This window comes from Marmota flaviventris, chromosome 11 (genome assembly GCF_047511675.1).
Source record: "Marmota flaviventris isolate mMarFla1 chromosome 11, mMarFla1.hap1, whole genome shotgun sequence".
In the NCBI taxonomy this organism is placed as follows: Eukaryota; Metazoa; Chordata; class Mammalia; order Rodentia; family Sciuridae; genus Marmota; species Marmota flaviventris.
Genome location: NC_092508.1, coordinates 5003894 through 5145236, shown reverse-complemented (window position 1 = coordinate 5145236; position 141343 = coordinate 5003894). Strand labels below are relative to the sequence as shown.

The 141343-nt window shown below is 54.3% G+C and overlaps 1 protein-coding gene across 1 annotated transcript; it reads left to right on the top strand.

The window, feature by feature from the left end:
* Window positions 1–23293: 23293 nt before the first annotated feature.
* Window positions 23294–88957, top strand: Sh3bp4 (SH3 domain binding protein 4). Its single transcript, XM_027956203.3, has 5 exons — window positions 23294–23464; window positions 75077–75319; window positions 78921–81280; window positions 86558–86746; window positions 87067–88957. The coding sequence occupies exons 2-5, from the start codon at window positions 75202–75204 to the stop codon at window positions 87289–87291; spliced, it is 2892 nt and encodes a 963-aa protein (XP_027812004.2). The 5' UTR covers window positions 23294–23464; window positions 75077–75201; the 3' UTR covers window positions 87292–88957.
* Window positions 88958–141343: the final 52386 nt, after the last annotated feature.

Sequence of the window (141343 nt, the reverse complement as noted above, 5' to 3'; positions counted from 1 at the left end):
ACATGAATGGACAAAAAGTTTATGAAAAGTTGCTCATTATCTTTATTCACCAGGAAAATGTGAATTAAAGGCATCATGAAAACCATTCCATACCCACTGAAATGTCTAAAATTAAAATGACTGACAGTGCCCATCTTGGGAAGGAGGTGGGGCAACCGTGGAACATAGAATGACTCCACCTGGTTGGTGAACCGCTTAGCAGTTTCTGGTGGAGTCCAACAAGACCTCCCCTTGTGCCGAAGTTCTGCTCCTAGACATTTCTCTAAGCACCCATGGCTCGGGGGTCCTGGAATGTTCTCACTGCCCACCTGGGCAGGACAGTTGATTTCACAGTCATTTATTAAAACATGCATTCGTGTTCTGTGCTGTTTTCTGAATGTATGTTATCTTCCAACATTTAAAAATAGTTTTTGAAATATGACACAACATTCCAGTTCCTAGAAGCACGTCCTTTGTCTCTACACCACAGACTCACGTTGCTCCACACCCCGTGACCTCTCTTGCTCTCTCCTACTCTCCTGTACCTTTCTCTCTTTCTTTCTTTTTTTAATATATGACAGCGGAATGCATTACAATTCTTATGACACATATAGAGCACAGTTTTCATATCTCTGGTTGTATACAGTATATTCACACTGATTCATGTCTCCATACCTGTACTTTGGATAATAATGATCCTCACAGTCCACCATCATTGCTAACCCCCGCCCCCTCCCTCCCCTCCCACCCCTCTGCCCTATCTAGAGCCCATCTATCCCTCCCATGCTAAAACAGCAGATTAGCTCTCTTTTTGTCTTTTTATACTTCCCAGCCAATAGCCTTCAGGTTTTAAACATTTCATCAGCTTATTACAGTAGTGTTCTTAAATTTATAATTTCTTATTTATGTAGAGGATAGGTAAATTAGATAGATAGATAGATAATAGATACAGGTGTTCCTTAAGAACATTGAATTTTCAGGATTCTAGGAGAACAGGATCCGAATTCTTTTACTTTCCGGGAGTCTTCCATCTTCTGTGGTGACTTAAACGCCCCCAAGCCATCCTTAACTTGTTCTGAGATCTGTCCTAATTGGGCTGTGACATTTGATTTCAAATCCCCAATACCAGCCGAGTGAGTAGCCCATCATTTTGACAATGTAATTCACTGTGGAATGTGAAAGGCTGTGCATTCAGATTGCACATCAATCCCATGTGGGGGTTTTACGTGTTCAGAGAGTGGGAAGGCAGTGCTGGCACTCTGCAGAGCTCACCCAGAGCTGGCCACAGCAGAGTGGGGGCCGGGGTGGGCGGCGGCCACCCACAGCCCACTTGGAGGGAAGATTCCTGGGAGTGTCACAGGGCCCACCTTTAACATTTGCTTCCAAACATAATCTCGGATTCTAAGCCTGTAGCCAGAACAGCAAGACTGCAATATGCAGAGTTGTCTATTCAGCCTATTTTAAGAAATAGAGAATGAGAAATCATGAGCATTTTGTGATTGGCTCCTGATTCACCTTCCATTTTTCTAAAAAAAATGTGCTCATCTGCATGACTTTTGTCATTGGGGGATTAAAAAGAAGAAAGGGAACTGGCAAAGCCACACAGGTCTCAGGCTCAGCCCGCAACCTCCCAGTTCTCTGGCTAGTGGTCCAGGGTTGAGCTGGGCCCACTGGGAACGTGGTCGAGAGCCCCTGCCAGATTTGGGAGATCACTTTGGCACAGAAAACGGTCCAATGTTATCTGCTGTTCTCAGAACCCCAGAGGAAGCCTCATGGGGCCCAACTCAGGAGAAACCAGCTTCTCCAATGGCACGTGTGGTGGACAGCTGCCCCATGTGCCCGGCCTGTGCCTCTCAAGTCCTGGATACACAGCCCAGTGAACAGTGCCTCCTTCCAACACTGCGTTTGGCAGTGGAACGTTGTGGCTGCCCAAGTTCAGAGCCAACCCGACACAGAAGGGCTGTGCTGCTGCTCTCATCCTCAGGAGGACCGAGGAAGATCCACGCTCCAGGACCAAGGAAGGCGGCAGTGTGACAGTGTCCACCTCCCCATGTTGTGAGAGCTGCCCTCGCCTCCAGGCCCCTCGGCAATGCCCGCAGAGTGGGGGCAGGTAAGGACAATGACAGCCTAGCACATTCCCATCTGCAAGCACCGTCCTGCAGAGATTCTCCACCGTGAGAGGAAGTTTCCAAAACCCAGGCCCAGGGGCCCGTCTGTCTACACCAGGGGAAATGGTGGTATTAATGAGGATCAAATGTGCCCAACGGCTCAGATGCAGGGCATTCTCTGCACTTACAATGACATGTACCATGGGAAGAATTTTTGTCTCCTCAGACTTCCTGCCCCATCCCTGTCCCTCTGAAGAGCACTCTGTTTGGAGACAGCAATTTGGGGATCACTATGTTAAAATGAGGTCATTGCCACCTAGTGCCACCTATTGTCTCCATAACAAGAGGGAATTAAGAAAAAGATACTGGGAGAAGACTAGATGGAGACACCAGAACAAGAGGTCATCTGTGAGGCGAGGAGAGCGTCCTAGAGGAACAACCCTCCCCACCTTACCGCACACTCCCAGCCTCCAGGACTGTGACAAAACACACATCTGATATTTAATCCAACCTGTCTGTGGTCCTGTGTTATAGCAGTACAAACCAATGCAATATGTAAGTGTATAATGGATTTATTAATTATTTAGTGGCAAATTCTTGAAGCCAGCATTACTATCATTATTCCATTCTCCATAGGAAGTAGTTGATATCTGAGGTCACATAGGTGGGGCACCAGGTGACGGGGAACTAAAAACTCAGGCTTCACACCAGGACTCTTAGGCACTGCACTGTGCTGTGCACAATGGGTCAAGATCCTGGGATAGGAACTGACTGGCTGAGTTAGGCAGCAAAATCACTTACAGAATAATGGTGAGTGTCAAGCAGAGCGACTGGAGGAGCTGAGAAGCAGGGTGTTTACAGGGACTGGTGGCCCAAGAAGCACGGCTAGGACAGCCCTGCCACCACCATGGAGCCCAGGACCCCCTCACTGCCTGGGAAGAGCACCCTGCTGGCCCTTCTGTGGCTCTCAACTCAAAACCCAGGCTGGTCCATGTGGTGGGAGGAGCCTCCATCGCTGACCAGGCACCGGGAAAGCAGGGATGGCATTGGATGGCTGGGAGCCGCCCTGTTCTCCTGGGTCGAGCTGGGGCAGTGCGAGGTGGGTCCTCCCTCTCATGCTCAAAAGATGGGTATTTGTGAAATATTCAGAGGAGACCCCAGTGCAGGGCAACCACGAGGAAAACAGCCTTGGAGACAAAGAGGAAACTGAGATGGAGTGATTTCAAATAGGATGGAGGAAATCATGGTCTCTGGGCAGCCCAGGTCAGAGAGGACCTGGGGGAGGATCAGAGGCTCTCCTTGAACGCAATGCAGATGCCCGTGCAGCTGTAGTGCGGACACAGGCTGGTCTGGGAGGCAGGACAGGAGACTCAGCACTGGACGGCATTGGGCCTTGAGAGTTTCATGAACATGTGATCCTAAGAGCTATTCTGTGGTTCTTTCTGAGAGGAGAGCCGCAAATCGGACTCTACCCTGTGTTGACTCTGTTCTCGGCACACCAGAGAGTTCCAGTAGTAACAGGCGTGGTCCCTGTTTTAGTTTGGAGGTGTGGTGTTCCACAGAAGCTCCTGTGTGAGAGATGAAATGATGAGACTAGGAGAACTGTGACCGAACCGGTGGCTTGATCTACCTGAATGGACTAACTGGGTGGTGACTGTAGGCAGTCAGGGTGTGGCTGACGGAGGCAGGTCACTGGCTTGTGCCTCTGGGGCTCATATTCTGTGCCTGTGAGCAAGACTGTCTCTCTCCACTGCCTGGCTGCCATGCTCTGCGCTGCTCTCCTCCTCCTCTTCCACTGTGAAGCTCCCCCTCCCCTGGGGCCCAGAGCTGTGCAGCTGGCCAGCCGTGGAATGAATTTCTGAAACCATGAGTCAAATAAACTTTCCCTCCTCTATGTTCTTACCAGGTCTTTTGGTCAGCAGCAGCAACAACAACAACTGACTGAAAGAGGTAACTGAAAAGATTGAGAAAAAAATGAGCCAAACTTTGAACAATTAAATCTCTCAGTAAACAGTTAAGATAACAACTGGTGGGCACCATGGGACAAGTGAAGAGTGATTGCTGGGAATCTTAATGGTAAACATTGTTGCTCAAAGAATACTTGATCTTAGCAAACTCCCACAGACATCTTGAAACATTTTCCATCAGGACAAGGAATGGGCCAGTTCGTTAGGTGGTCTGTTTCACAAAATCTGTGACTTCTCTCTGTTAGTGCCTCCATAAACTCTTGGTGATACCCAAACAAAGGGAATATAGATTAGCCACTCTGTGAACTTTGACATGGAATACCAAGTTCCAGGTTTTCTCTTTAGGCATCTGGGAGGCAATTCCTGGGATGAACCAGCACTTGCTCAGCACAGATAGGCACGCATGCTCTGCGTAGCACTGCGCCAGGAAAATGGAGCTGGGCAGCCGAGGGGCTGGAGACACGGAGAGACTTGAAAGCTAAAAATAAAGACCATTAGGCTTTGTGTCCATTTTGCATTATCTTCTCATTACCTCGTCCATCAGCACAAATAATTTAGTTTTATAAAGTACACTGAATCCATTACCAAATATGATTCTTATAATCAACCAATCTGGTAGCTCTGCTCACAGGTCTCCAGGCCCAACCCAGATATCGAGCGCCTTTCCCAGAACTGCCTCCGTCACCTCACAGAGAAATGAGAGCTGGAAGCCTTTTTGGAAATGAAGTGACACAATGCAGCACTGACTCCCAGAGTCAGTTGCACGTGACCAGATAAAGTTCAAAGTGTGGCAGTCCTGGGAGTTTGCCTGGGCACAGGAGCAAGCCCCTGCCTGCTGGGTGTCCCTCCCATCTTCTCCCCACCCAGAAGAGCCAAACAAGGCAGGAGAGTAGGATGGAGGTACTGAAGAGGTGACACCTCTGATTTGATTCAAAGTAAATCATGCACCATGGTACTTTTCATATTGCCAATGACAAGTTTCCTGAGTAAAGCACCAGTCCTGTAGAAGCCACCGTCCATTACAACACCCAACTGAGAAGAGCTGACTAAAGTGTATCATAAAATAATCCACATCATTCCAAATAACACACTTATCCCCTCCAAAGAAAGGTGGCATTGATTATGTACACTAACTGCATACTCAAAACTCAAGTCTAGACTCTCCTGGGAGATGTGTGTGTCACCTCCCCTGAGCAAACCCATTCCCTCTCACAAGTGAAGTGCTGACACAGTTATGTTGGATCCCCAGCCAGACTCGTCCAAACCAGCCACATGCAGTCGGAAAGCTGCCTAAATATTTAAATCCAAGGTGACCGTCCTTATGCTCAGAGGCTGTGAACAAAATGGGGACCCAAGTGGACAACTAGAAATAGAAAAACAAAAATTCATTGGAAGGCAGCAAGGAACCCCAGGGCTGGCCTAACATGTGAGTGATGTATGCATGTGTGTGTGCTGACCCGTGCCCCAGAGCCCGTGAGGCTGGCATTGGGACAGCAGGAAGAGCCCTGATGCCTTCACCAAGTGTCCTGCCTAACGCAAGCTGCTTTCAAAAGTCTGAAATCAGTGACTGTGGTTCAGGAGCTGCAGACTCCTCCCCAAGCTTCCCTGCAACCTCAGCCTGTGCCATATACTGAACTTGACCCACACAAGACTTCCTGGGGAGACAGGAGTGAGCACCTCCAAGGCCTTCTGCGAGCAGACTAGATGGACCAGCCCATGTGTGCAGATCTACACACCAAGTGCAAACCCGGGGGGCCAAGAACAAAGATCCAGTGGTGCAGAAATCCTGAACTGTGTGCAGCCGCTGACCGTGCACCCGCAGGAGCCACCTCGTGACCTATGCCCTGTTGTCCTCGACCAACCATCCCCCAGCCGTCCAGGGGCCCCAGTCCATGCACTGCCTCTATTGTGCCCCAGCACGAGCCCCAGGAAACCCTCATTGGAAGGCTGCTGCTTTGCCTCTCCTCAATTTCTACCTTGGGTGAGCTGTTAACACAGGAGCTGGGACCCCTAACACCAGGAACTGGTAGCTCCAAAAAGGGCAATGACGTCGAGAGGTGCCTTTGCAGTCTTCCTACCCCTAACCGAGCAGAAGAACCCCATAGCGGCTGGTAGCGTGGGTTGTGTCCCTCAGCCTTCACTCGCTGAGAACCAAACTAGGGATCCCATTCTGCTTCTCTGGTTTCACTCGACGGTTACAGCAAGATCCCTTCTTGAAGATTATTCATATGCATCTATTATTCTTGGCTAAGCGTTGTAAACTTTAGAACCACACAGAACGTAACAGAACCAGATCCATCATCTTGCAACACAGCCAATAACCAAACAGCCTCTCGCTGCTGCTGTTAAAATCACTCCAGCGCTGAGTGATTCCAGTCAAAGTTGCTCACACTCTCTCCTAGCGGTTTCATAAACAGAACTTTGCAAGAGGACCCCTTTGGAGTAAATATTTAGAAGGCATGTTTGGCAATAAAAATATTTCATTAATAAATATTTAGGGAAGAGAAAGTGTTTCTATAAATGGTCCCATGAGCCGTGATGCCTGGATCAAGAGGGAAAACCAGGGCTGGAGTGTGGCTCGGTGGTAGGTCACTTGCCCGGCACACTCGAGGCCCTGGGCTCCATCCCAGTGCTCTGAGAAAGAAAGAAAAAAGAAAAAGAAAAGCAAGTTGGTTAGTAATAATGACGGATCTATTTTAATTTATTATTTAGGAATCCAAAGATATTCAACAAAGTTGAACAGAGGCTAGTATCCTAGGAAACGAAAATGTTCTGTAAGAGTTAAACCCTTGTGAGCAAAGTAAATGGGAGGCTTTGGCAGGGTTATTAGGAGCAGAGGGTTCAGAAGGATTTCTGTAGAGAACAGCCTAGTAGAAGGCTGCACACGGGCGTGCACGTGTGTGCACACACAAAAAATGGATTTGCATGTTGTTGTTTCATAATTTTTTAAAAAATACCTCAATGAGTAAGTTGTTTGGAAGTTGTCCTGCATGTTCTGAGGATGCTCCGGCAGCCAGGACGGGCCTTGACTCTCTTGCTGGTGCTCCATGTCCACTGAGCCGCAGACCCTGTGAGAGAGCAGACGGAGGAAAGCAGCCCCTGGCACAGCCTTCGCCCTCCTGGATTCCAGATAAAGGAGACAGGAGCGAGCCTCGGATTCCCGTCCGTGCTGGGTATCACGGAGCACAACCACAGGTGTCCCTGGACAGAGGGACTTGGAATGACCAACTGTCTTGGCTTTCCTAGGATTGTCACCGTCTGCGCTTCAAACCCCCATGACCCTGGAGAACCCTCGGTCCTGGGGGACCGTACAGAGCCCTTCTGGAACTTGCACCAGGGAGGAAAGTCCTGGCTTGGTAGAGGTGGTTAACAGACAACTGAAATTGGGGTGTGGAGGTGACAGACTGGATCAGCCTGAGATGTAAACTGGGGTTCATTAGCATAGAGATGATAATTGACCTGGAGTAAGATGAGATCCCCTGGAGAGAGCGTTGATTGCCTCTTATCAATCAGAGCAAGCCACCACCACCTTCCTTTCACTTTGAACTCTGAGTGATGCTAACACATCCTCCCTGGCCTCCTGGGTTCCCACTGCCTGATGTATGCCTGCCTTTAATGATCGCGTCTTTTCTCATCATGGTGTAGGTTGGACTTGGAAGCAGCTGATCCCTGCAATTTATTAGTCCAGTTTTCCCCTCTTTCTTAAGGAGAGCTAACCCATCACTGCACATCATCGCCATCTGTAGCTGGTCTTGCTCCGTCGTCTGCTTCCTGGCGCTCCCTTTCCATTCCATTTTATTGTACTTTGAGAGGGGTGCTCCGCCCCCGCCATTTTCTTTCCTTGAATGGACTTCAGTAGAGGTCTGTAAAGCAGACATTCTTTTAATTCTAATAATGGCTGCATGAAAGATTTAAAAAGACATCCTTAAAGTTAATGGAAACTAATCATCAAAGTCGATAAGAAAATGAGCTTTATTTTTCCTTCCATAAGGAAAACAGTGGATCTGTCAGGAGATTTCCTCCTCGGCCTCCCCCTGCCACACAAACCTAGGATGCATTAATCTGGACCCATGATCACCATCACTTTTGTCAGCCTGTGCATTAGCTGGTTTTCCATCAGGGTGACAAAATGCTACGCTGAACACTGAAGGGAGGGAAGCGTTCCGTCCCTGGCCGCTTGGCCTGTGGCTTTGGCCTGTGGCCGCGCAGAGCCTCATGGCAACAACGCACAGCAGCAGAGGAGGCCTGTTCACCTCACAGCCTCCCTCCTTCATCTCCCTGGGCTGACGTGGACTCCTTCTCTGTGTTCTGCAGATGACTTGGGGACAGATGGGAACCTGGGACGGCGGCCCCTGTGCACATTCCGCCATCTTTGGGGGAAGTTTACAAATGGAAGGAGATTGGACATCTCATCTTTGTCTCTCCAACTGATTCTCTAACTGGCTGACTGGGTTCTGTGGGGCAGGGAGAAGAAGGGACACCAGTGGTCTGCAGCTGTGACAGATGGCCAGACTCACAAGGGAGGAAAGGCGCAACTCAGTTAAGTGGCCAATGTGAGGACTCAGACCTGACAAGTCATGGTGGGAGGCTCCCCTCACGCCACCTCAAACCTGGTTAAACTTGCAAATGCAACTTAAAAATGCAGGGAAATGGACAGCTATGGAGGCCAGTCTTGTCAGGACACACTTAAGAGCAACCTGGAGCAGCAGAAGGGGAGGGGCAGGGGGAGAATCCAACCCAGATCCGACTTCAGACTGAGCAACGGCTGAATGTGAAGACGGGGAGACAGATCCTCCGTCCTACCTGCATGGCCACACCTCCGCTCTTGCCGCCCTCCCAGTGGGGTCCACCTTTGAAACGACAACAGCCATAATTCTGTTCGGTCCACCTCCTGTCATTCATTTGTCCGTTGCACCCGAAACCAATCAACAATTTGGAAAACAAAATCAAAAAGCTCGGTCACCCTCTAGCTACCATCCTGTCTTCATCCTCCTAGAGCCAGGCTCTTCTCCATCCACAAGACATCACCCCCGACTCCTTGCCCCGTCCACTGCCCCTCTGACATGGCCCTGCTAAGGTGACCCAGGGCCTTCCTGTTGCCTGTCCACTAGGTGCTACTCTGCTGCTATTCACTGCCTCCTGACGAGCCCACCCTTCTAGTCTCCTCGAAACCCTTCCTCCTCTGGAGCATTGTACTTGCAGGGAGTGCTGCGGGGCCTGTGGGTAGGACAGTACAGCAGTCTCCCCTCTTATGGAACTTACGTCCTGATGCAGGGGAGAGAGGACGAGGACCAAGCGGCAGACAAATTAGTGAGTGAGTGACGACATGAGGTCATGCAATGTTAACGGCAGCTTCGCTAAATGACCATGTCCACCTGTGTCCCCATGAATCCAAATCTATCACTTGAGCCCACGCCTCCCAGTTAAGACTCAGCGCTCTCCAGGCCAAGCGCTTCCACGTGGATGATCTGTAAGTACTTCAGACTCCATGTGCCCAGCCTGACGCCACCATTTCCCCAGGACTCCTCCTCCTGTGGGATCCTCCGTCCTGTGAGGACCAGGTGGGACCTGATGCATCATTGGGGGCCTCTCCTTGTCACCTGTTCCTCCACACAGCCCCTGCACTGGACAGCTCCCACCTCCGTGGTATCCAAAATCACCACCTCTGTCCTCTGCTCGACTCCCACGGTCACGGTGTAAACAGTTCCAGGTTCAGAGGCTCATCCCATGGAAAACCCAGCGTCAGAGAGATGGGTGTGGGGGAAGGAAAGACCGTCCTCGGTGCCAAAGAACGGAGAAGAGGGCGCTTGGCTCACAAAGCAGCTCCTCGGCTCTGGGGTTGAGGGTGAGACGGAGGGTTGGACTAAGGAGGAAGCTAACAGGCCACTAAGAAGAGGAGTACTGTTGTTTTTCCTGGGGACAGGCCGAGAGCTTCCTGGAGCTCAAGAGCCACCGCTTTTCATTCCTCTCATGGTCAGGTTTCTGGTCATGGTGGCCGGTAGATGTCTTTCACCTTGAAGGTGCAGAAGACAGAGTCTAGGCAAGTCCAGGTCAAGCTAACCCTATAGTATAGTTTTGATGAAACACTTCTCCGATGTCCCACAGATCTGATGCGGGGCTGAGTAGAATCTGACCCAAAGGTGAAGGCAGCCAAGGGGACAGACACAGCATGAGGACAGAGGCCCAGCCTTTCATCCAGGTCCAGTCCCCCATGAGGCATCCAGGGACCCAAGAGAAGGATCAGTGTTTTCAGCAAAAGCTGCCTCAGGTCCCTGAAGAGTGACCTGGGCAACGCTATCACAGAAGCCACGAGTCAGAGGTGCCATCTACAGCAGAGCTGGTGGGAGACCAGGTGTGCCCAGCTGCGTGACCTCCAAAACCAGAGGTTTTTAAGTCAACTGAGCAGGTGAAGCCAGAGGGTTATGTGGGTTTTTCCTCATCCCAACTCTCATCACTTCTTGCCCTGAAATCTGAAATAAGCATTTAACTGTCTCCCCGACCTGAGCCTTCTCCCCTTCTGTGCTATCCTGCATCCTGGACACTTCTGAAGGACAGACGTCACCATGTTCCTCCTCTACCTTATTTTGGTAAAAGCCCTTGGAAAAGCGATCAGTCTTTCATTTGACTCTGAGGTCAAGCACATTCTTCCCAATGCACACAGACACCCTCTATCCTGGTGAGCTGCCTGTGCTTAGCCTTGCAATGCCCTTGCTTTTCCACACCCCATGTCTTCCCACCTCTGCTGGCAGTGAACCTCCATCGGCGCACACCTGTCCGGCTTCAGAGCAACCAACCCTGCCGAGACTAGGTGAACCCACACCTCCCTGCGATGCAGACTGATTCTGTTTGAGAGAAGGAGGTTGCATTCTGTGAACCACTCTGAACCTTCTCCAGGATGTCTGCTTACTAGAAAAGCAAGGTGCAGAGCAGGGTGTATGGATGCCGTCACCAGGCACAGAAGCAGAATAATAGACATAAACTCACAGAAGCTTAAACATTCAGTGGAAGGTAAAATGGAAGCAATACCTCAAAGAGGCAGAACAGCCAGGCACAGTGGCCCATGCCTATAATCCCAGCTACTAGGGAGGCTGAGGCAGAAGGATCATAAGTTCAAAGCCAGCCTCAGCAATTTAGCAAGACCCTGTCTCAAAATAAAAAATGTTGGAGGTGTAGCTCAGTGGTAAAGCACTCTGGGTTTAGTTCCCAGTACCTCCCCTGCAGAGAGAGAGAGAGAGAATAAATGGGCAAAGCAATAGAAAATAACTAAGAAAAAAAAGTTAAGGAAAATAGAACCTTGGCCCAGGAGATTAAATATCTAAAAACCAGGAGGTCTAACAAGAGAAAATGAAAAAAATTGGAGGCATTCAATTTATTAAAGGAAGATGTACCATAATTTGAAGACATGTGTTTGGAGACTGAAGGACTGTTAAGCTGACCATCACAGATCATAATAGGTGGAAAACAGCACAAGGAAATTCCACCACCTTGGGAACAAAGATATCTAACAAATATCTAAGAACACTGAGAGAGAGACTGTATCTCCACAAGGTGGATTCTGCACAGTGGGTGTGACCAAAGTTGGTCTCTCGCTCTGGATAAGAAGAGTAAATAATGAAATTATTCAGAATTTACAGCATTGCCCCTTTTCTTGGGTTGCCTAGAAGCTTAGAGTTAAAATCCCTGTTTGATTGCCAGTGGTCTCAGCAGATTTCGCTGGGATGAAGATCTTAATTCATATTGCAGTCTCTTCAACATTTATTTTCCTTTCAGTGCTTGGTATTGTCTATCATACACTGTCAGACCCTCTTGGAGACACATGCCTGAGCATCAGCAGAAGGACGTCTCCCTCTACTCTGTCACTCCTTCCCTGACATGTCCAGTCGGTGCTGTGTGTGCCACCCAGGGAGCTGCAGGCCTTGGACGTACAGCTCCCTCCCAGGAGGCAGCAGAAGGTGCCTGAAGAACATCTGACGTTGGGGACATCTCTGAGATGCCACCTCCTAGCTGGGTGTCACCCCGAGAATGATTTCTGGAATGAAAACAACATGCGACACGGGCCACGTGCCAGGACCTGGCTGGAGAGCATGACGGGACTGAGTTCAGCCGACTCTCTGCTTTCCTGAGAAGGTGGGTGCTGGGAAGCACAGGTGAGTCTCAGGTGGTGCAGACAGTCTGTACCATGCCCAGGAAGCTACACCCAAAGCTTGGGGCCAGAGAGTCTCCACACTCAGGCTGGATGGTCCACCTGCAAGGCGCAGAACAGAATAAACCACGGGAAGAGCCTCCCATGAGAACAACTGGTAACAGCTCATAAACAGAGTGCCGATCACCAGGCCTGGGGAGTCCTCACTGGAGACATGGATCATGGGGTCCTTGTGCAGATGAAATAAATCAGGTGTATCAAGGACAGAGAAGACAGAAACCCGTTTCCCACAGCCTCCACCAGGAGGAACCGCAAATTGGAATCAGACACCTGGGGGCCATTGATACCAGAAACATTCACCTTTTAATATGCAATACATAATTTTACATTAATACGTTACAGTCCGGGTCTCTACTTTGAGAATGGGTCCTTTATGGCTGTCTTAAAAAAACTCACGTGTTACACTCCCCCTGCCTGTTAGAGTTTAGATGCTGATGTTCAGAAGGCAAACCCAGGAAGCGCCATCCCTCTCTTTCAAAGCCTGCCTGCTTACCACCCATGGTGCCCTCTCTGACATGCCCACTTACCTGCAGAGGGAGCAGGCTATCTCCTCAGGCCCACTGCCAGCTGCCCTCTGCTCTCCCAGGGCCTCCGGGGACAGTGGCTGGAGTCTCTGGAGCTGATACAGAAATTAATCAACTCATCAGGATCATGAAGAGATCACTCCAAAGCCAAGCCCCAGCAGGCCACCTCCTGGCCCTGCCTCCTCTGGTTCCAGCAGGCCCGAGGACAGGGGCTGCCTGACAGGACTGGGCTCTCTGCCTCCAGACCACAGGGAGGTCTCTTGCCAGCTAAGGGAGAATGAATGATGGATGAGGTCAAGCCCGAGACCATCTTGGAGTCCCAACAAGCATGTGTGGACTGGAGAGATGGGTTTCTGGGCAAAACAAGCAGCCACCCGAGTACCTGCTGTTTTTTCTTTTTATTTAATTCATTTGTTTGTTTGTTTCCTGGTGCCGAGGATTGAACCCAGGCGTCCAGCACGCCGAGCATGTGCCCTCCCTCTGAGCTGCACCCCAGCCCTTTCCATTACCAGCCACAACTTTCTTTGCAACCACACCTGATGCACAGGTGGGCATGGGTGAGTGAATTGTGCTCCTTCTCGGATGTGTGTACCCCTACCTTTTATAACCAGACCATAGGAAGGAAGCAGAGGTTGGGTTTTTTGTTTGTCTGTTTGTTTGTTTCAGATCCAGGACACAGCGTGGTAAATATTGTAAATAATGGTGTGCTATACATTTTGAAATCACTTAGAGTAGATTTCAAAGGTTCTCCCCACAAAAAAAAAGACAAGTATTTGAGGTGGAAACTTGTGTCTACACCCCACTGACACACCTCACTGACACACTCTCATGCCTGTGCTCTGCAGGCGGCCTCCGAGCCGCACAGGAGGCTGGGGGTGGGAGTGGGCGGCCCGGGGGGCACCTGTCTCAGCAGAGCTCTAGTCATGACTGCAGCCTAGTCGTGCAACCTCTAGGAGCCTCAGGTTCCTTATGTTCAAAGTGGGGGTGATGGGGCCATGACCACCAAAAGGCGATGAGACTCGTCTTCCTCCTAAGGTACCTGAGGCTAGGTCCCTGCCAGGGCCTAGCCATGGGACCCGCAGCCCCCCACGTTCAGAGCTCCACATGGGGCTTCCAGGACTCACCTCTTTCCTGCCCAGCCTCCTTCTGCCCTTCTGAGGGCTCAGGCGCTCCCACTCCCAACCCAAGCACCTCTCCCAGGACCCTTCAGAAACACACTCACACTCTGTCCACCTGTCCTGACTTGGGTCTCCTGGCTGTCCTGCAGGTCTGGAGGCTCTGGCTGGCTGGGCCTGCAGTTAGGTGCCCTCAGCCCTGTACAGTGTAATTCTCTAATGGAGCCGAGGGGAGCTGATGGGGGTGGGGCCATCCCAGAGCCAGGGATGCCAGGTGTCCTGCCTGGTTAGATTCTTTGCTGCTCAAAACCACATGCTGACCAGAGGGAGCTTCCCCAGGGAGAAGCAGGCTATTCAACACTGACCGAGGTCTGTCCTGTCTGACCCCAAATGGGTGATGAACACAGAAGCATGGAGAAGCAGGGTGAGAGGTGGAGCAAGCCTCTTATCACACAGGAGGAGAAGGGGAAGAAGGAGGGAGGAGAGAGAAACAAGACCCTCCTGACATCTCAGCAGAAGCAGCCACAAAGCACAAGAAAAACTTACAGATTTTCTAAGGAAACTGTGTCTACACCCCACTGACACACACCCCACTGACACACTTGAAACAAGAATCTATTTTTTTTTCCACCATATCTAATTATAATTTTATTATAAATTGAAAACTATAATTACATATACTTATGGGATACAAAGTGATTTATGAATATAACGTGGAATAATTGAATCAAGCTAATTAGCATGTCCACCTCCAATACTTGTCCTTTTTGTGGGGAGAACATTTGAAATCTACTCTGAGTGATTTCAAAATGTATAGCACACCATTGTTTACAATACTTGCCATGCTGTGCCCTGGATCTGAAACAAACAAATAAACAAACAAAAAAACCCAACCTCATGCCTCTTGTCCGAGGCTTTGGATTCTCTGCCCATCATCCCGCCGTCCCTCCACCCCAGCCTGTGTAGCTCCCCTCTCCTCTCTGTTCTGAGTTCCATTGTTTCATATTCCACGGATAAGTAGGAACATGTGCTATTTGTCTTTCTAAGCCCAGTTTACTTCACTTGGCACAACTGTCTCCAATTCCATGTTGTACAAAATGGCAGAATGTCCTTCTGACTAGCATCCCACTGTGGATTTGCCCCACATTTTCCTTACCTATCTCTGCTGGTGGACACTTTGATTGTGGGACTTAGCGGCTGTCCTTAGTGCTACAGCGAGTTCCAGAGTGCAGGCACCCCTGGACGTACTCATTTCAGATCTTTCAGGGAAATACCAGGGGTGGGATTGCTGAATCCAGTTTTCTGAGGAATCTCCATCTGTTTTCCCAATGGCTGCACATCGTTCCATTTCTACCAGCAGTGTACAAAAGTTCTATTTTCTCCTCATCCCTGAAAATTGTCATCATTTTTTTTTAGATAACAGTCATTATGATGGGCTTGAGTTAGTATCTCATTTGTGGTTTGCATTTCCCTAATGCCAAGTGACGTTGAGCATTTTTTCATACATCTGTTGATTGTATGTCCTACGTTAAGCTGTGTCTATTCAGGTCCCTGGCACATTCCTTAATTGGATCATTTGCTTTTCTCCTATAGAGTTGTTTGAGTTCCTTGTTTATTCTGGATATTAATCCCTGATCACCTGCATGGCCTACAGATATTCTCCCGATTCCTAGCTGGCTCCTTTGCTTTGCAGGAGCTTTTTAGTTTGACATGACCCCACTGCCTAGTTTTGATTTTATTATCTGTGCTTTTGAATCAAATCTTAAAAATGCTCACCCGGGAGTTTTCCTCAATCCCCTGTTTTCATCCACAAGCTTTATAGGGCTTATTTTTAAATTTTGAATCCATTTTGAGTTGATTCTTTATAAGGTGTGAGGTAAGGGTCCAATTTCATTCTTCTGCATGAGGACATCAGTTGTCCCAGAACTGTTTATTGAAGACACTGTCCTTTCCTCATTGTGTATTCTTGACACCACTGTCGGGAAACAATTGCCTGTAGATGCATGAGTTCATTTCTGGGCTCTCTGTTCTGTTCCATTGGTCACTGTGTGACTGTTACTAGGTGAGCACCATATTGTTCTATGCTTTGTAGCGTAGTTTCAACTCAGATAGTGGGATGCCTCTAGCTTTCCACTTTTGCTCATGATTGCCTTTTCTATTAGGGATTTTTTTTTTTTTGTAGTTTTATATAAATTTATAAGTACCGCGCGCTAACCGATTGCGCCACTGGAGCTCCAGTTTTATATGAATTTGAAGATTGTTCTTATCTATTTCTATTAAAATGACATTGGCATTTTGATAGAGATTGTGTAGAGTCTGTAGATGACTTTGGGTAGTTTGGACATTTTGACAATATTAATTCTTCCAATCCATGAATACAGGATGTCTTTTCATGCATTTGTGTTCTCCTCAACTTCTTTCAAACACTTTTAGTTTTCAGCATATAGGTCTTTTGCTTCCTTGGATAGATTTATTAAGTATTTAATGAAGCTATTATAAATCAGATTGTTATTTCGGCTTCGTTTTCAGAAAGTTTGTTATCAATGTGGGGAAACATTACTGATGTTTGTGTGTTGACTTTGAACCCTGAAATTTTATTATATTCTTTTATTCGTTCCATCAGTTTTTGGATAGAATTTTAGGGGTTTCTGTACATATACTGTGTTGTCAGCAAACAGTGACAATTTCACTTGGTTCTTTCCTATTTAGATGACTTTCATTTTTCTCTTGCTTAATTGCTCTGGCAAGAACTGCCAGTACTGCAGTAAGAATGGACATCATTTTCTGGTTCTCAATCTTAGGGTAATTTTTCACCATGGAATATTGTAGGCTTATCATATATTAGATATTCAGGTTGCAGTAAAAAGTTATACCTAGTTTTAATCAAATGTATGCCTTTTTATCAAACATGATGCTGACTTTTGTCAAATGCTTTTCTATATTTAATGAAATGATCATTCTGTTAATGTGATGCATCGTGTTAAATGAATCATGTAGATTGAACCATCCTTGCATTCTAGGAATAAATCCCACTTGATCATGTGAATGATCCTTTTAAATGAATTCAGTTTTCTAGTATTTTGTTGAGGATTTTTGCATCTGTTCATCAAGAATATTTGTCCATAGTTTTCTTTTCTTGGGACATCCATTTCTGGCTTTACTATATGGGTAAAGATATTCTCAAAAAACTGAGTTTGGAAGTATTCTATCATTTCAATTTTTTTTTTTGAAGAATTTGTGAATAATAGTACTAGCTCTTCTTTAAATATTTGATAGAATTCAACAGTGAAGTCCCTGTCACCTACCCAGTTACTTATTATTCTTTAAAATAATTATTGACTCCCACAGGTAGATACTCCTTAGAAAGATCAAGGACACATGCCTCTCCCTTTCCTCAGCGACTAATACACTGCCTGGTACACAATAAGCACTTCAGGTGCATTTGTTGAATGTGTAAGTGAATAAAAAAGCAGAGTAATGAATATTTATTTAGAGATTGTTATAGTTTGGATAAAGGTGCCCCCTCTAAAACTCCTGTGTCAATGCAGAAATGTTCAAAGGTGAAATGCAGGTAGGACGTGGCTGGAGGGGGTGGGTCAGTGGGAGCCTGACTGGAAAAGTTCATTTTCCCTGTACCGCCTTCCTCTTTCTCTCTCTCTCCTTCCTTCCTTCCTTCCTTCCTTCCTTCCTTCCTTCCTTCCTTCCTTCCTTCCTTCCTTCCTTCCTTTCCCCTTTTCTGCCATTAATGGAGCAGTTCTCCTCCACCACACCCTTCTGCCATGATGTTCTGCTCCCTTACCTTGGGCCCAGAACAATGAACTTGGCCAACCAGGGACTGAACTTCTGACACCATGAACCAAAAAAAAACTAAGTTATTTCTTGTCAGGTATTTTAGTCACAGCAATGTAAAAGGGACTAACACAAAGCTATTTCCAAAATTTCCTTAAAGTCAGCCATTTTGTCTCTGCACCCCTTCTGGATTCTGCATAGCCCTCTGGACTGTGCACAGAGAGCACAGTGCTGCTGTGATGCCTAGTTACACCTGTGAGTTCATGAAGGACAGCCAGCAGGATGCAGGGACATAGCAGAGAACAGAGGCTTCCTGTGTAGCAAACGGATCACTTAACATTTTCTGGCTAAAATGGAGATTCTCATACAGCTAAAATTCTGGCAAAGCAACACTCTAGCTGCTAGGGAAGTGACAGAGGATGTGACAGTGTATGGAAGCCTCGTGACTCTCAGTTGTCTACAGTCTTCAGGGTCTCTCCATCTTTAGCTCACCCTGCTCCCCGTCCTGCCCACCCCCTGGAGTCCCCCGTCTCCAGCTCACTTGCTCCCCATCTCGCCCTTTTCTCTGCAACATCACCGATATTACTTCAAGTCCCCAAGAGTGCAAAGCCCTTTTGAGCCTCAGGCTCTTCACACTTGGGTTCCCTCTGCCTGGCATAAGCCTCTCCACTGCTTTCCCTTCCCAGGGCTTCTCCAGCCCTCCTGCCTGGAGCAGGTCTCTCTTCCCTTCCCTGCTCCTGTGGTTTCTTTAATGTACCCACCACCATCTGCAGACTTTGTGGCTCCTGTCTGCCTCCCCACCAGAATCTCAGCAGCTCAACAGCAGGTCTACATGTGTCACCAGAGCTCACACCTGCAGGGCTGCCCAGGGGCTGGCAAGGGTTAGATGTTGTGTTCGTGCCCTTCTTTAGGCTTGTGAATTATGGAAGGACACCTTCTTCTTTGACTTAAAACCCATAGAGGGTATTTACCTAGGTTAAGTGGGTGTTTGGTTTTTTTTTGTTTTTTGAGGGGCGGGGCACATTTTCTTCATACCTCAATATGCAAAAATTATTTCTCCACATCTGGAATCCAAGGAAAAAGATGAGATATCATGATTCATTATTTAATAAGAAAGCAATGTGCAAATCCTGTGCACTGGTATTTCAATATTTAAGCTCAAAGATGCATTTAAAAAGAAAGATTTCTGGGCTGGCGTTGTAGCTCAGTGGTAAAGTACTTGCCTAGTACATGGAGGCCCTGAATTTGGTTCTCAGCACATGCACACAGAAATAGTTAAAAAGATGTTTACAGTTATAGTTGTTTAAAGATAAAAATTAGTCTTTACTGCAAACAACATGTGTTATGTCCTGTTACAATAAAATACATAAGATTTTAGATTGAATTTTGAATTAAATTCTTGCTTAAAATATTTATGGAATTGTTTTCCACATCAAGAAAGTAAAGTGCGTGGGGTGGTACGATCTCATTTCCCAGCTCCTGGAATTCAAATATTACTTGAATTTGACTTACATCATTAACTGAAACTGCTAGGATTTTGTGTGTGTGTTTTTTTTGTGTGTGTTTTTTTTTTTTAGAATCACAGTTAATTCTTCAATAGCAATTAACAAATGATAAGAGATGACTTCAAATAGGCTCTACAAATATAACTTTATATCCAAAACATTGTATGAATCATGTAAATATCTTTTCAGATTAAAACACAAACAAAATAGGTGGGTTTTCAGTCCATGCCCTCATGGGAAATCTCTCCACTGTGTGGCTTAGGCAGGAGCCCCTTGGCTGCAGGTAGAAAGCCTAAGATGTCTCTGGTTTCTCAACTCCCTCTCCACTCTCTCTTCCTTGTGCTGAGGAATAGACATGTTATATGTAGCACAGCGGCGAGTTTGGAGCAGGAAGACCAGGCTTCTGACCACAGGTGGTTGCTCCACACTCTGAGTGGGAAACAACAGATTTGAAATTTCAGTTACCCACGCATAGGATTCCATTTCTGTTACAGATTTCGTTAGAAGGAGATCAAACACTGTGTGCCTTAAGCTTTTCTTTGCCCATTAGCTGTGTTTTATATGCTTTTATCCTATTTCCCCCAACATGGGTATTTTTTGGTCATTGTTGATTTCTTTTCACCAAGGACATTATTCTTTTTATTTCGTGGCTGAGAAAGCTCGGTGTGATTTCTGAGCAGCTCTTTCCTGGTGGAAAATGTGTTTCATGGTGGTCAGCATGATACATTAGAGAACGTCTAAAGAGCCCAGGGTTGTGTGTGGCATGCCATCTGGGTGCTGTTCTCGTCTGATCTGCTGTTTCTGGCAGTGTTTTATCTATTTTGAGAAGCCCCTCAGATGACCCTCTGATGGCAGTAGTTGGAGCGAACAGAACCCTTGTTGGGCTTAAGAACAGATGTGCCATGTTGACAGTCCAAACCCAGCCCCTTCCTTCTCTCTCTCTTCTCCATGAGTCAGACTCTCCTAGACATGAGAGACTTCTGGAATGGTACCTTCACGGTACACTGAGCACACACCCACCTGGAGCTGGTGCCTGTGGAAAGATGCGCGGGGTAGGATCCTGTTCTGAAGTCTGAAATTCACCGTCTCGGACTGACTCTCCAATCCTTTTCCTGAAAGCAATATGGACACCCTGTTGACAAAGACATTTCTATTTGGAGTTCATTTAAAAGTTAGGCTCATTCATTTGGGTTTTATGTGAACAAAAGAAAAACCTGTCAATCTGTGTGTGTGTGTGTGTGTGTGTGTGTGTGTAATAATGATAACTACGTTTGTATTTGTAAGTGATATGCTGTGTGCCCAGCAGTAAACTGAGCAATCTCCATGTGTTACCTTGATAAATTCTTGCAAGCATTGCACATATTTTAAATAGAAACACCAGATACAGTGTAGCCTTGCCTTGTTACTGAGTCCTTAGGTGGTGGAGCTGCTGTTTCAACTCAGGCAGCCTGATTTTAGAACCCACTACACTCTGCTTTTCACCATATATATGAGTGTATATACACACACATGCACATCACATACATATATATTATGTATGCATGTACGTACTCATTAATGCATCTGCAAAACTTAGAGAAAACCTTCTGAAAAGATGTGTCATTCACCTTAGCCCGGGGATCTTGGAAGAGGATATGAAATTAGATGGATGCTTACATTCATTCCACACATTTCTCTAATCAGTTTAATCCCTGAAACAAACAAGCATTTTTTCTTGTACTTAGAAAAACAAGTTACTGATTTGGCTATTATGTTTTCCCACTGGAAATGCTTCCTGAATAACTGAATGTTATGGATGTTAGGAATAGTTCATATTTTTTTCCTCTTCTTTTGCCCTAGAGACTCTTAGAAGAACAAGTCACCAAAAACTGGTACAAAAAGACAGCATCCATTGAACAGGAAGCATGTCTAGAGACCTCCCTGCCTTCCAGAACCCTAGACAGAGCAATTTGCAGATGAGTCAACCTTAACATGACCTTCCATCCCAGTTCATCCAGAAGGGCGATTCCAGTTACTGTGGGGAAAGTGTAAGGCGATGTGTTGATGTTTCTGCATCTTTCTTTAAGGATTCTGACCTCTAAATTCCTCTCCTGGGAGATGACGTGGTGTGGCTATGCCTGTCTCTGCTGGTGCCAGAGCCATGAGCTTTGCTCCCCCAGATGCAAGGTGCAGATGCCTCCTTCGTTCTGTGCATCCTGCATTTCCTTGGTCCTTTGTTCTTTGTGATTTTTAGTGCATCTTTCTGCTTCACTGCTCAGTGGACGGAGCTTTGCCTGGGCTGGGCTCTGGCTTTCTTTGACTGCTTCTTTGTGTTTTGCCTGAGCTCCCTCATTAGCGTGTCTGAGGAGCTTTTCATGTGTTGGGCCATTTGTGGTCTTTCAGGGATTGTCTTTTTAAAGCTTTTGATCATTTTCTACCTACTTTTTTTTTTTTTCAATGCTTTAAGCTTTTTTTTAAAAAAACATAGTATAGCTATTGGTCATTTGAGGTAGCAGTAATGATGATAGTGAGTCCTACCATGTGCCAGGCATCTTCTGAGTACTTAACATACTGTTTAACTTTCATACTCATTTAGGAAACGGAGTCACAGAGAGGCAAAATAACTTGCCAGAGATTCAAGCATAACAGGTGAGTTTTTGACGCAGAGACTCACGCTATATGGACTCTTTCACCCTCCACAGGCTGGAATCTCTCCTCCACTGAGGAGGTTGGCCACTGTCTCCTTCTAAAAACTGCAGTATAGGGGCTGGGGATGTGGCTCAAGCGGTAGCCCGCTCGCCTGGCATGGCTTGCCTGGCATGGCTTGCCTGGCATGCGCGCGGCCCGGGTTCGATCCTCAGCACCACATACAAACAAAGATGTTGTGTCCGCCGAAAACTAAAAAATAAATATTAAAAAATTCTCTCTCTCGCTCTCTTAAAAATAAATAAATAAAAACTGCAGTATATATCTTATGAGAAATTGTACCCATTTTCAGAAATTCAGTCTACATGCAGAAGACACCAAGATCAGGACGGAACTCCATCCCTCTAAGCCCCAGATGTCTCTGTCTCTAACTCTGAAAATTCAACAAGGGCTTCACACCTAGGGTTTAGAAAATGGGGTTCCTTGGATAAAGAGAGGTCTCCAAGACAGAAGGTGGGGCAAGGGCTTGGGGGACGGAAAAAAATCCCAGGTTTGAATTCAGACTCGAAGACACCCCAATGTAATCATGTCGTAGACCTTCGTAGCGCTTGAGCGTCTAAAGTCACCTATAAAACGAGAAGAATCATATCTGCCGCCTGAGGGAATGTTGAGAACTGACTCAAAGTGCGTCTTTGAACCTGTAAAAATTTTAGTTTCTTTCTCCTCTAAAGAAAGGGGGCCCTGAATTGCAGAGGGGCTCCCCTCCTGCAGCGCGGCCCCTGGTAGTAAATGCACAGTTAAAGCCGAGGCTCCGGAGTTGGTTGGAATTCAGCTTCTATATCTTTACCTGTCGCAGACCAACCTTCCAAGCTTCCGAAATGAGAAATGAACCAAAGTGGGTAGCCAAGCGTGAGGATTTCGCCACACAGATAAGTGATGCGTTCTTTCACGGAACATTTACTGATCTACGTGCCGGGGGTCAGGTGGTCTGTGCACAGGTCAGAGCAAGTGTAAATAATTCGGACGAGACGTTTTCGGTTTGCATTCCTCTTAGCAGGAAGCTTTTCTCCCTCGATAACTGTCTATGCTGTGACTTTTTTTTTCTTGTTTCTACTTTTTAACTTCTGCATTTGTTCCCACAACCTGACATCCTACCTGGGGTCACCCTATGCTGGGGGCACAGGAGCTCGGCCAGGAGGCTGCGCTCGGAGCCGCATCCAGGGACCGAGACACAGGTCAGTCGCGACCCAGCTACTTCGGCGGGAGGTCGAACGCGGAGGCGGGAACCCAGTCGCCGGCTTAGGAGGTGCGGCCAGCCCTGGCAAGACCTCCAGGAAGGCTGCGGCCCCGCCCACTCCCGCACTCGCCCCGCCCCCGCCTCGGCCACACCCCGCGCTCTCCCCGCCCCCCGGGACCACCCCTCGCCCTCGTCCGCGCGCGGCTCCGCCCCTCCCGCAGCCCCGCCCCTCCAGGGCCACCCCTCCGCCCGCGGGGCGGGGGCCGAGCGCTCCGGGCACTCGCGGCGGTCCCGGCCCCTCTCCGCCTCGCCGCCGCCGCGGTGCTTCCCGGAGCCGCGCGCGCCCCCGGCCGGGCGAGCCGCTGGACGACCAGAGCGCCGCAGGAGCCCGCGGGGACGCCATGCGAGCCAGGTAGGCGCGCGGCGGCGGGGCGCCGGGGACTGGGGCCCTGGGGGCGGCGCGCCGGGTCGCCTCGGGCCTCGCTCCGCCGCGCTGGGCGTCTCGGCGAGATGGCACTGCCCTGCGGGCGCCGACCGCTCCCCGATGCCTGAGTTTGGGCTCCTGGGTGCCGGCGCGGGCTGTTTCGGGGCGGCCTCCCGCGTCCCCCTCTCCGGGGCAGGCGGGCGAGGCCCTGGACCCCAGGCGCGCTCGAGCCCCTAGTGCGGCGGCGACCCCCTCCCGGGCGCTGGCGTCTGCAAGACTCGTGGCCCTGGGGCGTCCCCGCGGCGACCGGACGCGTGCTCTGGGCGCGAGTCTGGGGCACGCGCGGCTCGCGGGGGCCGAGGGGCACCGGGAGGGCGCGGAAGGGTCTGGGCGACCCCTTGCGCGACTCCGAGGAGGAGGGAAGGGCGCGCGGTTCCGCTTAAACTTGGTGACGATGCACATTTCAACTTCTTCGGAGAGCCATGTCGAGGTTTCTGGCTTGGCGGGCGGTGACCCAGCAGCGGCGAGGTGACAGCGCTCGCAGCCGGCGGGCGGGACCGGCGTGGATAGAGGCGCGTTGTTCTCCAAGTGGTGTCTACCGCGAAGCCCGCTCGGCTGCCGCTGGTGTCTGTTAGGGTTTCAGCCTTAAGTGCCGGGCCTCCTGGCCCTGGGCAGGCCGTGCATCCCGGGGTGCTACCGTGCAGATCGGGGCACGAACCGTGCAGATCCGGGGCTGGTCGGCGTTGGCTCTTCTCGAGTGTGCTGCGCGCCCTGAGGTGCTGCCTGGGAGTAGTAGCGCTGGTTGGGGAGCCCCACTAATCATTGATATTTGAAAAGGAGTGTTGTGCCGGATTTTATTCGTGTTTATTCTTTCCAAGTGCAAGTACATTGTTTGGTATGTCAATCATAATAAAGTTCTGGTAACTTTTGTCCTGATAACAAAAGCAGTGTATTCCAGAGCAGAAAATATGGAATTAAACAGAACCATCCTGATCCAACAGCTCCTACCAGCCTTTAATATGTACATTCTTGGGGTCACAGCCTTGCAGATTTAATCAAATTATAACAGAGGCCTTTCTTGTCTAAAGAAATTTGTTAATGCAGCCCTCCCCTCCCTTCTAAATGTAATTGTCTCAGAGCTCCAAAGTTTGGGTTTTTGGCATTAGCACTCCACGCAAGTTGAGAGTCTCCTTCTAGTGGGCTGGGGTTCTGTGTGAAATCTTGAGCCCAGATGGAAAGAAGGGTAGACCTGGTGCCTCTCAGCCCGCCCTGTGGTTTTGGTTCCTTGTCTTGTAAAAAATGATGGTAATGATTCTCAATCTGCTTCTCAGGCCACCATAAAAATTAATGGGTGGTTTGCAGAGCGTTTTGACATACTTGGGTGGACAGCGGCTGTACTTCAAGGTGCTGGGGAGCATTTTGCTGTTGTACATTGTCATCCAATAAAACAGGCTGCCTCCCCCACCTGCATATTCTGCCCAGGAAACAGACCCCAGGCATGTCCGCTGGACCCTGGAGCACATTCCCGATTCCCTGTTCAGCACTGGCTAAATCTCTCAAAAGTGGGGAGTTTGGAGGGAGCTGGGGCTCTCAGACCCCCTCCCCCACCACAGCCTCTGCCCCTGGGTGGATTTCCTAAAGTCAGGGGACACTGATATTAAGAGGGCCACGCAGCACTTCCTGATGGGCTTTGGCCTGTGGAATGCCTGCGAGGCTGCCGGGGAGAGGGAATGGCCAGCCCTGGGAGGGTGCACCACCTGGCTTCCCAGGGGTTTGTCTTACTGCTCACTTGTTTACTGAATGAACAATGAGGAGCTCGGAGGCCAGCCGCGGGGAAGCCTGAGAGGCTTCTGTGAGCTTGCCTTTCCCCCTTGTAGTCCGAGGTTCAGGCACTACGCTTTTATGTCCTTAAAAACAGTCAGTGGCACCATGCTGTTTGTGAGTTCCAGGTGCCTGCAGCCGAGCTGGGGAGGAGGCTCGGAGCCTGCCTTTTGTCCTCTCCCTCTCCCCCCAGGAAGCAGCGGGAAGATCCTCCTCCTGGGTCCTCCTCGGATAGTTTCATTTTTCATTGTCTCTCAGCACTCCGATCTGGCCTGGGTGTAGTCCACGCTCACACTGGGATTTGGAAGGACCCAGAAGGTGGGCTGGGTGAGTTGCTTTTTAGGTGTCCTGGTAGGGCCCATTGTGTAAATTTTCTCATTGTGCTGCTAATTTTCTGCCGTGAGGGAGGAAGGGGGTGTCTTCCTGGAATTTCTCTTTGCTAAATCGGCAGCTTGGAATTGTTTCCCTCTGGGATGTTTGAATAGATTTACTTCTTACTCTAATGTTGGGCTCTAGTCTGATTATGAGATGGGCGGTGGGGAGTTGGGTTTACTTCCTTGGGTTCTGGGAGGTCCCTGGATTTGAATCCTCCAATCCCAGACGCGCAGTCTTCCTCCTGGGGCACAGGCCGTTCTTCCCTCAGCAAACCCTTGATTCAGACTAGGTTAGGAGCCACCGAGCTCTGCTTGCTGACCTCACCCTGGCTTCGCACCCTCCGTGGAGCCTTGTTTTGAGGCACCCAGTGGAAGTGTCTGTGCAGCTAGCTCTTTGGGTTTCCTGTCACAGTGATTTTCAAGTTCATCTGCCACCTGAGTTGGGCTGTGCTGTGATTTTTCTTCTGAGAATTACAGTCAGCCCCCCACCTCCCCGACATTTCCCAAGGCCCTGGAGACAGGCACCAGGACTTCTTTGTCCTGAGGTTGCAGCCTGAAACCAGGAATTGAGAAAAGGTCACCAAACAGATAGCCAGACTTGCAACCTCGGCTCCTCAGCTCCTGGCACAATGGGAGCCTCACATTTAGCCACTACCCTTTAGAGGGGTGACAAAAAATAATTTACCAAGCCCCAAGGCATCCGAGAACAATCCACTCCTGATTCAGTGTCCCGCAGGAAGCCACTACTCAGAGGCCTGAGGGCATCCGCCTGTTGTGTAACCCACACCCGAGGTAGAGGGACCAGCTCTGGGGAAAGGGTGTCTGTAGTTAGCCTTGGAGGTCGGGACTTTTCAGAAAGGAAGGGCTGAGGTCTCTTTGGGGCATTCCCGCCACCTCCTGTTCTGTCTGCCAGATGGGCGACACCTTCTTAAGCTGTCAGTAAGCAGATGGGCTTCCAGGAGTGAAGTGGTGCCGAGTTCATCTGACTCAAGATTGGGGTGTTTAAGGGTAGAGGTCAGTGTCACTCACTGGGGACTCCCCCTCCTCCAAGCCAGGTGTGCACTCTTTCTAGTTCTCACAGATACCGGAGGGTTTTATTTTTCAGGGAAGCTGTGAGTATTTGGGTGACCCTTCTAACTTGGCAGTTCAGAACCGGATCTGCCCAGGTCCCAGAGCTCTCAGCCACATCTCCTGGTGCTGAAATAAAGAAACAGATGTCCTCAGTTATACATTTGGGAGCATTAGGACAGGTGTGGAAATGGCAGAGTGGCTCTTCCTGTACACAGTTAGAGACAAGCTTCTGCTTGGAGGTGATGCAATCTGTGATGTCTGCAACTCCTCAGCCCTCAGAGGGCCGGGGCCTTCGCCCTGTCTGCAGCAGCAAGTGGGTCTACACAGAAGAGCCTGCTTTGAAGTTGGGGTAACTCAGATCTGGTATGCAGACCTCTTGTACCTTGAGGAAGTGACCTGGGCAGACCGGTCACTAGGAGGAGATTATAGGAAGATGTAAGATAAGGGTTCCACCTCCTCGCAATCAAATGAATGACATACTAATGAGATTATTCTTATCTGCTCAATAGAGGCTTATCTCGGGGGAGCCCTGCGGAGGCCTGTTAGCCAACTCTTCTGAACAGATTGAAAAGAATCCTTTCTTTAAAAGGGATTTATGATTCCAACTTCTTACTAAATCTTCCCCATCGCCCCATTCTTGGGAACGTGGGAGCCGACTGAAGCCCGCAGGCCTGAATCAAGCTTTTCTAGCTTCCCGTGAAGGGTCGGAGCCAGGTGTGTGCCAGGAACCTGCTCTGGAAGATGAGACCCAGAGCCCGGGTGGCGCACCTGCTGGTTTCTGTGGTGTAAACACTCCCGCCACAGCTGGTGGCAAGCCAGGTGTGGGCCGGTGGCATGTCTAAATAGTGAATGGCGGTGGGGACCAGCCCCCTCCTGTGGACATGGCATAATAACCGCCTTGTGCTGGGGCCATGTCTGCTGAGGAGCCGTGCTGACAGGGACATATGGGCGTCACTGAGAACCTCCCCTGGCAAGTCCCCCAGGCCATGCTCTGTGAATTCAGCGTGAGGACCACTGAGGATGGGGAGAAGTTGTGTTCAGGGCTGGCTTGGCCAGTGTTTGAGGCCTGCCTTGAGCAGAGGCTCCCTGTGGGGAGAGGCAGGCAGCCCTGCCCCGCAGCTGCCCACTGCCTGCCTCACTTCAGGGGCCTGGCGTTGCTTTGTTTGCTTTCGCTGGTGCAGAAGAGGAAGGGGTGGATGGAGCCCAGAAGACGCCCTTAGTCCTTGGGTGGGTGTGAGGAGCCGATCTCGGGAGAGGCTTCCTGGGGCCATCCAGCTGGAGAAAGGACCAACCTCACGCTTCGTGGGCCATAGCTGAGAACTTCATAAGTCCTTGAGCTTAGTTTCACACATAAGTGGATTACTTTTTTTCTCTGTCATAATTAGCAGCAAAATCATCTTAAAATGTGAGTGCTTTCTTGGGAGATGGTAAGCATGGCCAGGGAAGTGCCCTTTGACCTCAGGGCCAAGCTTCGTCTTCAGGTCTGGGCTGGGAAGGGGTAAGCAAGGGCTCTGGGTGCAGATTTTAGGCAGGCACCAGGTCTCAGGTTGTTGTGTTCAGGGCAGGGAAGGACCCTTGGAGAGAGGTCTGGAGCCTTGAGGGAGGAGGGGCTCCATGCGGGAGTCTTATCGGGAAAAGCAAGAGCCAGTGCCTTGCCATGAGGTGGGGCAGGAAGGCTTAGGGGGTGTCAGGGCAGAGGCAGCTGGGAGAACAAGTGCTGTGTCCCTGAAGCCCACTAGAACAGTGGGACCCCTGTGCGAACCGGACAGTTCTGGGTAATGGGGGACTGGAGGTTCCTAGGGTCCCTAGGTTTGGCTTGTGAGAACCGTGTGATTGTGGTAGTGGGGAAGCTTCTAGAAGAAAGAAGAGAGAGTGGAGATCAAGTGCCCAGCTGAGCCTCCCCAGGCAGGCAGAGCTCCCTGACTCCCTCGGGCAGAGCCGCCCTTCCTGGTGCCTTTTGGGTGAGGGCTGCTGTTCACTTCTGAGGTCCTCTGTGCACAGTAGGTCCTCAGAGGCAGTGCGCCCGGGTGGGCTGGAGGAACCGGCCGAGAGAGGGAGGCCTGCCAAGAGAAATCAGGGTGGTGACTTCATCAGACCATGGAGTGACAACTCCAATGTTCTCTTCATAGGCCTCTTGACATTTTAAAACTTACAGTATAGGACCAGAGTGATTTCTGGCGTTGCGATTTGGGCTTAGGAGTAGTAATCTGCTTACTTGTGAATGCTGCCAGGGGGCCATCGTCAGAGTTGCTTGCAGTCCAATTTTTAATTCAGGCAGGCTTATCCTGCCTTTGTTTACCCATTTTCCACTTAATGCCCTTTGTAAAAGGATTTGAATTTCTAATAGCTTTAGGATACAAAGAGGCAAATGGAGTAGTCTAAAAATGCGTGTGCATTAAGCACTTTAAAGTCACCTGAGAATCATAGCTTTGATAGGCAGTGGCTTTGAGCGTTTCTTTGTCCTGGGCATAAATGGAAACTCCACTTCTCCCTGAAGCTGAAGCCGCTGTAGTACACAGAAACAGTCTGTGTGCAGCGCTGGGTTCAGGGCCTGTGTCCCTGCGTGCGCGGTTTGCAGGTGGTGGCCCTGGTGAACATGCTCCCGGTTTTTGCCCACCACATCTGCTCTCCCCTCGCCCTTCCCAAAGCCGTGTTTTTCTTTTATTCTCTTACATTTTCAGAAGTCTGTGATCAAGGGGTTTATAAGAGGAACACTCTGTTCCTGTCAGGTGCTGGGCAGCTGCTGAGGGATGGCCTTCACCGTGTGGGGCGGAATTTCAACCTGGACCCCCTTGAGGCCCACAGTGGGGGTGTGGCTGCGGGTGGCCGGTTACCAGCCTTGGGGGTCTCTGCAGCTCTCCTAGGGCACACTTGCATTGTGTTCTACCAAGCCTCCTGATCTCAGAAGGGTTCCATCAGGGACTGAGGGTTTGGGGACATGAGGTTGCCCTTTATAGCACAAGAGTTTTTCTGTGATTTCAGATTCTCCCTGCATCTGTCAGGCTTTGACAGCCTCTGGAGGTGGCTCTTTGTGGTCCCTCAGAGATGAGGGGACAGTCCCCAGGGAAGCCTTCCTGAGAGTTAGGAGCCTGGCTGTCATCCTACTATCCCACCCCGTTGGACAGTGGCTGCATTGCCTGTCCCAGTGGCTAGACAAGCTCCTCTTCCACGTGGGACAGTGGCTGCATGGCCTGTCCCAATGGCTAGACAAGCTCCTCTTCCACGTGGGACAGTGGCTGCATTGCCTGTCCCAATGGCTAGACAAGCTCCTCTTCTGGGTGGTCTCTCCAGTGGCCCGTTTGGGGGTTCCGCTGTGACAGAAAAAGAGCCAGCTTTTCCACCCTGTGTGCATCTTTGGCCTCTGGTTTTGACCCAGGCTTGGCCTTGGCCTGCACAGTGGTGATCATGGTATTGACCTGCAGGTGGGAGATTTGGGTGGGATTACATAATATCCCCACATTGTCCCCCATGAATTTGGCTGTGTCCTTATGCCCCTTTGGGCCTCTGCTTATCGGCTGACAGCTCTTGGTGACCTGTGGAGTGAACCTTGTGTGTGCCCCCCCAGTTTATTCCTAATTGTCGAGTAAACAGGTTTTGTGGGCAGACAGGTGCCCTGGTCAGTGGGCAACCTGGCCAGGGAGGTCTCAGCATTAGACCTGAGCAGTGTTGGGTTTGATATTAGGTGTCCAGTCTGACCTTTAATGGTCACTTTGTTACTCGAGCTCCTGGGGGAGACCTGTGAGTGACAGAGCCGGCAGGTGGCTCTGCAGCCCCCAGGCCTGGGGTGAGTGTGCTCCAGAGGCAGTGTGGAAGGACCAGCAGGCTGCTGGGGGCTTCTGAGCCCCCCATGAAGAGTGCCCGCTTGCCTGAGCACCTGGGGTTCCCCCTTTTCGTGGGAAAGCACCTGTGTCTAGTGTGAGTACTTTACCGGTAAAAACAATTGGTTTGGGGAATAGTTTCTTTTAATTTATTTTTTCTCAAAAACCCTTTTAACTTTAGTGTTTTGTTTTTTTTTTTCCCCCTCAAATACTTACATGTTCATTTTGGAAACATTGGAGCTCTTTGGGAGAAGTTCACAGGGTGGGTCCTCTAGGTTTCTGCGGTTGGAAGTTTTCACATGTGAGCACAGGCCTTGCAGACCAGGTGGGCTGGTGCAAAAGGGGCCTCCATGTTCCTGGCACACGGTGATTTCAAGCAAGCATGGTCCGCGTGTTGAATGAGCGCTGAACTTTCATCTACAATGGTGACACTTTTGGAGGAACACACACAGATTTGCACCCACACTTCCAGTGTCAGAGTGTGTGGGTGTCCCTCTGTTGAGCAAGTCCTCGCAACAAAGGTGCCCAGGCCTTGTGAGTTCTGTGGCTGGGGTCCCCTGGAGTGTCCCTTTCCTTGTTCGGCCTGTGCAGAACTTCCCAGTGCGCAGTCCTGGGTGGGTGGTGGATGTGCCCTCGCTGAGCAGAGGAGCCCCAAGGGCAGGGGGCAGGGCGGGTTCCTGGTCGGATGTAAACCTGGGGGCTTCAGGACCATCTGGAGGGATTGTGTCTCTGGATCCCAAGGTGCGCAGGTCCTGTGGGCTCTGCAGGCCCACTCCCCTCAGCGCGGGGAGGGTGATGATTCCAGCGCGTTCATCTTGGACAGCCAGGGCCGGAGCTTCTCCAGGGTCTTGCTGGGTGTCAGGAGGGCCTCGCGGGTGGTGTGGCTTGAGCAGCTCTGACACGGTGGGCCGCAGTCCCCTTGGCACTGGGGGTGGCACTGGCTTGATTTTCGGACTTGGGGTTCGCTGAGAGGGGCAGGTTCTTACTACTTCCTACTGACGGCGGTCGTGATTCTGAATTCTGCCTGTGGTCTGGTGTCACAGGCCTCTTTCTGGCAAGGGAGGAAAACTAATTTATGGTTAGAATATTTTTTGGCCGGTCCATCTCCTGAGCGTGGTTTTGGCACCCACTGTGTCCGTGAGTCATGCACCTATTGGTAACATGAGGCAGTACTTTGAGGGCCTCATAAAACCCCAACAAGGGTGAGGGGCTGTCTGCATTTCCCACACCCTTGCAGCTCATTAGTGCTGTGGGCTGAGTGCAGCTGCTCCTCGGCAGGCTGGGCGCTGACCCCTTTTGTAAGAGCTGGGGTGCAGCGCTGGCTCCCCGCCCTTTGTTAGCTCATGTTTAACTCGAGCTCTTTCATAGCTTGGCTCTGGGCGGAGTGGGTGGGGGACCACCAGACAGCCTCTGCCTTCAGGGCATTGGCCACAGCTCAGGAGAGGGCATTTGGTACCCAAGGGGAGAAGGGCAGGGTTCCCGGGGTGGTCCCGGGGTCAGGGCCGGCTTCCCTGAAAACCCCCCTCAGTGAAGGGACGAGAGGCCAGGAGGTGGGTGGGTGTGCTGGGGAGTTTGGAGGGGTTTGGGGAGGGTGGCTTGGTGAGTTCAAGGAACCAAAACAAACAGTGGCAATGGCTTCCTGAGAGCCCTGGGAAGGGTGCCAGAGGCAGGTGGCCGGTCAGACGGGCCCTTCTGAGCTTTGATCAGCTTTGAACTTTCGTCTAAGGCCACTGGGAATACTTGATTAGATGTGTGAGCATGACCTGAGAGGCTGGGTGTGATCTTACCAGGGAGGTCACCTAGCCGGGGGTGTCCTGACCAGGGAGCTGCCCAGGGGGTGACCTGGCCAGGAGGCGACCCAGCAGAACACTGGTCACCCTGGGTCCCTTCCTCACAGCCTGGCTCCCCCTGCAGTGGAGTTGGCCCCTCCCAGGGCTCCTGTGGTAAGTGACCCACCCGTGGTACTTATCCCTCGGGGCCTGCCGTTGAGATCTCATCAGATCATCCCGATTCTATGTCCACTCTGCACAGTTCTTCAAAGTTACATTTGTCACCAAAAACGACACCTGGGAGACTAAGCTCACGTCGGAGGCCCACGGGAGCCACAGCGTTCTGTACCCCAGACAGAGGAAGGCTTTGATGAAGAGTGGAAGGCCCGCTGTCTAGCCGAAACCCGCCCGAGGGGTCCAGCAGGGCCGGCGTCAGCGTGCCTCTCCCCCCTCGGAGCCTGGCTGCCCCCATGGTGGCCCTTGTCAGATTCCCTGACTGCCACCTTCTCTGCCTGCGTGAAGTGCTGAGGAGCCGGGGCCCACTGGCCACCCAGGAGGTTTAGCCCACGTCCACCGGCTAATCCCGCCTCTTGTGGGGAACTTCACAGCCCCTGCCCCCCGGGGGAAAAGCAGCCGTCGGGAGCATGCCCAGAGCAGAGCCACCCATTGTCAGGGCTCAGAGGAGGTGACAAAAGCTGGAAAGTGATGTCATAAACACCAGTTGTTTTTTTTGTCATTTGTGAAATTTTCTAGAAATTGGCTGCTTGCTAAATGGGGAGTTTGGTTGTTACCCCGGGAAGAGGAGGGTTACTTTGCTGAGCGGGACAGTGGGGAGAGCAGCCGTGGCTCCCGGGTGAGCGCTCCACTGGGGGCTGAGTAGCAGGCCAGCGGCTCCCTGGGAACAAAGTGCCCACCCGCGTGCCAGCCCGCACAGGCTGGGAAGTCAGGCTTCCTGGGAACCTTGGGCCGCGTGACAGAGAATGAGGGGCTCATTCGCGGTACTCCTCTGCCTTCAGCTTGTGCTGCGGGAGCTGTGCACAGGCGCCTCCCGCAGCTCGAAGTCAGGGCGAGAGGGGACAGAACAGCGGTCGCTGTTGGCGCGTGAGCTTGGGCATGTAGAGGGCCCCCTTGGTCATCTGCACACTCCCACCCCCCCTTTGTCTTTCAGGAAACAGAGCGAACCAGACATTTAAGGTGTTCGGTGGGGGGCACAGTAGCTGGGAACGCCCCGCCGCCCGTCCCTGTGCCAAGGTCTCGTACATAGAGTCTCTAAAACGTGGTGGTGTTCACTTTTGCTGAAGGCAGGGATGGAGCTCAGAGGACAGCAGTGTGCCCGGGGCCCAGCAAGTGTCTGACAGTGGGGTTGCCGTGTGTGGCACCTAGGCCCAGATGGTGACCGAGGGGGCCAAGGACAGGAGGCGCTGGCGTCTCGTGTTCAGTTTCTTGTGACTCTTTGGCTCTGCGTCTGGGATGCCTGAGCCCTCGGTGCCGGTCTGCCCCCCTTAGCACTCTTGAATCACAGGAGTCCTCGTGTCCCTGGGGCCAGGCTGACGTGCCCGCAGCCTGCCAGGGAGAGGAGGTTGACGCTCTGCTCAGTTCAGCCCACACTGGACTTGTGGTAGATGGCTTCTGGGCCGTCCCTGGTTCCCGCGCAGCACACACCTCTTAGGCTCCTGGTGGTCAGAGCGGTGGGCCCTCAGTGGCCTTGTGAGGAGCCACCTGGCATCCTCAGCTTTTGGTCTAGAAGTGCCTGGCGTTTACAGCATATGGTGGGGGGGGGCTGCTGCCGTCTTGTTTAACAGATGGGCTGGGGCACAAAGCATGGAGGGGTGTCTGAGCTGGGAGGCGGAGGAGCCAGGTTCAGCCCCATGATGAATGAGAGGCCTTCCAAGGAACGTCATGGGGTGGATCAAAGCAGGGGACTGCCCACCCCGGTGCGTGTGATCCCGGGGTCAGAGGCATGCCTTGCCCAGCTGCTTCTGAGCAGGGTGAGATTCCTTGTGCACCTCAGTATCTGACGCACAGCCTGGCACTGGTCAGCATGATCCTGGCAGACCCTCCCCACCCTGCGTGGTGGGTGTTTCAGAGATCACTGCAGCCTAGGCACCTGCCTGGGACATCTCCTTGGTGCTCCTCGGAATAGCCGTGTCCAGAGCTTCCCATCCTGGGCCAGGGCACCGCTTCCCTTGCTCAGGTGAGGGTGGCCATCCTCTGGGCCACTTGGCCCCCATGGGTCCACAGCTGATGGAGCAAAGGGGTGAAACTGCCCAGGCTGTGATCCTACAGGCTGTCGAGTCAGCCCTGTGATTAACAGTGATGACTGATGGAATGTTCTAGGTGTTTCCTCTCTAGATCTTGGAGCTCTGCTCAGAGGGATAGTTGGTAGGTCTTTAGAACCAGGAGGTAGGGGGTCAGGGGTTGATAGAGCGCAGAGGTGTTCTGGAGGCACCTGCTCCCTGGGAGCTTCTGGTATTTGTTTCGGTGTCCTCCTCAACTGGACACTGTCCCTCCTTACCTGGTTGACCTCTAGGACCCTTGCACTGGGGCTGAGTGGGGTCCTGTCCTGCTTTGGGGGGGTCCTTTGGGATTTTGTTTGGACTCTGTGTCAGATTGTTCCTGTGTTCTCTGGGATGGGGAGAGGTACCATGGACGGGGTCAACTCCTTGATGAGGCTGTTTCATCTTGCCTGCCCTGCGTCCTGCCTGCCCTGCGTCCTGCCGGGCTGTCCAGCTTGGCTTCTGTGAGCAGGCACTATTTTCCTCATTTTGGGGTTCTTTCAGTGATGACGCATATTTTTGACGTCTCACAGTTTTGTTAGTGTGAAAGTTCTCCTGTGCACGTTCGATGTTTTCAGCCCTGAATTTGACTTTTTTCAGTGTTCCTTAATTTGTCCCCGTCCTGAATCATTTTGTTTAGTTTCATTTCATGTGGACAGGGTCCACCAAATATGTCCAGCCTGGAGAAGAGGCTCTGACCCTCCGTTGTTGGCTTTGTTTATGTTTGTTTATTTTATTTGTGATGCTGGGGATGAAACCCAGGGTGCTGTACCTCTGAGCCACACCCCTGCCCCTCAGCCCTTTTTTATTTTGTGACAGGGTCTTGCTGAATTGCTGAGACTGGACTCAAATTTGCAACCCTCCTGCCTCAGTCTCCTGAGTCTCTGGGAGCACAGGTGTGCATCATGGTGCCTGGCTAGTCATGGGCTTTAATTAGGAGGACATTCAGACATTCAGCCTCTCTCCCCATGACCTTGAGGGGAGCCTTCCTTGAAAAGTTTCCATCTTTATTGTTGGATATGCTGTCTTGAGGCTTTAGGATATCTGATTTGCAGGATTTCGTGGATGGTTTCAGTCTCCTGCAGTAAGCCCTGGTCTGTGGGTGGCCCTGGGGTGAGAACCCTGACGCCCAGAGCCCCGCTGAGAGCCCAGCTTCTCTAAGCTTGGAGTGTTGGTGTTACCACGGGTGCTGTGACCGTGTGTGCGGCAGTACCTGTGTCCTGCGGCTTTGAGGCCCCCTTTTCTTCACTCTTGGGTTCCTTGATTCACGTGGCTCCTGTGCAGAGTGCCTGAGTGTGCCCGCACAGCTGCCTTGGCCTTTGACCTTTGCCCACCACTCTAGCCTGCAGTCTTCCAGGGACTTTCTTGTGTCACAAGTTTGCCAGCCAGCCGCATGGCTTCTGGCCACCTGGCCTGCACACTCCCACAGCCTCGGGCCTGGTCTCCGGTGCCATCTGAGTCCCTTCTGCAAAGCTTGTGTGTGACCCTGGGCCTTCCTGCCCTCAGCTTTCTGCCTTACTGTCACTCACCTGGTCCCCATGGCAGCTCCCCCTTGTCTCCCAGGGGTCCTGCTTTAGGTCCCGCTGACAGGGTCAGGCCTGGAGGCACCTTTCCTTTGCCCTTGAGTTTAAGGAAGGCCTGGCCCATCTCTAAACCTTGGCTGAGCCCAGTGTGTGCCTCAGGATCACCCGGGAGGTTGAAAATGTCGCTCAGGTCCCTTCCTGGATTCGGTGGGGGTGGGGGACTGGGGCCTGCCTTTTGCATTTTGAGAGCATCTTTGGAGATGGCTTGGGCCTCCCCGTCCCCCTGCGTTATGTGTCTTGAGCCTGTCATTCCTGAGATGATGGTCTCTCAGAACTTGTGTGCACAGAAATTGTTTCAGCCAAGGAATAACCAATGCCTTCGGAAGGTTCCAGACACCGCAGGCGGGTAGACAGTGAGAAATGAGCCGCCTCCTCTCCCAGCTCGTGCCCCAGCCCGCACGGTCTGTGCTCAGGCTCCCTGCCTGTGGGTCCATTTCTGTTTTATTGACTCTGGGGACCCAGCTCACTTTTGCCCCCTGGAGTGACAGCTGCGGCCACTTTTGCAGGCTGCACAAGGCCTCCGGAGCCATGGGAGGAAACAAGATGGCTCCTCCCTGGCCCCTGCTTTATCATCAGCCTTTCATTCTGTTGCAGGCAAAAGACGGCGTGCTCCCCTCGTAGCCACCTTTAGTGTTCAGTGTGTTCACGGCTGTGCGGCCGTGACCCTAGAACCACGCGCCCAGCCCCCTTTCCAGCCCCCTTCTGCAGGGTCCACCTTGAGATGGATCATCTGGCTTCCTCCCTGAGCCTTCTGTCCTCCAGGGTCTCCTGTGTGGTGGCATCTGTGCCTTCTCTGACTGGCTGTGTGTGTGTTTACCCACCCATCCTGGGGACACTTGGTTCTGTCTTGGCTGAGTACTGCCCCTGTGAACTTGGGTGTGCCCAAATACCCAGGATGCCCTGCTCTCGATGCCCTGGGCATTTGCCCAGGGGCAGGATCGCGGATCACATGCCAAATCTGTTCCTAGTGTTTTTTTGTTTTTTTTTTAATAGGAGCTTCCAAACCATTTTCGCAACAGCCCATCACTTCACATCCCCTTGGTGCGCGGGGGCCTTTTCTCGCATCCTTGCCAGCATTTGTTATTTATTATGTTTTTATTTTTTATAGCAGCCTGCTAATGGGTGTGAGCCGTCCCATTGTGATCTCGAGTTCCTCAGAGATGACAAGGTTTAGCATGCTCTTTGGCCTTCTTTCAAACACATTTTCGGTGAAGGTTTTTGGGTAGTAGGTCTTTTTCTTTACAGGTACAGAAATACCTGGTGGAAAAAATTAAAACCCGGGTGCATTGTTTCAGACTTTTTCTCCCAGTGTGTGTTTTCTCCCAGCGCACATCTGTGTAGGGAGCGGATTTCTGTGTCAGCACATGGAGCGGGGGTCCTTCTGCAGGGGCCTCTTCCTGCACTGCTCCCAAAGCCCCCTGCACCCTTGCATAGCACTTGAAGGGTCGCCATGACGCATGGTGACGTGAAGAGCTCACGGAAAGCCTTCCTGTGCAGCCTGAACTCTGGGAACACAAGCCTTCTGGTGACACTGAAGGGTGTTCAGGAGGAACAGCAGGGAAAGGGATTGTAATTCCCTTACTGTGAGGTGAACCATGTAGACACTGTCCTTTAAACTGGAGTCCTCTGTGCTCAGTTCTGCAACCTGCTTTGGCCACTGACTGGACACAGGACAGCATTTGTAGGCAATGCTGAAGTCACCTGCAGGCCATCTGGCCGTGCTGCCATCCTGAGCAGCAGGTGGATGCCATTGGGGGAACTGTGTTCAGTGCCCCTTGGGGACCCTTCGGTGGCCTAGCGGGCGAGGCCTCCTGGGGTGTGCACCCTGCTGTAGCCTCGTTTCCTTTCCTGTCTTCTTCAGATTAGAGCCGGGGCCATCTCAGTGACTCCCGGCCTCCTTTGCAGAAATGGCTGCAGCGCTCTGCCTTGAAGTCAGGTGCAGACGAGGGATGGACCACCCTGCAGGGCGGCAGTGCCAGACCTGGAGACTCAGCTTCTGGAGAGATGGACAGGGCTCTCGCCCTCCTGGGCAGACAGGACTGGTCCTTGGCCCAGCTCAACCCCTGCTCTTCTCTGAAGCCTGGGTTGGGGCTGCGAGGCTGCACTGCCCACATCAAGTGTCAGCCCGTCTCCGTGCTCTTGCTGGTCAGCTGGGGTTTCAGAGCTCAGCAGCTCCTCCCTGGCCCTGGGATATGGCCATGTAGAGGTTCATCTTATTGCACCAGGCGTGGAGGGCATAGAGGGATGACCTGGAGTGCTGGGCCCATGTGGAAGCCCAGGAGGGCTGTGGAATGTTCTGCCTTCAGGCTCTGCCTTCAGGATGGGCTGGCTGGCGTGGCCCTTCTGGCTCTGTTTTCAGGGACAGCTCAGTACTGCCCCCGCCCAGGGCATTGACATGCTTTCGTAGCACAGAGAAAGCTGGGGCTGCCTTGCTGACCCAGCCCCTCCCTGCTGGCTGTTCCCTGGGGGGCTCTGGGAGGAGGGAAGGAATCTGAGCTGGTCCCAGTGTTTGGACTTTCACCACAGCCGGCCCTGTCCGTCGCTGACTCGTGGCGATTTGTAACGGGGATCATAATAAAACACCCCAATTAGAGGCCCTGTGAGTGCCCCTGGCACACGCCTCAGCCCTGGCTTTGGACCAGCCCAGCACGGCCCTGCAAGCAGCTGCCCTTCGTGGGGTTCCAGGGCCAGGAAGGGAGACTGTTGGAGTGAGACGGGGGTCTGTGCAGCCCTGTGTGTGGGAACCGAGCCTGCCCGGCGGAGCAGCTGGCTGGGAGCCCCTGGAAGCAGGTGTTTAGTTGCAGGTGACTTTCCTGTCTCTGAGACACAGTCGTGACCTCAGCAGCACGCGGGATCAGGTGCTCTGCCTGGCGCTGCTGCCCTGCTCCCTCTGTGGGTGGGTGGCCAGTCCCAGGAGGTCCAAGGCCTTGCGCTGAGGTCACAGCAGTGGGACTCAAGCCCAGAAGTCTGGCCACACCAGAGCACGCTGTCCCTTACCTCCCAGTGCTGTGGCACCATTGCTCTGCCTGGGACCCACGTAGTCCGGATTGGAATTCGACCCGGGAGGTGGGCAGCGTGGGTGCCTTCAACTCTCATTTGGAGAAGCGGAGGCAGGGGGGGGCAGGTGCGCAGGAGGCTGCAGGGTCTCGCACAGGAGCTCTCTGCTCAGGGAGGGAGCAAGGGGCCTGGAGAAGCTGGTAGCAGAGGCTAGATAGTGACCAAGTGGACACCTTGGTAAGCCACGCCGACAGGGTGATGCAGTGAGAGCAGCCACGCCTTCCTCCCAAGCTCGTGACCCCTGCCCACCGGCAGGGAGAGCCTCGGAGGCTCCGGGATGAGGGGGCACCTAAGGCACCCGACAGACTCCGCCAGGCTGTCTCGGTCGTTGACACAGGGATGTCTGGGGCAGTGGCACAGCGAAGAGGGGCCTAGAAGAACACGACAGTGGAGTGCGTGTGGAATCCGGGGCGGGACCCTGGGGTAGACAGGGATGGGGGGACGCCCGTGTGCAGGACCGGCCGGCCAGAGTGCCCTGGGCAGGCTGCCCCTGTCTCCCACCAGCGTCCTTTGTTCTCTCCTGGCCCAGGTCAGAGGTGAGCTGCTCCCGCAGCAGCCGGGAGGGAGCCTCTAAGCACTGCGGATTACCAGAGTGAACCTGAGACAGGGAGACGAATGGCAGGACAATGGCTGCCTTATTCAGGCTCTCCCAGACCCCAGCCGGCCCTGTCAGGTGTGGTGGGACCCTGCCTGTGGCCCTGCCTGTGGGAAACAGGGTGAGAGCACTCGAGCACTGGGCAACTGACAGCTGCCTTGAGGCACCTGCTTGGTCAGGTGTGACTGCTCCCTACCTGTGCAGGTACAGTGGGCGGGACTTTGCCCCTGAGTTTCTGACCTTAGCTCAGCTCCAGCTCAGCCCCTCCTGTGCCCCGCACACCTTGCTCAGTGCCTGGGATTCCCTAGCAATCCCACCACAAAGCGGATTCCAGCCCAGTGGTACTGGGTGGTACATGTGTCACCAGCTGCCTGTTGACTGGGTGGGACAGCTGCAAGCACTTATGTGGCACTGGCTGCAGATCCAGCGTGGTCTAGCTGCCTGAGGGCACTCCATGTCCGTCCTCAGCAACCTTTTGAGATGAGCGCCATTTTGCCCATTTCAGAGCTGAAGAAGAGGAGTGGGCAGTTCTGTGGCTTGTGCAGGCTCCGCAGCGAGGGGTCCAGCCCAGAGCCTGCTCTCCCCACTGCTCCCATGGCGGCTCTGGTGGGACAGGTGTAGTTCCAGCTGCCTGTTCACACAGACCTTTCCTGCTCTAGGTGAGTGGGGTGGCCCATTTAGACCATGCAGGGTGGTTGGCCACCTGGCCTGCTCTCCTGAGGACATTGGGCAGTGGTCAGCATGCAGGCATTTTGGAGGCCTTCTGGGCCATAGGTGCATATTCCAGTGCCTCCTGGTGAGCTCAGAACCACGGGAGCTGTGAAAAGGGGAGCCACACAATTGGGACCCTGGTCCGCTGGGAGGGCTGCAGATCAGTGCCAGGGAGGCCCTCAGGAACACACGGAAGAGCTGTGTTGGAGGGACATGCCCTTTCCCGCTCCTCAGCGCTTGCAAGGACAGGTGTGGATGTGGAAGCCTCTCTGGAGGAGACCTGCATGTGTAGGGTGCTGGACTTTGGGGCATCACTGCCCCCTGTGACCCTCCTTCCTGGACCAGGGGCCTGTTAGCCATGGTCCTGGTGTTGCTGGGCAGTTCCCCTCAGCCGGGATCCGTTCGTACCTTTATTTCTCACCTTGTCTGGAGGAGGGCTTCTCCTTGGCCCAGCGGGTCTGCTGCTGGACATGGGGGCAGGTGAGAGTGCAGGCCCAGGCACCCGCTCTCCCTGCAGGGCCAGCCTCCTCTGTCCTGCGCCCACGTGGCCCGGAGCTGGCCGTCTGTCCACATTGTGCTCCCTGCCGGGTGGCTCACCTCCCAGCGGGCCATTTCCTTCTTCAGGCCTCACAGGATCCCTGCCGAAATCCTGATCCCAAAGTCCTTTTCTTCCTGTGGGACATTGGCTTGGTGGACCCAGGCGAGGCCAAACAGGATGTGGCTCTGGGCCAGTCCCGGCTGCATTGTTCCAGTTGCCTTGAGAGGCACAGGCTCACCCCTCAACAATGGGGAGCTGCGGGGTCCTGGAGGGAGACATGACCCAGTGAAGGGGGGGGGGGCGGTTCTGCGGCCTTTGTGACCTGAGTGTTGGGCTGGAGAGCAAGAGGCTGGGCAAGCTGACCGCTGGAGTTCAGCCCCATCCCGAGAGCCTTGCCTCCCTGCAGAGCCCGAGGCAGTGGGTGTGTCTTGACTAGGAGGAAGAGGATTCCTGGGGGTGGCTGTGCTCTGGGGTTGGAGGAAGAGGAGGATTCCTGGGGGTGGCTGTGCTTTGGGGTTGGTGAACAGGACAAGGATGCTGCCCAGGAGTTGGGCAGGTTTTCTGAGACCCACTGGATGCAGAGCCCCTGTCCTTACCCGGATGCAAGGGACCCAGCCACGTGGTGCCTAACTGTTGGAAAAACACAGATACAGTTTGGAACACTTGGGGTGGTTAACCGTCATGGGAACGGGAACCTTGCACAACTTGTGGCCACTGGTCAGGCCAGAAGTGGAAGCTGGGCCTTGCTTTGTGGTCCCCGCCCCTTTCGCCCCTCCCCCACGTGTTTTGTCTAATGGCAGCTCCTGTCCTGAATTTTCTGAGGTCATTCCCCTGCTTGCTTTTGTTTTTACCACCTACCGTTCTGTCCCAAGCCATGTCTCCTGTCCCTTCAGCCTATTTGTGACTGTCTTCCCCTCCTTTGGATCTGGGCTGTCCTAGCAACCTGCTTCAGACAGAATTCCTCACAGAGGTGACGCCCCTTCCTGGATTAGGTTACATGAGATGATAGCTTCTTGCATGGTGACTTTGTGGCTGTGGGGACACAGGGGCTCAGGTGGCCAGGGCTGAGGGTGGCTTGGACCAACAGCCAGGAGCCCAGGCTGAGGCCCCACACCCACATGCACTGCCCTGGCTGAGCCAGGAGCAGACCCCTTCCCGCCAGCCTTGAGAGGGACCTGAGAAGAAGGCTCTGCGCCCAGTGCAGCCACACCCTGATTCCTGAGCTGGGAGTGAGGTCTCAGCACCTGTCCTTTGGTCCTCTGTGCAGCGCTGGGAACTTAAGGCCTTGTCCTGCAGGAGCTCCTTTGGGCTAGAGGCCACGCCTTGTTCTGGGTTCTTCTATGCTGACGTGCGGCAGCTCAGCCTCCTGGCTGGTTTCCTGCCTGGTTTCCATCTCGGCAGTGCCCTTGCCACCTACCTGCAAGGGACCCAGCCTGCAGGTCAGCGCGCACACACTGTCGCGCGCACACCACCGGCTGGTGGTTCTTCCCACAGGCAGGGCCTCTGCATTCCTTGCCAACGTGGATGGGTCCTGAGGCCAGCAAGATGGTGTCTGTTTTATTTCAGATTCTCCTGTTGATGAGCCAGTGTTTATGGGCTCCCCTGGTCTCTTCCCGCGGGGAGGAGGGGCCCCTGGTCTCCCCCGGCAGGAGGAGAGCCTGTCCGTGGTTTGTGCCCATTTTCTTTATTGCTTTGCGGGAGTTCTTTGAGCTTCCTGGAAAGCGGCTCTTCTTAGTCTTGAGAGTTGCAAATGCTGCCTCTCTGTCCCTACCTCCTGGGCTTTTGAAAACCCACCAGGCACACTCTAAGTCCTGCCCAGGCCCTTCCTGGGCACGGCTGGGCTGTCCTTCTGACTCTGTGCAGCCGTGTCCCGAATGTGGCCGCTCTTGTCTGGGAGGCTGTCCCCTCCCGGCGGCTTGTCCTAGTCCTGGTCACCCTGGAGAGCCTCACCCAGGAGTCGGCCTGGGACCCGGGTGGGACCCCTCGCTGCTGGTGTGGGGGGCCTGCATTTGGCTCTCCTGAGGTGGGGCTCCCCTGTGCAGGAATGTGGGCGTGGGTGGGTCTGGGGAGCATTTGCCCAGCAAGCTCAGCTCACGTGCTGCGTTCCTGGAGGAAGTTAAAATTAGAACAAGCCGCTCCACTTCCTGCCATTCAGTCACAGCCCTGGTGTTTGTTTGCACAAGGGTTCTTTGGGTTTCTGGCAGAACGTGGCGTGAAGTCATGATTTTCAGGATGGAGGTGAGCGGTTTCCATGGCGATCTTTGTTGTGGGCGTTGCTTTGTTTCGGAGTCCTTGCAGAGTGATACTGGAGTGGAACGTGCTGTTGAACAACCCTTTTCGATAGTTAGCGAGATGATTTTCATTTTATTTTTTTAGAAGGCGGCTCTTTAATGGGATGCAAGACTCCCTCTCTTTGGGAGTGTCCCTTGTAAGTTTGGTTGCTCCTTCCCCCCACCTCCTGCCCTTTCTGCCGACTCTCTGGGGGCTAGCTCTTCACACATGTGTTGCGGACTTCTTGGGTGCCTGGTTTAGCAAATTAAAGTGTAGGGTGCCCTAGTGCATTTGGGTGTTTGGGCTGTACTTATGCTAAGAATTGCTGTGTACCCTTGGTTCAGATCCAGCTGGGAGCCCTGGGTTTTGCTGGATTCCATAGTACCTGGGCTGCAGATTGCTGTCCTGGGTCTTGGTCTTGGGTGGCCAGCCTCTCCTGCTGCTGGCTGGCTGGGTAATCCACTCTCAGATTGGCACTCCTTATGCTGGGCTCAGCCCTGCAGCATGCCACAGCTGTGGGTGGCACTGCCCCTTTGGTGCATGTGGAATGGAAGGGCAGGCATGGAGGGTCAGCAGCAGGTAAATGGCAGGGTCTGTGAGAGCCAAATCCCAGGAGCTGGAGGGTGCAGGAGAAGTGAACCATGGCTTCCCTGGAACTCCCCCAGGGAGGAAGCGCTGTGGCTTGTGTGGGTGGCAGGTGGTGTTGGGAGCCCTCCAAGTTGGGCCTTGATGGAGAGGTGGTGTTTGCATTGGTGAGAGGCAAGACCTGGCTGGAGTGGAGGGATTGGCAGGATGCTAAAAGGCGGGGTGTAAGGGTCAGGCCACACTGGGGAGACCCTCTGAGTGGGGCAGTGAGAAGCCCGGCACTCTGTGTTCATGAGCCAGGGAACATCACCCTGAAAGGGAGATGAGGGACCCTTGGTTAGGGTGAGACACAGCTGAGACCAGCTGGGATGCATTTGGACAGTTGACCCGAGACAGAACTGTGGGTCCCAGGTGTCTGAGCAGCTTTCTTCTCTGTCCAGGTAACAGGTACTCTTAATGTGGTTGCTTCGCCATATGGGTGGCCCCGAGGGAGGGCTGTGTGTGCAGGGGAGAGATCCCACAGTGAGACAGGAACCAGGGGTCACAGGGCAGCTTGATCTGTCCATGATCTATTCCTGTGAGAACCACATTACTTCTGAGGGCAGCACCCCACAGCCTGCTCACCTCCCACTCGGGCCCCCAGAGGCCCCATCCCCCTCGAGACCCTAACACCCTGGGAGCCCACTCCTTACCTCGCTGGAGACTAAGCTTCCTACTCACAAGCCCTGGAGACCCACTCCCAATGGCCTAAATCTGCCCCCAGTGTAATCAGGAGCATCTCTGTGCGGGAGAGCAAAGGGACCTCCAACCATGGAGCCGGCCGAGTGGTGGAGGGGTGGAAAGAGAGCCACGTGCCCTGGGTGCAGGGGAGGGCCAGGAGCAGGCCATACCGCACCAGAAGCTGCAGGCAGGAGTCCGTTTCCAGACCCCCCACCCGAGCTGCCAAAAGGGCCAGCCCTGCCCACACCTTGACTGTAGCCCCGTGGGACCAGCTTCAGATCTCTGGCCTCCAGAGCTGTAGGGAGTAAACTTGCCTTCTTAGCCGTGGTTTGTGGCGACATGTTATAGCAGACATAGGAAAGTAACAGAGGCCTGGGGCCCCGGGGGTCTGCAGCATGGGGTGCAGAGCCACTGGCACTCATCCCTAGGGTGGGCTTCTCACTGCCACGTGGGCTGGCGCCATGGCACCCTGAGCCCTGGGCTCTGCTGGGCCTCAGCCTGGAAGTGATTGGCAGTGGTTTTAGGTTACAATGTCCACTGGGACATGAATACCCTGTGCTTTTGCTTTTTCCCCAGATTTAGCTGAGTATAAATGTATCTATTAATGGAACCAAATATTTGCTTGGCTTTCTAAATTGGGGCTTTCTAACAATGCACAATAGCCCACTGGCTTTGACCAGGACTGACCGAGAGTGGCCATTCTGTCACTCAGGCTTGGCCCGAAACCCAGTGCTCTAGTGCCAGCTCTGCCTTTGTCATCTGTTCTGGTTTGTGACCCCTGAAGGCAGACCCTGCAGTGAGGACTTGGGTGCAAATGTTTTGGGAAACTGGTCCCAGCAAGCAGGAGTGAGTACCGAGAGGGTGACAGGAAGGAGGAACCTCAGTGAAGGGTGGCTGTTGAACGGAGGGCCACCGTGGGGTGCGCCGTGTGGAACCCGCTGCTGGAACCAGCAGACTGCGCCTCCTGGAAGTCGGAAGGCAGCGCGGAGCCCGGGCAGCGGCTGCCCCTGTCTGTGGTTGGAGATGATCTCGACAGGGTCCCTCCATCACGGGGTGGCCTTGCTTGGTGATGGTCCCCTGTGGGTTAGGGGAGAGGCCAGTGTTTCCCCAGCCTCCGACCAGTGCTGGGGTCTGCCCTCGCGGCCCAGAGCATCAGGGTGAGTGAGGCCGTGGAGAAGGAGGGAGAAGGCCAGGCGGGCAGAGAGGGCGGGGTTCCTGGCCCCTGCAGCACCCTCCCTTTGACTGGCGTCCAGGTCCCAGGCGGGCCTTCGCCCCGGGGGTGGGGGCTGCTGTTCTGTCTGAGCAGCTTCGTTTTCTGTCTTGTCTTTTGGTGACTTCCAGCTCGTGGCCTGTGGGACGCTGAGAGGATGTGAGTTTGCGCAGCGATGGGTGGACACTCGACCCTCACACCCTGGGAGCCCACTGCGAGGGCCGAGCCGGGTTGTGCTAACCTTTCATGCCTAACTTACGGCTGCTGTGGCAGAGGTCGGAGTGAAGAGCCACCTAGAGCGTCAACCACCAGGTTCCCGAGCTCTGCTGGGTGAGGGACAGAGAGCACCCTCCTGCAGGGCTCCTGGTCGCTGCCTGGACCACGTGCTGCCCAGGTCCTGCTCTGTGCTCATTCCCCGTGACTGAAGTCAGAGGCGCACACTGGTCAGGGCTCAGCGACACTCTGTAAGTCCGCTCAGGCAGGACCTTTAACTTCTCGCAGCTTCTCTGCTGGGCATCCCGTGGTCTGTCGGAAGGAGGAGAGGGAGGGAGTCCCCGGAACCCGGCCTGGAGTTGGGCCCTACAGCCCGCTGTCTGGCTCCTTGGCTGTGTGTTGGCCACTGCTGTCTGTCAAGGTCACAGGTGCTGGGGTGGCAGCACTGTGGGTCATGGTCCTGGCTTTTCACTTGATCCCAGGCCAGTCACTGAAGCCCTGGCTGAACTTGGTTCCTTATCTGCAGGACGAGCCTGGGGACACCCGCTTCAGGCTTGATGAGAAAAGTCACCAAGTGGCCAGGTGGGAAAGCCCATGGCCAAGAGCGTTGTCCCTCCATTGGCCTCAGCGTCAGGCACACATGCCCCTGTGACAGCCGCTGCCTCAACCACACAAGGCGCCCCAGCGCCCAGCCTCTGTTTCGCTGTGTTTGGGGAGGTTTCTGCTGTGCACCTGGGCAAGATGTCTGGTGTTGATATTTCCCACAAGAGCAGGGCCAAGTCCCTTCCCTCATGGCCTCTGGGCTGGTAGAAAAGGGAAAGGAAGAAGACCCACTGGGGTGCGTTTTCACGAGGCGCCGAGAGCTGTTTTGACAGTGGAGGAACCCGAGGCCCTGAAGTGAGGTCGTCGTGAAGGTCGTCACCAGTCAGAACCACGCTTCAGGTTCTTGGCAGTCTGGAGCCGTCAGCTCGCCAGCCACTGTCCCAGCAGGTGCTCAGCTTGTGTGCAGGCGTCCTGGGTGGGAGAAGCCTGTGTGGGCAGTGTCAGAGCGCGGGCCCCTCCTTGCCCCCCAGTTGCTGGCCATCAGCTGTCAGGTGGTCATCGTGAACACACCCTCGGCCTGCTGGCTGGGCTGGAGCCCTGGGCTGGTCAACTGCAGGGCGGTGACTCGCGAAGGCTCGTCGCCTAGAGCAACGTCTAGAAAAGGGGTCACGGGCCGCATCCAGGTGTCTGGCCTTCCCAGTCCTGGGGTGCGGGTCTCTCCCAAGTGGGGTTTGGTGGCAGTGTCCGGGAGCCAGAGGAAGGAGGAGGTGGCCTTCCAGCTATAGGGGGCGGGCCCAGTGGGCACCATGAGGGCTGGACAGAGGTGCAGACACACGGCCAAACTGCCAGGAGAGAAGGGCCTTTAGAGAAGGTGACCCTGGGCAGTTCCAGGTAGGACTTGCTCATCGTGGAGCAAGTGAGTGGACATGGATGGCGTGGTGGCTGCTTGGTGGCGGTTCCTCCACACCTGACCTGGTTCTGTGCTAGATACTCATGTCGGTTTAATGCGGGGCAGAGGAAGGCGCATCTGTCCCTGTCAGGCTTTCTGTAGGATTTGAAGTCACACGTGGTAGGGAAGGCCCGGTGCTGTTTCTGCATAAGGTTTGATCAGCTGTGCCGCGGGGATTCCATTCACCTGCCTTTTCCTTGGTTTGCTGTGCAGAGGATGGCACCCGGGCCCTGCATGTGCCAGGCAAGGGTTCCGGCGCCCGGCCCCAGCTTCCTCCACATTCCCTGAGCCGCGTCGTCCGTCACTTGCATAAGTCCTCTGTCACACGTCTGTTGACAGTTTTAACAGTGTTGGTGCTGGTGGCGGTTAATGTAGATGCTGTTCTGTGGCATGATCTCCCATGAACAGTGAAGAACCTGGGTCTTGGGTGTCGCTTGCGTGAGGAACAGTCGCACTAAACTGTGCTTGGAGGTACCTGTCCCTGTGCTGCAGAAGAGACCGGGGCTCCTGCTCTCTTGAGGATGAACCAGCCCTTGATGGGCACCGAGGCTGCTGTGAGGCCCGTTCCTGCCCCGTGCCCCCCCACTTTTGCTCTTCCTCTCCGCTGTCCTCCCTGTGGCCATCCTGCTCTCAGTTCCTCACTCCTGACCCTCAGCTGTGTGACCTCTGACTGGAGGCTGCACCCACCTGGCCCTCTGCCTGTCACCTAAGTAGAGCTGACATCGGGGCCTGTAGATTTCTCTGTAAAAGGCCAGAGAGCAAATATTTCAGCTTTGGGGGTCACTGGGTCTCTGAAACTGCCGTGTCCACGGTACCAAAATGCCCTAGGTGGAGAGCAGGCACGGCTGACCCCTGGAACTGCGTTACGGGCACTGACTGCGGCTGGAGCTTGATGTGATTCTCATGTCTTGAAATATCCTTTTGATCCCTGCCCACCCCACCCCCAACTACTTAACGTACACAAACCTTCTTTGTTCTGGGCACACAGAAGGCGGCCAGGTTGGGTCTGACCCGGGAGCCAGTTTGTCTCTGGTGTAGGATGAAAACTATTTTGTTCTGCCTTGTGCTGGGCGCTGCTCCTCTGGCACCTGGGTATGGGAGGGGCAGGGATGAGGGAGATCCTCTTCCTGCCTGGAGAGACTCCAGTCCAGGTATCAGCAGATGCAATGACTTCTCTGATGGACCCAGACCCCTAGGTGGTGGCTTCAGAACCCAAGGAATAGGATTTTGGGTTCTCCGGTTTCCCCAAAGCCACTGTCATCTTGCTCCTCTATCCCCCTCCCCTCCTACATCTCTGTGCAGGGCGTGGCTAGTGGTTAGACTGCGGAGCTGAACCTGAGGTCACTGGGGACAAATATGAAGATTTGGGTGTCACGGAGGCTGGGAAACCATGCAGGACTTGGCCTGCACCATGGGCTGGCCCCATGTGGTGGGTGGCTACCAGCCGCCTGCTGGTTGAGGTGACCTAGGGTTCCCAGAGCAGCCTCTGGTGTGGGTGGGGCCTTGAGAATTCCTCTCCCCTTTTGCAGACAGAGAGCATAAGGCGCCATGCCCTAGGGAGGTCCTAGCAAAGAGCACAGCAGCTGGGGCTTGAGTGGCAGGAGTGTCCTGCACAGGGCGCTGCAGCCCTCAGGGCATGGCCAAGGCGTGAGCAGGACTGGCCCCGGAGCTGCGAGGGGCATCAGGCCCCCTCTGCCTGGCGATCGCTGGTGTTCCCCGGCTTTGTGGAAGCTCACCCACCCTCTGTCTGAATGCTGACAAGGCCTCAGCCTGCGAGGGGGCCTGCCTCCCACTTTCAAGTCACTGCAGCACGTTGGCTGGGTTGGGGTCCTGACCTGCTCTTAGCTTCTTCATTCCTTAAAGATTCTATCTATGAATAAGGTCACATTCTGAGGTACAGGGGGTTTGGACACCAGCATGGGAAGTGGAGGGACCATCCAGGCCTCATTGACTGTCCTGGACCCAGGATTTGGGATAGTCGCCATCTCCGCGTGAATGCAGGGTGAGGACCTGAGCCTCCTGTCATTCATCCCTCCGATCTCCAGGCCCCCTGGGCTGCATACACGGTGGTTTTGCAGCTGCCAGGACCATGAGCTGTTGCAGATGGGCGAGTAGTAGGAGATTGACAGAGGTTGACAGAGGCCGCTCTCGCTGGCCGTAGGAGAAGACGCTGGTGTTTTCAGACTCCTGAGATGGCACCAGAGTGCCCTTCCTGGCAGTGGAGTGATGGACCCCCCAGTTCTAGCCCATGGTAACGTGGTCGTTTCTTGGAACAAACAAGCAAACAGAAATTGGCCTGCGCTAGGCTTGGTGCTGATTCCATCCACCCTCGTCAAACCGTGTGGTTTTCTGTCTTTTGAGGCCACAGGGACGTGGGGGCCCACTCCTGGGTGGTGGCTGTATCATGCTCCAGGAAAAGCAGCCCTTGTCCAGAGGCCTGTGCTTCAGGTGGAGCAGGAGTAGGTGAGGGGTTGGGCAGGGGAAGCCAGTCCAGTGAGCCAGTGGCCCACCCTGGACCTCCACAGCTCGCAACCCCTCCTCCCCTTCCCAGCCCCGTGGTTCTGGTGTGCACCTGAGCCCAGCGGCAGACCTGGCTCAACAGCATGGGCCCGGCTGCTGCTTAATTGGTGGGACAGAGTTCCTCTTTGGGGCTTCAATCACGTGCCTCCCACAGAAAAATGGATTCCAGGTGTGCACAGGTGTGGAAGGTGCAGAGGGATCACCCAGGTGTGCACAGGTGTGGAAGGTGCAGAGGGATCACCCAGGTGTGCACAGGTGTGGAAGGTGCAGAGGGATCACCCACGGGTACACAGTAAAGGGTCCACTAGGGACCTTTATCTAGATGACCTTTATCTAGTTACGCTGGCCTGGTCAGGGAGCTTCTTGGGACCCATGGGAAGGACATACAGCTCAGCCTCAGGACCACAGGGGCTTAAATAAAGGCTCGATGCCTAGAGGGAGTTCATACCCACCAGAATACCCGCCAGTGCGAACCACTGAGAAGTGCCAGGGGGCCTGCTAGGCCCTGATCTGGAAACGCTGAGCCACCAGTGCTCGGAGCAGCGGTGCAGAGGGGGTGAGCGCAGCTTGAAGGTGAGCGCTTCTCCCTGCACGGGAAGGAGCGGATGCTGGGTGGCATTTGGAGCTGTCCGGCCAGCCATTATTTTGCACTAAGATGGGAGCTGGGTGGCAGCAGGGGGGGGGGGGTGAGCCCAGCACAGACGTGGGGGCCCAGGCAGAGGGCCGTGTGGGGTTGTTCTGCTGGATTTCTTTCTGGGGACCTCCGGGCTCTTCAGCCCCGTGAACCATGGACTCTTGCCCTGTGGAGTGGAGAGAGTCTGTGCGGTGGGCTCCGGCAGGGGGTAGGGGGCAGGCTCCGGGGATGGACCTGGAGTCACGCAGGCTCTCTGTCCTGGGCCCTGCCTTGCACAGCCTGGGACGGCCACTCTGTATGCTTGTGTTGAGCTGCCCTGGGTGGAGGAAGGAGGCTGGTGCCGCCCCGGCAGGTGGTTTCTTGAGGTCCCTGTCATGAGTGATACTCAGTCCCTCTTCATGGACACGCTGTCCCTGATTCCCTTGCTGGTGTAGTAGTGACGGTGGCACTTCAGGCACTGCCCTTATACTGGCTTCCTGTCCCTCATGTAGGACCCACAGACAGGTGGGTGCAGATGAAGAGTCCCTACGTGGCACCTTGTCAGAATGTCCCTAGGCCCGAGGGGTTGATGGATCTTGTCTACACCTGAGTTGACTGAGTTCTGTGGGACACCTGAAGGCAGTTGCCTGGTGCCAGGAGAGTGTGAGAGTCTCACCTCCTGGGCCAAGGGTGGTAAAGGAAAGGGGGGCGCCAGGTCTGGTTGATGGGGGCGGGGGGCGGGGCAGACAGAAGCGCTTGCTGGCTGTGAATATTTTCTCCTCCTCAGCCCCCTGTAGCCCTTCCTTCTTCCCCACAGTGCCCAGTGCCGGCTCTCGGCCCCCCTGCTGGGCGGACAGGCCGCTGTCTGTGGGCGCAGCCCCTCCTGCCCCGCGTTGGGTGGGAATGTCCATTGTGCTGGGGATGTGTCTTTCACAGGGTGGCCTTTTGGGCGTGTTCATCTACTCGAGGGTCTCATTTCCTGCTCCTTGTGATTCCACATGCTGTCATGTTTAGAAGGCCCATGGTCACCTAGATAAAGGTCCCTAGTGGATCCTTTTCTGTGTCCTGATGGGTGACTCCCTCAGCACTTGGCACACCTGTGCCCACCTGGAATGGACTTTCCCGTGGGAGGCACGTGAATTGAAGCCCTAAAGGGGTCTGTGTCCTGCAAACTGAGCAGCCGCCCTGGCCCCTGGGAGGGATCCTGCCTTCCGAAGGTCTGTGATGCTCTCTCAGTTGCACAGTGGACGTCCGCATGGTGCGGGAGTGGCCCAGAGATGGGAAGTGTCTGGAATGGACCTTCCCCTCTCTTTCCCAACAGGTGAGGTCCCAGCTTCTTCTAAAGGCCCATCTGGAAAGTCGACCTGTGTGCAGGTGGCCCTGGGTGGCTCGTGGGCCTCCTTCAACTCCACTGTGTCTTGCCACTAGGGGTCAAGTGCGCTCTGGCTCCACCTGGCCCGTCCAAGGAGTCTACAGCGTTGTCTGCAGATTGTCAGTGGCAGGTGCCAGGAGGTCAGCGGGACAGTGCGGGGGAGCAGGCAGAGGAAGCTGCCCTCACAGACCAGGCTCCCTGCTCCCTGGGGAGGGTGGGGGCTGAAGGGTCCACTGGGCTGGAAGCAGGGGGCGAAGGGGCAGGCCTGTGACGCTGCTGTCTCTGTGAAGGCCCCACAGTATGGTGACCCCACAGCGGCTCTGGCCTGGGTGCTTCTTGGGAGTTGTCCTGAGCGGGGCATGGGGTGGGGCAGGCCTTGTGGCCACTGCCTTGGTCACTGGATGCAGGATGACTGAGAAGGGGCCTCTGTGACCTTGTTTGCAGCCCCTGTCCCAGGAGGCTGGTGGCCAAGTTCCTGCTGCTGGCAACACTCCAGCATTTGGGCCCAAGAGGGCATGTGGGTGTCACGTCACAGGTCTGCCTGGTCCTCTCCCTCACCTGTGGATGGCTTTGGAACATGATCACAGGGGCTCCCCTCTCTTGTCCCTTCCGGTACTCTTCCTCTGCCATCGGTAGCCACTGTCCCCTGTGAGGTGGTGATGCTGTTGTGACCAGGTGAGTTGGTGCCTGGCCTGCCTCCTGGCAGCATCTGTGTTGTCCCCGAGGTGAGCAGATCTGTAGGGTGACAGGCCCCTTTTGTGTGTAGAGCCCAGGGGAGAAGTGGCTTCCAGAAGCTTCTGTTAAAACTCCTGCCTCTGCAGCCACCCAGGTCACTCCCTTGTGGCTCTCTCCACATCCTTGGCAGCCCGCAGTGTCCCCGGCATGGGAAGGGCAGTTGTCGTCTGTGCAGCGGCACCAAAGCTGGCACCTGTGCATCCCCAGAATGGCCCTTTGTTCCTGTTTACTGCCCGTGGATTCCTGCTCTCCGCTGCCGAGAACCAGCTTGTCGTCTCGAGGGACAGGTTGGCCGTCCTTCTGTGTTTGCACAAAAGGGTTGTTATTCTCTTAATGTAAGAGGTTGTGAGTTTCCCGACAGTGGCACCCAGTGATGAGCAAGCTCCACCTGGCCCCACCGTTACAAGGTCACCTTCACTGTCCCTGTCCTGGGTGCTGGGAGGGATCACTCAGGAGAGCATTTGTTTGTCCTTGAAATGCAGTAGCAGGACTGTCCGGAGGGAGCGCTGCGGGCTTGAGGGGAGGGGCCGGGTTGCGGGTCAGCTGTTTTCCTAGCTGTTCTTGGCCTTTGCTCTTGGCTGGCTGCAGGAGCGCCTGCCTCCAGGATCCCCCCTGGGCAAGGTTGTCCTGGTGACGGGGCCACCTTTCTGTGTTCAAAAGCGACAGGGAGGCCGCTCACCAGGTGGAGGAGGTTGGGCTGCATCAGAGGCGCTGAGCAGCTCCGAGGCTGGGGCTGGGGGAGCTGAGAGGCCACGCTGGGGTGCTCGGCTTCCTCGCCGGGCATGTTGGGGCTTACAGCCCAGATAGAGTGGACGGCTGGGGGCGGTCCCGGGTGGGCTGCACTGAGGGGGCTGGGGGAAGTTTTGGCTTCTCTCCTGTCTTCCATGTTGTGTTTTCCAGCGTCCACTTGTTCTCTGGTGCAGAGAAGGTGTGGGGGCGGCCACAGGTTCCACGGGGGGATTTTAGTGGGGAGATGAGGGAATTCAGGGCTCCGAGGCCCTGGCCGGCCCCAGGCCTTGGCCCCGCACACGCGGGCTGTTTGGGTTGTGGTGGAGCCTCTCGGGAGGACCCTCGTTCCTAGCATTCCTCTGGCCTGGCAGTACGCTGGCCTCTCCCTGGAGATAGCAGCAGGCTCTGCACAGGGTGCAGCTTGGCCCAGCGACCCGCCCCGAATGCTGCAGGAGAGGCTCATGGAGGGAGGCCCCTCTCTGGCTCCAGCAGTCCCCTGGGTGGCATTTCTGTGGTTGCTGTCTCTGGCATTCTGCCAGCAAGACGTCTGGGAAGAGGAAGCTGGAGGGCGGAATTGGGCCAGGGTGGTGCCACAGGCCTCCATCGTGGGCAGGGGGCTTCCTGGGGCCCTCTGGGGAGGTAGCCTTTGCTGCCCCAAGACAGCAGGGGGACTAGAGATCCGCCGTGAGGATGCGTCCCTGGGTGAAGTTCAGGGGAGAATGCTGGTCATCACGGTGACTTAGAAGATCATCCACTGACTCTGACGCTTGGGGCCAGTTTTTGTGCCCCGCCCCCACATAAATTCAGTGTGTTCTTGGTGCTCATTAGAATTCACACCCTGCTGCGCCCCAGGTCATGGTGCAGGTCTCCAGGGTCTCCTCTGTGCTCCCTTCTGCGGGCGCCTCGCTGTGGTTTGTGCATCATCCCTGCAGCGAGGGCCCAGGCTTTGCCTGGTGTTGATTGCGCTGTGCCCACCATAGGTCCCTGTGCTGATCCCGCTGTGCCCACCATAGGTCCCTGCGACACCCTGAGGTGGGGCCCAGGAGGGAGTGGAGTGCTGTCCCTGGGGGGAGCTCGGACCCTGAGGCAGCGAAGGGCACAGCCGGCAGGGGCACCAGCCACCGGCCAGGGGCAGCAGGTGGGCAGCTGAGATTCTGCAAGGTCTGACCTCCCTGTCGCGCTGGGACCAAGCTCCAGCTGTGGCCACCCCAGTGACGTCCCACTGCTCAGGCGCTGAACCTCGCTGCCTGCCCTGCCCACGTTAGAGGTGGGGAAAGGAACCTCAGGACCTCATGGCACCTGTGCCCACCAGGTTACCCCAGGCTGCCCCTGCTGCCTCCCTAACTGGCACCTGGGAGGGCACACAAGCTGGTGGGCAGTTTTGTGCCCCAGACTCCCATGCCGGCCACTGGAAATAGCCACAACATGGACCACACAGAAGTGAGAAAGCACAGGTGGAGTTGTTTTGTTTGCCTTTAATGGGATGGTGGGTTTATGTGAAAGTGAAGAACGCCGTTAAGAAGTGAGGTGGATGGTCTTAAAGGAGCCCACGGCAGCTGGGCTCATCTGTTTCCCTCGCTCGACGCCTCCTGCCTGGACCTTGTGGGGAGTCTGGACCTTGTGGGGAGTCATTGACCGATTGGTTTTCTTATGGTTTGGATCTCGAGTGCCTCCTGCAGGCCCGAGTGCTGAAGGCTGGGTCCCAGCCCTGGAGCTGTTGAGGTGGTGGGGCCCGGTGGTAAGCAGTTAGGTCCCTGGAAGTGGGTACGGGGGCCCAGCCCCTTACTGTCTGCTCCCCGTGAGAGCTATGCTGCTGCAGGCAGGGATAGCCACCAGCCACCGAATAGCAGGCCTTTGCAGGACTTGCCCGCGGGCTGCTTTGGAGATTCTTGGTTCTCAGAAGAAGCTGGTTGGACCCGCTCACCATTCTGAGCCAGTCCTCGGTGCTGGCTCAGCTGTGGATTCGTTCCCCTGTGTGCAGCGCCTCCTGCTGCTCCATCAGGGGGGGACAGGTCCTCAGGGGCCTCCAGACTGGCAGTATGCCTGGGGAGGTGTATCTGGCCAGGTGCCCCATTTAGTGCCCCCAGGGAATCGAGGAGGTGGCACGTAATTGTCCTCATCTGTGCTTATGCCCGTGCTTCCTGTCCCCTTCCCACGTTCCTCGCTGTCCTTCAGAGGTTGCCCCTTCCCCATCACTTTGAGCAAGTTCTTTATCCTCTCCGGGCCTCATCCGTTTATCGAGGGTCCCAAGCAGCCATGCTTGCCTTCCCTGTGAGCGTGGTGTTGACAGACTGAGGGTGTGGGTGGTCCAGGCCCTGACCGTCCATCCGGCTGCCCTTTTGGTCCCAACTGTCACCAGGGTCAGAGGAGAGATAACATGATTCATTGGCCAGAGTTGGTACCTCGGGGCCTCTCTTTCCAAGAGGCCTGGGGGAGGGCTGGTTGCAGGAAGGGGCAACACTGGGTCTTGGGGTCAGGTCCGGGGGATTTGGCTGAGCCATTGGCACGTGCCCCCAGGGTAGAGGCTGGTTCCAGAGCCCCACAGTTGGTGTGCCAGAAAGGAGTCCAGAGGCCACCAGGCCAAGCTCTGCACTGGGCAGAGGAGGAAGCCAAGACTCAAGGCCAGTGGCCCAGCTGAGGTCTCGCTGTGCCTTCTAGTACTGCCCACCAGGCCAGAGTCACTGCTGCTGTCACCCAGCATGGGGTTGTCTGGTTCTGCCCTTGGTTTTATGCCCAGCCCCCTGACTATTTGTGGGCAGAGGTCACCTCGCTTTTGTCCCTTTTGGCTCCCTGTCAGAATCCTCAGGCAGCCCTGGACCTTGCTCTTAGTAAACACAGCTTGGCCCTTTCCCTTTTCCTGTGTCCTGGCCCCTGGTCCCCTCAACACTGCTCTGTGTGTGTGTGTGTGTGTGTGTGAGTGTGTGTGTGTGTGAGAGCCTCTCTTGGGCTTCAGCCTTTAATGAAGAATACAAAGCACTAGCAGAGGCTCCGGGTTGACGGAGGCCTTGGTGGTCAGTGGGCCAGGCTTTGGCCATTTTTATCAGTAACACAGCCACGTGGGTATCTTGAACTCTTGATCCCCAGCACAGTCCTTCAAGAGGGTCCGTGAAGCCCCTGAAGTTAAGCACCCACCTTTATAGGTGCTTCATTTCCTACACAGCTGGCCCGGGCCCTATCAGATCCTTCTAGGGTTTGTACCCTGCAAGTTAATAGCCGCTGCCTGGGAAGAGGCCCAAGACAAGCCCGTCCAACTTGAGATAAGATAAGCTGGGGCGGCCTCTGGGAGGAGCAGTGTCTCCCCCAGCTTCAGTGCTCCGGAGAGGCAGACCCCCCCTGTGTGACTCCTTCTCTGGCCTTTGTATTTGTCTGATTACAGAATGGGGACAGACTGACTTATTACCTGTGGAGACTCCTTGGACTTGGGCTTACTCTGAACAACACCTGGAAGGTGAAGGGGCTTTGCAGATCCTTAATACAAACCAGGGCAGGTCCAGGTTGCTACAAGGTGGTCAGTGGACGGGTGGCTGGAGAGAGGTGTCCTCCTGAGTTATTTGGGATCCTGGGTGCTCTGGCAGATTTGAAAAGGAATTAGGTACAAACTCCCAAAGTAGGAGGGTTTTACATGATGTGATTTGGGGCTGTTGCCAGATGTGGTGACATCTAAGCTTGAGAGAGCACTTGGTACCGTCCAGTGTGTGAAGAACTCTTCTGCAGGCGAATTTTATGTTTAAATTTGCACAGTGATTGGCAGTTTACAAAGCTCTCCTGGATTATCTGCTCGATCTTCTCAAGGGCGGGCGGGTGGAGCTGAGTTTTCATTAGGGGCCTTGTTTTATAGGTAAGTGTGCCTCTGAGGGGCTGAACAGCCAGGCATCCAAGGTGGCCTGCTGGCAGGGAACCGCCCAGGTGTCGGCACCAAGGTCCCCAGGCTAACCACGGGCTCGCACAGTGGAAGGCCAGGAGAGGTTCTGGCACTGGCCAGCGAGGAAGGAGTTGCCTGATAGCAGCAGAACCAACCGGGCGTGGAAGGACTCCAGATTCCCAGCTGGCTTTGATCTCTGGGGTTCAAAAGACTCTGTGTAACTTGAGCCCGGCCTAGATATTTGCCCACAGGGCGTCTGCATGCAAGGTGCTGTAAAACAGTTTGGGCAGCTGAGTTTCTACACAGATTCTTAGATATCTCACACAAATAGGCTTCGGCTGAGTGGGCCTGGGCTCCCACTGAAGGGCCATTGCCCTGTCTTCCAACTTCCTGAAGTTGGTCAAGGACACCCTGGAGGCCAGGGACTAGTTTTTTTTTTTTACTAAACATCCTCTAGGCAGATTGTTGGGCAACATGGCAGAAAGGTCTCTAGCAGGATGAGCTGCTGCTTGTTCTTACTGAGCAGAAGTCCCTTTCTTGGGCGTCTTCTCCCCTCTTTCCCTGTGTGGTTCTTGGGGTGAAGCCTGGACTCTGGAGCTACACTGGGTGGGTCTGGGTTCAAATCTTGGTGACTGACAGCTGCAAGGCCTTGCTCTGCCTTAGTTTGCTCATCTGTAAAATCGGAATGAGAAATGTTATTGTTGGGGTGTCCACTTGGGGTCCAGGTTCTTTGTGTCCCGAACAAAGGATGGAGCTGAAGTAACAGATGCATTGAAGGGGAATTTGGAAGCCGCGCTCTGTCAGGTAGGTGAAGAGGTCTCTTTCCCACACGGACCAGGTTGAAGACCTTACCCATTTACTCCCCTTGGTTCCTTATGATCCCTGATTGGAGTCCCGTCCAGTTCTCCCCCATTGGTCACTTTAAAATGCAGAACCTGCAGTAGGGGTCATCATGGGCAAAGTCCTCAGTGGCGGGGTTGCCATGGTGATGGGACTTGGCGTAATTGGGGACGTGAGGACTCCTCTCCCTGTCTCGTCCTCCAGTGGCATTTTCCTTGTACCCTGTGATCACCATCTTGGCGTCCCTGAGCTCCTACCTGACAAAACATCTGTATGACTGCCGCCTCCACGGTAGGTTCATGAGGACCCCTGGGGCACTGAACCACAGCGACGGTGACAAGCTGCAGGCTCCAGGTGCCACCTGTCTGCACTGAGGTGCCTCTAGCGCCAGGGCCCCAGCTGTCTTTTAGGCACACCAGTCTGGTTAGTGGGTTGAGCTGCTTTGGCGTCTTGAGAAGGGCCCGTAAAGGCCCAGCCGCTGCCCCACTGGGTGCTGCTGCCGTGGGACTCTGGGCTCCATCAGCGTCTCTGACCCATGACGGCTCCCTGGTGCCGACGTGGGTGAAGTTTGGCTGCACTCTGGCTGTGGCTTGTCCCTTTGCAGGACCAGCCGGCTCCTACCCGTACAGGTTTTCTGTCGTTAGGTGGTGTGTTCCCGGTCACCGAGCAGGCACCGATGAACACCTTTTTAAATACAGACGTCTTTCTGACGGCCCTCCCTGTGCATACGTGATGTCTTAGCCCCAGCTGCTCCTGAAGTTAGGCAAGTCACAGCGTGTCACAGCCTGGGTGGCACGGTGCCTCTGGACCACATAGATGCCCCTTCTTTTATTCTTTCTTTTGTGATGCTGGGGACGGCGCAGGCCTTGCACGTGCTGAGCAAGCTTCTGAGCCGCCTCCCCACCCTGGAAGTGACTGTTTCTTTACAGAGTTTGTTATTTTTTAAAATTTTGTTGAGGTGAGGTTGCCATGGCAATGAGCCATTTCAAAGTGTCCCCACTCAGTGGTATCTAGGATATCCGTGGTGTTGAGTACGGCCACTCCTGTCTGTCTCACCCCCTGCGGGGGACCCCCCCCCCCCAGTCACTCCCTCCCCCTCCCTCCTCCTGGCAGGGCTGATCTCCTTCCCACCTTCCTGTGGTGGGTTTGCCCGCTGCATGCTCCTTATGCCATGGCCCCCAGGTAGGGTGGCTTGACCTGTGGCATCCATACTCCTGGTGGGTTTATCAGGACACGGCACCATCATGAGATGTGGACCATCTGCACTTCGGATGGTTTGACTTCTGCTGCTCCTGGCTCACACTGGATGTGGCAGCACCTCGAGGGACACCTGCAAGTCCCATGGCCCAGTCTGGCCTGTCATCAGTACCTCCTGGCTCTTGGCATGACATTCCCCATTCACTGTGTGGCTCACGTCAGGACTGCATCCCTTCTCGTGGGCCCGTGCTCTGCCTCTGCCAGGTGGCCTGCCTTCTGGTGACCTGCTACCTGCGCTGCACCCCGGGCTGCTGTCCCCTTGGCTAACCTCAGTAGCGTTTCTGGGATTGATAGTGTGTGGGTGTTCTGATCTCATCCTAAGAGCTGCCCGGTTTCCAAGTTCCATGAAAGAGCCCCAATCGGTCCCAAGTATCTCAGCCCTCCCGAGAGCCAGGGCTCATCACCCTGCATGCCACACAGAGCCCTGTGCTTGGTGTGCCCCCTGCAGACTCACTGGGTGTTAACGTGGAGAGGCCAGACTGAGGCAGCTGCGTGCCCCTGGACCACCTGCGCCAGGGCGCCTGGGCGGGGCGGCTTGCTGTGGAAAGCAGCCTCAGGGGGCTCCTGGCTGCTGATGGAGGGAGGAGGGAGCCGGCAACACCCTGAAGCAGGGCCTGAGGCCGACGCCCTTCCCTGGACTGAGGGTCCCTGTTGGGTTCCAGATGCTGCCCACCCTTCTCTCTCCCCTGCCGTCACTTCTCCCAGGGTGTCCTGCACCTACCCCTTGTGAGTTGTCCCCTTCCCTTTGGGATCCTGAAGGACATGTTGTCTTCGCCCATGGAGTGGACACCCACCGTGGTGCCCAGGAACCCCTGCCAGCTCTTGGAGCCACCAGCCTGACTCGGACACGGCCCAGGCTGGCCTCAGTGCTGCCTCTGCTTTGCTGGGATTCGGGCTTTGGAGGTTGACACACGTCTTACCGAGTGCGGTGAGGCCGGGGGATGGCGGGGCTGGGGACAAGTGCAGTGAGGCTGGGAGACAGTGAGGCCGGGAGACGGGGGAAGTGTCTTCGCAGAGGGCGAATCATCAAAGACTGGCCTGTGCGGGTCCCTCACGTCCAGGCGGGGGCTGCTTCTAGCTCCCCTGGTTGGAGTCTTACTGTCCTGTCGCTGTCTGTTCCTGGTGTGACGGCGCCTGGGTGGCGGCGGGACCCCTGGGAGGGCCAGGACAGGCATGTCCCGTGCAGCTGTTGTCCCAGCCCTCTGGCTCCACCACTAATCCTGGGCTGCAGCCACCTGTCCTGGCCCCGGAGCGGGTGAGTCAGGATGCAGGACACCCGAGAGCGGAGCCACCGAGCACGTAGCACCCGTGCCGGCCACCAGCCTCCTGTCCATGGTGCCCTACATAGAGGCGCAGCCGTGGAGAGGGGAGCAGGCTGCTGTCCCTGTCCTTTGTCGGCCTAGCCGCTTGTCACTTTCCCTTTGCAGGGGGTGGGGGATGGCTGTGTCCAGAAAGTCTCAGAGGGCTGCTTGCTGCGGGGAGCCATTCTGGGGTGGGGTGGCCGGGAACAGGCCCCCAGGAGAATGCCTGCCAGGTCACAGGCCGGGCACAAGCCGGTGCTTGGGCCTCTGCACATCCCTGGGCAGGCAGAAGAGAGGAGCTTCCCGAGGGAGGTGGGAGGACACGCCCTGGTGCTGGGAGCACACACCTGCAAGAGGTGCCCTCAAAAGCCATCTGCAGAGAAGGGGAGAGGACACCTGCAGGAGCGGGAGGCTGTGAGGCCCCGGGAGGCTCACCCGGGACAGCACCCTCGGGGCGGGCGCTCTGTGGCCCTCCTCTCAGCCTCAGTGAGTCCTGAGCTGGGCTCTCTTCCAGGGCAGGTGGGGAGGGAGGACAGCCGCTGGCCACTGCAGGATGTTTACACCCTGGAAGGAAGGCGGCTCCCTGCCCAGCCGGCCTGGCCCCCTGGCGCTGCACAGGCTGTCGGCTGCAGGCACTGGACTCTGCCAAGAGGCCTGAGAGAATGTTCCAGAAAGAACCAGAAGTGTGGTGTGAACCAAGAGGAGCTACAGCTGGGGCTGGAGGAGAGCGCTTTCCTCCCAGGTTCCTTTCTTACGTGCAAAAAGAATAATGTTCCTTAGGAGCTCGAGTGGAGACCACAGGGCTTCTCCAGGCTGCCCTCGGCTGGCTCCCGTCACAGGGGCCCTTTCCCCTCTGTGAGAACCGTGAGGAGAACCAGCCTGAGGTAGCACCTAGCACAGGCCCCCGAGCCCTTCTCCCTGTGGGAAACCCAGATGGTGTCCATCTGTCCATCTCTGCTGCGGAGAGACGTGTCACAGAGGCCCCGCTGAAAGACCTGTGATTCACACCGGGTTTGCTAGCGATGCTGGATCCTGAGATGACATGGGCCTGTGGCCTGACTGACCACAGCTCCGGGCCCCACAGACCTGAGCCCGAGGGCAGGTGGAAGGATTTGACAGGTTTCTCCACAGCTGAGAGCTTTGTCTGTGCGCCTGCCTTGGGTGAGCACTCCTCATCTCAGGAGGTAGCTTTGGGGGACACGGTCCAGCCCGCCCCCCGCCCCCGTGTTCTGGTCTCTCTGCTCAGCCTGTGCCTTCAGCGTGTCTGCAGGCTATTGGGAGCGGGCCTGGCCTTGCTTTCCTCTGTTCCTGGTGAATGCTGGATACCACGGGTTGAAACTCGGGGCCCCACCTCTGGCAGCCTGAGCTTCAGGACTGAGCCTGCCCTAGGCAGAAGTGAGGCCGTGGAGGCCAGCAGCCTGCATTCCCGTGTGGCCTACAGCCCTCTGTGCCAGCCACTCATGTGGAGTGGTGCCCACCATGTGGCAGGCCTGGCTGGAGGTGGGAGCTGGGAGGGCCAACTCAGTCCTTGCCGACCCAGAACTTGTGATGTGGCCGGAGAGACAGGCCAGTAAATCAGCAGTTACGTTGACGTGATTAGACCCTGTTACAAGGGGAGCACGGGACATCAGAGCTGTGACCTCAGCGGAGCAGCTGGTGGGTTTCAAACGTCCGGGAACCTGAAACTTCCTTCTGCAGCATGGGTGTCACAGGCACTGGCCGCTGCTCAGAGCACCCTGTGGACAGCTGACTGAGCAGAGGCAGGCGGGGCCCGGACCTGAGTAGACAGGTCCCCGGGGTCCCCCTGCATTCAGCACAGGTCAGGGGTTGATGGCCACAGAGGGACCCCGAGTCTTCCCAGACAGCCTGAGTGTGCTGACGAGGCTCTATGTGCGCTGGTGACAGCGGAGATGGTTGGGAACTTGTTCCCTGAGTTTCTTCAGCAGGGCCAGAGGAGGCACCTGGGCCACCATGGTCTCCCTCCTTGTTCTCTTGTTCCCACGTGTCGGCCTGAGGAAGGCATGAGCTGAGCGTCCCAGGGTCCCCAGGCTGAGCAGGGCCCTTTCCTGCTGTGTTGTGAGGGGGGCTCTTCCTCTGCCTGCGCCCAGGGAGCCCCCAGACCCCTCCTGAGCCCAGGCACACTCCAGATCCCTGCTGACTGCACCTGCTGGCCACATGGTGTGTCCCTGACTCTTTGCACCTCCTGTTCCTGCCCTGCTTCCCTGGGCACCTCTGTACGCCCATCTGACAACTTTGTGCCTTGCCATCTGCCCAGCCTCGGCCCCACTACGATCTGAGGACGAGGAGGACATGAGGGCATTTTAACCTCACCGAGGGCCAGGGGAGCGGCTGGGCCTGTGCCGGGCCGTGGGGCTGGGGCAGAAGCACGTGGCAGGCCTCCGTCTGACTTATCTCAGGCTGCAGGGGTCGGCCTGCGGGGGACGGATCTGCTCACGAGAGGTGTCCAGGCAGCTCTCCCCTTCCTTGGCCTCTGTCCAGAGTGCCGCCTCTTGATTCAGTAAAGGTGAGATTCGGTTCGTGCCAGCCCCGCGGTTAGACCCTGACCGCCGTCGACAGGGCGTGCCTGCCGCTGTGGGCAGAGGTGGGGTCTCTGCCCACTGTCCCGTGGCTCTGCCTCGGCCTGCTCCTGCTCCGCTGTGCAGGTTGCAGTGCAGGGACGGGCGGGGCAGCGTGTTCGCTGCTAGTGAGGGTCTCGGTTGGCACGTGGGCCGCTGTGCTGGCCGCCCACCCGAACAGCCCCGGTCATCCTGGAAGAAGAGCTTCCCGCTGTGCCGTGGTGCCCGAGGGGCTCCGTGGTCTTGGTCTGCCCTGTGCCTGCCTGTGGGTGTCTCGTGGTGTGAGTGTCCCGGGTGCCGTTGTCCTGGAGTCCCTAGTTGTCAGCTACCATTGGGACACGGCTCTGCGTGGCTCTTGAGGCGGCTTAGCAAGCGTTAACTCAGCGCCCTCTGGGCCTGAAGTGTGATCAGCTGCCAGGACTCATCCCTCAGGAATGTGGGGGAGCGGGACTGGGCGTCGGCCGTGGTTTGGGGTCTGAGGAGAGTGTGTCTAGAAAGCATGGGGAGGGTGAAGTTCGTCCTGTGTCTGAGTCTGACTTTGTGCACATCTTGGAGTCTCAGTCCTATTCGAGGTGACAAGGAGGGACAGGGAGAGGCATGCTGGGAGCAGGGGCCACCCAGTCAGGAGGGGGACTGTGTTCAAACGCAGTGTTTGGCGGTGCGAGCTGGCCTCCCCTGCGGCCACTTAGTGGTGAGAGCTGAGAGGTCCCTGGGTGATGTTGGGCTGGGGGCCCATGAGCAGAGCAGGGGGGCCGCACATTGCCAGGCCAGCACCCCGTCCGATGTACAGCCCCTTGCTGACCAAACCCTGGGCAGCTCGCAGCCGCCCTACAGATTGGGTGGCTCAACTAGCAGGGCTGCTCTGTCTCACCGCCCGAGGCCGGAAGTTCCGATCCGTGTTGACAGAGCGGGCTCTGGTGCAGGCACCCCGTGGCAGGCATTCAGCCACCTCTTCTCTGTGGCTTCACACCATCCTCTGTGCATGTTACGCCCACATTTTTCTCCTTCTAAGTGAGAATGGTGGTGGCGCTGGATTAGTGGGCCCTAGTGATCTCACCTTCACATGGTCATCAACAGAGACCTTATTTCCAAGTGAGGTTGTGTTTACAGCCTTGGGAATCAGTGTCTTCCAGGGGACACAGCTCCTGCAGAGGACACTGGGACAGTGGAACACTCTGGCTCCTCACTGCTGGTCTCCCTGCCTGGTGGCAGTTAGGCTGGCCACAGTGCTGTCACAGCATTGCCGGCGTGTTGTCCTTACCCTGAGCCCCTGGTTGGGGTTGAGGTGCAGTGGCTGTCCTGAAACCTTCCCGACACCCAGCCCGCCATGCTGGAGCTACAAAAGGAGGTGGCACTTAGGATTTGTGACCGAGAAACACGCTCAAACACGCTCACCTGTTGAAACCCAAAGAATGCACTGAGGCACGGACAGGGTGCAGCAGAAAGCGAGCTCTACTGACCATCTCCAAGATCGGTGCTGGGTGGCCGGGACACCTGGGCATTTTATCCCCTAGTGCGCGAGGTCCCTCCCCTGGGTCCTCTTTGCTGAGTACTGCGGGGTGCACAGTCCTCCTGTCCCTCACCCAGGTTTCACTGTCTCCTGTTGGGTTATTTAAAGAACTGCACCTCTAGCTGTCCCCCCTCTCTTTGTTCTCTTGTGGTGGAGAGGCCTTTGAGGGCTGAGTGGTGGTGGCAGGTGCTCAGCTGCTGGTCATGGCCAGGTGGCCCTTTCCTCTCCCCTCCTGCCTGTCAAGGGGCTGTGAATTTCCACTCGAGTGTTAACTGCCTGTAGCTGTCCATCCTGCTCTCCCCTCCAGCTGCCCCCTTATCCCACGTTGACATTTAAGGCTACATTCTGTATTCTGGAAATGTACCACTGGGCTTTCTCACAGTGGCCCTAGAGAAATTCGACGGCCCTGTTTCTGAGGCCCCTGGGAGCCCAGCCTGGATAATTCCTTTGCGTTGCAGACCTTGCTGGTGCCGCGGGAGAGCAGGAGGGCCGCACAAAGCACAGTTGTCACCACCTGCACAGACCTGGAACACCTGTGGAGGGAAAGCACGGGGCCCAGGCGTGAGCCAGTCCTGCTCACTGGCACAGTGCCGTGTCTGTGGACAGCTCGCTGGTCTGTCCCTCCATCTGGTAGATGGGAACCATGAGGCACATAGGCCAGGCTTCCCCGGGTGGCAATGGCTGAGAGCTGCCAACCTTGGCCTTGCTGCAGAGAGCGTGGGCCAGTGCTCGCTGCTGCCCTGGGGGTCTCCTCAGGGCTAGTGGGAATGCAAGGATGGTTTGAGCCCAGTCTCAGCCCAAAGAACTTACTGTGAGCCTGTGTAAGCCACCAGGCCATTCTGGCAGGCGAGAGGTGGGTGACAGAGGAGCTGATGGCAGCTTCTTGGGGTGTTCTGGTGGGACCCAAGGGGACAGTTGGGGGTGGAGGCTGAAACACAAATGTGTGCCTCAGCGGAGGCCAGTGGTTTGAAGGGTGGAGTGAAGCTCTGGCTACACCAGAACTCAGGTAGCCTGTCTGTAGCGCATTGCCCATCAAGGTAGCTCTCCAGAATGGTGCCACCACATAGAGACGCACCCCAGGGTGCTGTGCTCTGGAATCCTGTGTCCGAGTGACGCAGAGCTGCAGGATGGGTGCAGAGGGTGCAGGATGGGGACACACGGTTGCCTGGGATGAAGCTCCTACTCTGTGGGTAGTTCACATGTGGCCATTCCCCACCATCAGAGCAGGGGGTGGGCGGGGCTGGCCAGAGGGGCTATGACTGCTTTGCTGTGGCACACGGGACAGCAGGTTTCCCTCCGGTTGCTGGCATATCAGTCCTGGCTGCAGTAGTGCCAGGGCCGGGGGCCTGGACCTGAGGGCAGGAGGAAGAGGAAGGAATGTCCTCTGGGCCGAGAGCAGCATGCCATAGCAGACATGGCCGCTGGATAGAGGCCCGTTTCAAAGAACAGGAAATTAAATTTTCAAGTTGGAAATGTTATGTGATATTTTTAATTGATAACTGACCAGACTACAGGAAAGAAACCAAAGGTGCGATCTTTGGTCCTTGGAGGGAGAAGCCACAGGTCCAGGAAGGTGAAGGGAGTCAGAGATGGTGAAGGGCGGCCATGCAGAGACCCACAGAAGGGCAGGCCAAGGGCCAAGAGGCAGAGGGCAGAGGCCGTCCATGTGGGTGCTGATGCTCCACAGGAGTTTCTTTAAGGCAGGATTTAGGTGCTGCATTGAAGATGCCTAGATGTAGAAGTCATCGACTTCTCTTTTGCAGCAGTGATCCCCTAAAAATAAAATATGAAAAAGATGGCACCCAGTGGAAACAGCAGCAAAACCCACATCTAGTTCAAATGCTCTGGAGATGTTTTCTTTTATTTTTGCCCTGAGCCTCCCAGCCAGGAGCTGGGGGAGCCAAGCGCTGAGTCCATCAGTCACACACGCTCTTAGCCTTGACATCAGGGCCCACCACTTAAGCTTATAAATAAAGTTTTATTGGAACATGGCTGCAGACATTTGCCTCTTTTTGGACCACAACGGCAGAACTGAGTCTTTGCAATAGAGGTTGTTTGACCCCCACTGTTTAACTTACTCCATGTCCCTTCACAGAAAATAAAATAAAATGGAGACCACCATATTTCTTGAAGAAAAGATGAAATAGCATAAAGATGTTAGTTTTTACCAGTGGAATTAAAATTTAAAAAATCCACTTGCCAAATGCTTCCTGGAAGGTCGTGGTCATTCACCCTCGAGTGACCACGGGTTACTCTTTTGTGGTGGTGGGGAAACATTTAATGACATTATCCTAAAATTCATTTGGAAGAAAAAAAACAGGCAAAAACAACTGACGGGGCTCTGCAGAAGAATGGCCCACGGGAACTAGTTCTTCCACCTTGGGTGGCTGTCGTGGTCCCACAGGAGTGGATGCTGCTGTGAACGTCGGCAGACAGTGACCCAGAGCAGCCCAGCATAGCCCTGTGTCTCTCTGTACCAGTGTGCATGGAGGTGACGTCGCTTTGTCCCTCCCAGATCTGCTCTCTCTCTGGTGGCCTGTGACCACGCGTGGTGGCATCATAATGCCCAGAGAAATAGGCGTGAGCAGAAGGACAGACGTACTCGTCCCAGGCCACAGAGCTGGACTGGGAGGCAGTTTCCATCCGCACACTCAGAGGGTGTTTGAAAGCGTTCAGGATCACTGCTCCAGCCGACCTCTGTGACCTCTGTGCCTGCACAGAAATGGCCTTGTGGGGTCACAGCCTGCTGGGGACAAGGCTTGCTGTGTGGGAACATGAATGGGCACTTACGCCATGAGAAGCACTTTCTAATTATAAAAAGGAAGAAAACTGGAGGAGAAGGAGGTTAACCCCATTTGTCACCTAGTAATGTCAGCATCCAGTGCGGAGTTGGCTGTTTCTAGCAGACGGACACTTCTTAGAATAGGTTTCATGGTAAAATTTGGATTTTTGTCCGCATGGCACTGTATGGGTTTTCCCATTCTATTAAGGATTCTAAGATGAGTGGCATCTCGATGAGAGGTGCCGTGGCCCCAGCTGTCACGTCAGTGCGCCTAGGGTGATTGGCTGCTTCCACTTGTACGTCACTGTGAACACTCTGTGTCCTCCGCTCCCTAGGGACAGTTGTCCTTGAGGGCAGTGGGGTGGGAGGAGGAACAGGAACCTGCCGTCCTTCATCCCTGAGTGGCTCCTGGTGAGGTGTGGCCTGCTGGTGCTCACTGCTGTGGAGATCTTGGCTAGGATCCTGGTTAGGGCCCCTTCAGGACTGAAGTTCTGTCCTTCGTCGCAGGATCTGGTCCGTTGCTTACTGTGCTGGAGGCACAGTAAGTGAGTCTGGTCAGCCCACCAACCAAGGAATGAGGCCGTGGGACCCTTGTCCCTACACTGTCCCCTCTACCAGGCAGTGCCCCACAGACTGCATGCCATTAAAGTGTCGGCATGCTGGGGTGCAGGTCTGTTCCCCTTCAGCTGTTTTCCTGGGTGGGCTCTGCCCAGGAAAGACCCTTGGAGATGCACCCCCCCTTAGCCTTTATTTTATTTTTACGCGGTTCTGAGGTCGGAGCCCAGTGCCGCACTCGTGCAGGGCAAGCGCTCTGCCCCTGAGCCCCAGCCACGCCCAGGACACCACTTTCAGTGCAGCTCAGTTTCTGCACCTGGGTGGGGCGGGGCTGCTGTGCTGCTTCCAGAGGGGAGCAGCTGTCAACATCACTCAAGTCCTAGGACAGCTGTCCGTCTGTCTGAGGTGGAGGTAGGAAACAGTTGTCAAACACGAGTGAACTTGGAGCACGGTAGTAATTTTTAGGGAACTTGGCACATCGGCCACTGGGGCCGGAAACAAGTCCTCCTGTGCCCTGGTGCAGCCTTGAGCAGTGTGTCTCAGAGCCAGGAGCCCCTGGACAGCGCCAGCCAGCCCAGGCACGCGACCAGCCCCTCTCGCCACTACTATGATTCAGAGATAATTGTGCTTTTTCTTCCTGGTCTCTGGCTGGGGACCAGAGCTGGGGAGTTCTAGTCTGGGCTGATCACACGACCCTCCCGCTGGCCTGTGGGCCGTGGGCTGCATCACAGGGTGGGTCGGCCTTCACGTGACTGGGCAGACCGCGAGCCACCAATCGCAGCGAGTGGCCTCCGAATCTCACACTTGACGGCCCTCTCTGGGCCACACGTGGCTTAGTCCCTAGACTCTGGTTTTCACTGAGCAGCAGGGCAATGGGGACAGACTGGGTGTCAGTGCAGAGCGCCCTCCATGGGACACATGACGCGATCAGCCACCGCCATGGCGCTGGGCTTCAGTCTCCTGAAGGCCCAGAAGATGCGGGGGAACCCTGCCCTTGCTGTCCTGTCCTGCGGGAGCCCCTTGCTCTTCTGTGGGTGTCCTTTGGGGTGTGGTCTCCCCAGCTGATGGCAGTGAGGGAAGGGAGGGGCCGACTCCCCAGGGCCTCCGTGGTCCCTAAAGCATGAACAGGAAGGAGACCTCCGTCCACCCACCGAGGGCCCCAAGCAGCACATGCTGGGTGTGGGGAGAGCAGCCAGGTGACCAGCTTTCAAGGGCACCCGGGAGTTGGGAACGAAGCTGCTGTGGTGCTGGGGCGAGGGCAGCTCATATGCGGAGAAGACCGAGGTGAAGCCAGGTGTGCGCAGGCCCGAGAAGGCCTTCTCTTTGCAAGGGGCACTGATCGGGGGTCGTTGGCAAATGAGAGGGTTGCAGAGCAGGGACGGGAGGGGGAGCCAGGCGTGTCCAGGGAGTTGGGGTTGCCTCCTGCAGACTGCTGGGAGAGGAGTCTCCGAGGTCTTCCTGTCCTTCAGGCACTGGGAGCCCAGTGTGCTGGTGGTAGCAGCCCCACAGCTAGGCACCACGTGGGCAGAGGAGGCTGCACTGTGGAGGGATATCACCCTCCTCCCCTCCTCTCTGTGACCCCCACCACGACCCTGTGACCCCACCCCCACTCGGATTTCCTGGCGTCCCAGCCCCCCAGCCTCCTCACCTTCCAAGGTGGAGAGAGCCAGTGGGGGCAGTGGCTGGCCAGGCTTGCTGGCCTCTGCCTCCCGAGAGCCTGCAGCAGGTCATCCTTGTTGCCAGCTCTGCAGGGACAGCGAGTCACCGGCCAGCCTCAGCTGTCCTTCCTGTCTGAGCCCACGGTTTTGTGGCTGTCTGTCTTAGATGTGGGCTCCTCAGAACCAGCTGTGCTTAATTCCCTGGACCTAGTGGCAACCACAGAGCCCGATTCCTAGAAGTTGGTGCCCAGTGACCTTGATGTGACCTTGTACAAGGGCCCAGGTGGATGTGACACCAGGGGCTGGAGAGCCTGGCTCTGCCTACAAGGCTCACTCTTTCACCCAGAGGGCAGGGCATGGGTCGAACACTCACCAGATGGGCAGTGGTACCCAAGTCTGTCCCCAGAGGTACCCAAGTCTGTCCCCAGCCTTGCTCTTCTGAGAAGGAGGCGGCATCCAGCATCCTGGGGTGGGGCCCCTCTGCAGCACGGGGCTCTCCACTTGGGTCGTTGCCCAGGTCGTAGACTTGGAGGTCTGCCCATGGCTCTGCTGTCGTTCTGTGGGAGGTAGCTGGGGTGTTGACCTGTGGTGGTCGGTGGCCCTGTGGTCCTGTAGAGTGACTTCCTGGAAACAGGCGTTCCTTGGAGACCTTGTTTGGGGAGTGAGGGGTTCTGTGGGCAGAGGCTGGTGCCTGGAGCCCAGGAAGCCCAGGCTGCGCTGCTAACCTGGAGGAAGCCTGAGGAATGGCATGGTGCTCCCACGTCACGAGCAGATGTGGGGACCGGTGGTCTCGGGGCATGAATGGAACCGGCACCCAGGGCAGTGTTCCCGTGCTCCCCAGCATAGTGCTGCCCTCTGCGCACCCTCGCTCACGGCTGTGGGACACGGGACCCACCCCTGGCACATAGAGGCCCACGAGGCCTTCTTCACTGCCTGCCCACGTCCTGTGCCTCTTCTGGGTCGGCTTGGTTGACTGTGTCTCGGGCAGAGCGAGGGCAGAAGGGCCACCTGGGTTTCTCACTAGAGCCTGCGTGGTTCTGTCTTTGCACACAGTGCCACTGCTCAGGGGCCTCGTTCTTGGGGTCTACCTTTTCTCTGAACGTGTTGACCTGGACACAAGGAAGAAAAACTCACTAGTGTTAAGTGGGACTGGGACTTTGATGGGGCTGTGCCCCTTCCTGCTCCTCCACCCCTCAGAGGCCCACGGAGCGGCTACCTGCTATCCTCGGGGCCTGGAGACCCATGCTGGCCACGCTGACCAAGAGTAGGCCGTGTGGCTGCAGGTTTCGGGAGAAGTAACCACCAGGCCTGTAGAGCCAGGCCATCCGGGGACGTGAACCCTGTTGGTGTTTTAGAAATGCAGCCTAGATTTCAAGAACAGGAGGATTCCTGGGTTCAGCCTGCGGTGTGGTCAACCCGCATCAGCCATCGGGTGCCTGCAGATCACCCCAGGGTAGCCACAGAAGAACCTCTGCACCACTGCTCTCTGCTTAGACTCATTCCCTGTGTCTAAGCCCCAGCTGCACACAGGGCAGGAACCGAGGCGCACAGTCCTGGGTCTCATAGGCTGGGGTTCCTGGGGAAATGGACCAGAGACAGCACCCTAGAGGTGGTAAGCAAGGAAAAAGGTGGGGTGAGGGTGCTCTGGGGCCTGTGTGGTGAGCGATGGAGTTTGGAGAATGTCTGGGCAGGGCCTTCCCAGCTGCAGGAAGAGCCTGTGCAGAGGCCCTGGAGTGGACAGGCTTGGGGGCTGGGGCCTGCAGGGACCGCACGGAGCCGGGCAGAGGCTGCAGGAGCAGCCACACGGGGCCTGGAGAGCTCAGAAGTCCTGGTGGGGGTGGGCCTGGCGGAGACCACTGACTGAGGGGAGCACAGAGCTGGGCGCAGGAAGGAGCAGATGACTGATCGAGGTCAAAGCCAGCGTGCAGGTGCTCAGAGCGGGCAGGCGGAGGTCATGCGGACAGTCGGGCAGCCAGGGTGTGTGTGACCAGGAGAGAGCTCTGGCTTCTGGGCTGGTTGCAGGAGTTGCCAGTGACAGGTGGCGGGCTGGGGGAGGAGCTTGGGGACCAGCCCCAGGATCTGGTTTGCGCCCTGGAAACTCAAGCCACCCTTTTGGCTGTGGTTCGGCCTGTTGGAGCCCAGCCGGGTCCGCCTGTGCTGCGAGGGGCCCAGACTGCCCGGGCGTCAGCTCACGGCTCCTGGGGTCGTTCCGGTCACACGCCTGCTCACTCCTGGCACGAGTTCCGGAGGGCAGGTGCTAAGTGCCCCTTCATGTTGCCTTCCTGATGTTGGAAAGTGCTGTATGCAGACATTTTCACACACACGCGTCTCCCTACAGGGCAGACAGGTTAGCAAGCCTTCCCGTGCTCTTGCTGAAGCTGGGTGAGCACGTGGCCCTGTCCCTCTCCTAGAGCAACAGCACTCAGGGGTGTGGCACCGAGTGGCCTGGAGCCTCTGCTCGCAGGGGCAGCATCAGCAGAGGCAGCATCGTGAGTCACGGGACTCGCAGAGCTGGGAGGAGGGGGAGAGGCCCTGGGTTTCCTGGAAGCCCATGGGGGTTGGGCTGGTCCAGGGCCCATGTGCCAACCTGGGGAATGGCAGGGCAGGGCAGAGCGTGGGTGGGGTGTGTGGTGGAGGGAAGCCTCAGACGCACCGGAGGGCAGGCAGGAGGGCAGGCAGGAGCACGCAGGCCCCGCAGAGCCTGGCTTTGTAAAGATGTGGGCAGCCTCTGGAGGGTTTTGCGCAGGGGAGTGGCATGACCTCAGAGGACAGCTTTGAGCAAACAGAGGCCGCAAGGGATGGATGGCGGGAAGGAGAGGTGAGCTCCGAGCTGGGGAGAAGGTCAGCAGGCGGGCACCGAGGAGCCTGAGGAGCAGGAGAGGCTGGAGGACCCCACCACCAGGGAGGCCGGGGGCTGCTCGGTGGGCTTCTCCACCTGCACCTGGCTCGGGTTTGGGGATGTGCCCAGCTTCACCTTTGACCCCCACCCTGCTCCTACTGGTCAGGGAAGGTCTGTGAGGACGCAGCCAGCCAGGCCTCTTCCACACTGCGGCTGGCTGCCTCTTTCTTTGCTGTTTAGGAGTTGAGTGTCCCTGCCCTTGCTTGGAGGTAGTGTCAGGACCCTGTCCCAGGGCAGTCTGCTACCAGCCCTGGAGAAAAAGCTGTCATTCTGGGGACACAGCACTGAGGCCCGCAGGACACATGCCCACGGGTGGGAGGAGGGCTGTGTGTGAACGGGTGCGTTGAGGCCAGCGTCGGTGCTGTGAACGCAGCCTCAGCACCTGGCTCCTCTCCAGCCAAGGGCAGGAGAGGACGGCTTACAGGCCCCAGGCACCAGCCTCTGTGGGTGCCGCCGATCTCTTGGAGGACTGCAGGTCTCTGCCTACCTGCCAGCGCTGCTGCTTCTGTCTCAGCACTGACTCGGGGCAAAGGTCCAGCCTCTGCCCCTGACAGAGTCCTGATTCCCCTCCAGGGAGCACAGTGGTGGTCTCTGTGCCTGCCCACCCCTGAGGCCTGGCCTTTGCCCCAGGCCACATTCGTGGTCGTGAGAGGGAATCCAAAATTCTGGTCCCTCCTCGGGTTGATCCTGGGTGGCTCTGCTGACCTCCACGTGCGTCCCCCGTGCTTATGGGACAGTGCCTGCCCCTCGGCCCAGCAGGACCAGCTCTCCCTTGGCCACGCTCACCTGCCTGGACAAGGCTGGCCCACCCAGACGTGCCCCACTCCTGGGTGACGCAGGACTTGGAGGGAAGGGGGTCATCCAGTAGCTCTCTTGGCCCCTCCCTCACCGTGGCCTTTGAAAGAAGACGGCACGGTTCTAACTTAGCGCTAAGTCGCCTTTCTAAGCAGCGCCAGGGGCTTCTCCGCACCGCAGGGAGGAGCCAGGCCAGCTCAGCCAGCTCCATCCTTCCCTGCCGGCCCCACCAGATGCCAGCTGGCCGTCGCACCTCCTGGGCAGCCTCTGGCCCCCACCAGGAGGCTGCCCCTGCTCCGGGACCTGTCCCTGCGCCAGCACCAAGTTGGAGTCCTCTCGTCCAGAGAGCCCGGAGCGCCAGCCCGAGAGCTCGGGGGCTGCATGCAGTTCTCCGCACGGCCCTCACCCTCCTGGAGAGCTTGTGGTGCAGGAGTGCGTCCTTTTGGGGTCTTGCAATTACGGGGAAGCCTCACTAGAGCTGCTGAGGGCTGGTCTCTCGGCCACTGGGGTGGTGACAGAGGTGACGATCGCGGAGACGCTGCTCCCTGTCCCTGCACCTGGCTCACGTGGCTCTTCACACAGACCTGCTCTGTCAGTGCTGTTGTGCCCCGGGTCACAGATGGGGCGGAAGCTCAGCAGGGTTCGCGCTGAGCACGCAGCGTGCCAGAGCCACAGGCTGCCGTGCAAGCCGCTCTTCTCCTGCAGAGGTGCGCTGGGGCCTGCGTGTCCCCGAGGCACACCCGCGCTGTTCGGGTGCTCCTGAGTGGCCACCTTGGCAGAGGGAACCTGGGGCCACGTGGGGTGAAAGTTGCCCTCTGTCAGCTGCCGGTGTCACAAGCCACCAGCCACCTTCTTTGTGTCCAGACCCTCTCCCAGTGCTTCCTTCCTGTGTCCCTGACTCACGAGGGCAGACACCTCCCACAGAGCCCCTTCCCTGCCTGGGAGCAGCACAAGGGTCAGTAAACGCGCCCTGGTTTCACGTGCACGTGCCGCGCTGCAGATCCCCGTGGCCACTGTGCTTCCCACGTTCATTTGGGGCCCGAGGCTGGGGATGTGGCAGGGAGCACCCCTCCAGGCCCTGAGAGCAGCTGCGCTGCCCGCTCACTGCTGCCCAGGTGCCAGGTCACCCACACTGCTCCTCCCAGAGGACCAGCTGCCCTCCGGACAGACGAGGCCATTTGTGCGTTCCAGAGCCCTGGGTCTGGCAGCGTGGCCTGCACGGTCCTGTGTCGTCCTTTGACTGCTGAATGGGCTGACCAGGTGCTGGGGCACATCTCACAAGCGCCATTGTGCCCCGGGAGGAGTGGCCGCGTGCCCAGCGGGCTGAGGAGATGGCACAAAGTGGGCACAGTGCAGGCCGCTGTGCTCCCGGGCCAGGAGAAGAGAAACGGCCTCTCATGGAATGGCCTGGAGTGTTCCCTCCTCCCCTGAAAGGACCCTCGAAGCCAGGCTGCTCTTGCTCAAGGGAACTTTCTTCCTCCTGTTCTTTCAGGAAGAAGCACGCTGCCGAGTTGCCGTGGCGCAGCTTGGTTGCTTGAGACAGAAGCACCGTTGCTGCTCCAGGAAGCAGAGGAAGAGACATGTGCCCTTAGTGGACCCCTGGCCCAGGGTTTCCAGATGGCGGCCCAGCGGATCCGAGCAGCCAACTCCAGTGGCCTCCCTCGGTGCAAGTCGGAGGGGACCCTGATCGACCTGAGTGAGGGGTTTTCGGAGACCAGCTTTAATGATGTCAAAGGTGAGCCCTGGTCAGCCACGGAGGGGAGGCCTGGGGCTGCCGGTACCTCAGACCCAAGGGCCCCTCTACCCAACAGGCACCGGCTTCACGCTCAGCTGAACTGCAGCTCTGTATCCTGTTACAAATTCCTCCCTGCAACGGCGGCCCCTGGGTCTGGGTGTTTGGTGTGGGGAGGCGGTTTTGATGGGACCCCTCCTTTGTCCACACGTCTCTTGGTGACAGTATTGGTGACAGTAAGTAGCTTGGTGGTTCTGACATCTAGGGAAAGGAGGGTGTTGTAAGTAGGTGAAATATTGGGATCCACCAGAAGAGAAGGAGGTGGCCTGGGGCAGGGAGGCAGACCTGTCCTCGCAGGGTCTGTCCTTTATGTCAGTCTCGCCCTGGCCTCCAGCTCTCTGCCACAGCCGGTCAGTGAAAGCAGACATAGACGGGGTGACCAGGTGGACATGCCTGGGTGCTGGTTCAGCTTTACAGAACCAGCCGGCCAGCCACATTGGATCGTGTGACCCCGTGTCCAGAAGGTGGCCACAGGGTTCAGTCACCCGGGCTCGCTGGCGGGTGGCCTCATAAGGTTGGGTTGAGGAGGACCCCAATCGTGAGACACTTTGGAGACTTCCGGCTTCCTCGGCAACCACCCTGCCCTCACTAGGCCACGTCCAGTGTCGCGTGCTCCCTAGTGCCCTGGCAGCCGCAGCAGTGGCCGTATTGTCAGTGGCTTTGGCCTTCTGAGCATTTGCCGCAATTGATCACCCAGGTCCTCCCTGGAGCACGGCTGGGCAGGAGGGACTTTCCCACAGTCCTAGCCCTTGACACACACTCAGCACAGTCCTCCAGATGCATGTGTGCCCCCACCCTGCGTCCACAGCAGCCTGGCTGCTTGCCCGTTGATTGGCAGCTGCCCTCCACCGCATCCCCAGCACCTCCTTGGTCCTGTCCCTGGTTTACACTTGCTGCCCCGAGCATCACTTTGAATAAGACCAGCACCTGGACCGCCAGGGTAGTCGGCAGCAGGGTTCATGCAGGTCACCGTAAACAACCAAGCCATTCACTTCTCAGCCTGATCACGGGCTTTGTTTTCTTACTTTATAGCCAAACAGGCAGGTTTAAAGCTGGAGAGCAGGAGCCTAACTTGAGTGCTATGGGCCTTAAAGCAACCAGTGTACAGAGCCCAGTGTTTTAAAATAATGATAATAATCCTGAGCATGAGCAGGGCCAGTTCAGTGGTGGAGAAGGCAGCCGAGAATCAGGTCAGATGGGACCTCAGGACCTCCACCCACGTGAGACCCTCTGAGGCCAGGGCCGGCCGACAGCTGCCCATGCACCATCCAGGTGCAGACTTCCAGGGAGTGCACACTGCAGCCAGGATTCCTGCCGGGAAGTCTTCTCCCCTCATCAGTGCTCTGCTGTGGCAACCTGGGCAGAGGATAGAAAATGCATCATTCAGTGCACCAGACTTGTAACGTCCAGGGAAGTCTTGGTATTAAGATCAAGGTAACTGTGAATATGGCACGCTCCCCAGACCTCATTAAATGGGATTCGACAGGGATTTCTGGCACTGGATGGGACGGCAGCCTGCACTGTGTCCCAGGGTGCCCCTTGGCAGTGACTGATGGAGGCCACATACAGAGAGTGCCACCACAGCCCACCTCGGTGGGGTCCCCACAGGAGGAGGGCCCTTCCCCTCGGCTGTGTCTGATCCTTGGGCAAAGTGTGTTGTGCTTCTCTTCCGAGGAGAGTGCTTGGAATTTTAAGTAAAGCCGTCTCATTCTTCAGTCTGGCAAAACTAAAATGATAATTCGCATTGATACGCGTTAGGCTATGCACAACGCATGCCTAATTGCTTTGCTTTTTTTTTTTTAATACTGGAGATATTACTGTAGGGGAATTAATTACTCCAGAGGAACAATAATGAGGCAATAACTTTGGAGGGACTGTAACAGGATTTTAAAGGCTGGCGAGCTTTGTGCAAGTCTCATTGGATTTTCATTTTTATTTCCAGTGGATGTGTCGAGGAAATAGTATGGTCTGTGTTGCCGGAGAAACGGGAGAGAGGCCGGTGGACCCAGAAGTCCACTGGCCTCAGCCTGACCCAACTCCCTGTTCCCTCAAAGCCATTCTTGGGGCTTAGAAAATGATACCTCAAAAGGAAGCACAGACTGTCTGAATCCTGCCCTCCCATCTTTCTCACTCTTCCTCTCTCAAGGAGGGGGGAGAAGCTAGAATTCCTCTTCCTTGGGGTGGGTCAGAGGAGCCAGAGCCCCCCAGCCAGCTGGGAAGGTACCACCCGACCTTGCTGGGTGGAAGAATTTAGGGTGCTCCCTCCAGAAGGGGAAAGGAGTACAGCCGAGGGGCCAGGAAGGGTCTGCGGACAGGCCGCTGGCTCTCTGGGCTCCCCAGCGCTCACCCTGGTGCGCCCACCTCTGCTTGGCTGTGGCTGTGTCTGCTCACCCACTGTAACTGCGGGTCTTTGGGCCTTAATCTGAAGACTCCCGGGTCCCACAGAACTGCGCTACCTCGGAGTTAGTGGTGCTTCTGTCCTGTTGGTCTGCTTCGGCAGACTCGGGCAGCGGGCCTCCGGGGGAAAGCGGGCTTCCTGCCCCCTTCCCCGCTGTCTTCCTCTCGTTCCAGCCCCCGCCTGGTGCAGATCTGCTGTTGTGATCCCGCAGCAGAAGGGCCCAGCCAGGGGCAATTCTGACTTAGCCTTGGGCCAACACCTTGATCCAGGAGCAAGGGTCTGGCCCTGCTAGGGCCGGGGACATCCCCAAACAAACAGAATGTCCAAGTGTCGGGGAGGGCCTTTCTTCTCCCTCCCTGCTGAGGCCTCTGTGACAGGCACAGAGCGTAGGTGTTCTGTGGACACGGAGCCTTCCTGGGGAGAAGACCCACGTGAAAGCGTGGACCTAGAGGCGTCTGTCTGTGAGGGCTCCAGGGTGGGGAGGGACGCAGTGGGACAAGGTGTGTGGGCTCAGGGTAGGCGGGCGGCGGCGGCCAGGCCTGTGGGAGCCGGTCCCTGGGCCTGGAGATGAGGATGCTCTTGGGGACAGGAGTGGGAAGGCCCCACCGGATGCTCCCAGGCCCCGCTGCAGTGGAGGCTCCTCAGATCCTGCAGCTTCACGAACTCCAGGAGCTGGGGTTGGGGATCCGTGGGCTGAACCCCACTGGTTACAGAATGCTGTGGTTGGCAGCCATGAAAGAGGCGGGGACTGCGCCCCACGGCTGTAGCTGGGGGAAGCTGTAAAGCCGCAGGCCCGCCCTTGACACCCCACGGCTCCCCACGCCCCGCCCCGTGCCTTCCCCTGTCCACACACCCATCGGGCCTCTGTCACACAGTGCTGTCCTCTGTCTCAGTCCCACAGAGAACCCGTACAGCCGATGGCGTTCCACAGGACCCAGCACTGTCCCAGGCCACTGTACATTCTCCCGCCCCGTTGGCTCTCCCTGAAAGCCATTTGCTGTTTCCCCTAAACTCGCCCGTATAGAACGGGGTGCAGAAAGTTCTGTGTGCTCCAGGCCGTGGTCTCCCCTGTAGGCCTTCCCCCTTCGCACATCAGCATTTTCTACGGGTTTTCTCCTGCCTCACGTCTCTCTCGTGTCTGTGCAGTGCCTTCTCCCAGTGCCTTGCTGGCCGATACCCCCACCCCGTTTGGAAACGCAAAGGAAGTGATCGCCATCAAGGACTACTGCCCCACCAACTTCACCACCTTGAAGTTCTCCAAGGGCGACCACCTCTACGTCCTGGACACGTCGGGCGGGGAGTGGTGGTACGCACACAACACCACCGAGATGGGCTACATCCCCTCCTCCTACGTGCAGCCCTTGAACTACCGGAACTCCACCTTGAGCGACAGCGGCATGATAGACAATCTTCCAGACAGCCCGGACGAGGTAGCCACGGAGCTGGATCTGCTCGGGGGGTGGACAGACGACCAGAAGGGATCCGGCAAAGTGCACAGTAATAACCCTTTTTGGAGCGGGGTCCAGACAAACCCTTTCCTGAACGGGAACGTGCCGGGGATGCCCGGCTTGGATGAGCTGACTCCCAGAAGCACCGTGGACCTGCTGCTGTTTGATACCGGAACATCCTCGTTCACTGAATCCAGCTCTGCGACCACCAACAGCACCGGCAACATCTTCGACGAGCTCCCGGCCACCAATGGACTCCACACCGAGCAGCCGGTCAAACGGGACAACCCCTTCTTTAGAAGCAAGCGATCCTACAGCCTTTCGGAGCTGTCCGTCCTGCAAGCCAAGTCAGATGCGCCCACCGCGTCGAGTTTTTTCACAGGTTTGAAATCCCCTGCTCCCGAGCAATTTCAGAGCCGGGAGGACTTTAGGACTGCGTGGCTGAACCACCGGAAGCTGGCCCGGTCTTGCCACGACTTGGATCTGCTCGGCCAGAGCCCAGGCTGGGGCCAGACACAAGCCGTGGAGACGAACATTGTATACAAGCTGGATAGTTCTGGGGGCGCCGTGCAGCTCCCAGACACCAACATCAGCATCCACGTGCCCGAGGGCCACGTCGCCCCTGGGGAGACGCAGCAGATCTCCATGAGAGCCCTACTGGACCCCCCGCTGGAGCTCAACAGCGACAAGTCCAGCAGCATCAGCCCCGTGCTGGAGGTCAAGCTCAGCAACCTGGAGGTGAACACCTTCCTCATCTTGGAGATGAAGGTTTCTGCTGAGGTGAAAAATGACATTTTTAGCAAAAGCACAGTGGGTCTCCAGTGTCTGAGGAGCGACTTGAAAGAAGGGCCATATCTGCCCATCCCACTCACCTGCAGCCATGGGGACATTGTCCAGGTGCAGCTGGACAACCTGGAGCCCTGCATGTACCTGGCCATCGTGGCCCACGGCCCAAACATTCTCTACCCTTCCACCGTGTGGGATTTCATCAATAAGAAGGTCACCGTGGGTCTCTACGGTCCCAAACACATCCACCCCTCCTTCAAGACGGTAGTGACCATTTTCGGGCACGACTGCGCCCCCAAGATGCTCCTGGTGAGCGAGGTCACACGGCAGGCCCCCAGCCCTGCCCCCGTGGCTCTGCATCTGTGGGGAAAGCACCAGTTCCTCCTGTCCAGGCCCCAGGACCTCAAAGTCTGCATGTTTTCCAACATGACCAACTACGAGGTCAAGGCCAGCGAGCAGGCCCGGGTGGTGAGAGGGTTCCAGGTGAAGCTGGGCAAGGTGAGCCGCCTCGTCTTCCCCATCACCTGCCAGAGCCCCGGTGAGCTCTCGGACTTCACGCTGCGGGTGCAGGTGAAGGATGACCAGGAGGCCATCCTGACCCAGTTCTGCATCCAGACGCCACAGCCTCCACCCAAGAGTGCCATCAAGCCGTCCGGGCAGAGGCGGTTTCTCAAGAAGAACGAGGTGGGGAAGATCATCCTGTCCCCGTTTGCCGCCACCACCAAGTACCCGACGTTTCAGGACCGGCCCGTGTCCAGCCTCAAGTTCGGCAAGCTGCTCAAGACGGTGGTGAGGCAGAGCAAGAACCACTACCTGCTGGAGTACAAGAAGGGGGACACGGTGGCTCTGCTGAGCGAGGAGCGCATCCGGCTGAAGGGGCAGCTGTGGACCAAGGAGTGGTACATAGGCTACTACCAGGGCAAGGTGGGCCTGGTGCACGCCAAGAACGTGCTGGTGGTCGGGAGGGCCAGGCCCAGCCTGCTCTCGGGCCCCGAGCTGAGCACCTCGGTGCTGCTGGATCAGATCCTCCGGCCCTGCAAGTTCCTCACCTACATCTACGCCTCGGTGCGGACCCTGCTCATGGAGAACATCAGCAGCTGGCGCTCCTTCGCGGACGCCCTGGGCTACGGGAGCCTGCCGCTCACCTTCTTCTGCCGGGCGGAGCTGGACAGCGAGCCCGAGCGTGTGGCCTGTGTCCTGGAGAAGCTGAAGGAGGACTGTAACAACCCCGAGAACAAAGACCGGAAGTCCTTCCAGAAGGAGCTCGTGATGGTGAGTGTGTGGCGGGAGTGGGCCCCTCTCCACCCCACGGCCACTCTGGGACGGCGTCCCTGGGGCACGTCTGTGGCTGGGCTGGGGGTATGCTTGCAGGGTCCAGAGCGGCCCAGGAGGAGACCACCTGGGTCTGGGTCCCCACTGCCTTCGTGGCTCCTTGGTGGTCTGGGAATGGGGCCAGTGGGTGGGGGCAGCGGGGCCTGTGCTCTGCACCCCTGGGCCACGTGGGAACAGATCCCTGTGGGGTGTTTGGCTCAGCAGTGGCCAGGACCCCTCTCCACCGCCGGGTTTGTCCGGGTGAGTGCTCACCCTGTCCCCTCCAGCTCTCTCTCCGCTGCTCTCCTTCCTCCCTTTCCTGGGTGCCTTGGATTTGGGGGGGCGGGGGACAGCCTTTGCTTTTTGCTTGGCCAGCACAAATGGCAGACCACGGGGAGAGTCCTGAGTTTTAAGTTTCAGGGATCACCTCCGACTGATCACCTGAAACCTCACCCCTCCATCAATCCCAAGTTCTAAGGAATGAACGGGGGGGGACAGGTCACACTGTGGATGCGCGCTGACCACAGACCACCTGGAGGCGCTTCCAGAGCTGTTTGCAAGTCCTCCAGTGGCCCGGGCTTCCCAATTCCGCTCCCTACAGGACCCCACCCCTGACTGGTAGTCACCCTTGGCTCCCTGGTTGTCCCTGGGATGGGCATTGTCCCCTGAGCTCTCTGTGTGACAAAAGTGGATTCAGCTGCGTCCTGCAGGTGGGGACCCGTCCCTCTGGGAAGCAGTCGTGACCTTGCAGGTCCTCTTCCAGGTTCTGCTCATCCAGCTGCCCTCCCGCCCCCTGTCCTAGTAGGAGCCGCTCCCGGTGCCAGCCTCGCTGCCACTCTCCCGCTCTCTGCCTTCGCCCCACACCTGCCCCCTGCAGTGCATCTCCACACACAGCAGGTGCACCTGAACTGACCTACCTGAGCACCCAAGGGTCACGCCCCCCACACCCAGCTGCCCCCTCGGAGCCACGGGCCTCTGTTTGCAGAGAGCATGTCGGGCAGCCTGGTAGGCAGCGGCACAGGAGGAGACCCTGGACAGTGGCCCGCAGTCCTGCAGGGTGCATGGGGCCAACTGCGGAGGTTGCCAGGAGGGAGACGGGCAGTTAGAAGGGCAGCCTGGGCAGCCAGGAGGCCCTGGGCAGCGGTGGCAGTGGCTTCAGTGGAAGGAAGCCGAGGCTGGTTGGTGAGTGGAGGCAGCAGGGAACCTCTGTGGGACCTGGGTGGCTCACCCCCAGGGCCAACGCAGTGGCTCTCTCCAGCTGCCACCCCTCTGCCCTGCAGCACACCCCCGAGCAGAGCGCGGAGCTTGTGTGCACCAGGCACAGCGTGAAGTCCGAGAGCTCGCCGGGGCTCTGGCAGGTGATGGGGAAGGAGGCGGCTCACCTTGCCCGGCTTCACTGGAACCCTCTCACCACTCGGGCCTGCTGGCTGGCCTTGACCTCGTAGTTGGTCATGTTGGAAAACATGCAGACTTTGAGGTCCGGGTCTCCGTGGCTGCACCTGGCTCTGCCGTGTCCCCCGGGAGAGCCCTTAGGCCGCGTTCCTGTTGATTGTGGAATCAGGTGCCTTCATGGAACATAAACGATATCGATTGTTCTTTGCTGAAGCTGATAACGTGAGTGGGCAGAGGTGAGAGACGAGACGGCACACAGTTCCTCCCACGGAGGACAGTGAAGGGGCGGCTTTTGTGCTCAGTTCCAGTTACTTAAGTGACCAAACTCGTTATATTCCATTGGTGACTTTGGAGAGGATTTCTGTCTTGAGTTAGTCGGGAGGGTTGGGGGTTTTGTGTGCCTCTGAGCCCCCTCCACCCTCCTCTGCCCAAGGACAGGAGACCAACTTGACCTTGTCTTACTTTTGCTGAGGCAAGGTGAGACTCTGCCAGTCAAGTGAAACTGACCTTGCAGTGCCCTCCCACCATTGCCTGGCCCAGCCACCACCCTGGAGCCGGAAATTCTTCATGTTGGCCACGGTCCCAAAGCCACGGCTGGCTTCTCCGGGCACTGGCAGCGGGCGGCATTGCCCAGGCGTCTAATCACTGGCGAGCCGGGCTCCTCCAGCCTAAAGTCCCACTCCCAGGAGCTCCAGCCGACCCCCACCCGCTTCCCGTCTTCAGGATGCCTTCTGTGTGGTCACTGGGATCCCTGGCTTAGTAAGTGGTGTCTAAGTGACCTAGGAAGGCAGAGGTTGCCACACAGGGAAGAAGAAGGTGCCACCAGCCAGGGTTGTCCACCTCTTCATGGCTACCGACTCTTCCTGACCCTGGGCCTGCAAGGCCTGTCCATCCCCCCACCACCACCACCATCACGTCCAAGCCATCTCACAGGGAAGCGGCTCCTGGACCAGGGTGGTCCCATGTCCAGCTCCGTGCAATTGTCCTCGTGTGCCCGCCCACGGTAGGGTCTGTTGGCTCCATGGAGTGAGGACCTGGCTTGGGAAAGGCTCAGGATTCAGTGACTGAGGCAACAAGTGACTAAAGACGAGTCACCACGTGGGGGCAGTGGCTGCGTGGCAGATCCAGGCCGCACTGCGAACCTGAGCCTCGCAACCCTCACACTGCCGTCCCTCGCCCACCGTTTGGGGGTTGGGGGAACTCCTGTGACCCAGGGTCTCTGCCCACTCCTCACGGTGCTTGTGCCTCAGAGGATGCTCCTCCATCCTGGCCACCCAGCTGCCCAGCAGGGGCCATGAGTGTCCAGAATGGCAGAGGATGAGACCCCACCCTGATGACAGCCCAGGCCTTGATGATGGAGGGGGGATGGTGCTGGGGGGAGTGGCACCAGGCGGACAGCCCCGGGGCCCCTGGGGTGGAGAAGGCCTGGGAGGGGCCGCGGGGGCCTCTGCCGAGGAGGGTCTCGGGCTGGGTAGGCCCTGGCGTGGGCACCGTGTGTTTGAAGAACTGTGAAGTCAGAGTGTCGTTGAGGTGGGCTGGGGCCGCCCAGGGGTGCTGAGGGGTCTTGGCCACAGCTTCGTGCAGAGCCAGGAGTGGGTGCTGGGCTCGGGACCCACTGGACATCCTGCTGCTGGGCCCTCAGGACCCTGGGCTTTCCTGTGAGAAAACCTTGGCATGAACTTCTGTGGGAGCCCAGGACAGGAGAGGGCCCTGGGCGAGGAGATGAGAGGCCACTGGGGCGGCCATGGGAAGGCGGTCAGCTTGCAGTCACCGCCTGGGCAGGGGCCAGGCAGGCTAAGAGCTGTGGAGCGGGGCTCAGGTCCTGCGGCTTGGCAAGGTGGGGGCTGTGGTCGTGGAATCAGGGGCCGGGGGCCAGGGTGGAGCCCCCTGGGTGGTGAGTGTTCTCCCTGTCACCTGTGGGCCCCGGGAGGGGTCCGTGTCGAAGGGGAGGCGGTGGGGACGTGACGAGATCTGCTCCTGGTCCCCCGCAGCTTCTGAGTCCAGGAGCGTCCCTGCCCCTTGACCCTGGCAGGCTGGTGCAGGCGCCTGAGGTGGCTTTTCTCCCTCTCACTTCACACCTGGCCGTCGGGGGTGAGGGCCCTGCTGCCCTGGCCTTTCTTGGCCCCCGACCAGCCTTGACAGGAAAAGCTCTGTCTTCGTGCCGTGGGCCGTAGCTGGTGGCTGCCTCGTCCAGCTGCGAGCGCCCTGGAGACAAGGCTCCTGTGAGAGAGAAGGGGAAGGCGTCACTGCAGGACGCACGTCTGGAGGGTGTCGTCTGCAGAGCGGAGCAGGGACTGAGGTGTCCCCCAGACACTGGAAAGCTAGAGGGGAGGGGCTGTAGAGGGCTGGGGGATGCCTGTGAGTCGGGAAACCCACCTTATCCTGCAGAGGAGGCAGTCCCCAGTGACTGTGCCTTGGCCAGGCACATGGGGGCCCCCTCCAGGAGGCCCTGAGCGGGCCACACTGCTGACTGTGCTGTTAGTCCAGGAGGGAGGGCCAGCGGGCCATCAGGCACAATGGTGGGTGAGGAGGGCCTCTCTCCCAGAGCTTGGGCATCTTGGGAACAGAGGCAGGTGGAGCAGCCGTACAGCAAACCCAAAGGGCACCTCACTGTGCTTCCTAAAGCCTCTTAACCAGGCCGGTGCGAAGGCCCTCAGGCTGCCTGTTCCTGGGCGTGTCTTCCCCTGGGCCCTTTGTCTGCCTGCATCTAGAGCAGCCTCAGGCCCTGTCTGCAGAGAAGTCACAACAGACTGTGGCCCACAAAGCCCCGTGGATTTATGATCTGACCCTCTGGAGGTGAAGTTTCCTTACCCCGACTTAAATCATAGTTCCCACAAACTAACACAGTTCCCGTGAAGTCGGCATTGTGCTTGGTTTCACTGGGTATTTTCTGGCTCACCTGTGTGTGAAAAAATGAAGAGGAAGTCTCAGGGCTGGGGTCCCAGAGCGCAGCTTCCTGCTGTGAACCGTGTCCCTTGCTCAGACGTGGCCCCCGGCACGTGCCCTTAAGTAATGCAGAACGGCCCCCGATCCTGTGGGCAGCCTCGTAACCAACTGAGCTAACGCTGGGCTGGTGGCCTAAGTGGAGGCAAGGGCCTGGTCACCCTCCTTTCCAGAGATGACCAGAGAGTAGACTGGCTTGGCTTGCCTGGGCCAGGAGTAGCTCGACTCCTAAGCAGGTGATATCGACCACTTTCTGAAATCGTCGGTAGTTGAAATGAAGCATAACCCGTGCAGACCAGGGTTTTATTGGCTCAATTCCTGATGTCACCTGGAAGGGCCAGTGGCCTGAGCCCCAGGAGGCCTGGACCTGAATCCACTCTGCACCCCCAGCTGTGGGGCCTGGACAGACACAGGAGGGGGCAGGCGTGTCTGTTGCTCGTCTGTTAAACAAGACCCTGGTGACTGGGCCACACCCCGAGGGGAAGCCTGGGACCAGCAGCTGGAGGCCAGTGTGACTCTCACCTTCCGGGCTCTGGAAGCCCATTCACTGTCCCCTGTGTGAGCTGCACAATGGGGCAGAGTTGGCACCTACTTCCAAGGGTGGCCTCTTATCCTAAGGACTCAGTCATGGTGGCCCTCAGTCTACACGGACCTCAGCTGCAAAGCCCGTTTCCCAGTAAGGTCCCATTCTGAGGTTCTGGGACTCGAACCTTGGAGGGAAATGGTGTCCAGCCCTGACCGCCGTGCACACTGTCCCGTCCCTGCTGGGAGCCCCGCAGTGCTCATGGGGCCAGGGGATTTCCATGACCTCAGAGCTGCGGGTGACAGCACCCTCCACGTGGGCATTCCCCGTGAAGCCAGGCCGGGCTCTGTCCCCCTCACGCTGTGCCTCTCGCTCCCCAGGCCTTACTGAAGATGGACTGCCAGGGCCTGGTGGTCAGGCTCATCCAGGACTTTGTGCTCCTGACCACAGCCGTGGAGGTGGCGCAGCGCTGGCGGGAGCTGGCTGAGAAGCTGGCCAAGGTCTCCAAGCAACAGATGGACGCTTACGAGTCTCCCCACCGCGACAGGAATGGGGTGGTGGACAGTGAGGTGAGCGAGGCCCAGCTCCCCGGTGACTGGGCTCCCAGGACCCTGGGTGCAGTAGTGGCAGGTGTGGCGGTAGAACCAGGTGAGCCACGTCCGAGCCTGGCACGCAGAGCAGAAGCAGTCGGGGTGTCCTGGGGTCGTCTGGGGGAGGCCTCCCGCAGAAACGGGCCGGGCGGATGCTGCCCTCCTCTGTGCGTTTCTCCGTGGACTCCTCTCACCCCTGCGGGGTGTCTAGGGACTGAGGCAGCTCTGATGCCCCCCCACGCCCACCCTAACCTTTCTCTCCTTTCCCTGCTTTTGCTCTTTGGGACTCCATCTCCCAGGCCATGTGGAAACCCGCATATGACTTCTTGCTTACCTGGAGCCACCAGATCGGGGACAGCTACCGGGATGTCATCCAGGAACTGCACATAGGCCTAGACAAGATGAAGAACCCCATCACCAAGCGCTGGAAGCACCTCACGGGGACGCTGATCCTGGTGAACTCGCTGGACATCCTGCGAGCAGCCGCCTTCAGCCCCGCTGACCACGATGACCTGGTCATCTGAACAGGCGCCCTGAGCACAAGGCCACCATGAGCGCAGAGCCCCGTGCTGTCACCAGGGGCTGCAGGGAGCGGGAAGGCTGCTCCCACGGAGGGGGTCGCCACCCAGCCCCATGCTGGGGACAGGGACACACAAGGCTCTGCCCTTCTCTGCGTCCAGGGACAGCCAGGGGGCTTTCTACTGCAGGTTGTTGCCAATCAAATAGCTTTCTATTTGTGTAAGTGTGAATTAAATTTAAATCACTTTTTTTAAAAAGACCAGGGAAGGAACCTGAGAAAGTTGGGATCTAATTTTTTAATGGACTATAAAGATTAAAAAAATCTTAGTAGGGGCAGATGCTGTTGAGGTTTTTATGTTGTCGAAACACTTTTTAAATTATGTTACAGATGTATATAGGTATTTAAAGGCCGTGGGTGCTTCTGCTCCCCAGCCCGCGTCTCCACCCCAACAGGGAGGGAAGGCTCTGTGGGCTCCTTCTCACCTCCTGCCCCCACACACGCAGGCCAGTCGGGCGGCGGGATGGGTCTTCAGTGAGTGGACAGCCCACCCGTGCTCCCCACCTGCGGCCACTCCACCGTCATTTCTGTGGCCCTCTGCCTTTGCCTCTTGCTATAGTCAGTGACCATCCACAGAGCGTGGGGATCTCTGTGGGCTTCGGTGGGTGGGCAGTTACTCCCCACAGTATGCCCTTGAGATGTGTCCACTAATAGCTTAGAGAGCAGCTGGAAGGTGACATTCCTGTGGCCCCTGCCTGTGTGCAATGAGTCATTCAAAAGAATAGTGCCACTGGACGTGAGGAGGTCCTGCAGCTCCTGACCATCACGTGGTGTCTCCCTTGGGGACACGGGTGCTCTGCAGCCCCGGGGTAGACAGAAAGACTCACCACCCGACCAGAGCTGGGAGGCTCCATGCTCTTCCTGCCTGCACGGCAGAGACCCAGGTCACCTCCCGGGTGGTGCCGTGCACTGGGTGCAGAGGTGACAGCTGCCAAACTCCACATTTCATTTTGTGTGAGTCGAACACTTCTCCCCTCCCGGTGCACCTACGTCTCCTCTGAAATGCGTCATGTCGATAAAAACAGTTTGGGCACAAGGTCAAGACCGTCCGGGCGGGTTGAACATTTTCCCACAGAGTCAGGAGCTTGGCTATCGAGGAGCTTGGGTTGTGCTGGGTTGAATCCCACCGCCACCCGGTAGCTGCAGCCCCTAGGAAGGAGCGAGAAGCAGGACTCATGCTGGTGGGTCACAGAGTGATGGCCCCAGTAAGGGCGTCCACCTTGGGGACGCCGAGCCTCGCACTTTCCTGACACATGTTACTTAGTTAATGGGTGTGTAATCCCCTGTCCAGCTGGAACACTGTCATGCACCACTGATTGCGGCCCTCAAGACCAACCGACAGAAATACAGACACTCCATACTTCAGGCTGCAAGAATAAAGCCACACGAGTCCCCAATCATCGCACAGATGACCTTACGCCCTGCCTCCGTGCTCCTCACCTTCATCTGCCCAGAGATCACCTCTCACCTTTTCCCCAAAGACGGCAAACCAGTTGCACCTTAAACCATGGATATTTCTCCTCAGGGGCTTTAAATAGTTTCCTATGCAACGTGTCTTGTAGCACAAATCAAACTCTACAAAAGTTGCAGTAAATTTTATTTGGATATTTTAACCTGTTAAGTGTGTGTGTGTGTGTTCTGTCCCCATCCAGTGGAACTTTAAGTGAAACAAAAGCACAATCTACTCTGCGCACCTGTGCAGACTGACGGCCCCTCCCCTGAGCCCCCATGGCAGTGACGGCTGGAGGGGGAGCCCCTGTTTTCCCTCTGTTCATTGTACTGCTCTCGAAACAGGTCACTGCCACACTGAGAGGGAATCTGTGTCACCAGGAGACAAGTTGGAGTCGTGCCTTGTTCTTGGTCCATGTCCCTGGAGGTGGCAGCCTCTAGCTCCTTATGTGAACCGCAGGGCTGGCTGGCTGTCCCTGTGTGTGCCAGGCATCACCTGGGGGTGCTCAGTCCTGGGGGTGTTCACTGCAGCGGGCTCAGAGCCCCCACCCCAGAAGTGCTGTGCTGCTGGGGAGAAGAACAGGCACAGGGCCTCTCCTGGAGGCCAGGGGAGGGTGGGTGCTGTACGGAAAGCCTCTGAGAATGACTTGAACCCAGGGTCCAAGCTGGGGTGGGCACCAGCTGGAGCAAGACAGACCTGGGGAGAGCGGGTCAGGGTACGGATGCCTGGGGCAGTGAGCGGGGCCAGAGCGCCCCCACGGCAGGGCTCAGCACAGGAGCAGAAGCCCGGAGCTCGGCGCTCTCCTTCTGTAAGTAGCTTAATTCCAGCTGCTGAAGTTTGGACCTGCAGCATCCCAAAGGCCCACGTGGTAAGGACTGGGTCCCCAGAGTGGCAGAATTGGGAGGAGGAGGAGCCTTCAATAGGTGGGGCCCAGCGAGAGGAGGTGAGGCCGTTGGGGCATACCCTTGAGGGGATTGGGGGATACACTGGTTTCCTCCCCTATTGGTCAACCCTGGGCCACGAGGTGGATGGGCCTCCTTCACCACGCGCCCCCTGCCATGTTGTGCTGTGCTGCCCAAAAGCAGCAGAGCCCATCAATTAAGGACTAAAACCTCCAAAAACTGGGGCAATAAATAAATCAAAACCTTTTCTCTTTATAAATTATCATCATTTCTGGATTTTTGTTATAGTAGCAGAAAGCTATCGCCAGATGTACCAGCTCCTACATGTCCTCACACACATTTTACAGTTAAGGACACACTTCCGCTTGGTTTGGTCTCATAACTTGCATGAAGCTGATAAGAAAGGGAGCTTAGGGAAACCAGAAATGCATTCTTTCTTGGTTCTGGAGGCCAGAAGTCCAAAACCAGACTGTGACAAGGCCATCTGTCTTTGTCCAGATTTCCTCCTCAGGACACTGACCCAGTATGACCTCGTCTTCACTTGACTGCATCTGCAGAGACCTGGGTCCTGAGGATGGAACAGCTGCAGGTCTCGGGGTTCAGGCTTCCAACACATCTGGGTCGCAATTCAGTTCACAGTTCACCACCCTCTCTCTCTCTGGGCCCAAGGAACTCCGTCAGACCCTGCAGTCTGTTGATGCCGATGATCATAAATACAAGTGATGGAATTTGTAGGGGCTCTTTAGGACCAAATATTCAGGGGAAAGACTTGGTTGAAAAGATTTGTGCTCTGGTTTGTGGAGGGAAGATTGTGTCCCTGATAGATTCTCGCCTCGATCTTTCCCTGTGAAGTCAGAGCACGTGCCAAGTCATTTATTTTGCAGGGGCCAGCACCTGCCGAGTATCGACAGCTGCAGTAGCAATCAGATGTGGGCCTGTACCCAAGTCCCCTCTCCTCCAGCGGCCACCAGTTCCCGCAGCCATTCGTAAGACCTCTTCTTTCTCCCTTTGCCCTCCCTGCCACAGGGTCCCAACACCCACCTCCTGTGCCCAGCCTGTGGCCCTCTCCTGTCCCTGCCAACGTCACCACACGTGAGCCCTTTGATGACAGCTCATCTCTGAATCCCAGGAGCACATGCTGTAGGAGAGAATTGGTCCTCACTGTGATAGAAATGAGTTTTGAGAGTGAAATGGCTCGGGCTGTGGGGCTTCATGCTGTGTTTGCCACCAACATGGAAAACAAGTGCAGACGTGTCCGCCAATGAATCGGAACCAGCCTAGATTCTAGGAGGTCTGAGGGCCATCGCAGGGAGAGAGCTCACACACCAGGACACTACATTTCTTAATACATCGTTTTTTGGCACAAGGGGAATGTTTTCAGTTTAGTCCAGTTTTATGCAAAGTAGATTGAAATGAAGCTACCTAACCCTGCTGTGGAGCCCTTGGGCAATTTGATAAAGGCAACAGCGCCTCAGAATTATGTAAATGCATAAAATAAAACCTGGGTGAACAAAGGAGAGCCGTCTTATTTACACAGTTACCAAAGATTCTTTTTTTAATTGTGCTACAGTAACGGTGCTTCCTTGTGCAACTGAGCAGGCTAGCCGTGGGCCCCGCCTCCCCGAAAACCCAGAGACGGGGCGGGTCCGAGAACACAGGTCTGCAATGTCAAGTTCTCTGCTCCTGCATCTCCCAGGAAATGCTCATGTTCAGCTAGAGGTTGAGGAGAGTAAAGATGTCCTTTCACCCTTGTTTCTGTGAAAAAGAAAGGTCTCATCCGCGGGACACGAGCCACCCAGGCTTGCTGGCACGTTGTTTCAAAGTCGCTGGTGTCAGTATTCTGTGCTCCTCACTGGCAAGAGGGGTTTTCTTAAAGATTTGTTTTTCTGATTTAATTTTCTTTCTAATGGAGGAGCCAGAAGGACCTCATTGGCTGTGGATGGGTTTTTAAGCATCTTAAGTCATTTTGCTTAATTTTCCATTTTAATTTGTTTACTTCCTTTAAGAATACCTGTATGGCTCTCAGTCGTGTATTGACTGCAGACGTGGACGAATTCTTCACTTTGGGGAGGAGGGAAAGTCTGCCCACGCCACGCCACCAGACGAAGCTGGGGGGGAGGGGGCAGGCACTGCTCCTGCATTAACCAATGCCCTCCTGGGCATGTGGGGCGTCCAAGGGGCATCCAGGGAAGAAAGGGCCAGGTCCTGGCTGCCAGCGTTTATGCATTTGCGACCGTCAGGCCCAGAGCAAACACGGGAGCCCAAGCAAGGTCCACCAATGTCCGCCGAGCGGCCAGGCAAGGGGAGGGCGCCTGCGTGGCCCATGTGAGCCCACGGGGCCACATGCCGGGGAACAGCGTTATAAATCAGATCCATAGTAGGTGTGAGGTCAGGTAAAGGTACGTGCTGTGGGAAAAGAGGTGTTTACAAGGACCCCAGGGCAACAGGAGCAGGGTAACCCTGGAGGGCCTCGGACCCCCAGGTCCCAGTCCATGGGTTCAACTAACCATATAAAGGAAATATTTGGAAGGACTGGGGATGTGGTCAGTGTGGAGCGCCTGTCATGCTTGAGGCCCAGGGTTCAATCCCCAGCACAGAGCATGGGGGGTGGGTACATGGAGGAGAAGTCCCATCTGTCCTGAGAAGGTGCGCGGTTACTTCTTGTCATTGTTCTTGTCCATGCGCTGTCAGGACTGCTCGTTCACATAGCATCCACGTCCTTTGGAGCGGGATCTGGAGATGGCCTAACGCACCCCAGGAGATATGCCAAGGTTATGTGCAGACACGCCATTTTATAGATGGGATTCAGCCCCCTGGGATCTTGGAATCTGGGGGGTCCTGGATCAATCCCCATGCATACCCCTCAGATCCTGTACTGAAGGATTTCTGGAAAATCCCCCAATACTTGGAAATCACACACTTTAAATCATGAGTCCAAAGAGTTGTGAGGGAAGTTAGAAAATGCTAGAATGGGAAGGAAAGCCAGGTGCCAGACGCATGGGGTGCTGCGGACATGGTGCTCCAGCTGCTGCGGTGTGAGGTGCTCTAAGTGCGTTCGTTACTGAGGCGAGGGGTCCTAGAACCAACCCCTCTGGGCAGCCGTAGCTCAGGAAGGTTGGAAAGAGCAAGGCGGGGGTGGGGCTGAGGTGGGAGGTGCTACAGCTTGAGTGTGGAACTTCAGGGCTGATGTGAGGGTGTTAAGAGATGCTAGGTCTTAAGGGGCCCTCCCCTGTGAGTGGGGAGGGAGACCAAGGGCCTCAAAGGAGGCTTCACACGGCGATGGCTTCACATGACATTCAGCCCTCTGGGGTAGGCAGCAACAAGGCACCACCTTGAGAGCAGAGAGTGGCCCTCACCAGACCCTGAACCTGCTGCTGCCTCGACTTAAACTTCCCAGCCTCCAGAACTTGAGAGGTTTTGTTCTTTATAAATTTCCCTGTCTCAGGCATTTTGTCATAGCAACCCAAACAGACTAAACAGATGAGAAGCTGGGCCGGGGGTAAATAGCCTTCAATGTCTGACTCAGGATCCTTGAGTCTGCTCAAGGTGAGGTGGGGAGGCTTTGGGGGTCCCAGAGGCGGGCCTGAGTTGGTCTGAAGAGGTCCAGGAACAGAAAGAGAAGGGCAGGATATGGGAGATGGGAGGCGAATCAACAGTGAATTGGGCAGGAGAGCAGTGGCCAGCTGAGCAGGTGGCTGGTCACATCTGAGAACATGGAGACTTGGTGGATGGACAGCTTTGCCTGGCGGTAGGGAGAGGAGGGTTAGCGGCTGTGGTTAGACGAGCCAAGTAAGATGAGGATACAGAGGAGGGTGGAGGGTGGAGGTCTAGGGTTGGCTCTGTAAAGGACTGCAGGTAGAGCCGAGACGTCAGACCTGAGGTCAGCGCCTCAGAGATGCAGAGAGAGGCAGGAGATGCTGGGAACTGGACCGCGTCCCCAGGCTGCTTACCCCGTGCGCCACATTGCGCTTTGACTTCTGCTCCAGCCTCCTGTGCTCCTCTCCCTCACCATGGCTGTGCCAGCCCAGCCACCACCCCTCCCCGTAGTGTTCCTCCAGCCCGTCCCCACAGCCACCACAGCATCCTCCCCAAATGTCAGCTCACACCCTGCATGTCCCCTTGCCTTTGGCGGCCCCCTGGCAGGAGCAGACGGGAGGATGCCCATTGCCCACCTGCAGCCTGACTCATCTGCACGTGGACACCCCGAGGCTCCCCCTGAGCCACACGTAGGCAGATCTCCATTCCTGATCAGAGACTAAGCCTCCACTTGTGACTGATCATACCGCGCTGCCCGTTGTTCTAACGCCCTCCGCGGCACAGTAGAAGGCTGGCCACAGGCACACAGCCATGCCACTTTCAAGGGTGGCTTGCGAGTCATGGGAGGGAACCAAGGTATGCCCGCCTGTTCCCAGGGCTCTGCATTTCCACTGCACCCCTCCTCCCTGTGAGGGTCTTCATCTGTCCTCAGGCTGCTCTGCGTCTTGGAAACCTGCTTCCTATGTCTGGAGCCCTTGAAGCACAAACTGGGAGCTTCCCTTGCAGAGGTGTGACCAGCTCTCCCCGGGGAGGTCAGCAGCCTGCAGAAGGACGTGGGGAAGTTGCCAGAAGCATTCACCTTGTAGGGCCACAGGGTCGTGGGTGCAGGCTCCTGGCCCTGCTACGGCATCACTGGGACACATGGCTGTGGCAGTTTGTCCTTGGGCCACAGAACCTTTCTCATCAGAACAATTCTGGGCACTTCCTAGAGGCATAGCATTGGGTGAGGAGCTTTGGCAAACTACCCAATTAACCTATCCTAAACCCCTTTTGTGGAGAACCAGCCTTGGCCAACTGCTGCTGCATGTAGTAAGCACCTTGACTTTGACCTTGATCATGCTGACCTCTTCAGGGTTCAGCTCTGAAAGCCAGGCTCCTCTGGGGGTCTCCCCCATCCCCATGAAGACCCCGTCCTTTGACTTCCCAAAAACTCAGCCCTGACCATTTACAGAATCCACGTCTGTCTCACAGCAGAGTGCTTGCTTGTGAGACCCAGGCAAGGGGGACCTCAACGAGTGGACGCAAACCGTCAGTCAGTCCTGGGATGGATGACAGAACCACTCAGGGTATTAGTGCCTAGATGGCTTTCTGTGTACCTGGTGACACTGCGGGTTACCAGGGACGAGTGCTGCTCCCCCATGTTGAAGTGTGATATTAGAGAAGCATGCCGAGGGATGCATATAGAGCAGGGTTTATTTAAAAAGGGGAGACAGACTTCTCCGGGAAGGGAGGAGGGGTCATAGCTGGTGTCCTGGTGTCCCCGGAGGCAAGGTGTTCTGTCTTTTTATGTGTCCTAGGCTTCCTTTGATCTCCTGCGCTCTTCCCTCTCTTCTCCTTCCTGCGTTCCTGACCAGGAGTTGCTGGGTGGGGTGGCCAAAAGGTGAGAAGCAGATGGACCAGGTAAGGACTGGATGGAGCGGCCCAGGACACATTAATTAATAACTTTATAACTCCCTGTAGGGAGGGGCAATTCCTGAGACAGGTTACCTTAGCAACAGTCGGAGCGGAGCAGGTTGTCTTGATAGGGTGGAGGAAGGGCTCTGAAGGCATTTCGATCCCTCTCCAACTTCCCAGACTCGCTCAAATTGGCCTCCTTGATCTGACCTGACTCGGTCTACCTACCTACCGACTGCCTGTCTAATTCTGGCTTCCCTGGCACTGCTCTTTATTTTCTTCAACAAGTGCAAGTTTTGTGTTGAAGAGTAGGAAGTTTTCTAGAAAGTTCTGTGTCTACTGCTCTTCCCACCATGATATCACGTGTGTTTGGCTCAGCTGGAACTCACACTTTGGGATGACAAGTTCTTGTTCTGTTTTTCACACACCCACACATTTTTCTGCACTCCAAGTGCAAATCAGCTCACACCCCAGGTGTAGATCACCCCACTTGGGTGTGATCAGCAGTCCTGGGTGCATCGCCATCACCTGCAGCCTCCAGTGAGCTGTCGTCCAGTGGCCCTGACACCTGAGCCCAGCAAGAGGTAGGAGTAGGGGCGGGTGGTTGCCTGGCAACGGCAGAGCTCCTGCCTTCCTGGGAGAGGAAAGACCTAGAGAATCGCCTCACTTTCATTTTTGACTCTGAGCCTGGTTGGAACCTTTGAGCACAAAAAGGAGTTGAGAGTAGACTCCACACTGACGTCTGCCTAGCAGCCTGAACTACACCAACGCAGCCCTGTGCACGTATGTAGAGGCTGGTGGGGGTGGGGGAATTCTTTGTGCTGCCAGTGAATTCCTCAGGATAGAACTGTGCATGAAAAACCTCTTAGGAAAATCAGATTGCGGTTCTGCAGGGCATTTTGAACACCACCTTTATTCTTAATTATCACTTTTCCACATGATGATGAGTTAGGAAATCAGACAGGAAAGGTAATGCCTGTGTGTGGAGAAGCTCTGGCCTGACCTAGTTAGAGACTCCCCCAGGCCCTGGAGGTGGTGCACGCCCCAGGACCCGGAGCTGGCCCTCACCTTTCAAATATTAGCTTGGTGTAAAACACACCGAGGCTCTGGCAACTGGCAGCACTGTGCCATGCACAGGGGCCTCACACCGTCCAAACAAGAGCGCCTGTGTTGCCGTTGAGATCCATACCCATGTTTGTGACATTCCAAATTCTGCCCTGAATATATCACTGGAGTCCCTTGGTGTAGTCAGCAGATCTCTCTCCCTCAAAGATAAGGCTCTGCTCTGCATTGAACTCACATTTCTCTCCAAAGAAAGCAGCTTGTCCGTGTCGTTTCTTCACCATGTAAGTGTGTGCTGTTCTGTCTTACTTGGGCATTTTGCAGACCAATCAGGTCTAAACAGAGCTCTGGTTGAATGAAATATGATTTTTATCTTGGGCTCCTATATAATTTTGCCCTCAGCTCTGGGAGGAGCCGCCCTGGACACCAGCCTAGGAATCAGACCGTTGGCTTGCTTCTTTCTCTACGTGCAGTCCCTGGCCCACCTGAATAAGAGCCACCAGGAGGAGCGTCAGATGGCCCAGGCTCTGCAGCCTGCTGATTTGGGTGCTCATGGGCTCGGGAATCAGCCTGTCAGCAAGCCTTCTTGGATTCCTAGGAGCCCCAGCGTGTGAGGACAAGCTCAGGTGGTGGACTTCCTCTTCTGCACTGGGGCGGGCTGTGGGTCCTGGAGTGTGGCTCCTGTTTCAGCTGCAGCCCTGCAGACGGCTCTGAGCCTCCTGCCTTCCATTGCTGTCCCTGTTTGCAGTGGCTTCCTGCTGAACTTTCATTCAAACCCAGCCATTGTTTTCAGGGAGTCTTCTCCCACACAAACAGGTCGCTGGACTCCTGGGCTGCCCAGTAAGAGGGATTAGCAGGCCTCCAGCGCCTAGCAACAGTCCCGCCTCCAGCGCCTAGCAACAGACCCGCCTTCTGCACCTAGCAACAATCCTGCCCTCTGCACCTAGCAACAGAGCCACCTCTGCCTCAGGCTGTGCTTTGCAGCCCTCGGAAGAGACTTCATCTCCTTAGCAGGAAGTCCCAGCAGGACAGCCTGTGCCCACCAGGGGGACGTCTGCCGCTCTTCCGCAGCTGTGAATTGGGGAATGGGCTGATGTCTCCGTGGAGGCCCCGTGTGGGCAGAGGCCTGGTTCCCTGCGGTTTGCGCTGGTCCTCCCCGGGCTGTGCAGAGGGCCTCCTGGGCACCCGCACAGTCTGGAAGGCCTCTGTGAGCTCCAGGAGGGGTGTGGGCCCTGCCTCTGCCCCCTGGATCCAGGTGGGCTCTGAGGCAGGCCTGGCTCCTTGCCTGGGGCAACAGCACTCCTGCAGGGGCACTCCCCACACAAGCTTATTCCTAGGCACCCAGGCTAAAAAGACTTCTAGACACTTCCTTGGCCAATAGAGTCCTGACACTTTAGAGATTTTTCCTCATTTGATCTTGACAATGTGGTATGAAGTAGGCACATTTACTATCCTCATTCTACAGATCAGGAAGGGAAGCACAGAGAGGCTAAGAACTTTCCCAAGCTCACACAGCTAGCAAGTGTGATTGACATCCACTCTCAGGCAGCCTGGCTCGCAGGTCTTTGCTGTGCCCCTTTCCTACCCTACCCAGGTGATGCTTTCTGTGAGTCAGAAACCCCAGCATGACAAGGAAATGGCGACTTGCATAATTAAAAATGGCAAATATAAAAAATCATAATATTGGACTTTGGATGTTTTAGTGAAGGTAGGTAGAGCAGGGTTTGCCAAAGTCTAGTGGTTTTAATTCCCTTTCGCCAAGCAGAGCAGTTGGTTGGAATTCTCTCTGACACCCCAGGGGCTGCATGGAGTTGGGACAGAGTCCTAGGGAGCAACAGTAGTTTTAAAATTTGTTACAACATAAACATCTGTCAATCACAGGACGGTCTAATAAACAGCTGCAGCACATATGTACAGTGGGCACTTTTACACAATGGAATACTACTACCAAGAGGGAGAAGCAGATCCCGTCACCATGTGCAGGGGTCTCCAAGTCAGCAGGGGAGAGAGCACACTGGGTACAGGAGTGTGGCACCCGTCATCTCTCTGGCCCACGCAGCACTTCCAGAATGAGAAGCTCGGTCCCGGGGCCCAGAGATCAGGATTTGAGGGGCCCAGTTTCTGTCGTGCTGTATTAGTCTCTTACTCTGAGCCAACATCATTTTCAACATTCCATATTTTTTGCTACAGATCATAATTTATGAAATGAGAGCAATTGGGAACTGGCTGTAAGCACCCAAGGAACAGAACGAATACCCCAATTTGCAAAATTAAAAATCAAACAAGTACCTAATTTACATGCTGTTAATCAACAAAGTGGGCATATGTAGTCAGATAATCAAAATTGATTGTGTGTGTTTAGAGCAAGATTTTTTTTCCAGCCAGGGCCCACGGGGGGTTCTAGGAGTCTTTGAAACCCTCAGAATGGTGCACAGATATTTTGTTAATTTTGGCCTGATTAGCTTATAAGGAGGGTATCCAAGGCTTTTAGTTAATTCTTACACAGGTTCATGATGCATAAAAGCTAACCACCAGCCAAGGTGCTGGGGAAATGACCTTGATAGAAAAAACTAGCATTCCAAGCTTAGTTCTCTGGTGAGCCAGCAGCCACGCCCAGTCAGGTGGGAGGCCACTGGTCCCTAGGTCAACGCTGGCTGCATTGACGTGCTGCCCATGGCTCCTATGCAGTTCTTACTTGTGACACATGGTCGCATCAGGCTGCAGGACTGCGTTGGTGGGGTGCACCAGGACCCTCATCCAGCCCTCTGCGGTGGACGGGGCTTATTCTTCACACCTGACTGGTGGTCCATAGGATCTGGCTTTGATCCACACTTGATGTGGCTACAGCACCCCTGGGCATGGGGTCCACTTTACAGGTAGGAAGAAAGGCAAAGGTGGTGCGCACTGTGATCCCAGCAGCTCAGGAGGCTGAAAGATCGCAAGTTCAAAGCCCGCCTTAGCAAAAGGGAGGCCCTAAGCAACTTAACAAGACCCTGTCTCTAAATAAAATATAAAAAGGGCTGGGGGTGTGGTTCAGTGGCTGAGTGCACTTGGGTTCAATCCCTGATACCCAAAAAGGAGGAGGAAGGAGGAAGGAGGAGAAAGAAGGAGGAGGAGGAGAGGAGTAAAGGTCGTGGAACTGCCAACCGAGTCTCTCTTCACAAGGGCAGCAGGAACCCTGCCTCCGTAGCACTGCCCAGAGTCCCCCCTGCACGTGGTCGGGCGGGACGGCAGCACGGGCAGCCCCCTGGTTACAGAAAGCCTGGGCTGGGTGGGGAGGGCCTCTGGTTGACTGAAAGTCACCCTAAACGGCAGAGACTCCTTTAGTGTGGAAGGACAGGGGCCAGCAGAGACTGTGGGCCCCGGGTTGAGTCTGTCCCTGTGGCTCGGGGGAGTGTGCCTGAGTCTGCCTTCTCCAGAGCTGGAGCGTGGATCAGAGAATCAACTGGGCCTAAAACTGGCCCAATACCTGCATTGTGAGAGTGCAGCCCGAGGTGCCACCCCTGGCCGCACCCACGATCCTGGAATCCAGAATGAGAGCCGTGACTTGATGTTTCCCTCTTCAGGTCTCATTCTGACACAGGCACAGGACAGCTGGGACTTGGTGAAGGATCCCGATGGAAGCAAAATGCACTTTAATAAAAATGAGGTGCAAGAAAAGAAGAAATGAAGTAACCAAGCGGGCCTGAGTCACTTCCACTGTGGGCGCGGACTGTCACAGCCTACCTCTGCTGTCAACAAGGCCTCTGATCACCGTGCTCACTGTGAAGAAAACAGGTGTCTTTTCTCTGAGCCTTTCCGCCGGAAGCCACCAGGACACCGGGGATGCATTTCCCAGCTGCGGACACTGAGGCCTGGTGGCGGGCAGGGTAGGAGCATGCTCGCCAGCTGGGCCGTTGGAAGGAGCAGTGGGCAGAGTCGGGGAGAGTCTGGGGCTGGGGGTCAACAGGCCTGCAAGGTAGGAGGAGTGCCCTCGTCACAGCCGCAGGTCTCCCTGAGCATAGAACTCAAGTCTGAGAAGGCGAAACCCACTTCTTATTCCTGCCATGCTGTCTGAGACGCCAAGGGACGGTGCCCCCCTCTGTGACACAGCTGGCCTCCTGGGATCACCCGCTCCTGTCACCCCCTGCAAACAGCCCCAGGCCCCCCGGGAACCTGCAGGCTGCCTTGTATCTGTACAGCATGATGTTTCTCCAGAGGCCAAGAACTCACGAGTTCATAGCAAAGCTCCAACATAAAAGTATATAATATATATATAAAATATAGAAGTAAAAGCTCTCTCCCCCTTGAACAGCCTCTGCCATCTCTACACGGACTCCAGAAGTATTAATTTGAAAACCTCATATTCTAAAGAGACACGACTGTAAAGGACAGCCTTCCCTTGTCGCCCTCTTCTTCTCACAACAGAATGGCCATCCCAAGCACGGCGGGCACTGTCTAGACCGCGTTTAGCGCACGGAGAAAGAAGCTATTACCCACAGTCCAAGAAGAGGAAAATTTCCTTGGTCTCCAAAAGGAGAAAGCTCTGAACACGTGAGCCCCCGCTCAGCTTCGGTTCCAAGTGCTCCAGGATGGCTCTGGATCACGCTGCTCTTTCCTGGTCACACAGATGGCATTTTTTACATCATACCAAGTAGCTTTGATTTTTATTTTCTATCCACGCAAAGGGAAAAACCAGGCAGTATTTCGGAAGCTGTGATTCTGGGAATTGTGGGTCCTTTCTTTAAAGTTCTGAGAATAAATTGAAATCCAGGTTTCCTTAAAATAAATATCCTTTGTTATCACAGCTCTGAAATATCTGAAAAGTGGTCTGTCTCCCGCAGCTCGATCCTTTAGACGACATCGAAGCAGCTTGTGAATCTTTAAAAGGTCCCTGGGGGAGCTGCATAAATATTAAAGAGATATCCAATAAAAAATGTAAGGGGCCTGCTGCTGTCCTGCCGTCAGCCACGGGCACATCCTGGATGTCGGGCCCGGCCCCGGCCTCTCTGAGAAGCCGCAGCAGCCTGCGGGTTACCAGAATGGACCCAGGAAGCCCCAGGACAGTCGGTCAGCCTGGGCCTCTGCGGGGAATGAAGGGTCACCTCTGAGAGCTGGGAAGACCCCCCCAGGAGCTGCTCTCACTCCCTGAGCCCTCCGAGGTGCAAGGTGGGGGTCCTCCCAGGAAATGGCCCTCCCTGGGGGCATCCTCCTCCTCCAGCTTCCCCAGGGTGATGCCCCATCCCTGGCCGTGGTCAGCTCCACTGGGAAGCGCCCGCAGACCCCTGGCTCTTTTTTTTCCCCAGAGAATTTACCTCACCTGACGTCCCCACCTTTGCCACAGCTGCTTCCCTGCTTCCCTAAGGCTCTGGGTGGGGCCCAGTCTGGCTCTGCTCACCATGGTGTCCCTGGTGGCCAGCACCAGGGTCAGGGGAGAGGGCTAAGCATGCGGGTGGGAGAGCAGGCGGGGGCCGGAGGATCTGGGCTGGCCCATCCGGGTTCTCCCTGCCCTGGGAAAGCCTGGGGCTGGGAACTGGGTGGAGCACCGCGGTTTGTCTCTGTGTTTTTCTGATTGTATCCAAATGCAAACTGCTGGCCGTGGCCAGTGCTGGTTCTTTGGATGATTCAGCTGGCTCCTCGCTGCCCATTCACCTTTCTTTTTTTTTTTTTTAATTTTTAATTCTAATGAGTTACATATGACTGCAGAGTGCATTTCAATCATATGACACATATAGAGCACAGATTTTCATCTCTCTGGTTGTATACAAAGTATATTCACACCATTCGTGTCTTCATGCATGCACTTAGGGTGATGATGTCCGTCTCATTCCACCACCTTTCCTACCCCCTGCCCCCTCCCTTCTTCTCCCTCCCCTCTGCCCTGTCTAGAGTTCATCTAATCCTCCCCTGCTCCCCCTCTCAACCCCACTATGAGTCAGCCTCCTTATATCAGAGAAATCATTCAGCATTTGGTTTTTTGGGATTGGCTAACTTCACTTCGCATTATCTTCTCTAACTCCATCCATTCACCTGCAAATGCCATTTACTTTTCTTAATGTCCCTTCTGAGCAGTGTCCCCAACTGTGCTTAGAGTTGCTTAAAGGGACAAAACTGTGCCATATTTTATAAAACCATCTCATACCCAAGACCCGACTCATGGTGAGGCCCTGGGACTCCCCTGCGGGTGTCAGGGCTGATCTCATTACCTGTGGCTTCACAGCCCAACCTCGTCAAAACGAAAGGCTGCCGTGGAGACAGGAGCTCAGCCCTCGGGAGAGCTAACTGCATTTCCTGTATCGGCTCTCAGCAAATCGTGCCCATTGCCTCTTTTCTTCCTGAGTCACATAGATACAGATGCAGAGTGAATGGAGGGGAAGAGCCAACACCTCACCCCAGGAGGGAGCCTGAGCCTCACATGAGGAGGCTGATTTTCTGAGTCGACCTTGGAAGACAGTGAGGAGCCGGGCACAGCCTCCTCCAGGACGCACCCTGTTCTCCCCTGGAAGATGGACCGGTCCCAGCTGCCCCAGCCACTACCCCAGGACCCAGGGACCCAGGGGAGCTGCTCTGTGCTGGTCCCATGGCTGAGGGAGTTTTCCTACAGGTCTGGGGACCTGACTCCCCGCCGCCCCACATCCTTGTTCCCTGCCCTTGAGCGGGCTCATTGGTCTGAATTAACACTCTTGATATAAGTGGTTTTAGACCAGCACCTGTCCAGCCAAGTACCTATTCAGTATCTGAAACTCCCTGCACTCCCCAGGAAGACGGTGCCGGTGGCTGTGGGCAGACACATCCCGAGTGGGCGGAAGGTCAAGCTTTCTGCCCTGGTGGCTTTGCTGCCCCAAGGACCCCACTTCGGACTGCTCCCTGCTCACGGCCCACCCTAGGACCACGTTCCTCCTGAAGTCCTCAGGCCTCTTGTAGCTTTGCTTTTCTGTTTTTCCTTCCTGCAGAGAGAACCGCTAAGAACCAGCACAGTAGGACGGGTGACAGTCACATCTTCCTTAGGTGTCCCTCCTGCTGCGTGAAAAACACCGATTCAGTTTGTGTCAGGACCTGCTTCTCTTTTGGTTGGTTTAATAGAAACTTTAAACTGGTGGAACATTATTTTCCCCCATGTCTTTGGGGGAAAGTTGGACTCTTGCTTCCAGCCGCCAGCTGTGGTCCTACTGAACTCGCCTGCCCGACGAAGCAGGTGGAAAACTGGGAAAAAAACCGTGAAACAGCTTCCAGACATTGGGGCTGTCAGCGAAGTCACCGAGCGAAGGTGACACGTGGAGAAATGGAGGCTGCGGGCTTCCCCAAAGAGGCCCTTCCTCAAGCAGAGCAGAGAGAGACGGAGTCGGGCGGACCACAGAGCCAGTTAGTGAGAACAGAGACTGGGGTTCCAGGAGATGAGTGAACTGAGGCCACAGAGCAGTTGACAAGTGGGCTGAGCTCAAAGGAAAATTGCTCCTCACAAGGTGTCCTTGGAGCCAGACTTGATGGCGCACCCCTGTAATCCCACCTGGTTGAGGCTGAGGCAGGAGGATTACAAGTTTGAGGCCAGCCTAAGCAACTTAGCAAGACCCTGTCTCAAAATAAATTGTAAATGGGCTGGGGAAGTCGCTCAGTGGTAGAGCGCTTGCCGGGCAGTGCAGTGCCTGTACTGGGGGTGGGGGAGAGAGGTGTCCTTGAATTTCTCCAAGACTGGGGTCACTCTGTGCTACTCAGCACAGGATCAACCTGCCAAGGGCAGGCAAAGAAGTGGGGACCTGTCAGAGGGACAATTTCTAGAGCTCACACAGTTCCAACCAGTCAAGCGGAAAGACCGCGCTGAGTACATGGGGCGTTCAGAAAAGAACTCAGGAAAGTCACGCCTCGGTCACTGGACAAAACCAGGCCAACAGCAACGTCTGCTCTACCCCTGCCCTGAAAAATGGAACAAGCCTCAACAAGATCAATCTCATTCAAAAATAATTTTAACTGCCTGCCACAGAAAGCTGAATCACTACCTAGAGGGAGACAGACTCGAGCCACTCAGCAACGTCATACTAATCAGTGCGTCCAACAGCCAATCAAAATCAACCTGCCCCGTGAGGGTGTGAGAAACTGTGACACATAATCCAGGAAAAAGTCAGTCATAGAAAAACCAGAAAAGTAGACATGGAGATGCAGAAATGATGGATTTATCAGAGAAGGGTTATTAGAACAGTTATTAGAATGTGCTCATCCTAGACTAAGTGTTTATGTCCCCTCCAATAAGATATTGAACCCTGACCCCAAATGTGTTGGCATTTGTAGGCTGAGGCCTTGGTGAGGTGGGTGGGTTCTGAGGGCAGAACTCCCTTGAGCAGAGTGGGTTAAGCAGAGGCACAGGGCACCCAGCGCCCTCTGCCACGTGAGCTTACTGCAAGAGGACGGCTGTCTGTGAGCCAGGCCCAGACCCCAGACTCCATCTGCCAGGGCCTTGACCTCCGAGCCCTCAGCCCCCAGAGCTGCTGAAGCCAATGTCTGCTGTTTGAAGCCACCACTGTGTCTGTTACAGCAGCCAAAAAAGCTGTGACCATGCTTAAGATTTCCAAGGGAAACAGGAACACGAGGAAGGGGGCAGAACTGAACAGAAGCACTAGACCTGGAAAATCAGTTTATGAAATTAAAAAATCCATGAGATGGGTTTCCAAGCAGGTAGAAATGAGGAAAGAAAAGATAGTGCACCTAAAGATACTGCTGTAGCAACTTCCTAATTGAGACCAGACCAAAAAAAAAAAAAAAATGACTGGGGGCAGGGGAGGGGGACAGTTTTAGTGACCTACAGGACAATACCAACTGGGGTTGTACGTGCAGAGTCCTAACAGAAGGGTGGGAGAGGAGGGGTAGGGAAGTGGGGAAATTAGGCTGAAATATCCTCAGGTTTGCGGAAGCCCTCAGGTCCGAGAAACTCAGTGAGTCCCAATCGTAAGAAATATGGAAATCACACCGACCTCCACGTGTCTAAATCTACATCTGCATCTGTATCTATCCGTCTATCTACCGTGACAAAATTTCTGAACACTGGCGATAAGAAACTCTGAGACATTGTCTGAGAAAGTAGTTGCAGTGGAACAAAAATAAGAAGACCACCAGCCAGGTGAAAGCGATGTCAAGAATACAAGATCGCTTTAACATTTGGAAATCTGTCAGTGCAATTTGCCTTATTTACAAAATAAGGGATGATTTCAATAAATACAAAAATGCATTTGATAACTTTATGTTCATTCATGTTTAAAAAAGTCTCAGAGAAGTAAGAATAGTAGGGAGGTTCCTCAAGTCCATAAAAGCGTATGTGAAACCTCACAACAAATACACTTAGTAATAAAGGACTGAACTGTTCCCCTGAAACGGAGAATGAGGCAAAGGGGCTTGCTTCCACCTCTTACATTTAACATCAAGCTGGAAATTCTAGTCATTGCAATAAGGCAAGAAAAATAAACAAAATGTATAAAAGTCAGAAAAAAAATAAAACTGCTCCTATTTGCAAAGGATATAGTTCTCTACACAGAGAACCCCAGGGAACCTATAAAGCAATTATTAGAATAATAAATGGGTTAATAAGGTCATAAGATATTAGTTTAACTTGCAAAAAAAGACACTAGCCTCATATATAGCAGCAAACAATTGAAAAATTAAAAACAGATCCTATTTATAGTAGCACAAAGAACATAAAATATCCAGGGATCAATCTAATAAAAGAAGTCATGTGAAACTGTGTTCCTAGGTATTTTCACATAAGAAATAATATCACAGCTCCAAAGACTATGAAGAACCCAAAAATACATCCTAAGAATTTGTATAGCATGTATAATGATTTTGTCATTTCCTTCTTACTTACTAAATTAACTTCATAGAAGGATGATTTCATGGGTCCTTTGAAGAGTACAATCTGTTTCGACACTATCTGCCATGTATACTGCCACATATTCAAGAAACCAAATAATTTCATTGCTCCCAAAAGGGTTCTCTTGGCTATTTATAATTGATCTCATTCCCCTGCTCCAAACCCAGGCAACCACTCATCAGCTTCTCCTCAACGTAGCACAGTTTCTGGTCACCCATGTTGCTGTACGAATCGGTACTTCTCCCTCTTTCCATTAACAAGTAGCATCCTTCTTCTCGGGTGTGCTATGGTTTGTTTGTCTGCTGACCTGCTCATTGATATTTGGAAGGTCACCCTGCAAGGGCGGCTCATGGGTAAGGCTTTGTGTGGACGAACACCTACATCTCTGTGCAAGTGAACACCTAGGAATGGGATTGCTGGGTGGTGAGGCTGCTGCTCTCTGCCTTCTTTCATTCTCACCCTATTCCCTAAGGTGTCCCTTATGTGGCTTATACACCAAATACAGTCAGCTTGAAATGTGTTAGCTACGCCATCAGCACAGCGTTATCAACCACGAGTCACTGGGGGAAAGACAGTTCGTCCCACTATCTCCCCACTAACACACCAACACAGAATATTTTTGTGACCTCTGGGCACTAAAATGGGTAGGGATTTCTCCCCACCAGCAACCAGCTCTGTAAGAGCACCAGCCCCGCGTCCTCAAACTCAATTCAGTTCCCCTGCTATCTACATGGAGACAGTGTCAGACCCCAGAGGCTGAGGGTCAGTCCCACAAGACTGTCTCCACCAATGACAAGTGTGCTTTGTGGCCTGTGCTTCTGAGTTACTGCCTATAAATTGGGGCTCTCACAACCCTCTCCTCAGGTTCAATTAATTTTTTAGGGCCACTTGCAGAACGCAGAGGACATTACAAAGGACGCTGTGGAGAGATGCATAGGACAAGGATATGTTGGAAGGGGCTCAGAGACCCCCTGCTTTCTCAGGGTGCAGCCCCCTCAGGAGCCTCCAGGCACCAGCCAACCTGAACACTCCTCTAATGGAAGCTTCATGTTACAGGCATTTTTATTAAATCACTGTCCATTGCTGATCACCTCCATCTTCAGTCTTTCTCCCTCCCAGGAGATTTGGGGTGGGGCTGGAAGTCCCAACTCTAATCCTGCCTTGATCTTTCTTGTGGTCAGTTCCCATCCGGAAGCTATGGAGGGGCTGCCAGCCAGCAGTCATCCCATCAGCATGCAAGAGGCACTCCCATTGCTCCAGAGATTCCCAAGGGTCTTAGGAGCTACACCAGGAACTGAGGACAAAGACGAAACGCATCATTACAGAATCACACTGGGTTTTGAGAGAGAAGTCCATTCAAGTGCTTTGTCAAGAGAGGTTTACCACCAGGCACAGGGACATGCCTGTAATCTCAGCAACTCAGGAGGTGGAGGCAGGAAGATCAAGCTTGAGGCCAGCCCCAGCAAGCTAGCAACTTAGTGGGCCCCTGTCTCAAATTTTTTAAATTAAGTAAAAAGGGCTGGGGATGTAGTCAGTAGTAAAACACCCCTGGGTTAAAGCTCTTGTACCAAAAAATATAAATAAATAAAAAAAACATTATAAAACAATAACAACAACAACAACAACAAAAAACAGAAAGGGGTTTACAATGTTCATGGACACACAGCATCTTACGCAGGCTAAGTGCAAGTACACTGCCACGACTCTGGAAGGACTCTCCCAGAACGGGAAAGCCACCAGGAACCAAGGCAGCGTGAGTCCACCGTGGCCCACTGCCCCCTCACTCGTCCCTCCTCACTGCAGAACCCATACTGCCCGTCCACTCGTTCATCTTCCAGTGGGCCCAGCCTCCAAGTCAGTAGGACATTCCTTCCTCACCCCGGTGGCGGCTGATGATTCAGACTTGGTGGCCACAAATCTTGGGGAAGAGGATCCGATGGTGGCAGTTTCCCCAGCTCCTGTCCCTTGGTTCAGTTCCCTCATGTGTGTGTGACATGCATCCACATGTGTCCGGAAAGGGCAGACACCTGTGGCACAGTGGCTTGTCCACATGGGGGCTGTGAAGAGGGTGTTTCTCTAAGGCATGTGGGGGGCAGAATGTGGGTGATGGACACTTCTGTTGAATGCTGTTGCCCGTCCAATGTCACCCGTGGCTGGCAGCTGCTGTTTGTAAGGACTGCCACCAGCAGCCCTAACAGCAATTTGAGTCATTAATTATGTAATTGAGGCTGCACACAATGAATTATGGAAACAGTGAGCAATTTACATTTAATTTCACTAAAATGCATCAGAAAGCGTGTGCACATTAAGAGAGACTTGTGTCTCCAAAGAGGTATATGGGATGAAGAAAGTCCTCGTGAGCTCCACCAACATCGGGGTCACGCTCAGTCCAATCCTGGATTTCCTGGACCTCCCGAAAAACTCATGGATGTTTTTGGTATGTTAATTTTATGTATTTTAAGAGTTTTTGTTTGTTGTTTTTTGGTTCACTTATTGTACAACCCACCCATCAAAGTGTAGACGCAGTGGAAAACATTCTGGAATACGTGCGAGCCTCTGTACCATCAATCTTAGAACAATTTCATCTACCACACTCCACCCTCCCACTGTCTGCCCAACCCCAGCCAACCACCAGTGTCCTTTCCGTCTCCAGAGCAATGTCCTGGAATCCTAGCACATGTGGTCTTTTGTGACTGGCTTTTTCACGCTGCGTAGTGTGTTCAAGATCCACCTCTCACTCCTTCCCAAGGTTGAATGATCTTCGTTGATGGGATACCCCACGTTTTATTTATCCACCACCATCAGTGGCTTCGGGGTGGCTTCTACCTTGTGGATATTGTGGATAGGGCTGGGATGAATGTGGGTGTGAGAGTGTACCTGGAGACCTGGTTTCTTTTGCGTTTTCTTTCTCTTGCAGGGCTGCTGGCTCGCCTGGTGATTCTGTCCTTGGGTTCCGAGGACGCCCCATGCTGCCTCCGTCGCCCCGCACCACTTGCTTTCCCGCCTGTCTGCACGCCGCCCTGTGCACAGGGTTACGACTTTTCCACATCTTCGTCAACACTTGTTATTATCTGACTTCTTGATTGTAGCCATCGAGTGAATGTGCAGTGGGTTTCCTTGCTGTTTTGAAGACTCAGAAGCATTTAAAATCAGATGTGCTCAAATGGAACCATCTTTTTTCTCTCAAAATCCACTTCTCTACGTGTGCTCCCCAGTCATACGTGAAAGTACAGGAATAATATAATGAACCTCAAGTGCCATCAGCTACCCCAACCATTACCCACATTTTGTTCTTTGTGTTGTCTTTCTTAAACTCTGTGGGCATGCACGTGTGTGTGTGTGTGTGTGTGTGTGTGTTTAAAACATGTCATTTTGCTCACATTCCAGTGTGTATTTCTAACAAGTCAGGGATTAAAGTCTAAGCACTCACAACACCAATGTCACCAGGAGGTCAGCAATAACTCCTTAGTGTTATCTAATGACGGCTCTGTCTCCGTTTTCCCCCGATTGTCCCTACAGTGTGGCGCTGGTTCCTGCTGTCAGCTCCCTAGTCTCCGTCCTCCTGTGGTCTCAGCAGTCTGTCCCCCTCTGGGTTTCCCATGCTGACGGCGTTTGAAAACAGTGAGATATTCCCAGTCGTTTGCTCACTTTTGGATTTGGCGGGTTGAAAGGTCAGGGGTCCTGTGCGTGGCTCTGTCCCCTGTGTCCCCTGGTGGGCAGACAGATCTGGAGTTTATGGACAGTGCTGCTCCACAGGGGTGCTGTGACCGTCCCACAGGGGTGGTGGAGACACATGGTCCCTCCCCTCGGCTGACTGCGTTAGTCACCTTGAGGGGCCTGTCTAGTTCACAGATTTGGAGGTTCAGAATCCACGATTGGAAGCCCCTGTACTGGTCCCCTGTTGTGGGCACCAGATGGCAGCACTTCACCCCAGCAGGTGCAGAGGAAGGGAAGATGAGCAGGGGCGGTGGTCCCTTTATAACTGCCCTCGTGAGGACCACCCAAGGGGTCACTATAAACCCCTCATGCCCCAGCCCACCCAGAAGGCTCAGGCACCTCCCAACCATGCCACCCTGGGACCAGGCCACCTGGGACCACACCTTCCACCGCAGTGGACCCTCGGACACACCACATGCAAACCATGGCTTGATGGTGAGAGAGGATGGGGGCTAGTGGCCGCCGGCCTGGCCCTTCCACGGGTAGCTTCGCAGGAGCCCTCACCTGCGGGTCTAGCTCTCCTTAGAGTTAGGACTCCAAGCATCCTGGCCAGCCGGGGCCGAGAGGCTTTGGTTTGGGTTTTAACTTGGTGAATGTTTTAGGCAGCTGTGGCCTGGCTGGCTCCCGTCGGCCTCTGCGGCACCTGGTCTCCGCCTGCTCCTTGGCTCCTCTGCCCATCCAGGTCTGAGTGTTTGATGCAGAAACCAGCACGGCTCCCAGGATTGGCCCCACAGGCCAGGCTGCAGGGAGGCACCTGGCCCTGTTCTGGCTCCTGCTGAGGAATCTGCCACCAAGGTCAACATCTTAAAGCCACCAGGGCTGCGGGAGAGTCACTTCAGTCCCCACGAGGCCCCGGTGAACCTGCTGCAGGGCCCCGGACTGCGCACCCCCACTGTGGTCAGGGGAGGAAGGGAGCGACAGGAAGCGTGTTCTGGCTCACCTCCGCAGTTCTAGACCTCTTCCTGGGACACAGGTGGGTCTTCAAGGGCGGTCTGTGGACAGACTGACTCAGGTGGCCTCCGCTCCAAGCCGCCTCACTCGCCTGGGGTCCCTGCTGGCCTCCTCTGCTCCTCTTGCTCTTGGGGTGGGTCATCTCCCAGGGAGCCCCAAGGCCTTGCAGCAAATGGACCCATGGTGGGGTCATGGGGTGGCCGTTTAGACAGCCACAGAGACATGTCCCATCTCTCTGAACTAGGATGGGCTCAGGGAAGTCCAGCCAGCTATGCCCTGGCCCTGCCAAAAGATCAGCGTAGAGCAATGGGGTCGATACTTTCAGAGAGCTAAGGTGGCATGCCACCAGAGGGTCAGTTTTTCCAACAGACTTTAAAAGACAAAAGAAAAGAATAGGCCTGTGTGATGGGCCACACCTATGACCCCAGCACTCTGGGGGAGGCTCACACAGGGCTACTGCTGCCCCGTGGCTCCTGGTCCCAGGGACTGAGAGGACTTGACAGGCAGGTGCTCGGCTTCCCTCCCAGAGATGCTCCCGGAGGTCGAGATGGAGGGCAAGGCTAGAGCCGGGCTTTCACAGGCTTGATCACCAGCCGACTCGAAGAGACTTTTCTCACTGTCCGGTGGTGAGTGGCCTTGGGAGGGAGCCTCGCTTGGTCCGTGACCACAGAAGCAGTCACATGTGACCTTTCACGGCAGGAGCACCGGAAATGATGCAAGACCAGGGGCCGAGAAGGAGGAATTCTGTCCCAGACTCCAGCCCTGGGTCCCAGAAAGGCCCCCAAGGGAAAACGGTGCCCCTTAAAAGCCAGCACAGTGAAGAAGGTACTCATTTTTCATAGGATGTTTTAATTTATTCTAAATATATTGAGAGATATTTGTGCCTGTGTTCACGATTACGAGACTGCCAGCTCCTGCCCTGCTCCTCGCCCCAGCCACCTCCTGCCTCACTCAGCATACCCCTGCCAACTCCCCAGGCTGTGTTCTTCTCTCCCAATGAACAGTCAGTGCACCCCAGCACCCAAACACTATTTTACCATCATTGGCAAAGGTACTCTTCTTTCTTACTAGAATGGGTTTGTAACATTCCAGGAAGGGGTTTCCATGCCCAAGGGCAAAAATAGTGAGGACCTTTGAGGAGAATGAGCCAGGGGTCACTTCACAAGTTTGCATCTGAATAATATGCACATATTAGCTCATTTTCTATTGCTATAACAAAATACCTGAGGCTGGGCACTTTATAAAGAAAAAAGGCTTACTTAGTTCATAAGGTTGAAAGCTGGAAGTCCAAGATGAGGATCTGCTTTGCCTCTGATAAAGGCCCCTTTAACTGTGTCACAACCTGGTGCAGCAGCAGGAAGGGACATGGCATTCTGGAGCTCTGGGCGCAGCCACACCGGGGACCAAGCTTCCAGGACACGAGCCTCTTGTGGAACTCAAACCTTCCCTGCTCCAGAGCACTAAGTGCTGGGTCCAGCTATTGGGTCCTTGGAACAAGACTATGGGCACCAAGTCCTCAGAGCTCTGCAGGTTGGACCCCCACTAGTCCCACCTGCCTTCCACGGGCTCCCCTGGGACTCGCAATGTGGACCTGTACAAATCACTGGTATTTGAGAATCAGCCTCTCCTGCCCCCCCCCCCAGCTGTGCATTTGACACACATTCTCCTTGAATCTGGACGGACTGACAGCTCCCACCCGTGGAGTCCAGCCAAAGCCACGCAATGTGACTTTGAAGCCAGGACGAAAGCAACCACGTGGTTTTTCCCTCACTCCTGGCACCATCTGCTCCTGAAGGCCTCACTGCCGCAGGAGTGTCCCCTTCCTCTGAAGCCACCGTGCTCCCAAGAAGCCCAAACTGCATGAGGAGGCCATGTGGAGTGCCCTGGTCAGCAGTCTAGCTGAGCTCAGACTTGAGGCAGCCCAGCCCAGGCACTAGATACAAGAGAAGAAGCTTCTAGAAGCTTCCATCATTCAATCCTTTTGCGCAGTGGGACAGTCAAGCCGCCCCAGATGTTCCCTGCCCAAACTCCTGGCCCACATAATCCATGACCGTGATGATGTGGTCCTCGGGTTCCTCCCCTGGGTTTTGAGGGATTCTGTGCTGGAGCCGTAAGTAGCTGGAACACAGCTGCTACTGGATCCCAGGAGGAGGGAGGTGGAGAGAGCAGGCGGGATCCGCTTTTCCAAGAGCCGAGCTGGGAAGGGCAGAAGGGAGGGACAGCAGCAGCCAGGGAAGTGACCAGGGTCCCAAGGTGTTCTGTACTTTTTTTCCTCAGTGTATTGCTGATGGAAATAATCTAACAGCTAGAAAAAAACTGGTGACTCGGCGGAGAGGGGACCTCGGGACTGGCATTGGGAGGAGGCCAGAGGGAACCTGACCTCATGTCCAGCAAGCTGCCCTCTTGGGAGCAAATCTCCCTCCTTCCCTGGGCCAGGGAGCACAGCTGTCCACTGAGGAGGCTCATCCCAGCTGGCTTGGCCTGGCACAGCGTCCCCTCAAGTAGAGGAACGTGAGTGCCAGGTGGTGGCCTGAGACTCCCAGGCCCCCAGCTCATCTTGCACACCCAGCCCAGCCCAGCCCCACGCCTGCATTTCTTCAGACTCCGGCTTTATCCCCTGGCTCCTGGGAGGAGAAGGAAGGGCCTCGCTTCTTCCAAGAAGGCACATTGAGCAGCCACGGCCTTCAGCAGAGGGACAGGCAGAGGCTGCCTGGACCCCGGCAGCTCCACGTCCTCGGCCCTGAGCTCAGGGCCCAGGGCAGCCGACTCCCGCACGCAGCTCCTGGGGAGGGCATCTTTCCTCCTCATTTTAAGAAGCTGGAAATACTACCCGAGGCTTTGTTCAGAACCTGCACCCCCACTTCCCCGCCATCCCTGACCCCAGCGGCTGCCCCGCCCTCTTGGCTCCCCAACTCCTGCTGTTTCGGAGGGGATGCCCCCTGCTGCTTCTGCTCCTGCCCGGGGCTGATGGCTCCTGTCCCCCTCCTGTGCCCAGTGGTCCAGCCTCCCAGAGGCAATGAGGTCCTTGTGCTCCCTCCACCCTCTCTGCCACTTGCAGGGGAAGCAGGAATCATCCAACCCTGAAGCAGCTGGTGAAGCTGAGCTGGACGTGCAGTTCACTATCCGCCGTCTTGGTCCATTCCTTAAGGAGTGGGGTCTGTGCAGAGGCCACGGGCCCTGGGCTACACTAAGCCCCCGCCCTCTGGAACACTCCCCCAGGCCCTTCCCTGGAGGACCCTCCTGGACACCTCTTCTCCCTGCGGGGCCTCTGCAGGGGGCTGCACTTCTCTGACTCAGAGCTCCGCCCTGGGCTCACTCCTGCACTCACGGCCAGGGCCCCACACGGTCCTCTCTGCACACCCCACCCCAGTCCCCCGCCCATGGGACAGCTCTTCAGTCCTGCCCCTACCCCCTGCGGCTGTCACCTAGGAGACACCCTCCTCCAGAGCTGCACCTGCTTCCACCCTGAGGAGGTGGGAGGAGCAGGCCCCAGGAGCACCTGGCCGCTTCAGTGAGGTGATCTGCGGAGGCTTCCCTCAAGGGCCCCAGGGCGGCTTTTCACTCCCTCCCCTGCCTCCGGTCTCCCGCCTTCCCCCTCAGTCAGGGCAGTGGGCAGGGCAAAAGGAGAGGCTGGGGCCCTGAGCTGCAGGCTGGGCTGCCATCGGTGACCTGGATAACAGCAAGAAACAGAGAGACAGACAGAGAGGGAGATCTGAGAGCCAGGCGCGGCCCTGCAGGGCCCTGGGTTCCCAGGGGTCTACACCCCCAGCTGCTGGAGGGGGTCGAGGTGCCGGTGTCAGCCCCCTGGTCCCGGCAGGGAGTCACAATAGGCTGGTGGACAAAATCCAGGGGCGAGGAACAGGAGCACCGGGATCCTCCTCTGGGCTGGGCTGGTCCTCACCGTCCGCCTTGCTCGAGGCGCAGGAGTCTCCGTGGCCTCCACTCCGGCAGCCAAAAGAGAGATGGGTCTCCTAGGCAACCGGGAAACCTCCCGAGCCTCGGTCCCATTGTTTTGAAGTGTTTTGAAATCTTATCAATGGTCTCCAGGGAAACGGGATGGTGAAGAGGCCCCTGCTAGGTGAAGTTAAACAGCCGCACGGGAGCCTGGGCGGCTCCCGGACACCAGGGCTTGGCTGTCCCCGCAGGTGCAGGAGTGTCTTCCGCTCGCATCCGACCTTTCAGTTTTATTCAGATAAAACTGAACTGCAGTAACTCCTGGGGAAGGTCACCACCGTTATTTGAATCACAGTCAAAGAAATTACACAATGTTTTAAAACTCTGGGATTTGTGAGTCACAGAAGAATCAAAATGCTAATCAGCATCTTGTGTTGGGGAAAACAGGGATTTATAGCAGCAGCCGAGCTGTCAAACTCGGGGTCAGAGCCATTCTAAGTCAAAGCCCACCGTGTTCTCCGTCAGGAGAGACCGTGCAGGGCCAGCTAGGCCACAAGAGTGACCGACCCCACGCCCCCTGCAGGCTGCCTTGCTGTGGCTCTCCCCAGTCACCCCTGCCCTTCCCACCTGTCGAAAACTGCCCGGCAAGCCAGAGTGTCCGGTGGATCCCGGGTGGTCATGATTTTATTTTGATCTATTGAAATCACCAGGTGCTTTTGTGTTCGTGGGCAATATTTTCCTTTCCTTAGTGGATCCATAATCCTATTTGGGGGCTCATCATTGCCTTTATTGTGCGAACGTTGAAGAAATCTCTCTAGCTTCCTGAAGACTGCTCAAAACAGCAGTGTCAGAAAATCAAAATGTTAATATCCTCTGAGTCCAGCCAATTTTGTGTCACCTACGTCTTGGAGCAATGACATCTCCTTAATTGAAATAAAATTTACATTTTAATTCTCTAAGTAAGTCATATTTCCTGTTGTCATGGAGTTTGGCACATACTCCCTACAGAGTGGCCCTTCTATTTTCTTTTTCACCTTTCGACGCTTATTTATTTGCTTTATTTTGACTGTGAGCAGAAACGGATGGATGACCTAACTGTACGTCAGATTGACAGCATCTGCACACTGCAGCAGAGCGATGCGAGTGCCTGGTGAGAAGTCCACCCTACTGTGAGGTTCCAGGACTCAGTGGTGTTCCATGTACTCAATAGCTTTGTGTTCAGTAGCGTAGTCGTCATAAAACCACTTCGCATCTGTAGTGGGGTCAGGTGATGAAAACCAGGTGCACGTAGGGGCGCCAGCTCTGGCCACGGGAGAGAGTGACCTGCTGGTGGTTGGGGTGTGAGAGGAACCTGCTGAGCCGGACTGCAGGTAAGGACATCATCGCATAGACTCATGGCTGTTTTTGCGGTGTGGGATTGAGCCCAGGGGCTTGGGCACACTCGGCGTGCTCCCCACTGAGCTGCATCCGCAGCACCAGCTGAACTCGGGACCTTTGTTTGCTAAATCTGCTTCCTATCTCCGCCCATGGGAAAGGGAAGGCAGCACTGAGGCCCGACAGCAGTGAGCACACCTGGCGCCCAGAGTTGGTTTCTAAACACCAGGCCCAGAGCAGGGGGCTGCAGGATCCGCCCGAGGCTCCTCACAGCCTCAGAAAGAAGGACGAGCCCAAGGAGAGGGGCACGTGAGAAAGGCTGCCTTGAAGAGCCTCCATGGGCCAAATCGGGGGTGATGTGAGTGTATTCATAGACCCCCAAACTACTAAACACTGATGGGGGATCTTCAGAACGTCACCCCACAGGGGGGTTCCCGGGGGGCAGTGTGTATTTATAAGAGGTGACACAAGACCATCAATAATGCGACAGGCTCAGGCTCGTCTTGGGTGCCTCTGGCTGGGACGGGTTGATCCACACACAGCATCTCCCACAGGAGCCCCTGTTGGAACTGCTTACCCCTAAGTCTAGCCCCAGGAAACAGTGCGACAGCCCCGCCAATCACGGGACACGCTGGGAAAATGGGAGCCCAGCCTGGACCCTTGGTAAACGTTACCTGTGAAAGAGCAAACGAGCTGGGCACAGTGGGATCCCAGCAGCTCGGGAGGCTGAGGCAGGAGGATCGCGAGTTCAAGCCGGCCTCCGCAACTTAGGGAGGCACTAAACAAGTTAGCTCTGTGGATAAGCACCCCTTAACCTTAACTGGGTTCAATCCCCAGAACCAAAAACCCATAGACACTCACTCACACACACACACTCACACACACACACTCACACACACACACTCACACACACACACATAGACACTCACATACACCCACACACTCACACACACACACACTCACACACACACACACTCACACACACACTCACACACACACACATAGACACTCACATACACACACACACTCACACACACACACACTCACACACACACACTCACACACACATATACTCACACACTCACACACTCACACACACACACTCACACACGTAGACACTCACACACACACTCACACACACACTCACACACACACACTCACACACACACTCACACACACACTCACACACACACTCACACTCACACACACTCACACACACACATAGACACTCACACACACACTCACACACACACTCACTCACACTCACTCACACACACACTCACACACATACACACACTCACACACACTCACACACACACACACTCACTCACACACTCACACACTCACACACACACACTCACACACACACATACGCACACACACACACTCACACACACAGAGAATGGAAGATAGAAGGGAGGGAGGGAGGGAAACCAGAGCGAGCACAGGGGGCTGCTGGGACTGGAGAGGGTGAGAGCCCAGCCCCTGACCCAGTTCATGACCCCTGACTGGCTCCTGGAGTTCAGACACCATGAATGAGCCAGGCCCGTGGCGCACACTTGTAATCCCAGCAGCCTGGGGGCAGAGGCAGGAGGATCGTGAGTTCAAAGCCAGCCTCAGCAAAAGTGAGGCCCAAAGCACCTCAGTGAGACCCTGTCTCTAATAAAGTACAAAATAGGGCTGGGGAGGTGGCCCAGTGGTGGAGTGCCCCTGAGTTCAATCCCTGGTCCCCCCCGCCCCCCCCAAAGAAAAACAACTCGTGAACAAGGTAGTGGGCCTTGAACATGGACTGAATATCAAATAATAGTATTATACAAAAGGTGAATTTCTTGTGGGGAATGGTGACATGATGAGTATATTAAAAATGTTCTTATTTATGGCATTTAAAAGCCATATGAGGATACCTGCAACTTCCAAATAGTTTCAACATTCCAATTGCTCAGGAGAGTGTGTATGTACACTCAGGTAAATAGGCAAAACATATGATCTATAAATACATATATGTAAAGCTAATTATATGCACACATAATGTACATGCATTTATATGTCATATAATACATGCATACATACATGTACACATGTATACATGAGTATAATGTGTTTATTTTATATAATTATGTTATATCTGTACATTGTAAAGTTTATATAGGCTATAAAATATGTAAACATTCCTGCACTCATGTGTACGTACTGATGTGCGAATGTATTATGATAGTGTGTGGGTAGACCAGCTGGTATTAATAACACAAATGTGGCATGTATTAACTGGGTACTGCATGTGCCGGCCACATATCATGACTTGTAGAGGGAGAGCAAAAGAGGCGCCTTGTTAATGAGACCACAGGTGTGGCGCCCTGATGTTTCAACTTCCCTTCACATTTTAGAAGTTCAGTGTGGACATTCTGACTGGTCGGGACCTTGTCTCTCCTTCCCTGACTCAGTCTCCCCAGGTGGGAGCGAGGCGCTTCCGCATGCTGGGGTCTGCGTCCTGCTGGGCCTCCCTGGGGTATCAAGGACAGCCCCTCCCTGGCTGGCCTGAGCTGCCTGGGGTTCCAGGGTCCTAGCCCGACCCTAGGAGCCCAGGGCACATGCTCAGGAACACAGTGGCCAAGAAGGGAGGACCAAGACCTGGTATATACCTCGCCCTGCCCAGAAAGAACTAACTCGGACTTCCGGAGAGTCTCTGAGCTGGACTTTGTCTTGCCACATAATGCCTCTGGCTTTTAAGCCCAGCTGCAGAACTGTGGAAAGCATACTTCTCAGAATCCTTTCCTGTCATGGAAGCCGGACAGCCTGGCGCATCAGTTACCAGGTGGCAGCTGTGCCACTCACACAGGAAAGTGCTTGCAGTCCACCAGGAGCCGGAGGGTCTGCCGGGCCGCGAGGGCCAGCCCAGGAGCAGCTGCCCATTCTCCACAAGGTGGTTGGCAGAGGCCTCTCCTGGGGCACTGGCAGAAAACCCGGGTCTGTTTAAGTCCTCACACGGTTTATTTTCACTTTCTTGGGACTCTGAGTTGGCACAAGGGGGGCAAACCCTGAGCACGGAGATGCAGCCAGCCAAGCAGATTTCACAAGGTCGGCAATGTGTGCTGTGCAGAGCACCCTGTCCCCAGCCCTGCCTGCTCCCACTCACGGCCAACAGCAGGGCCTTCAAGCCCCACACATGATGTTTGCCAAGGTTGCTTCCCTGCCTCAAGGTCAGGGACCCGTTGTGTGGAGTTACCCCACCCAAGGAGGCTGGCCCTGGAGACAGAAGGTCTGGCCCCACTCCAGAGCCACACTGGTGGCATTTTCTAAAGCCCTGGTCCCTTGGTGTCTCACCCAGGATGGACATGGTTACCTACACTTTGAGGTGACCATGAGCACCGAGCGAAGTTCAAGTTTGTACAAGAGTCGAAGCTGCCTCCTTCTCTGCAGATGCAATCGCAGCCGGGCTGGAGCCGGGCTGCCCTTGGCAGAAGGTGTCAGCCACCCGACGGGCACTCTTACAGCTGGAGGCCCTCCAAGACCCGCTGGGATTTGGGGGTGATGGCAGGTATTCTTCAGCTGCCGGACACCAGCGTGACCTGACCTAAGCAGGGAAAAGTCCCTGCAGGGGGCACGCTGGCCGTCACAGGAGGCTGGCTCGCTGCCTTTGTCAGGGCCCAGTGCCATTCACAGGCCAGCTCCCCCACCCCCCGGTTTTTTTTTAATGTTTATTCTGTTTCAGGTGGACACAATGTCTTTATTTTACATTTATGTGGTGCTGAGGATCGAACCCAGTGCCTCGTGCAAGCTAGGTGAGCCTCTACCACTGAGCCCCAACCCCAGCGCCCCCCTCCCCTTTTTGCTGATGAGCTCAGGACGAGGTATTTGGAGGAACCACTTTTATTTTTTCAATAAAAAGTCAAAATACTGTTATTAAAAAGAAATACAACTTTCTCCCTCCCAAGCCGTATTTTTTCATTTCAGAAAGCCTTTGCCGACATTGACGGGAGCCCACAGGAGAGTCCGCGGCCAAACACGGGGTCTCCAAGAGCCTGGGGCACAAGGCGGTGAACCCACACCCTGCACTTCAGCTGCTGAGGCGGCGAACTCAGGGGCCCCAAAGAGGTGGGTGAGGAGTTTGGGGCACATCAGATGCCAGCTGGCAGTAGGACGGGGAGGCAGAGAGAATGCGAATAGAATCCTCAGCAGAAAGTCAGCTGTGTTAGGCCAGGTGGGGACTGCGGGCAGGAGGGGAAACCCAGGTGCAAATGCCAGCGCAGCTCAGGGGCCCCGCAGGTGCAGAAAGCTTGCCTCCTCCAGCCAGCACCCTGGGCACACGCCCCGAGGTGGAGTGCGCTGTGTTACCTAAGCCCAGAGGAGCGTCCTGCTCTCAGCCTCTGGCAAGTGCGATTCTTTGTGCGTCAGCTGCTCTGGAAGCCAGTCTTCAGGAGGGGAATGCCCCGTCCCCCAGTCCCTGTCACACCATCCCCTCCCTTCACAATCACCCCTCCCATTAATGACAGACAAATCAGCCTCAGGTTTATACATCTGTCACTGTGGATCTAGTTGACTTGTGCTGTCCTTAAAAGACAGAACTACTGTTGGGGCAGTAAAAACAGGTTTTTGGAAACCAGAATTGAGCTGGGAGCATTCACCCAGGTCAGGTCCCCGAGGGGCATGTGCACGTGTGGCAATTCAGCTGCCCTCCAGGGACGCTCACCCTGAAGCTCAGGGTCTGTGGTTCCTGAAGAATGATTATTGTTATAGAAATTATCAGAATCATCGATAAAGACAGACCTCATTTCCAATTATTTTTGTTTCTAGCTATGCTTTTATTTTGCTACCTGCGTCTCTTCTCACTTTTATTTTCACTTTACACATAAATAAAATAAAACCTTGGCAAACTGGGAGAGAATACTTGCAATAAAATGGGGGCTGGGTTTGTGGCTCAGGGGTAGAGCACTCGATTGGCATGCGTGAGACACTGGGTGCAATCCTCAGCACCACGTAAAAATAAATAAAAAGTAAAATGTACTGTGTCCATCTACAATTAAAGAAAAAGTATTTTAAAAACATAAATAAAATGTTTCATCCATAAATGCTGATTTATTTGATAGATGGATGGATGGTGAATAGACAGATTTTTTTTTTTAACTGGAAATGAATGAATTCCTACATGGGGAAAGGTGGACTGAAAGCTGTCCAGGAGCCACATGGTCTATAATACACTGGACTCATAAACCACCTACTGGTCCCGTTCCATTGCTAGCCGGCACAGGATGATTGTATTCACAGCCATCTGCGCCTGCTTGGGGGCTTTCTGGTTACAGAGCAGTTCCTGGATCACACCTTCCCTCTGTCCTCACAGCACTGCCCACGGCTGCGCAGCAGCTGAGGTTAAAATGCGGAGTTAGTTGAGCTATTTGAACCCAGAATGCCATGGCCCCCATCTGCCTACCCACTCCAACCCCCAAGCACAGGCTTCCTGGGGAAGCAAAATGCAAAAACCAGACAAAACCCAGGCCCACGGAATTGTGGAATCAATTACTTAAAGTCTGCAGGGCACTTATGGGCATTCACAGACCAAAAACTCTAACCTTTACCTAAACCTCACACCGCAGACAATGAGCTCACCTAGATCTTGGACTCAAATGTAAAACTATAAACTTTTAGATAAAGAAGAGGAGAAAATCTTAGGGGCCTAGGATGAAGCAAAGAGGTCTTAGACTTGATGCTCAAAGTAAGATCCAGAAAAGGGAAGATGGATCAACTGGATCTTATCAAAATCAAATACTTTTGCTGGGTGCAGTGGCACACAGCTGTTATCCCAGAGACTCAGGAGGCTGAGGCAGGAGGATGGCAAGTTCAAGGTCAGCCTCCACAATTTAGTGAGGCCTTAAGCAACTTAGTGAAATTCTGCCTCAAAATAAAAAATACAAAGGGCTGGGAATAGGGCTCAGGGGTTAAGTGCCCCTGGGTTCAATCCCTAGTACAAAAAAAAAAAAAAAATCAAACAGTTTTCTCTTTGAAAGACTCTGTTAGGTGATTGAAAAAAACCAGCTACAGACTGGGAGAGAATACTTGCAAACTTTGTGTCTGACAAAGGGCTGCCTCTAGAATCTAAGAACTCTCAAAACTCATTAGCCAAAGAACAAACAATCCAACTAGAAAATGCAGGAAAGGCTGAGCAGATATCTTCCAGGGGAGAATGTCATGTGGAAAATAAGTACAAATGACATGAGAAGCCAGAAAATATCCAGACAGGAGGCCACAGCCTGTCAGGGTGTCCCAAGTAAGAAAAGAGGACCACACCGAGGGCCCCCAGGGGACAAGGACCTGCAGGGCTCACACACGGCTGGTGGCTTGTGAAGCAGCACCGAGTTACCTTGGAAAAGCCCCGGGCTTTCCTACAGAGCCGCACACAGGCCCAGCCCTGCCAGCCAGCGCTCCCCCGTAGGTTTATTTATAGTGGTCAAAAACTGGGGACAACCAAAATAATCCCCCCCCCGGGGGAGGGGCTACAACCTGGGAACCTCCACACTGTGGGGTCAAAAGTGGTGAACTGCAAACACAGACAGCGGCTTGGATCGCCAGGGATCGCGCAAAGAGCCCACCTCGAAGGCCACGAGCTGAGGTGGCTCTCAGGTGGCATTCCTGGGGTGACAGAGCTATGGAGATGGGGAGGAGATGAGTGGTCGGCAGAGCTTGGGGTGAAGGACGAGAAGGGGCTGTGGCTGTGGAGGAGGTGCCCGCGGGATCCTAGTGACGGGTTGCTGCGTGTCTTCACTGTGCTGGTCACACGCATGCACATGTGACAAAATCACACAGGACTAAACACCACACAAAGTCATTTCACAGAGGCTGACAGTCAGAGTCTGAATAAGTGAGCGATCCTTTCCTGGGGCTGCCGTAACCGCGGGGCCACCACCCGGATGGCGGGAAGCAGCGCGAGCTGATTCTCTTACAGCCCAGAAGGCTCTGGCCTGTCCCAGCTCCCTGTGGCTCCGGCTGCCCAGGCCTGTGGTGGCCCCAAACTCTGCCTTCTTCACAAGGCTCCTTCCTGGGGACGCTGTGTGTGTCAATGCCAGTGTTCTCAAGCTGAAAGTTTGTCTTTTGAATGAGTTGGCTGGGCCAGAGGGAGGGAGGAGGGACTCATGCTGTCCACGGGCTGGGGGGGGGGACCCGTTTCAGGACAGGAGACAGGCAGACTGGGAACACCACAGGGTGGGAGCCGGGAGGCTGCTGCTCAGGTGACGCCCAGCCTGGAGGCGTGCATTCCTCTGGCTGTGCAGGTAGTGAAGCCAGCAGGCTGGAGCCGGGCACTCAGCAAGGAGAGGGCAGAGGAGACCTGCTGATGTAATGGCAGAAATGCAACCAGGCCCCAGGAGGGGCTGGGCTGGTAGACCACTGGGCATCTGGGCAGCTCAGCCTCCATCCTTCAGTCTCGCTGCGTCCACTAGTCAACCTCGTTGAGAACAAAGAGAACTATATTGGGGGATAATTTGGACTGTGATCTGAGAAAATGCAGATTCAAACAATCTTACAAACGTGCTCTGAGCCTTTCCAAAATGGCAGCTGTCTTTGGTGATTCCTTGGAAGTAGAGCTGTGCATAAGAAGGGCTGGGTGTCGCACCAGGCTCTGGGGAAGGGGTCCCTTGCACAGATCGATGAGGTGAACAACATTTCAGTGGTCAGTTCACGTCCAGTGGGCATGCCTGCAGCCCAGCTCGAAGGCTCAGCTGCTGCACGTCTGACATCCGGTGAGCGGTGTCCTCCTGACTCTGCGTTAGGATCCCTGAGCCAGTGCCTCTCCATTTTGATTTCTCTTCCCTCCACACCCTTAAGGCCAGTTCCTTAGTCCATATGGCATGTAGAAATCTCCTGCCCCCAGCTCCTAATCCATGTGTTGTAATTCCAGCCACCAGAGAATCTGGCCTCTTGCTTTTTTCCCAGGAACCGTCCCCACTTCCGCAGCTCTCTTGGGGCCAGGTGCTGTCTCTGCTGCAGCCTGAGGTCAGCCTAGGTTTACCAAGCAAGGCCGGAACTCCCCTGCTCCCAGCTGACAGAGTCATCCTGAGCTGGACAGTCACCCCGAAATGTACCACCAAATCTTGAGGTTCTCACATTCAGTCTAAAAACCAGTAGAATTGACCACATTTTCCTTTTCAGAATCTCTGTTTTCTAGCCATCACTTTTTACAGAGATTTTCAACAACAGGAGCTGAGGTGAACATTTGGATTAACTTTCATGTGTCCAGAAAATTAAATTAACCAAAGCATCAAATCCCTAAGCATGCAGAGAATCAGAGTTTCATTTTATCACAAATCCAGATCTCTGCAAACAAAAAGCATGCTCTTAGGGATTGCTCTCAGTTGTTCCTTGCAATCCCTTTAAGCTGTCTAAAATCTTTATTTATTAGGCTGATAAGAATATCTGGAGATCATTTGTGGTAGAATAACAACGTGTGGAAAAGCCATTTCCTCCAGCGGGGAAACCCCACTTCCTCCTAGAGACACAAAGGTGGATGCAGACGGCAGATGGAGGTCACGGGTCACCTGAACTCTCTCTGGAGGCTTGCCTAACAAGTGGGTCCTCTGCTGAAGGTCACATGGTAGTCACTTGAGCAGCAGAAAGAACCTACAGCCAGAATCAAGCATCAAAGCCAGGGAGCGGGGTGAGGAAAGGGGACATCGTTTCCCCTCTGTGTACAGCTCTCTTAGAGAAGGTGTCCCTTCTTGTAGAAGCCTGTCACAATGCCACTTGTGCTCGTGCTGCATAAACAAGCAGGCCCAAGCATCTGCTTCCCAGACTTGGGATTTGTTGGCTTAATCCCACCATTCGGCCTCCTGGGGATGCGTCATTAATGAAGAGCTATAGAAACAAAAGAACTTTCTATTCTTCAATCATGGAATTTTCCACACATCAAAGTGGACAAAGAAACTTCTAGAAACTCTTTGATTCTAAGCCATCCCCTTTCTCCCCAGGGAATCCACCACTGAAAGAGGCCAAAGGTGAGCCAGCAGAAGGGCCCCGAGAAGCAAGCCAGTGAGCGCAGAGCTTCCCTGGACAGTGGTACAGGCCGATGTGTTTGGAAGAGGGTTTTTAAAATAACAGCTCTGAGAACCTGGAGCCGTATCCCTGCCAGCGCCGGGCAGCTGCGGAGGTGATGATATACACTGAGTTCACATTCCGAGCATGCCACTCCGGTGGAGAGTAAATATGTTCAGTAAAGCCAGGTTCAAAGAGGAACCTGCGTCATGTCCAGATGAAATATTGTTAAGTAGCTGTGAAGTATCTAAAGGTCAACTTGGAGGTCTTCATGAGTTTGTGTGCAAAGATTTTTCTCAGAAATCACAGAAGAGATTGAGCTAACAGGAATTCCAGTGAAATGTCCCTGAAAATGAACGGAGCATCGGGCAGAATTCCAAGGGGCCAGAGATCTGCCCTGGGCAGACACATGGCATCACCCCACTCCCCTGCGTGGGACCTGGAAGGAGGAGGGAGTCTCACCTGTGACCATGCTGTCACACGAGATGCCAAGAGCAGCCCACTGTCTGGAAACCCAGCCCCAGGGCTGTGCACTGAGCCACGGTGTTCTAAGGTGCAGTGTGGCTGGGACGAGAAAGTCCTCTAGGAACTGAGAATGGGCCCCGTTGACAGGGAAAAACAAGAGCTCAGCCCAGCTACGGGTGCAGGATTCTGCCTACGGCTCATGAACTTGGGGGAGAACCTGGAGCCTCAGAACTGCAGCCCCTACAGGAATACCCTGAATTCAGCCTGGTGAGACGGAGCAGAGGCCCCGCTGACCTGCCCAGGACCCCAACTCGCAGCAACTGAAAGACGATAAATTTGTGTTGCTTTCAGCCACTGAGTTGGTGCCGATTTGTTACATAGTCTTAGAAAAAAAACCGTAGAAATCAGGAAAATCACTATGGTTTAGCTCATTAAGAGCAATACAAAATTGGATGCATCTTTTGTAGCAGAGAAGATCGCTGCTGTTGGATTAAAACTTAAGAAACCTGAGAGAATCATTTGAAAGGAGGAGCACTGGTGTCCTCATGCTAGGGGCTAGGACTGCTTGCTCCTCTCCTCAGCCCTCTTCCCATCTATTAAATGCAGGGGGTGGTCCTGCCTTGTCTTCCTTATGAGCTTGGAGATACTCATTAATGTCTTACCCCCGCGGTAGGCGCCAGAACACAGCGAAGAACAAATGTAGCTGAGGGCGGTGAGTGGGAAGGGGCTGTGGTCAGGTGGGCAGGGCATGGACCTCACGCTGGCAGATCTGCAGGCATGGACTGGCCACAGTGCACGGAGGGGAGATGCCATGTCGTGATGCAGCTGAGAAGGACCTCCTGGGCCGTCTCTGAGAGGCGCTGGCCTTCCACGGAGGTTGTGAGGACAGGCACGTGTGCTCGTGCACATGAGAATGTGAACGAGGCTGTGTTGTGGATGTATGGGGATCTGTGCACGAGTGTGTACTTGTGTGAGTGTGTGCCTGCATCTGTGTGTGGGTGCGCATGCATCAGGTCTGTGCCTGTATGTGTTGTTGGCACTTGTGTGTGCCTGTGTGTTGGCACGTGTGTGTGCACACGTGTGGTATCTGAGCATGTGTGTACGTGCATGTGCAGTGTATGTGTACAGATATGGATGCGTGTTCCCGTAGTGCTAAGGAGCACAGGAGACAAGAGGGGCACTGAGAGAGGCCCAAGGAGAGGTTCTGCAGTGGGGAGGCCCAGGGTGCGGTAGGTACACAGCTCACACACGGGGAATGGCAGTACGGGTGGGCCTGCCCTGCTGTGGGGGCTGCTTTCCTAAAGGAGGAGACTGGCTATCGTCCCTGCCTTTTTATGTGCTGGAGACGGAACAACCCACGGCCCCAAGCGCTAGGCAAGCGCACAGCCCGGAGACCGTCTTAGGAGGAGAAAAGGAGAGCCCATCACCAACTCCGCGATGCAGAAACTCAGTTTTCTCTCTTTGATATTTTTTTATGGCTTGTGGGAATAGTTTTCTTAGCATCCAGGGTGAAAGATGTCTCTATTCTGAACAGTGGTCTCCAGACATTCAGCCTGCCACACAGGCAGGGCCAGCGTCCCTGGTGCTATGGTGGGACTGGCAACCGGGGTGTGGCCTTCGCGACGTCACTCACTGAGAGCTCACGAAGCCCTGTGCTCTTCTCCAGGCCGTGTGGCCACGTCACCCTAGGGGCTGTCCTGGAGTTCCAGGCAGCCAGCAGGAGTAGGGTGGCCCGTGGTGGGGCAGTGACAGGGAGGAGAGGACCACAGAGAGCCGTGGTGGGGAGCAGGTGGGGACCCGCACAGGGCTCTCGCCCACACAGAGGGTGAGGGGGACCTGGGCAGTGCCCGGGTGGGATGGCTTAGTGGAAGGCCGCCATTGCTGACAGCTGGAATCCATCAACTGTGTCCTAAGACTGGTTACGCCACGACCCTTAGCTGTGCAATTAAACATGGAAAAGCAATTATTGCTCAGTAAGAACATGCTGTAAGTGGAGGTTTTTTTAAACAGAGGGCCATGGTCACGGGTCCTTAGTGAAGAAAACGTGGGTTGGCGGAGCTGGTGAGGTCCTGAGGCCCCCAGCTCCCGGGAGCTCTCGTGGTCCAGGGTCAGGATAGTGTCTTTCTTCTCCACTCCCCAGCCCCCGAGGCTGCACTGCTTTTGCACCAAGGGACTTCATTCTCAGCTCTAGAAACACGTACCTGCCGTGAAGAGTCACACTCCCAGGAGACCCGGGCAGGAGCCACCTCAGGTGAGAAATTGCTGTCTGTTCTCAGCCTCCCTGGGGACAGAGACCCAGGGTCCTCTAAGAAGGGCCCACAGAACTCGAGGGTGCCGGAACTTCCCGGGGACAGGCAGGCTGCTCTGACAGGAGCCTTGGTCTCCAGGCAGCGGAAGTCAAAGGGGGTCCTTGGGGACATTGCCGCGTGCATTCACATTCCCGGAGGAGGCCAAAGGCTGAATCCTCTTGGTGACATGATGCTTCTTCCAGAGATTTCCTGGAGCCCTTTTTCTTGAACAGAAAGTTACGGAACCAGAGAATCTGCCCTGAGCCCATCTTCTCTGCCCCGCCACCCCCCTGTTTTTCTTTCTTTCCCTTTTCACCCTGGACTGATAGACAAGAGATGATCTCATCAGGGAGTTCCAAACTGCTCTAAACAGAGCCACTCAGGGGCCTGGCTTCAGCTGCCTCTCTGGCCCTCAGTGGCAGACAGAGCTGGCACCAGGGCACACTGCATGGATCAGTGCTTCTAAATAAGGGCAGGGGTGCAGTGAGCCCGCGTCCATCCAGAGAAGGGGACACTGGATAGGCAACTCCCTGCCAGGAGGCAGACTGCGTGTGCGTCCAGCCTGTGGCTCTAGACTCAGGTCACCCACCCGCGGGACCTGGGGACGACAGAACTTCTACAACGCTTCTGGGGAGGGGTGAAGACGAGAGCAGGGGGCACCGGGTGAAAGGGCTGCGGGCGACTTCACAAAGCTGGGTCTGCTGAGCACATGTTATTGTTAGCTGTTCCTAGTTTAGGCTGGAGTTCATTTAAGGAGGGGAGGCAGGGTGGGGGGCTGGTGTGGTCCTCCCAACCACAGCCTTTTACGCACATGGGTTTGGGCCTCATCTGTCCCTGCTGGTTTGTGGCTGTTGTTACTCCCTTTCCCTGGTTCTCCTACCCGTGTTCAAGAGAATCATTAAGTTGTTAAGACGATGAGCTTTGGGTCTGAGTTCCAATTCTGCCCTGGCCATTTAACCAAGTCCTTAAGCCTGAGTGACTCATGTAGAATGGGGTGATAATGCAGTAGCTCTCCCTTCCCTCATCCACAGTTTTGCTTTCTGAGGTTTTAGTTACCACTGGAAAGTTGAGGTCTGAAAATATGAAATAGAATTCCATAAATGAACAATTCATAAATTTTAAGTTGCCCACTGTTCTGAACAGTGTGATGAAATCTTACACCCACCACATCTTGTCAGGGATATGGATCATCCCTTTGTCCAGTGTATCCATTCTGTATACACTACCTGCCTGTTACTTAATAGTCTTCTCAGTTATAAGATCAACCAACAAGGCATCACAGCCCCTGTGATGGGAGGGCTGCTGCTGTGGCTCAGTGGTAGCACACTTGCAAAAATATATATATATTTTTAAATGAATAACATGAGCTTTTCATCACTTGGATAAAATACTTGATAAAATCAACTTAAATGAAAACTTTGGCTCAGGTTTGGCATTTAGTCATGGTTGGCTGAATCCATTGCTGTACTGTGGAGAGGCAGTACATCATGGTGGAAGGGCACGATGGAGCAAAGCTGCTCACCTTTTGGCAGCCAGAAAGCAGAGAGGTAAGAGAAAGGGGCCAGGGACAGGATATAGTCCCTAGGGCACACCTCCAAAGACTCACTGCCTCCAACTAGTGTCCAACCTCTACAGTTTCTACCACCTCCCAATAACCCATTCGGCTATGGACCCTTAACTGGATTAATCCACTGATGGGATTAGAGCGCTCATGATCCAGTTACTTCCCAGAATCTCACCTGTGTATACTGCTGTGTTGGAGATCAAGATTTTAACACACATGACTGTGGGGTCATTCCAGATCAAAACCATCACAGGTATCACGACTTTCCGGCAACTGGGCACGAAGGGGAGAAGCTATAAGGACCAACCTTTCAGAAGAGGCGCCTTTCTGACCTGGACTTGAAACTCCAAACCTAGCCCTAGCCCCACAGGAGGCACTGACTTCCAATTAAAATGGAAGTTGTAAATTTTGTCTTTCAAAGGACCGCAGAGGGAGACCTTCCCAGACCCTGGGATCACGCTGGGACTCTCCCAACGGATCCCTATCTCTGGAGCAGCTTGTTGTAGGCCTCTGGAGTTTGACAGGTGTCTGGTGTGCCCCTCTTGGGGTAGCTCTTCAGAGTTTCATGGGGAGCTGACGCAGCCTCTCGGAGGTGAGGTCTGTGGGATTTACACAGCTGGATAATGTGCATGGTAGCCCGGTTTCTCCATCCCATGCCCCGCCAAGATTGCTGCCCCAGGCACCCCATGTCTGGGCCCCCATGGAAGTTACCTGGGTCTTGGTGGGGAGGTGCAGTCTTTGGTCAGAGAGTGAGCGCCACCTGCTGGCCCATGGCCCAATACTTTGCTGAGTTTCTGTGTGCAGGCAGAAGGCCACCTTCACCCCTCTCCAGGTCCCAAGCTGCACTACCACTGGTTGTCTTTGATGTAGGCAAGAGCAACCCATTCTGGGTCCCCAACTTCAGAGGCTCGAAATTATCATAACCCCCCTCCAATAAATGTACTGAGCACCACGCATAAGCTTTTCCCACTGGGCTCTGAGCCTGTCCAACACTATACATCTGCTCCAGTAAACACAACAACGCAAGTCCAGAGAAATGCTTCTCCCTGGGTCTCTGCTCCCCAGACCTAAGGTGGCATTATCCCCAAACCATCTGATGCACCTGTAACCACCAGAGAGCTGGTGAGCACTTCAAGAAGACAAAAGAATTCCCTCGTCGATTCCTCCTTGCAGGCAGCACAGATGTGATGGGTTCTCATATCAAGTGGTTTTGCCCAGAAGTGCCGAGCATCCTCTTCCTGCCGGTGATTCCGGAAACATCCACAAATGATTAGAGGCTCAGAACTCTGGCCTGGTGTCTCAGAACATTTCCAGTGTTGAATCATCTTGGGTGCTGCTTTTACCCATGAGTATATGACGCTCTAGGAAGGCCACATGTGAGGCTAAAGCCAGTCCTTCATGTTTTTCTATGAATCTTGATACTGCTTTAAGGGATCAGGAAAATCATGTGAGTGTTTGTAATTTAAATGGTAAAATTAAAACATTTGTATTATTTTATGCTACACTGAAAATGTCTTTATCTCAGCAATATTATAATGTTTGAATGAACTATGTAAATTCCTGGTGCATTTCTGCAGCTCAGTGACCCTCTAAGACTTTTGTTGATGATTCCAATGGCTAGGCTTTAGCAGGCAAGTTTTTAATAAAAAATGACTCAAGAAGGTCCAACTTGTCATTGCTATCAATACAATGCAAATTTTATAAACATACTAATTATAACAACTCAAGTAGTGTTTTTGTTAAAATAAAGAAAAGACAAACTGTTTGTGTAATGTATGCCATGGATCGTGTACGTTGCTATTTAATGATTTGGTCAAACAGCTTAACCTGTCCACAGGCCTCTTAGGCACACACAGCGATGATTAACTTAGGTGTCCACAGCTATCCATCACTTGATACAACAGCTTTACATTTATAGCTCAGTCTTTGTAGCTCTGAGGTGTTTTTCAGGATAGAATCATAAAACATGTATACTAGTCTGTGAACTTGATTTATAGCTTTCAAATATCTGTCCATATAGTACATCTGTATCACGCGTGAACTCTTGAACCCTTTGAGCCCTTGCCCCAAGCCCCATGAGTGTTCGGGGGACCTGTTGCCACCGATTTCTTTTATAGTTGACTCAGGTTTGTAGGAACGCTGGGTCAAATGTTCCAGTTTATTAAAATGTCAGGCTACTGACGCTGACTCTGAAGGAGACTGACGTGGGGACGGGGAAGCTAAGAAGAGGGGTTCAGTCCTTGGGGTGTCCTGGAGGGGAGGGCAGCTCCAGAGGAGCCTCAGCCTCTGAAGGCTCCTCCCTTTCTCTTAGCAGAATGGGAAGCTGTCGTTGGCGTGATACCCACAGCACTTCCCACACAAGAGATGGGGACGTGGGCCCTGCCCCAAGCACTCGGGGTCTAGCATTGCAGAGGGACGCCCCATCATGAAGCAGTGTAGTTCAGAATCACTTCACTAGCTGGCAGGGGCTCCTCCAAACACTAACAGCAGAATGACCATAGGGTGCGGTCCACCGCTTCTGGCAAACACACAGAAGAACTGAACTCGAGTCTCCAGCAGGCATTTGGGCCCCCTTGGCTTCGTTCACAGCAGCCAAAAGGTAGGAGCCACGTGAGTGGCCATCAGCAGATGAATGGATAAGCGGGATGTAGTGTACGTGCAACAGAATGTTAAGTAGCTTTAAAGAAACCCAACACAGGCTGCAAGCTGGACAAACCCTGAAAGTTCACCATGGGTACCCATTGTGAAAATCATGAGTCAAACCTGCTGATGGAAATGTCTGCTGTTATTTATTGGTATCTTATTTGCACCTTGGCATTTTCTTTAAATGTAAATTTATTTTGCATTAACTAAATATCTTATCTATGGCAGCCATTATGAAGTCAAACAACAACAAGTGCTGGCGAGGATGTGGGGAAAAGGGTACACTTGTACATTGCTGGTGGGACTGCAAATTGGTGCAGCCAATTTGGAAAGCAGTATGGAGATTTCTTGGAAAGCTGGGAATGGAGCCACCATTTGACCCAGCTATTCCCCTTCTCGGTCTATTCCCTAAAGACCTAAAAAGAGCATGCTACAGGGACACTGCTACATCGATGTTCATAGCAGCACAGTTCACAATAGCAAGACTGTGGAACCAACCTAGATGCCCTTCAATAGACGAATGGATAAAAAAAATTGTGGCATTTATACACAATGGAGTATTACTCTGCATTAAAAAATGACAAAATCATAGAATTTACAGGGAAATGGATGGCATTAGAGCAGATTATGCTAAGTGAAGCTAGCCAATCCCTAAAAAACAAATGCCAAATGTCTTCTTTGATATAAGGAGAGTAACTAAGAACAGAGTAGGGTCGAAGAGCATGAGAAGAAGATTAACATTAAACAGGGATGAGAGGTGGGAGGGAAAGGGAGAGAGAAGGGAAATTGCATGGAAATGGAAGGAGACCCTCAGGGTTATACAAAAGTACATACAAGAGGAAGTGAGGGGAAAGGGAAAAATAATACAAGGGGGACAAATGAATGTCAGTAGAGGGGGCAGAGAGAGAAGAGGGGAGGGGAGGGGAGGGGAGGGGGGATAGTAGAGGATAGGAAAGGCAGCAGAACACAACAGACACTAGTATGGCAATATGTAAATCAATGGATGTGTAACTGATGTGATTCTGCAATCTGTATATGGGGTAAAAATGGGAACTCATAACCCACTTGAATCAAAGTGTGAAATATGATATATCAAGAACTATGTAATGTTTTGAACAGCCAACAATAAAAAATTAAAAAAAAATAATGTAAATAAATAATAGAAGACTTAAAAAAAAAAAAAAAGAGAAAGGATTCCGTGAGTGACCACCTGAACCCTTTGGAAAGATACACTTCATATATTACTTACAATAAAATTTCCGTTGTTGAGAACAAAAATAAATAAATAAATAAATAAATATCTTATCTAAATATTAAGTAATTATTAAATAAAATAAATAAAAATAAATACTAAGTAAATATCAAATAAAATAAGTTCAATAAAATATTATATAAATATTAAGTGATATAAAATAAAATAAATTAAATGAAAATATAAGTAAATTTCTTTTTTTTTTTTTTTTGGGGGGGGACATAACTATGAAATATGAATGAGACTTCCCCAGGAGCTCAATTTGGTGGTGAAAAAGACAAAAACAAACAAACAAAAAACAGTATGGTTCAGTGTGATACACACCAGCACAGAGTTTGTTGTGAGCACAGGGATGGGTGTGCCTAATATGGCGAGGAAAGGCTGTATGATGCTTTCAGTAGAAGCTTCAGGATGAGCAGGCATCAGCTGTGTGTGTGAGAAGTTGAGTCAGAAGAGGAAGGGAGGGATAAAAAGGCCTTCAAAGCAGCAGGGGCATCTGTGAAGAGTGACTGTGAAGAGCCTGCTGTTTCTACCCACACTGCCCGGAGACCACATGTACAGGACATCATGGTAAGAGAGCAAAGGGTTGTGACAGACACTGTTCATTGTCCACCCAATTTCCCTCTTCCTTCTTTGCTAATGGAACCCAATTTTGTTGGGGAAAATAAATAGCCGGCCCCAGGAGGGGAATCATAGCTGGTCTACACCAGTCACAATCTTCTTCCTCTTAGACGCTCATTTTCCCAGCTTCCTTAAAGCTGGGGGGGTGACCAGATGACCCAGATCTGGCCCATGGCTTGTAGTGAGAGCTTTTTTCCTTTCTTTCTAGAAGGGGCAGAAGTGGCTGGCACCTTCTCTTCCCCGTTCTTCTTGTAGTACCGAAAGTAACACCATGACCCAACAAATGAAAACTAAAAGCCAATGTTAGGAATGGGGGCCAGAAAACAGAAATAACCTGTGTCTTGTTACATGACAGAGCAGCTACAGTAACCACAAAGTCCATCCATGTAGGACTTCTTGACATACAACGAAATAACCCAGTTTTAAAGCCATCACGATGGAACTGGATGTGTGAAGCAGTTGAAACCATTTCCATATGATAGAGTCCTTCCAGCCCCAAAGACAGAAGCAATGTCTTCTTTCTATCCCATGTTTAAAATCCCTCCATCTACTGCCTTTCTCCATCGGGTGCACAGACTCCAGCCCTGGCTGACCAGGTCTGTGAGTAGCCTTCCTAATGTCCACTCATTTCCAGCTGCATCCTCTCTGGGAACTTACAAAAAGAATAAGGCCATTCTGCCCTGGGGTATTCATGACAATGCAGCACCCACAGCAGCCATTATATTCTATGAGGTCCCTAGAGCCAATACAGATGGCAAATGGCCGTGTGGAAATGGCCCATGATCCTGGGGGCATGCACATGTCAGGTTGCAATTACCAGAAAGATTTCAGCTTTTGCTCCTGGCAGAGACCTTGTTTATCTTTGTCATTGGCACCAATGCTTCCATTGCTGGGCCAAAAGCTTATTAGCCAGAGGAAATTGGCAGAGGTGCATGCACCAGAGCAGCCGACTATGACAGGAAGAACCGATACTCTTGCAGTCCTAATGGTGTCTCCACTGCATCTTTCTGCTGGCAAAATTGATGATGACCCACCTGAAGCAAGGGGCAACTGACTACATTTAGTCATCTGCATCAAATCCATCTCCAGCCCCAGAGACAGACGTGATGTAATACTAAACTTGGATAGATTCACTAGTTTTTATTTGTGTGTGTTCAATATAAGAAAAGCCTACAGACAAAGCAGCCACAAATGACTTCTACCCTTGAGTGGAAGACACTTACATTTTATTCATCAGTGAAAAAATTAAAAAAAATAATGTAAATAAATAATAGAAGACTTAAAAAAAAAAAAAAAAAGAGAAAGGATTCCGTGAGTGACCACCTGAACCCTTTGGAAAGATACACTTCATATATTACTTACAATAAAATTTCCGTTGTTGAGAACAAAAATAAATAAATAAATAAATAAATAAATATCTTATCTAAATATTAAGTAATTATTAAATAAAATAAATAAAAATAAATACTAAGTAAATATCAAATAAAAGAAGTTCAATAAAATATTATATAAATATTAAGTGATATAAAATAAAATAAATTAAATGAAAATATAAGTAAATTTCTTATTTACTCAATGTAGGTGGTGAATCTGTTTTCATCAGGGCTGCCCCAGGATCTCAGATTCCTCTGATCTTTACAATGGGAATGCGGTCAATGACCCTGAACTGTATACTAAAACATGGAAAGATGCAAATCCTACATTATGTGCACGTAAGGACTATTGAAAAACAACATTAGCTACTAGTTCTCACACATTTACTTTCATTTGCCAGAGGATGCTTTTCACGAGGCCCAGCCCGGGGCCAGGGGCAGGCTGTAGAAGAGCCGGGCTCTTGCGTTTGCAGGACGAAGCCTTGGGAGGAAGAGGGGCCTAAGCAAGGAGGCTGGGTCCCAAAGCAGAAAGTTCCCGTGAAATGACTCCTCTGCAGGCAAACATCGCCTCGAGGAAAGCTCACCTTGAGCATCAGAGGTCGAGGGGTCTGAGGTTCAAGGAAATCAGCAGACACTGAGACAAGACTTCCTCCTGCTCTGCCCTGGGACAGCAGCTGAGGCCTGCTCCGGCTCACGGGCAGTGGGACGTGGCAGATGCCACAGAGCTGTGGCTTTGTGTGTCCCCACAGCTTTCCCTACATGGCACTCGACACATTTCTGAGTGAGGAGTAGGCCTCATCCAGGAGGCCGTCCAAGAATCCAGGCCCCGCAGCAGGAGGAAGGGTGACCAGCGAGGGCAGCCTGGGCCCGGAAACCTGCTCCAGCCTCTCCACCGAAGGGCCCTCAGGGCGAGCCAGCGTTCCAGCCCGGGGCTGGGCATGGATTTGTGATCGTAATAAAACCGAAAATGGCCTTTTATTTCCTGGAGAGGGCAGAGGTTTTTATGGTGTGCAGGATGAAAACACAAACGGATCTTTACAGTCTCCTGAAGTGGAAAACCGAGAACCAGCCGGAGGCGGTGCTGGACAGAAGCCCACCCTGAGCCCCCAGCCCTCCAGGGCTCTCACGAGACCTTCCTTCCTTGCCCCAAGTGTGGACATTCAGACAGAGGAGGCAGGACACATCCGATGAAAAGTCATCAGAAAGGGGGCTGGGGGGTGGCTCAGTGGTACAGCACCTGCCTAGCACACACGAGGCACTGAATTCGAGTCTCAGCACCACATATAAATAAATGAATAAAATAAAGGTCCATCAACATCTAAAAAAAAATTAAAAAAAAAAAAATTATCAGAAAGTGACTTGTTCTGTGTGGTGTTAATTTCGCGTCAGCGTGGTGGCGTGCCCTGGTGTTCTGTCAAACACCACCAGACCTTGCTCTGAGGGTAATCTTTAGATGCTATTAACATTTAGATTGGCTGATTTTGGGTAGAGCCCATGCCTCCATGAACAAGCCTGCCTGCTCCGCTCAGTTGAAGCTCTTCAGAGCAAAGGTGGAGGTCCCAGGCAGAGGAGGAATTCTGCCCACTGACCGCCCTTGCACTAGAGAGGGCCACATCAAGTCTGCGGGAGCTTCCAAAGTGCAGGCTGCTCTGCAGATGGCAGACCACCCGGAAGATGGCAGACCCACCACCCCACAATCATGGGAGCCAATGCCTCAAAATATCTCCTCCTCTCTCTGCACGCATTCTACCTACATTATACACATATCACCCCTCGGCATCCATGGGGACGTTCCTGGATCCCACTGGACACCAAAGTCTGCAGTCCAAGATATAAATTAGAGCAGTGTTGGTAATAACCTGCACAGGTACACTTTAAATCATCTCTAGATGACTTATAATACCTAATGCAGTGCAAATAGCTGTCTACAGAAGATAGCTGTGTTGCTTAGGGAATGATAACAAGAAAATAAATTCCGACAACGTTCAGGACAGATGCAATTTTCTCTTCAAATATTTTCAAACTATGATTGGTTAGCTCTGCAGATTCTGAGGTCCAGCCTCACGTGTGCGTGAGCATTCTGTATGCCTGCCTGTTGTGTGACATCGTGTGGCGTAACACATCTCCTATTGGCTCCGGTTTCTTGGAAATTTGGAAATTAATCAATGGTACTTGTGAAAATTATGGGTCCTACTTGAAGATGAAAATGCTTGATTTTGTTTATTGATACTTTATTTTTACTTTGGCATTTTCTTTAGCAAAACACGCTTAGCATAAATGTGAATTTGTGGCTTCGTCAGGGCCACTCCGGGACTCTCGGGTTTTCCTAGAGTTCTGGAGTCCTTGTGGGCTGCCCACCTGGCTCTGCAGCCCCTGAGGGTCCTGCCCTCCCTCCCTCCCTCTGGCTCCTTCCCAGGGTCCTCTCCCCACCTGAACCTGTTTAGTTTAGTCCTTTTCGCTGTTTCTCTGACCCCTGTGGAAGAAGGCCTCCGCTCCCATGCCTGCCCCCTGCTCCTCTCTGAGTCTCATCTCCAAGGTCCCTCCCACAGAGGTGACATGGCCAGGTGGGCTCTGCTGTTGTGGTGAGTGAGGTCAGAGGCTCAGAGCTCTCCTGGAGAATCGTGACCCTTGCACCAGCTTGCCCACGGTGTCTCCCACACTCTGCTCCCAGCCCACCTCTGTTTGGGGGCCGTGATTGAGGGTGGGAAGTATGGAAGTCAGCTGTTGGTGAGTGACAACCCGTGGTGGAGCCAGGCTCCTGCTTGCAGGGCAGGGAGCTGATGGAGGGGGCTCAGCACCCTCCTGGACCACAGTGACCTCTCTGCAGGGAGGGGCGTGGTGGAGCTCAGCACACCCCAGTGCTCCCTGCATGACCAGGGCTGAGCCTGGCCTCCCCCACCCGCCAGGCAGGGGTCATTGTGGGGACCAGATTCCAGACTCCCCAGGGCTTTCTTCAGCTCCCTCCTTGGTACCACCACCTCCTCCATGCCTCCCAGGAAAGGCTTCTCTCCAGCATCCTCCCACCTGTTGAATTATGTAAAGGGAAAACAAGGAGAAACAGGAAAGACTAAAGTCTGCTCCAAATGAGTGGATCCTCTGCACCCACCCGGAGGGCAAGACCTCGCCAAGAATTGCTCCTGCGGGGTCAGGGCTGAGTGGCTTCCGGTGGTCTTCAGGCTAGTGTCCGATGGTGGGGACCTCTTGGATGTCACCAGAAATCCCTGCCCATCCCTTTAAAACATCACTTGAAGCACGCGGCGGCTGTTCATTTGCATACAGATTTCTGTGAACAAACACTGGGCTGTTTGGGATGGAAACAGGGATGGAACCCAGGGGGCTTAACCACTGAGCCCATGGCGCCCTGTGATTTGTTACTATTGCTGTCATGGAAGCCATCAAGAAATGGCCTTACCAGGGCCCCAAACCACACAGGCCAATCTGTCGTTGAAACACCAGTCAGTGGTGACCAGGGGCCGTGAGGAGGCCAGAGGAGCGTCCTGCTGGTTACTTTGGGAAAGCAGCCCTGAGTCGTGGAGCAGAATGTCACCGGGGCTGTGCAGGAAAGAGAGCCGGGAAGGAGGAGGGAGGTGAAGCCCACCCGGGGGAGGCGGGCAGGGAAGACAACTGGGTGCGCGTCCAGGAGGTTGGGGTTCGTAGAGGGGAAGAGTGGGGAGAAAAGAAGCAACAGGGTTTTGAAAAGGGTGAAATCTGCATCTTCTTTCTTTCTTTCTTCCCTTTGTTTGGTTTCTTTTTCTATGGACCAGTACTTGACCCACCCTGCGTTGTTAAGTGGATGTGTAAAATCCACAATTGTTGTTCCTCAGTGCTTGTACCAGGTCACTTGGCCTTGACAGAAGTTCTAGTTGGTTTCAGTGGGAACCGCACGTAGCTCTGAAACAGGCCACGGAGGTGGGAATTATGTCAGTGAGAATTTTAATTTTTTCAAATTATGGCATGAATTTTTTTCCTGAAAAAGCAGCTAAGCGGTACTGAATCTTCCACAGTAGTGTCTCCTCTCCTTATCTCACGGTGCAGGAGTGAGTCACAGAGTCTCAGAACTATTCCTTGCCCACATTCCCTTGGTAAAAAAGCCGTGTTGAGTAATGGCTGGCCGTGCCATTGCCCTACCTGTTAAATTATTTTCCTTTATTGGCAATACTGTGCTATTGCACATACTATTTGCGATACTATACTTCCCCCTGGTGGAGATAAACAGGCAATAGCAATTCTAATCTTCCTTTTCCTGCAGGCCCGGCGTAGAACCTGAGAAGACCAGGAAGGAGAATCTGATCTGCTTACTTCCCGACCTCCACCCCAAACCCCCTCCCCTCTCCCCTGGACTGCGTCTGCAATGTGTTTTCACTCTTCAATGGCCTCGCCATCTAACTTCTTTTGTAGTGGTATTTAAGTGAAAAGGTACCTCAGCTCCTAAGATTTCATCAATTAATAATGCTCTCCGCTGGGCCCCCAAGCACACACCTGTGATCCCAGCTACTCTGGAGGCTGAGGCAGGAGGATGGCAAGTTCTAGGCCAACCTGGACAATTTAGCAAGACCCTGTCTCAAAAAATAAAAAAATAAAAAGGGCAGGCGATGTAGCTCAGTGGTTGAGGGGCCTGGGTTCAATCCCCACTACTTCAAACAAAGAGAAAGGCTTTTACCTTTGAGAGCCAGTTTTAGACATAACCAATGAGTGGAGCTTATCGTCATACATTAAATAGTGCCTTTGCTTGATATAATTCTAGCTAAAGCTAACATTTTCTATTTTATCCCTACTATGGTTTAATATCTTTATTTAAAATAGACCAAAAAAAAAATGACCAAACTTAGTAGGACCGTCTTTTATTTTTTTTTTTAACTTTTATACTCCTAGTGAATGAGTCATTTTGCTTGATTGATCGGCAACAGCCTCGGCTTTTCAATCAATTAATCACGGTCACATCATTAAACAATTAAATCACAGTCACAACATTAAACTGTCATCAGAGGGAAGACTCCAGTCTTGCCACCTATAAAAACCAATCAATCAATAAAACCTATCAACCGAGCAAAATGACTACCTCTCTTAAATGGCCTTTCTCCAAAATGAGAGAGGACCCTGGACAGACTCAGGGCTGGGCCGTGCACGACAGCTCGGCGTGTGCAGCCAGCCAGGGGCTCTCAGAGCCAACCGGGAACCCAGGGAGCAGCAGGTCACCAGAAAAGAAATGAAGTAAACCTGACAAACGAGAAGAGCATTTATTGAAAGGTAAAGGCTCTTAGTGTTAAAACACAAAATTAAATGAACTTCTGCTTAAGGAACAATTTGTGATTAAGTTGAAAGTTTACCAAATATGAAAAATGCACAGGCGCTGGGAAGAGCTGGGAAACTTCAGTGGTTCTGGGAGACAGACAGGAAGCGATCCTGGGGGCAGAGGCGTCTCCTCCATGTCTCGGCCACTGCCGCCGCCGTTCCTAGCTACCCAACCACCAATGAAGTAAAGGGACGCCATGACACAATGGCCAATTAAAGTCCTAGAGACAGACTGGACCTTCACAGAGGGTGCTACAGACAGCTTCCAAACATGCATAAAGCAAAAACTGAAATAGAAGGAGAAATTAGCAGAGCACGTTGGCAACAGAAATATATACGCACAGTCAGGTCGACTGGCAAGTGACTCTGGGCGCTCACCGGGGCGCTCACGCTGACCTCTATGGTGTGCCGGGGCCTGTGCACCCCGGGGCTTGCAGTCCTCACCCCTGTGGTCCATGGCTGCTCCTCGGGTTCCACCCCCTGCCCAATGTAGATGTGGTTCTATTTCCTCACAGAGATGAGAGACAAATGGCATCTTATTGTGATTTTATCCGAAGTTCTCTAATGAGGGCTGGAGATTTGGCTCAGTGATGGGATGGATGGTGGTGATGGTGAGGGTGAGGGTGACACACAGCAGCGGGGCTGGGGAAGGCTGGGCCGGCTACGCCCCCTCACTGGCCTTATAGCAGTGAGCCTCCTGCCCTCCCACAGGACTGGGGCAGAGACCTTGCTGTGGCTTGATGTGTCCTCCAAATTTCATGTGTTGGGAACTTAGTCCCCAGAGTCATATGTTTGAGGTCTATGGAGGTGGGGACTTTGAGAGGTGAGCGTCATGGGCTCTGCCTTTGTGGATGGATTGATCCACGCATGG

What these genes read in the sequence shown, in the direction of transcription:
- Sh3bp4 (XM_027956203.3), top strand. Translation starts at nt 75,202, where the DNA reads ATGGCGGCCCAGCGGATCCGAGCAGCCAACTCCAGTGGCCTCCCTCGG. An exon ending in TCCAGAAGGAGCTCGTGATG is followed by an intron (nt 81,281 to 86,557) that starts GTGAGTGTGTGG and finishes CTCGCTCCCCAG; the next exon opens with GCCTTACTGAAGATGGACTG. An exon ending in ATGGGGTGGTGGACAGTGAG is followed by an intron (nt 86,747 to 87,066) that starts GTGAGCGAGGCC and finishes TCCATCTCCCAG; the next exon opens with GCCATGTGGAAACCCGCATA.